This window comes from Primulina tabacum, chromosome 5 (genome assembly GCF_025594145.1).
Source record: "Primulina tabacum isolate GXHZ01 chromosome 5, ASM2559414v2, whole genome shotgun sequence".
In the NCBI taxonomy this organism is placed as follows: domain Eukaryota; kingdom Viridiplantae; phylum Streptophyta; class Magnoliopsida; order Lamiales; family Gesneriaceae; genus Primulina; species Primulina tabacum.
Window position 1 is genome coordinate 17480743 of NC_134554.1, and position 144179 is coordinate 17624921.

Below are 144179 nucleotides of genomic sequence, written 5' to 3' on the forward strand. Positions count from 1 at the left end.
TCTAGTTGTGCCATGTTTAGCGAATTAATTAAGTTTAGTTAAATAATATATTATGAAATTAATTAAGTATATGTGTGTATGTGTTCGAAAATGAAATAAATTAAAAAAAATTATTTGGTAATATTTAGAGTATATGAGTTGAAAATGAAATAAATTAAAGAAATAGAGTATTTGGTAATATTTAGAGGATATGGGTTGGAGAAGGTGTTTGAAAATAGAGATCCATCATGGATCTCTATTTTGGAAGATAGAGGATGAAAAATAGAGGATATGGATTGGAGATGGCCTAAGGTATGTTTCAAATAATACATAAAATAATAATATATTTTTGAACATTTTCTTCTCACTACTAATTCTATTTGACTTATGGAGGAATAGATTTATTTTGCAAAAAATCAAATTATTTTCAAACATTTTGTTTGGTGAAGTAGTCCAAGAAAAGGAATGCGTCATAACAAATCCTTGGACAATATTCAGTATATTAAAAATCGTCTCAATTGACTCACGGATATTCACCATCTAATATATAGACGATTTTTTCTCTAAATATGTATTTTTTTTGTTTATCTATATATTTCTCTAACATTTTCTCTATATCATATTATAATTCAAAATCAATAGAATATCCTCTTTATTCGTTTACAAATTGATGAAAAATATGACAAACAATATATTACATTAGCGGTCGTTCGTCTAAGTGGATTTAAAAATCGAAGTGATGGACAACTTCTCAGTGCTTAAACGGTTTGTTTAAAAACACTGATTATAAACGAGTCTCAAAACAAACAATTTTAGATTAACTTCTATAAAGGGGAAGTCTTGTGTTCCCTTCACATGGGAACTTTCGAATTAGTCTTCTTTCTTTTTCAAAAATATTAAGGGATATATATTATTTGATTTTGATTTTTTTTTTTGGCATGTGACAAAGTTGAATTCCGCGTGTGACCAAGTGGTGGGTAGAAGTCTAATTTGGATGGAATATTTATTCTAAAGCCGGCAAGTCAAACTCGGCGCCTCTCCTTCCAGAAGCACTCATACGACCATATCCAAGTTCTCTCTTTATTTATTTATTTTTAAATTAAATAATTTCAATTCTTTATTGAAATCATTGTATAAAATAACGAGTTATATGTTGAAAATAAAATAAATAAATTTAATTATTGGACGTTAACTAAGTTTAATAATTTATTGCTTCAATATTATATATTTTTTCCATCTTAATTATTTAATATTTTTTTATTTCTCAATTATATTAAATATATAGTTCAGTATGTACGTTTATTAAAATATACACACGTGTTTCTTTGATATCATGCTCTACTTTGGTACTCTGTCTCCTTCGACTTGGAATGTTCCATTTGCAGCCTTTTTCTTGACTGGGGAGGGGGAATTTAAACCCATACTTTGGTCCAACTTTTCTAGCCCAAGTTTGTAAACGAAATTTGGACCTAAAAACAAGAGCCCAATTAGTGAGGCCCAATATTTGTTTGCTCTCTTTCACCTCGTTTCCCACATGGCCCATTTGACCCGAGAACTTTTAATTTTAACATAATTTATATTCTTTAGAATAATAAATTGCTCTCTCTACTATATTGTATTTTTTTAAAAAATGGTGAAATAAATCAAATCTATTTATAAGTTACAGAACTTTCCACATTAGTTCTTCAGGCATCACCTTCATTTATGATTTTTTTATTATATTTTGTTTTATTATTGGGAATTTCCTACAACCTCTTCACTCCTGATTTTTTCAATTTTATTTTTTAAAGGATCTTCATGCTTTTTTCGCACTGATATAGCAGATAAGATTGTTATCTGAATTAAATAAATTTAGGAGAACGTAGAGATGTTGGATTTGTAGAAGGAAAGTAGTCAATTCCCTGATTTGCATCAATTAGAGGAAAATATGTACAATGATTAGGCTAGTAAATCAATTTCATTTATTTGTGATTGCAAATGATCTGCCGATTAGATCATATACAAGTGTATATGTATCCTTACACTGTAAATCAATAAGATTAATCTTTTGGAGAATCCATTATTGTCAAAAGCTTTGTCAGGATTCAGGTGCGTGGACGTCATTCTTGCGAACCACCCCTGGCAAAATATGATGGATCTGTCATTTATTTTACGGAAAAAAACGTTGGAGAAACTGAAGATGCACGAAGAAAAACCCTTCAATGCTCAGGTCAGCACTATCACAAATCAGATCAAATCAAGAAGCTTATTAAAGTGACTACAATGGTAGCTTTACTGAATCCAATAAGTTGGGTTCAAAATAAAGCAGTCATCACAGGGTGTTCAATGAACCCAACATTAATTTTTTTAAAAAATTGGTTTCTTTTGAGAGGATGCAGCTCACGCACCCTCTCAAATGGCTCATGTGTAGCATGTGTGCATGGGGTGCGAGCGCCTTACACCCAGGGGCGGACCCACTCTACTTTTCACCCGGGCTTGGTCCAAAAAAATGTTAAAAAATTTATATGTATAATTTTGGATAAAATTGATACTAGCCCGAGTAGATCAATTTAAAATATTAAAGGATTTTAGAGTTTAAAATTCTAATCCGAGTAGAATCGGGTTCTTGGCTCAGCCATTGCTTACATCTGTTGGTTGTCATTCGTAACTTTGGCTTTGGTTGACATGAATTGGTGCCTCAGCTTATCCCATATGATGATATTACACAGTCAAATTTGGAAAATAAAAAAAGAAGATTGTTAGACTATATGAAGCAGGACATTCTTCTCCTTGGGGGTGTAATGCAAAAAGCTCAAGAGATCTATTGGAAGGTGTACAAGGTTGACATAGAAGCCTCCGTCCAAAATGAGTATATCCCTAAACTAAATCGGCTCACCACCGCGGTTTTTTCCCAACAATTAGCTTCAATTTTGTTATTTTTATTGGGTTTTTTATTCCAAAAACTTTATTTGGGTAAAAACCTTTTTTAAAAAATAATTTTGTTCTCCAAGTTCATTTTTGAAACAAAAATACCTTCATTTTTTTAAATAAAATATAACGGCTACTTTTTGAACTTTTAATGATATCGACAAATTTTAATGATATAAATACATATCGAAATTAAAATAACACGAGTACTAAAAAAACGTAAAATCAGGCTAATAAAGTATAAATTATTGTATTTAGTATTTATACAACATATACATATATAATATTTTTCCAAAAGTAGAAAAATCCCAAATCCCAAACTCGAGCCCTTCCCGTCGCCGAATCTAGTTCGAAAAAGGAGCATCCAATTGAGTCCAAGCCATAGCGACCCGGTTTTCCACCCAAATCATCCGTTTGGAGCTCGAATTTGAGCGAACCGAATGCCCTAGCGCAAGCCCTATTTCTAGCAATGTCTTGCTCATGAATTTAATAAAGTTATACAACTTGTTCGAGTTCAGTAATCAAATCATAGAGAAATCAACTTTGGAAACAGAAGACAAGATGAAATATTCTCATATCTAATTATTTGATTTCTAGTTGCTTTGTGTGCGGATTGTACTTTGTATTCGTATCACGTGTATGAACTAATATAAATTTTGACGAGCCTCCTCGCTAATATTAACGATGACTTGCGGTTGGGTCGACCCATCTCAACCCGCCAAATTACTAATAAAATTGCCAATTAACCCCACCCCCACCCTGTCTGATAACAGTGGAAAGTCGACCCAGTCGCCATACTAACATTTTCTGACATTTTTCTAAATCCATCCGGAAGCACCTTTCTACGTAGCATCACACTTCCATTACATCAACCAAAGAAAAAAGACAATTGTTTTTAATATTCGTAAATGTCCACATCGCTCCACTATTTTAAACCACCAACCCAAAATTTAACATTGGCTCATAATGTTTCATTATCGCGTAATAAGACGTGTGCATTAATCAAAACCCCATCTGTTCTAAACAGACTAGCTTCGTCGTACTAACGTGTCCTCCATCGATTTTGCTAACCCATTCACGCCATTGATCTTGGGACACGTTTCTTTATTGAAAGGGATTCGAAATATCCACGTGTGTTTTTTTGATTCAGTGCGAAATTTCATTGGCTCTTACATGTAAAAATCTCCGAGCCGACAATTGAATATATTGTCCGATGCCCCCAAAACAACTGGATTTTTTTATTTTGTGCCCTTTGCTTGACCGAAACGAGTTGAAGGAAACATTCTTCAAATTTTGTACATCCAATACCTTAATTTGGGTGCGAAATCATTGAAATCCTTAAACTTGTCCTCGATAATGGAAGTTGAGTAGGTTTTTTGTGAGACGGTCTCGCGAATGTTTATATATGAGACGTGTCAACTCTATTGATATTCACGATAAAAAGTAATACTCTTAGCATAAAAAATAATACTCTTATCATAAAAAGTAATACTTTTTCATGGATGACTCAAATAAGAGATTCGTCTTACAAAATACTGATATGTGAGAGTATCTCACAAGAATTTTTATCTAATGAGAGTTGTATAGATCTCGGGTTTTCAACGAGACATTCTCTTCTAAATGTGTTCATTTTGAGACATGTACGTGGCATGTGTTTTCTCATACACTAATAGTCATGACATATTATCATCCTTATAAATGAATTTTTTTCATGTCTAACATTTGTTTCTGTTGCCACATCTCTAACCTCAATGGTGGTGTATGAATTTTTCCATGTACGAGAATGGAAAAATTATGATATTTTTAAAAATATGACATCATAATAATAGTAATAATCAAAAAATGATAATGAAAGCGAAATTAAGCACCTTCTCAATCGAAATCAACCATTTAAACTCAATTAATTGATCAATAATATGCGATTAAGACATTAATTAATGACCAACAACTTTACCGCTGCCTCCCAATCCTCCCCACTTCCCCTCCCAATCTCCATACTTCTTCTATATTCTTGCAAACTCAATCACATTTACGGCTGAAAAACAATCTCGAATGTTGAACAATCAACGAGCCTTGGCCATATCAAGAACTCAAGAGGATGCTCATATTGACGATGATGAATCATCGCCTGTGATCAGAGAAATCCACGCCTTGACCCCACCTCCGTCCTCGTTGGCCCGACGCCGGGAAACTTGGGAAACCGGCAGCCATAGATCATCTGCCCCTTCCACGGCTTCATCGGATATCAATTTCACCTCCATGAGTAGGGAGTTCAATGCTTTAGTCTTGGCTGGTTCAAGTTCAACCATCGCTTCGGAAAGTGAAACGAGCAACTTGGGGAGGATTGGGGAGGAGGAGACCAACCCTTTGGCGATTGTGCCGGATACTAACCCGGGAGGCGGAGGGGATAGAGTGCTGGCGGTTTCTGAAGCTGCGGATGATGGTGGTTATCGTATCAGTGGAGGTGCGGTGACGTTGACGGTGCAAAGCGTGAAGAAAGAGGAGGTTTTGTCGAAGATTAGTGCGTGGAAAAATGCGAAGATCGCCAAGATTAACAATCGGTTTAAGCGGGAGGATGCTGTGATTAATGGTTGGGAGGGGGAGCAAGTGCAGAAAGCTACTTCTTGGATGAAGAAAGAAGAGGTACTTTTAAATTTTAAATAAATTTTTAGTGTAAAAAATTATAAAATGCATGCAGGGTTGCTAGTTTATTGTACGTTATGGTCTCTAATTTTGCATATTTCTTGAAATATTAAAGATCATGTAACGATTCATCTGTTCTAGAAATAATTTCAGATTTCATGTAAAAGAAGTAAGTTCCCCTACGGAATATATATTTGTTAATACAAAACAGTGATCAAATTCTTGGATCGGCCCTCAATTGTTCTGTGCTCTGTCAAAAAGCTTTAAAGAAATGTGTGGCACATAGAGAAATAGACAAGGAAGAATCCAATACTTTGAACTTCGTTGCTATCTGAACTCCAAAATCTTCGAATTTACAGAGGAAACTAGAGGAGAAAAGAGCCAAGGCCCTGGAAAAGATGCAGAATGACATAGCACAAGCCCACAGGAAAGCAGAGGAAAGGAGGGCAATCGCTGAGGCCAAGAGGGGAACTAAAGTGGCCAGGATTCTTGAAATCGCCAATCTCATGAAAGCAGTCGGACGACCACCGGTCAAGCGATCTTTCTTTTAATATACAGATCTATAGGTATCCATATCCCAAACAATGTGTATATAAAATATTGCAAGGCATTTTGATTGAGTTTTGCTCATAAGGATCGTTATCCAGGACCTTAAGCTAAATCGGATTCCTTGCACTTTTCCAACTTAAAAGAGTATTCAAGTACCGTGGAGTATGAAAGTAGAAGAAAAACTCTATTTACATATTTGAGATGTCGGTATTGTACCTTTGAGATGTTAAATATGTGCTAGTTTCTGTGTTTTGTACTTTGTAATTTGCAGCAAGTAATCAGTTCAAAAACCTTTATTTGAGCAATCACGTATTGATCTATTTTTATCGACGAGATTTATACATAATTCAACTTTAAAATTATCTCGACGGATGGTTATTTAAATTTACAGATACAACATTCGAAGATTTAATATAGTCGAGGTGAGTCACTTGTCACACTCAATGAACAACTGGAACTTACAGTTTACACGACATTATCAGATTGTACGTATAATAGTCTTAACACATACGTACGTTTGAGTTCTGATATTATGTTAAGATTTAGATTTTTATCAAATTTAATCATAAAAGTTGGATCAAATTCATTTCTTGTTATCTCACTTTCATCTTGATGAATATCCCTCCACTAAAGTTACGGTGCATGACGTTAACCTCTCTCAATTAATAAGATGTTTGAGTTCGATCTTATATCATAACGAAAAAACTCTCTCCGGTAACATAAATCACTCAAAGAAAAATAGATTACGAATCTGGTAAGTTTTGAAATACAGAATATTAAGTAATAATCTTAGCATAAAAAGTAATATTTTTTCATAGATGATCTAAATAAAAGATCCGTCTCACAAAATACAATCCGAAAGATTAGTAGTTTAAATGAAAAGAACTTAAAGCATGTGTTTACAAAAGATTTTTTTATAAAATTTATGAAAATATCTTTTTTTTAAAAAAAACTCTTCTCCACATATAGCTTTTAATGATTTCCGTACATGATCAAAATAACTTTTATAAAAATATCGAATTTTGAAACAAATAGGATATATGATTTGCCCTTTATTTCAAAAAAAAAAAAAAAAACACACACACACACACACATTTAGACCTTACTTTTAATTAGGCATACTTGTATTTTATATTTCACAAATGAAAAATGATTTGGTTAAAATTTTAATTTGTACATAATATTTTTTATATTATATAGATTATATATTAATTCATGCAATATCTAATAAATTTTAAATAAATAAATTGAAAATATAGAAATAAATTATATATTTGTTATTTAGATAAAATTTCGCCAAAAAAATTGTCAAAGCATTTCCAAAAACTTGAAACTCTAATATCATGTTCAATTTTGATGACATTCTTGCACATCTCCAGTCAAATAATAACAAAAAATGATGAGAAAATAATAGATTATTTAACAATAAATTTTTGACAATAACCTGAAAAAAAACATTATGAGTAAGAGATTTTAAATTTAAACAACTATTAAAAATTAATTTTACACGCTCTAAAGGAAATCAATAATAAACATTTCAGTGACTAAAAATAATAGAGTAGGTCTCTTGTGAGACGGTCTCACATATTTTTATCTAGTGAGACGGATAACTCTACCGATGTTCACAATAAAAAGTAATATTCTAAGCATAAAAATTAATATTTTTTCATGGATGACTCAAATAAGAGATCCGTATCACAAAATATGACTCGTGAGATCGTTTCACACAAATTTTTGTCAAAATAATATGAATTTATACAAATTATATCACCTTTCTTCTTTTTATTTAATTTTGTTTTACCAAAATTCCCAGGATTGCGAGGACATGTGGTTGTGTTGTGTCCAAGTTCTTTGCATATGGTACAACTCTTTTTTATCCCCCAGTAAGTGATTAATCCGCTCCTTTTATTCTTTTTAACTTTGGTCTATCACATTTGCTTTCTTTATTTCTCACGATCATTTTAGGATAATTCTCATCTTAGGCAACTTTTGTTAATAAACCATCAACATATTGTGTTGGGTTTTGTCTCAAAACCAGATCTAAAACGCATCGGAAATTTAAAATTTTTCAGATATACGATATTTTAGGAACAATCGATTGCATTTGATTCATATTTAGTATATACATGTAAATAAAATAAATACACGAATAGAGATTACCACACGATAGTGCCTGCAAGAACCTTATGCTATGGTTAATGTACAGTATGTTTCCTTCAACCAAGTATATCCCGATCGAATCTGCAACCATTTGTATATCGAGAGTTGTTAATTAATTCGATAACAATGTGATTATCTCTGATTAATAATAATAGCATTGGATGTGCAACTAGAGAACCATCTTCCCTAAAACACATTTATTGCTCTGGCCAGAGACATCTTACACTATTAACTTATCAGATTACATAGGATATCTTCACCCGTAGGTGATCGGTGAATCCCCAACTACAATATATTGGCTCCTACGTATTTCGAAACTACACCCAACCTCGCCACCTTATGACTCTCAGTGGAATCGGTAAACAAGTCAAAGTGCATGCTAATACGCAGAGCCTCCATATTGTCCCGGGTTAAAGGATTAATGGTGTACAACCATAACCATGGACTATTCCACTCGATAAGTGATAACCACTTGGAAAATCCGAGGGATGGTTGTTCAGTGCATCATCATATGATCACCCATCTGTATGAAATGAACCTCTCCATGCCCTTATCAATGAAACATAACGTTTTCATCACAGATGCTAGTCTCAAATTCGAGCGACTTTTATCCTTGTTTTAGGAGACTGAATCAACTAGGAACTGATTTAGAATATACAGTACACTTCCTAATGAGTTTCATGATCTTACGTTGAAAGACAGACCTCATGGTACTTATTGTATATTCAAGGACTTTATCTATGCAGCTTGCATGAGTATACAGATAAAGTAAATGTCATAATATGATTAAAATCATTAAATATTGTTGTACATTAGAGTCAATAAAACCATAGCCACAAGTTGGCTTGCCGGGCACCTACTCTAACAATCTCCCACTTGACCTATAGCCAACTACCCATAGATCTCAGACCCATTGCTTCTCAGACCCATTGCTTCACGATGCTTCTCAAACAATGGTCCTTGGCAGGGGCTTTGTCAGTGGATCAGCAATGTTATCTGCAGAGGCGAATTTTTCTACTGATATGTCTCCTCTTCCCACAATTTCCCGGATGATGTGGAACTTCCTCAGTATATGTTTGGATCGTTGATGAGACCTCGGCTCCTTTTCTTGCGCAATGGCACCGGTGTTGTCACAGTATACCGGGACTGGATCAACTCTTTGAGGTATAACGCCCAACTCTTGGACAAAATTCCTCATCCAAACTGCCTCCTTTGCTGCAGCTGATGCAGCTATGTATTCTGCCTCAGTGGTCGAATCCGTTGTGGTGTCTTGCTTGAAACTCTTCCAAGAGACAGCACCACCATTGAGCTTGAATACAAATCCAGAGGTTGATTTCGAATCATCCACATCTGATTGAAAACTAGAATCAGTATATCTTTCCAATTTTAATTCTCCATTCCCATAGACCATGAAAATTTTTTTAGTTCTTCTCAAGTATTTAAGAATATCCTTCACGGCTTTTCAATGCAATGGACCGGGATTCGACTGATATCTGCTTGCAACACTCAGTGCAAAAGCAATATCAGGTCGAGTAGATATCATACCATACATGATACTGCCAATAGCAGACGCATATAGAATGCGTCTCATGGATTCTATCTCATCATCAGTCTTAGGGCACATAGACTTGGACAGACTCGTACCATGACACATTAGGAGATATCCTCTCTTGGACTCCTCCATAGAGAATCTCCTCAGTATGGTATCAATATAAGTGGATTGGGTAAGCCCTAGCATCTTCTTTGATCTATCCATGTAGATCTGTATTCCCAATACATATGATGCTTCACCCATATCATTCATGGAGAATTTACTAGCTAATCATATTTTAGTTGACTGTAACATCCCTACATCATTCCCAATGATTAGTATGTCATCAACATAAAGTACTAGGAATGTCACTCCACTCCCATTAAACTTCTTGTATACACAAGAATCCTCAGAATTTTTAACAAAATCAAACTCTTTGATATTGTTGTCAAATCTGAGATTCCAACTCCTTGATGCCTGTTTGAGTCCATAAATGGATCTATGAAGTTTGCATACTTTATGCTTACTTCCTACTGATGTGAATCCTTCAGGTTGAGACATGTAAATTTCTTCCTTAATATCACCATTAAGGAACGCTGTTTTCACATCCATCTGCCATATTTCATAGTCATACCATGCTGCTATGGCTAGCAATATCCTAATTGACTTGAACATTGCCACTGGAGAAAAAGTTTCCTCATAGTCAATTCCTTGTCTTTGAGTATATCCTTTTGCTACCAGTCTGGCTTTGAAGGTCATTACCTTCTCATCCGCCCCAAGTTTCCTTTTATAAATCCATTTGCTTCCTATAGGAACAATTCCCTCGGGTGGATTTACTAAGGTCCATACTTTGTTCGAATACATGGAATCCATCTCGGACTGCATGGCTTCAAGCCATTTAGATGAATCGGCATCTGATAAGGCTTCTTTGAAGTTCCTTGGATCACATCCAGGAATAGGCTCATCTTGGCCCTCTTCAAGAAGCAGGCTCATCTTATTAGGTGGCCTTGAGACCCTTTCAGATCTCCTTGGAGCTTGTGTCTCTTCAACTGGCTGTTGGGGTGTAGGTTCTACATTTTCAGTAGTGGGTGTATCTTGAATTTCTTCAAGTTCTATCATCCTGTCTTTTCTATCCTATAGAAACCCCTTCTCTAAGAAGGTGGCATTCGTTGAAACAAACACTTTTGTTTCTTTGGAATCAAAGAAATTATATCCAGCAGAATTTCTTGGATATCCCACAAAGTAGCACAATTTTGCTCTACTATCCAATTTGTCTCCCACTGCCTGCTTTACATAAGCAGGACATCCCCGTATTCTTAAGAAAGAATATTTGGGAGATTTTCTCATCCAAATCTCATATGGAGTTTTATCCACTGCTTTTGTATGAACATTGTTCAACAACATTGCCGCTGTTTCAAGCGTAAATCCCCAAAATAATGGCGGCAATTCAGTGAATCCCATCACAGATCGAACCATGTCCATCAATGTACGATTACGACGTTCTGACACACCATTCATCTGTGGTGTGGCAGGCGGGGTCCATTGTGAGAGAATCTCATTCTCTTTAAGATAGTATTGAAATTCAGCACTTAAGTATTCGCCACCTCGATCAGATCGAAGTGTTTTAATACTTTTTCCTAATTGTTTCTCTACTTCATTTCTGAATTCTTTGAACTTTTCAAAAGCTTCAGACTTGTATTTCATCAAATACACATACCCATACCTCGAGAAGTCATCAGTAAAAGTAATGAAGTATGATTGCCTATATCTTGTGCTAACACTTAGCGGGCCACATACATCTGTATGGATTAATTCCAGTAGATCATGTGCACGCTCTACTTTTCCTAGGAAAGGGGTCTTGGTCATTTTTCCTTTCAGACAGGAATCACATGTCTCAAGAGAGTTTATGTCTGACTGATCAAACATGCCCTTTCCTATTAACTTGTGCAACCTTCTTTGGGAAATATGTCCTAGCCTAGCATGCCACAAGTGTGCTTGATTAAGACTATCTTTCTTTCTTTTATTTGTTGAAATCATGTTTACATGGACATTTTCAACAGGAATATCTTTTATTTTTAAGTTGTAGATGTCGTTTTGTAATTCTCCTGTTCCAATCAAACATTCATTCTTGTAAATTTTGCAAACATCTTTAGCAAATAAACAAGAAAATCCATCTTTATCAAGCATAGAAATGGATACAATGTTTTTAACCAAATCTGGAACATATAAAACATCTCTTAATAACAACTTAAAATTATTGTCTAACATCAAGTAAATATCTCCTATAGCATTAGCAGCAACTCTTGCTCCATTGACCATTCTTAGGAAGGTCTCACCATCCCCAAGTCTCTTACTTCTTGTCATCACCTGCAAATCATTGCATAAATGAGAACCACATCCAGTATCTAGTACCCAAGAAGTTGAGTTAATCGAGATATTTACTTCAATGTAAAACATACCCTTGTCAGAACCTTTCTGAGCTAGATATTCCTTACAATTGCGGTTCCAATGTCCAGGCTTATTGCAATGGAAGCAAACATCTTCTTTTGTTTTAGGCTTTACAAGCCCCTTAGAAGTGTTTGTAGTTTGCTTTTTCTTGGGTTTGAATTTGTTGGAAGGAGCAAAACGTTTCTTTCCTTTCCTTTGTGGTCATTTCTTCGTCCCATATGAGGAACCTACTAGGAAAACATGTTTTTCCTTTTTTATGGTGGCTTCATATATAGTAAGCATATTAACTAACTCTTCAAGGCTAGCCTCTATCTTGTTCATATTAAAATTCACCACAAACCCATCAAACGATGCTGGCAGTGACAGTAACAGGATGTCTGTAGACAACTCATTTGGTAAAACTATTTCTAGTCCTACCAATTTTTCGATGATCCCAATCATCCTCACACCATGCTCATGGACCGAGGCCCCATCTCGCAAACGTGTAGTCATGAGTTCCTTGACGGCTGCATGCCTCAAGGGACGAGTCTGTGCACCATACAACTCTTGTAGGTGTGTGTAAATGTCAGTGGCATTAACAGAATCCTCAAACCGCCTCTGTAACTCATTTGACATCGAAGCTAGCATATAGCTCTTTGCTTTCAAGTCATGGTCCCACCATTTCTGTGAGGCCCATTTACTCTAATGACAATTAATGATCAAACAATAATGGTTTGACTTAAAGCTGCAGCAGAAAAATGTTTAAAATACTTTAAAACGGACCTCAGGGCCTAAAAAAATTTCGCCATGACCTCCCTGTAAGTAGGACATCCTGAAAACTCAAGCATCAATTTATATCAAAATATACTCCAACTAGAGTCATTAAAACAAAACCGAAATTTAACAACCTATAGCCGCACTGGCCAGGAATAAACAGAAATTAAAACTTACCAAATGCTCACCAGATCATAAACATCACAGAGCCAACTCAGAACATCACAAAAACAACCAAATACTACTACAGATACACGGGGCATCTCCCCGGCAAATAAAGTACAATACAAGTCTGAAACAAACTCAAGATATACATATAGACTAACTGAGAGACTCCACTGAACAGAACCAAGCAATCCAACCTCAATCCCGAGCTCCACTGGCGGAACCTCGGCCTGATGCTGCAAAACGACTCGGGAGATCTACCATGGTGCCCAAAAGCAACCACATCAGCCCCCCCAGTAAACAACTGAGGTTAGGATTCTGGTATGAAACAGTTCAACAATAACAACAATAACATAAATCATGCATAATCATATAATGAAATGTAATATGCAATGCATGAAAGGCTCAACGAATAATCGGGATAACAGGAGCCAACAAACGGTACGATAACAACTGGAATAATGCTCGAGCAACAACACAGGGGAGTTACGTCGTCATGCAACTAAACCGCCCTGCCAAGTATGCGAGGTATGCCAAGCTGTGCTGAATAACACCCCTGACTCGGCCTCCATACAGCTGATACGATATAACAAGATGGCACAACCGAACGAACTAGATGACACAATCCCAGCGCTCACCTCAAAAGGCTGCACTAACCACGGGATTGTTCAATCACATCTACAGTCTCATGTGTATAGGCCTATCAGCCACACAATGATCCCGAGATAAACAACAGTGCCAGATAACAACGGATATCAACAATGGGCTAACAAGAACGATAGGGCTCAACATGAATGTCATAATAGTATGCCCGATGCTAAATGCCAATAATATGTCATAATAATAAACATAGATCATAACGAAGGCATTTACCAATTTATAACAGTCAACAATCCATAAACACGATCAATGTAACACAGAATGGCAATTAAACATAATTTATGTTTTACCGTCGTATGTTACCGAGCTGTAACATACCTATACAACGAAAATGATCTTCAAGAATGATCAACTGAACTCTCTTAGCCTAAAATAATAAAATAAGCCGAATAATTCCACAACTCATCATTATTTACATTCCAACCATTATCAACTCGATAATCCTTAGATTAATTCCAATGATAACAACCATACTATAACACCTTTAAATATAACACAAAAATTAGACATAATTAATAGGCTCGCCAAATTATACCTCGAAGATTTCCAATGACCGAACCTACAACAATTATCCAATAAATATGTCAATAAAACGCTATTCGAACGACGAAAACAATTTAAATCGAAATGGGTAAAAATCCAAATTTCGGCAGCCTACTATCACGCTTAGAAGCTGAAATTTTGGACTAGGAACTCACAAGGTCGAATTTTACTCTAGTCGCTAGCAGTCTCGAGGCGACTACCCACCGGAAACTCGTCGGAGTTACTGTTCACGAGCTGAAAAATTCAGAAAACTAGCTGGAAAAATTCAGAAAGCGAGCTGGAGTTTAAAGGGAAATCACAAGGCTTAAAACCCACTCCAACATACAACAAAATTCCAAGGAACAAAACTTAAATCTCACCTAAATCGAACCAACAGCAGCAGCCAGGAACATGCCTCGATTTGGGGTGAAAAGAGCCTCAAAAGTGGCAATTCATGGATCAAAACGAAGCTACTGAAGTAAGGAAGACAATCCCTCAACCGTTCGTGATTTCGACGCCGGACGGGAAAGTTATGGCTTCTCAAATTTGAAGGTGTTGAAAGTGACGAAAATTTGGTTGAGGGAAATGGGTTTGCTTCTTTCTCCTATTCTTTTACCTTCTTTTAAAAGTAAGTTGTGTGTATATGTATATATATATATTGTGTATTTGATTACTAAAATAGTAACTCAAGCCCAATTATCCCGGTCTGGAATTATTTTGCTCTCGTGTGTTATTTTAAACTCTATATGTATTTTATATCGTTACATTCTCCGATATTCTAAAATACATATTTTTAACACACTTCTTGAATTTATTTGGCATAAATAATTATTTTAATTTACAACTCAATAATTATTCTAATTATGCCAAAATTACCGGATAATTAATTTCAGGGCCTTACACTTCTCCACCCCTTAAAACAAATTTCGTCCTCGAAATTTCTGTTTATACACATACATCTTACACACGATACAAAACCAACAATGCATTACTAAGAATCAAACAGATATGGATAAGATTCTCTCATCTTCTCTTCTGTTTCCCACGTTGATTCTTCTACACCATGCCTCGACCACTGAACACGTACAAGTGGTATAACTTTATTGCGTAAAACTTTATCTTTACGATCCAAGATACAAACAGGATACTCAGTATACGATAGAGAAGGGTCGAGTTCAACCTCCTCAGGCTGAATCACATGAGATGGATCGGGCTCATACTTACGCAACATAGAAACATGGAAAACATCATGGATGCCAGATAAAGACTGGGGCAAATCCAAACGATAAGCGCAAGTCCCAATACGCTCAACAATCTCGTAGAGGCCAACGAAACGAGGTGATAACTTACCCCTCATACCAAAACGAACAACACCTCTAAACGGAGAGATTCTCAGAAACACAAAATCTCCAACTTGAAACTCTAGAGGTCGACGACGTCTGTTAGCATAACTAGCTTGACGATCTTGGGCAGCTTTCATTCTTTGACGAATCAACTGGACTTTATCATGCATTTCCTGAACAATCTCAGGTCCAGTCAACTGCTTCTCACCAAATTCATCCCAACATAGAGGTGATCGACATCATCTGCCATACAAAGCTTCAAAATGAGCCATACCAATAGTCACCTGGAAACTGTTGTTATATGAAAATTCTACTAGTGGTAAAGCTTCCTGCCAACTGTCTTTAAAATCATGACTACAGCTCGAAGCAGATCCTCGAATGTCTGGATTGTACGCTCTGTCTGATCATCTGTCTGAGGATGGTACGCAGTACTCATCGCAAGTCGTGTACCCATTTCTTTTTGGAAACTAGTCCAAAACTTTTATGTGAATCTAGGGTCATGATCTGAGACTATTGCAACTGGAACTCCATGAAGTCTCACAACATTTTCAATATACAGACGAGCCATTTTCTTGTACGAATACGTCCTCTCATACGGAATAAAGTGTGCCGATTTAGATAACCTATCGACAATCACCCAAATGGCATCGAAATGACGAGAAGTACGTGGCAAATGCGTGACAAAATCTATAGCCACGTGCTCCCAGTTCCACTGAGGAACCTCAAGGCTATGCAGTAATCCTCCCGGTCTCATTCGTTCCGCTTTAACTTGGTGACAGATCATACAACGAGACACAAACTCAGCTACATCTTTTTGATATTCTTCCACCAAAACTCAGGCCGTAGAATATGATACATTTTCCTTCCTCCCGAGTGGATACTATATCGAGTACAATGAGCTTCTTTAAGGATGGCTGTACGCAATTAAGGAATATCTCGGACAACCAATCTACCATTCAACCGAAGAGAATCATCTGAGTGAATTGAGAAACCAGATTGGTGTCCTTGAGATACTAACTCATAAGATTTCAGAACTCGATCATCAGTTTTCTGAGCTGACTTTACACTCTGAATCAACTCTGGCTCAACAGAAATCTGAGATACACAAACAGCATTACCTTGGATTTTAAAATCCAATCCAGAAGTACAAATATCCTCTCGTAACTTAGAAACATGAATCGAGGATAAATTAACGTCAACAGCCTTACGACTCAAAGCATCGGCAATGACATTTACTTTTCCCGGATGATACTGGATCTCACAATCATAATCTTTCAAAAGATCCATCCAACGTCTCTGTCTCATATTCAGATCTGACTGAGAGAACGCATACTTCAAACTCTTGTGATCAGAATAGATTACAAATTGCTCCCCAAACAAATAATGTCTCCAAATCTTTAGAGCAAAAACGATAGCAGCTAACTCCAAGTCATGAACAGGATACTTAGACTCATGCGGTTTCAACTGACGAGAACCATAGGCCACAACTCTGCCATGCTGCATCAGAACACAACCTAGACCTCGATTAGATGCATCAGTGCAAACCACAAATCCTCCAGAACCACTTGGAATGGTAAGAATTGGTACAGAAGTCAATCTCTTCTTCAACTCGACAAAACTTGACTCACATTCATCAGACCAAATGAATCTCAGATTTTTCTGAGTCAGTTGAGTGATAGGTCTAGCAATCTTTGAGAAATTTTCGATAAATCTCCGGTAATAACCAGCTAAACCCATGAAACTACGAATCTCTGGCACATTGGTCGGTCGTGCCCAGTTCAGAACTGCTTCCACTTTACTTGGATCGACAGAAATACCATGTTGAGATATGACATGACCCAGAAATACCACTTTATCTAACCAAAACTCACACTTGGATAGCTTGGCGTACAACTGCTTCTTTTGAAGAATTCGAAGAACTATCCTCAAGTGTTTAACATGCTCTTCCTCGGACTTGGAATAAACAAGAATATCATCGATGAATACAATCACAAAACGATCGAGATATTTACGAAATACTCGATTCATCAAGTCCATAAACACAGCAGGAGCATTGGTCAAATCAAAAGGCATAACCAAAAATTCAAAGTGTCCGTATCTCGTGCGAAAAGCTGTTTTCGGCACATCTTCTTGTCTAACTCTCACTTGATGGTACCCTGAACGAAGATCAATTTTAGAATACACCGAAGTACCTTGCAACTGATCAAATAAGTCATCACAATCCTAGGGAGTTGATATTTATTCTTGACAGTAGACTTATTCAGTTGCCGATAATCAATACACATCCGCATCGTACCATCTTTCTTCTTGACAAATAGAATCGGTGCACCCCACGGTGAAGAACTCGGACGAATATAACCTTTAGTCAACAAATCCTGCAATTTTTCTTTCAGTTCTTTCAGCTCAACAGGGGCTAAACGATATGGTGCTCGAGATATGGGTTCAGTTCCTGGCATTAATTCGATACTGAACTCAACTTCTCGTTCTGGTGGAAAACCAGGAATCTCTTCTGGAAACACATCAGGAAACTCACGGACTACAGGAATATCAGAAATCCGTCGCTCATCTTGCGATAGATCCACAGCATAAACCAGAAAACCTTCATGACCAGAATCTAACAATCGATTCATTTCAATGGCAGAAACTAGAAGAATCTTGGCTTGAGAACCACGACCATAGAAATTCCATTTAGGAGCAAAGCTAGGCCTAAAACGAACAATTCCTCGATAACAGTCAACAGTGGCACGATTTGCAGTCAAAACATCCATACCAACGATGCAATCAAAGTCATGCATAGGTAGGACTATGAGATTAAGATATAGAACATTTTCATCGTGAAACAAAATCGCATTGAACACCACATTATCAGTGATAATCATTTTACCCATCGGAGTAGCAACAAATAGATTGGAATTCATACTAGTGGTGCAAGATCATGCGAAACAACGAATGCATGAGAAACAAAGGAATGAGATGCTCCAGTATCAAATAACACTCGTGCTATAAAACCACATAGAGTACAGTTACCAGTAATTATAGTACCTGGAGCTGCCTGAGCCTCATCCTCAGTCAAGGCAAATACGTGAGCAGATGACTGATTCTGTTGACCACCTTGCCCTCTGCTCTGATGCGAAGGGCGACTAGGCTGATGGGAAGACTGGGACGCAGCTGGAATTCTATTACTTTGAGCTCCACTACCTGCCTGGGCTGATTTCCCCGTCTTACTAGGACAAACTCTAGAAAAATGACCCGGCCGACCACAATTATTACAAACCCCTTGAACTCCAACACACTGATTACTGGAATGCTTGCCTCCACAGTGATCACAGTAAGGTCCACTATAGCGATATCCACCACGATTCCCTGAACTCCCTGAACTCGAAGAACTAGAACCAGACTTCTTAAATTGCTTCCCACGTGGACGAAGAGATGCAGAACCAGATGAACTGAATTGTTGCCTCCCCGACTGATGATGTTGGATAGGAGCTCGATTGCCACTCCTCTTAAGACTAGCTTCAGCCCTTTTTTCTATTTCCACCGCTTCAAGATAATTCAGTGGCTTACCGGTAGAAACAAAAGGGTGCAGATGATCATTCAATCCTTCAATGAAACTTTCAACGACAGCAACCTGACTCGCAGCAACATGACGAGCATATCTCAGCATAGCATAAAAAGTATCCGCATACTCCGCAACTGACATATCACCCTGCTTCAAGTTATGAATCTCTGAAGCCTTAGAACTGTAGAATGATGGAGGACAATAACTCTCTTTAAACTTCAGATTAAATATATCCCATGATGGAACAATCCTCTGAGCATCTAAAGTCATCAATATAGTAGACCACCACATTTTAGCACAATCTTTCAACTGATGCACAGCTAATCTCAATCGACACTCTGGAGGATACTCGATCAAATCAAACAATTCCTCAATCTCAGAAATCCATAATTTAGCTTTCTCGGCTCCCTCCGAACCACTAAATCGAGGTGGATGCATAGAATGGAAACGCACTACTAATTCATCCATCCTAAGCTGGTCTAGATGATCAGCAGCTTGCTCAACAAAAGTATCATCAACAACACGGACACGAGGCCTACCACGTCCACGACCTCGACCACGACCTCGACCTCGAGCTAGAGGAATCTCATCAATAGGAATTTCTCCACCTCCTTCCATTCTATACGATAAAACACCAAAACAATTAGAATGGAAGTAAACAAATCATATAATCACATAAGCATGTTGTCAAGTAGCATACACAGGCGCAAAAACCATTTTAGTACCAAGACTCAAGTGTCATAGACTCTAGTTCGAGCGTATCCCAGTTTACGCTCTGATACCAAGATGTGAGGCCCATTTACTCTAATGACAATTAATGATCAAACAATAATGGTTTGACTTAAAGCTGCAGCGGAAAAATGTTTAAAATACTTTAAAACGGACCTCAGGGCCTAGAAAAATTTTGTCATGACCTCCCCGTAAGTAGGACATCCTGAAAACTCAAGCAGCAGTTTATATAAAAATATACTTCAACTAGAGTCATTAAAACAAAACCGAAATTTAACAACATATAGCCGCACTGGCCAGGACTAAACAGAAATTAAAACTTACCAAATGCTCACCAGATCATAAACATCACAGAGTCGACTCAGAACATCACAAAAACAACCAAATACTACTACAGATACACGGGGCATCTCCCCGGCAAATAAAGTACAATACAAGTCTGAAACAAACTCAAGACATACATATAGACTAATTGAGAGACTCCACTTAACAGAACCATGCAATCCAACCTCAATCCCGAGCTCCACTGGCGGAACCTCGGCCTGATGCTGCAAAACGACTCGGGAGATCTACCATGGTGCCCAAAAGCAACCACAGCAGCCCCCCCAGTAAACAACTGAGGTTAGGATTCTGGTATTAAACAGTTCAACAATAAAAACAATAACATAAATCATGCATAATCATATAATGAAATGTAATATGCAATGCATGAAAGGCTCAACGAATAATCGGGATAACAGGAGCCAACAAACGGTACGATAACAACTGGAATAATGCTCGAGCAACAACACAGGGGAGTTACATCGTCATGCAACTAAACCGCCCTGCCAAGTATTCGAGGTATGCCAAGCTGTGCTGAATAACACCCCTGACTCGGCCTCCATACAGCTGATACGATATAACAAGATGGCACAACCGAACGAACTAGATGACACAATCCCAGCGCTCACCTCAAAAGGCTGCACTAACCACGGGATTGTTCAATCACATCTACAGTCTCATGTGTATAGGCCTATCAGCCACACAATGATCCCGAGATAAACAACAGTGTCAGATAACAACGGATATCAACAATGGGCTAACAAGAACGATAGGGCTCAACATGAATGTCATAACAGTATGCCCGATGCTAAATGCCAATAATATGTCATAATAATAAACATAGATCATAACGAAGGCATTTAACAATTTATAACAATCAACAATTCATAAACACGATCAATGTAACACAGAATGACAATTAAACATAATTTATGTTTTACCGTCGTATGTTACCGAGCTGTAACATACCTATACAACGAAAATGATCTTCAAGAATGATCAACTGAACTTTCTTAGCCTAAAATAATAAAATAAGCCGAATAATTCCACAACTCATCATTATTTACATTCCAACCATTATCAACTCGATAATCCTTAGATTAATTCCAATGATAACAACCATACTATAACACCTTTAAATATAACACAAAAATTAGACATAATTAATAGGCTCGCCAAATTATACCTCGAAGATTTCCAATGACCGAACCTACAACAATTATCCAATAAATATGTCAATAAAACGCTATTCGAACGACGAAAACAATTTAAATCGAAATGGGTAAAAATCCAAATTTCGGCAGCCTACTATCACGCTTAGAAGCTGAAATTTTGGACTAGGAACTCACAAGGTCGAAGTTTACTCTAGTCGCTAGCGGTCTCGAGGCGACTACCCACCGGAAACTCGTCGGAGTTACTGTTCACGAGCTGAAAAATTCAGAAAACTAGCTGGAAAAATTCAGAAAGCGAGCTGGAGTTTAAAGGGAAATCACAAGGCTTAAAACCCACTCCAACATACAACAAAATTCCAAGGAACAAAACTTAAATCTCACCTAAATCGAACCAACAGCAGCAGCCAGGAACATGCCTCGATTTGGGCTGAAACGAGCCTCAAAAGTGGCAATTCATGGATCAAAACGAAGCTACTGAAGTAAGGAAGACAATCCCTCAACCGTTCGTGATTTCGACGCCGGACGGGAAAGTTATGGCTTCTCAAATTTGAAGGTGTTGAAAGTGACGAAAATTTGGTTGAGCAAATGGGTTTGCTTCTTTCTCCTATTCTTTTACCTTCTTTTAAAAGTAAGTTGTGTGTATATGTATATATATATTGTGTATTTGATTACTAAAATAGTAACTCAAGCCCAATTATCCCGGTCTGGAATTATTTTGCTCTCGTGTGTTATTTTAAACTCTATATGTATTTTATATCGTTACATTCTCCGATATTCTAAAATACATATTTTTAACACACTTCTTGAATTTATTTGGCATAAATAATTATTTTAATTTACAACTCAATAATTATTCTAATTATGCCAAAATTACCGGATAATTAATTTCAGAGCCTTACAATATCTCTAGCTTTTCCAACTCATCAACAGGTGCATTGGCTGCTGCCTCTTTTGGAGGAGCTTTAGTGAGCACATATGCTATCTTTTCAAAATTTAAAACAATTTTTAAATTCCTTAGCTAGTCTTGATAATTCGGTCCGGTTAACTTGTTTTGATCAAGAATCGCAGATAATGGATTTCGTGTCGTCATCGTAAACATATTGAAATTGGAAACAGATAAAAGTTACTGACTATTTTAAATATTTTATAAGACGTAAAATATGAACTTTTATTTTTTACGAATTACCTCCCACTATTTGACATTTTCACCACCCTCTGATGAAAAATGGGAAATCTAATTTTCTTAGTGAGTACGTAAGTCCCAATTGCTAAATCATAAACCCAATTATCTTGAAAATCACAATTTTCAAAAGGTAGATCCCAATTGCAACTCCTTGCAACCCTTACGTAATTTTGTCTCACGTTTGATGAGAGCCCATTATAGGTGCTCTTTCTCTTCACGTGTCAAGCCCGACCCATCAATATTGAACCTTAGTGGACGGTCACCATGAGATCCCCATTATCTAGGCTAATGTCATGGGAGTTCCATGTAGTTCACATCAAATATGTCAGTTGAAGTCACAGCTTTCCGGCGTCCAGACCTCCTATTATCTAGGCCAAGGTCTGACCGCGGGTAGCATTCATCATGCAACCATCGTTGATGGAAGACAAGTAAATATTAAACTTTCTTTAATTTTTCCTTTTAATGAGCTTTGATATAAATTTTGAATTTCATTCAAAATGATGGATTTTAATTTTTGAAAATTTGTCTCATCATTTAAAATCTCGTGTATTACTTGTTTGTTTGTTTGCCGGATTCATGCAGCTATATTTTATTCATGCAACGTCATACGTTTAAATAAAATATACAAACATCATTCATCATACATCACATGTATAATTAATTAATGTAGATGATTACGACCTTTTCCTATGTGATCCACGTGAGTCACATCGTGGATCATTAATCTGTCTAGGGTAATGCAGGTATGCAATGCAATCCTATTACATTGCAGCTTCCATTTTACAAGTCTTCATTCCTCTGCTCCATCTTCTAATTTATAACTCCCACTTATTCTAATGAATTACATTATGAATTACATTTAACTATTAAACCGTGAAGACAGTAGAATAGGGATACAAATCGGGGTGGGTAACATCAGAAAGTAGAGAGAGTGAGCTCGCAGGCCCAATTAAATATTACAACTTTAAAATTTAATGAATACCTAAACATTCATCTAAACACATTGGTCGAGGCCCGTAATCATCCACTATGCAAATATCTCAATATATTCAATACTATTAATTAATTACATCACATGTAATTAATAATATTAATAAATTACATCACATGTAATTAATATAATTAATTTAATCTATCGTTTCTATTAATCATATTTCAATTCAAAATTAAATCAATAAATTAAATAAATAGTTTTATTTAATTTCTAATTGATTAATTTTAAATTTTGTGGTAAAATCATATTTTACCTTTAATCATAATATTAATTGAGAATAAGATTAATAAATTAAATAAAACAATTTTATTTAATTTCTAATTAATCAAATTTCCAATTAATTGTAAAATCTCTATTTTACACCAAATAAATTAAAAATCAAATTTTAAATAGATTAAGCATTATGATTAATTCTTTAGAAAAATAAATTTCTAAAAATCGAGAATTGGACATAAACAAATTGAGTTTACATTTTAAAATATCATATTTATGGAAATGAGCTGGACATCATCTTCATGAAAGATGAAGCCTCCTTTAAAAACTGTATCTTTCATGATCAATTATCATGTTTTATTAATTGACCAAATAAAATTATTTGTTGCCCATCACTTTTCATCATTAAGAAACCATATTTCTCATCTTCTTCGCTGCATCTTTATGCAGTGTCCAAATTCCTTTCCGATCCGATTAATCAATTAATAATCGATTAATTTTGGAAACGATATATAAATTAATTATTGAACATAAATATGAATCAAAGTACAAACGTGGCTCTGATACAACTGTTGGGTTTTGTCCCAAAACCAGATCTAAAACGCAGCATAAATTTAAAATTTTTCAAATATACGATATTTTAGGGACAATCGATTGCATTTGATTCATATTTAGTATGTAAATAAAATAAATACACGAATAGATATTACCACACGATCTAGATCGTGGTGACAACAATCTTTTCCAAATTTGACTGCACGACTTGACTTTGCTGCTACCACGAACCGCCAAAATCCGGTCCACCAACTATATATATCTTCCTCAAAATAGTTGGCATTAGACAACTATCCGATTTTTTCAAACAAATCAAGAAGCACGAAAATCAAATAAAATTTATTTTTCAATTAGCCGAGAGCGAAGTTGAGAAAGAAAAACAATAATTATTGAAGAACCATTCTTCAATCCCTTATATTTAAATTTCTCAGCTCAATTAATGAATGATTGATCCATTATAATTCAATTCTTCCGTATATAAATTGAATTCCATTTGCATTTGCATTTCTTACACTTTAAATGCTTTGTCCCCAATCAATTTCAAAATGCATCACGTGGACACCTCTATACCATTTATTAAAATGCCCCCCCCCCCCCCACACACACACACACACACACACACACACACATATATATATAATATCTACATGTATACTTATATATGTCATATATATATAATATACATGTTTCGATATTAAATCATATATATATATATATATATATATATATATATATATATATGATTTAATAATAATACAACAAATCCAATATTTCAAAAATATAACTTTTATTCGATTTTTCGTGGTTACTTATAATCACTATTATAAGCCTTGAAATTTAATCATATTAAATTTATTATTATTAAATCCAACTCTTTGAATTTAATTATTTTTGTTCGGGTAGATAACAATCAGTATTTGTGTGACTCTCAATGGTTCAGGAATACAGGTAGTTGTGAGTTCACAACTTCTTTGTGATTCAGAACAACATTTGTTCTTATTCGAGCTTACCCTAATTAGCTCCATTCTTTTCATCAACCCTTTGATCAAGAATGTCAGAACCCAATTCTGATTTCACTCATCGGATCACGGTAATAGCGTCTAGTAGCATCGCCCCATGATCCCCTAGGTATCACTGATAGTGCCTGCAAGAACCTTATGCTATGGTTAATGTACAGTATGTTTCCCTCAACCAAGTATATCTGGATCGAATCGGCAACCATTGGTATATCGAGAGTTGCTAATTAATTCGATAACAATGTGATTATCTCTGATTACTAGAGAACCACCTTCCCTAAAAAACATTTATTGCTCTGGCCAGAGACATCTTACACTATTAACTTATCAGATTATATAGGATATCTTCACCCGTAGGTGATCGGTGAATCCCCAACTACAATATATTGGCTCCTACGTATTTCGAAACTACACCCAACCTCGCCACCTTATGACCCTCAGTGGAATCGGTAAACAAGTTAAAGTGCATGCTAATACGCAAAGCCTCCATATTGTCTCGGGTTAAAGGATTAATGGTGTACAACCATAACCATGGACTATTCCACTCGATAAGTGATAACAACTTGAAAAGTTCGAGGGAGGGTTGTTCAGTGCATCATCACATGATCACCCATCTGTATGAATGGACCTCTCCATGCCCTTGTCAATGAAACATAACATTTTCATCACAGATGCTAGTCTCAAATTCGAGCGACTTTTATCCTTGTTTTAGGAGGCTGAATCAACTAAGAACTGATTTAAAATATACAGTACACTTCCTAATGAGTTTCATGATCTTACGTTGAAAGGCAGATCTCATGGTACTTATTGTATAGTCAAAAACTTTATCTATGCAGCTTGCATGAGTATACAGATAAAGTAAATGTCATAATATGATTAAAATCATTAAATATTATTAAAATAAAGATTGTTGTACATTAGAGTCAATAAAACCCTAGCCACAAGTTGGCTTGCCGGGCACCTACTCTAACATATTGTCGGCAAAGGTGGATAGAATGATGAATGGTAGGTATACATTAATTGTGAGGAAAATTCGGGTAATCTTTTGCATTGAAAAAACGGAATTGACATCTTGAATTGTGACAAACATTCAGGTCATTTTTTATTCATGTTACCCAAATGAGGAGTGTCATTATCCACTGAACACATGACATGTGTACTGAGTAGATAAATGATGATCACTCATTCAGCTATGATGTATGAATGAGTGATCATATTTAATCACTCAACACATATATCATGTGATGAATGAATGTGAAGTTACCCATTAAGTTCTTAGTTACTTAATTTTCTTCTTATATGCTCCAATAATGTAGGAACCGGTTTTTGCCTCATCACCCTCAACTGGCTGTTAAAAGGACTCATACATATTATTTTGATGTTTGCATATTTCTAGTATTATGAATCATCTTCATTCTAAGCCCTCCTGGACACTGCAACCCTCTAAAACACTCTTAAAATGTCACACATCCTTAAAGATCTGACCAACCTCAAATTCTACAATTGCATTTTTCTCATTTTTCAAGACATCTCCATGCATTTTATCACTTAATTTTGCCTTCAAGGTTTCAACTTCATCATCACTACTACTCAAATATTGGTCACAATCATCATCGTCATCATCGTCGTCACCTTCACTTTCAAATTCCTCCTATGTATTTATTGATCTTTTCTCATTTGTTTCATCACCAACACTACTGCTACTCCAACAACATAACTCTTCCTCCATTTCTACAAATTTAACTCGAGTTCATTATTTTTAAAGTCATCATTCACAAACTTCAACATAGTTTGGTTGGTCGTATTCTTGAAAAGTATTGTGCAACAAGCGCACCCGTGGATGTAATGACGCAACACCGAGTACTTCATATGTCATAAAGAGATTTTTAAAATCTTTATCACTTTTCAAAGGAAAGCTATATTTAGAACGTGGTGTTATGCCATCCAACCCAATTAAAGAATCAATTGACCTAAATCGACAATCAAATATAGGCAAAATTTGTGTGAAACGGTCTTATGGGTCGTATTTTGTGAGACGAATATCTAATTTGGGTCATCCATGAAAAAATATTACTTTTTATTGTGAATATCGATAAGGTTGACTCGTATAAAGATTCGTGAGATTTTCTTACAAAAAACTTACTCCAGAATAAATTGGGTAATATTAGAAATTTAGAGCTATTGGATTTTATAATTTAAGTCGCATGGAAATTGAAATTTTAAGTTTTAAAAAAGATTAAATATCTTCTAACAGCAAGAAGTGAAGCGCAGCACTTCCGGCGAAGAAACCTAACCTATAATTCCCATTTTTCCGTTCCACCTGCGAGCCACCACCGCTGCACCAAGCTTTCTCCTTCTCCAAGACGGCATACCACCGCACTCCTCGCAGAAAGCAGGAAAATAAAACGAAAAGAAACCTGCACAGCCGAGATTTTAGCTTTTTATTTCGATTTTTCTTCTATCCAACGCCGCATCAGTTAATCGGAATCGATAGGTTGATCTCTGAGATTCCTTAAGCTTCAAAACGGTGTAAGTCTCAGCCTTGGATTATTTTCCGTCATTTCTACTAAAGTTGTTTTCTTTTTCTTTTTCTAGCTTTTATTGTTTCAGCCTTTGAAACCCATTTCATAGCGTATGAATTTATGTGAGGATTTTTTTAGGATCTTAGTAGAGTGCGGATATGAGTTGGGAAATGGCAGGGTTTCTGGAGTCCGGTTGAAACGCTACTGCTGCAGCGAGAAGCCCTGCTGTGCAGTTAAGGAGGGCTGCTATCCAACCTGTTTCCGATATGTTAAGCGGGTAAAATTGGTCGGGAAAAAATTCTGATGTCAAGATCCATGGGTGTTTTTATTCGAGAAGGACAATAAATCACCCCGAATTGTTTCTGCCCAAAATCGATCTTCCTTCATATTTTCAGCCTTTCGAAATATTTTTTAAAATTTTTAACATTGGATTAAGTTTTCTCTGGTGGTGTGACTTTTTTAGTTAATTTATCATCAGATTTAGAGCCAAATTTTGGTGATTTTTGTGTGTAATAAGGTGATTTCCGAGTATGAATAAATAGAAGCAGGGTCGTTTACTTAGAAATATGGTAAAGAAATTTTTTAACTGATATTTTTTTAACTGACATGTCCGGAAATAAAGTGAAAATTGAAATTATGGGATAAGTTCTGAGCTAAGTTGTAAGTTGTATCACGATTTTATGAATTATTATGAAACATACCCAAAGAATTGAAATTTTCCGATTCAAGTTTCAATGACAAGATGCAATGTACGAGACTTGCTATTTAAGAATCTGGCAGCTTCATGGATTCAGTGTGTTAGCTCGCGGTTGTATGATTAATGTGATATTTCTCTATCTGCTTGAAAGTTATGTGGTCATGGGATTCTATGTGCTTATACATTATTTTTTATTCATGCATTATATTTCGTCATTCATGTATAAGTATTTTGAGCTTTATAGTTCATTTATTTGTGTTGTGTGATCAAAATTGATGCTTTTTGCAGCTATATGAGAGTTGGTCATTGTACGATGTATATGTTAAGTTTATGGTGCATGGCTTTTGAGGTGTGACATACTTTTTCAGTGCATGGATGGAACTGTGGCATTCTTTACGGTGCACGGTTGCACCGTTGGCATTCTTTACATTTCATGGCTTGTACAAAGTTATGTTTTCTGGGGCTTATTATTTGTGGCTGATTGGGGACTTATGGTTAAGCATTTCATTCATGTGTTTACCAGTATGGACTGTATTCCAAATCTTAAGTATGAGGTTTTGTACGACTATTTAAACCTGATTAAGTACTGAATGTCTGCAATTTACGAGCATTATGTTTAATTTGAAAGCTATGCTATGCCGTATCTAGCATATGTTTATGTGTTCATCTATTTGACTCTGGTGTGTTTAGTTCTCCCTTTTGGCTTACCCCTTCTTGATATTTTTTAGGTGAAGAACAAGGATACAAGTAATAGAAGTCACCGAAATGGTAGGTGATGAAAATGTTAACGATGCTGAATATGTTTAGTTAATTGATTTTCGTATGTTTGATTAGGGCTATTGAGGCCTTGCTTTGAATTTATGGATCATTGATTTTGGACGCTTGGTATATTTAAGTTTGGTTTATTTTAAATATGACAGAGGACTTGTCTCTTTACAATCATGTTATTTCATTATTTAGGCTTTATTTGCAAACTGGAAATTTATGTTTTATTTTTTTTAATACATTTATTGTGTGAGATTTTAGGAAAAAATTTAAGACTAGGATCATTAATAGAAATATTTGGATTTTATATCACAATTCGAATAAATAATAACAGCTTCTTCATGCATGTTTATTAATATGAGGACCAAGGGGTAGGCGTGATTTCTTTGATTGTAAGCCTACATTGCAATTTTGGAGTATTTTGAATGTCAAGACTTAGATGATAAAGACTGGTAGGGGTAAGTGTGATCTTTAGTCACTGAGAAAAGAGGATGAAATGATATTGAAATTTCTTGTTATGGATACAAGTGATTGGAGATTACTCTCAGTGCTCATAGACCTTGAAGTGGTCCATTGGTTTTGGTGATTTATCTTTCACTTTGTTTTATAGCTTGTCCAGCAACTCTGACTGATATACTGTCATTTGATTGCAGTAAAATGAATATTATTATCACTCTATTTTGGGAAAAAAACTTTTTTTACTTCATGGATTTCATTTGTTAGATCAGTTTCCAGCAGCTGTTGATTTAAGTTAACAGTGTGAAACTTTGATTACTTTATCACAAGGCAATGTATATCCGTGTTAAACGTGAGAAGACAACTTACTTCCTGCAATGCGTTCCAAGTGAGACGATTCTACAAATCAAGGAGAAGTTGCAAGAACTCATTGATCAGCCGGCTAACAATCAAAGACTGATACTCATGTCAAATCGTGAAGTGTTGGATGATTCAAAATCCTTGGCAGATCAAAAGGTTCTACCTTCATTTTTATGCAATAATTGATTTCAACTTTTGTGATATTTAATTTACTACTTTGGTCTGGAACCTAAAACGTTCCATATTTCTTATGTCTTCCAGGTTGAAAATGATGCCGTCGTCGGCCTGACTCTGAGAAAAGGTTCTCTAATTTTCATAGATTTGCATTCTGTTAGAATATCAAAAGAGTACTGTTTATATTGTTAGTGAGTGAGTAAATCGTAGACGATATTTGTATTTTCATTTCTACATTTCCTATGAATGGCATAAAAGTTGGCGTACTCTGTTCATGTGCATATATATCTTGCTAGAGGCAGTTTTTCATTTATTGTCAACTTTATATTTCTTCTATGATGAGGATATAAACTATGAACATAAATATGCATCTAATCGTGTACGAGGGATCTCTTGTTTTGTGGCTAGGAAGCGACGATAGATGATCAATATCGAACCGATCGAAATCGTTTATTGCCATTTTAATCCCTATGAAAGTACATTCTGCATATACATGTTAAATTGTGAATGTAAGATTCCCATAAGTTGTCTCGAGTCTAGAAGCCAAGAAAGTGACAATCCTCTCTCCTCTTCATTAACTTTAGGCTTCAGATATATATATATTCAATTCATATACAACATATCGTATCTGTCTAGTATCTTTTGTGTATTCTTATGCATGTATTGTTCAACTCTTGCATCACTTGTTTTTTTTACTTGAGCTTTTCAGATGATAACGAGTTCGAGGATGTAAATATCGTGCGGCCAAATGATTTCTACCAGTCCCGTGACTCGGAAACTAGTTCTAATTGGTGAATCAAGAATCGAATGAGAAGCAGCTGCCATCTTGTTCCCGGATGGTCCTAAACTCTGCCGCCCGTCAGCATTGTAGTTGCCATTGTTTTTGCAGTATGCTTGAACTGCGTCTGGTAACATCAGATTCGATCGATATATTTAAAATAACGGATTTGTTTTGACAATGAATTTGAAACTTTGAATTTGAAATAATACCTCATCTTGATTTATATAAAATCAATTACAGTTATCATTATATTTGGGGTGCAACGATCATAAGATTTTCCTTCGGCAAAAAAATCTTCATTTTATCATAATTTGATTAAGATATTTTTCACACTAAAATAGTAAGAGTGAATTTTAGTTTACATTTTTCTCAGGCTTTAACTTGAAGACCATATTCTCATTTGATAATCCAAAAAACATTATAATTAATCGTGAATTGTAATACGACCGAAAGTCTTTCAAACTGATCATTAGTTAGCTTGTTGAAATTTTCCTCAAATGGTTTAACATTTCGAAGTAAAATGTTAGATATTAAACCTCATGAAAAGAAAAAAGTTTTGAATAAAGTTGGTAAAAATTCATTATTATCTTAATCCACCAAAAAAGTTCTCTCTTAGAATTTTCATATATAAGAATATTGTCCCAAATTTGGATATAATCATAATAATTATACATATTATGCATAGCTTTAAATTTATTTATTTGACGAGTTTGTTCTAAGGGCAAACCCCAATTTGCTTTTGATATTATCTTTTTAATTATCATTTAAGAAAATGCATAATTTGTAGCTCTTTTCATACGTTGAATTTCAACATATCATGTTTCTATTAGAATAATTTTAAAATAATCTTTTGTTTTTCTGTCACTGATAAACTGTAGATCTTTATTTAAATAGCTTTGAGCTATATGAATAAGAGATAGACTTTTTAAATCTTTATCAACAGGACAACAATTTAAATATCTTGAGAGCATATAAAGATATTTAAATTATTCTTTAGAACATTTTAATGTAAATATTCCAAGTTTAATCCATGTAAAAATTCTTTGGTTAGAAAATCATGTAAAGAATTAGATTTTTCAGAAATATGTATAATATAAAAATCAAAACATGCTAATAAAGCTTACCATCTAACAAAAATTTGTTTACATGCTATTATTTAACATTTTTTAAACGAATATTTTTTGTTGATTTACAATCAACTCTTAATGAAAAATTTTTATTTAAAAAATTAATCTCAAATTTATTGACATTTAACAATAGAAAGAATTTTTTTTTAATCGTAGAATAATTTTTTTGAGTTCCTTCTACAGTTATTTATGCAGATAAACTATCATAAGTAAATAGATTTCACTCTATAGAATTTGTTGGAGTTTTACCTTTTAATCTCGTTTTAACTCTTTTAGCAAAGAGAACAAAAAGTCCTGAAATAAATTTTTTTCCCAAAAATTTGCATTGCAATATTTTCTTATTTAAACTTTTGTCATAAATACATCTTTATACCATCTGAATTCATATAATGTTGGACATCTTAAATTCATTAATTGTTCTTGAGATCTATTTAGCTGAAACTCATTATCTTTAATAAAATTACCTAGTATAGTATAAATAAGTGTATTTACAGCATCTGATTCTTCTCTTCCCATAGAATCAATTATACAGAGCTAAGAATTTTAATTTTTGCTTCTTTAGAGAAAAACAAATCCCACCAACTTTGAAGTTGGCCAGTAAAATAAGTTTTAATGGCTTGAGGAATTTTTCTATCATTATTACATTTTATTTTAGTGGCAGAAGAATCCCACCAACCATGATATTCAGATTTACCATCTATATTTCATTTAGTAATAGCTTCTCCATTAAAGTGAACATATTTGTTGGAATATTTCATGTTCGCAATTTTGATTTTGATGTTAACAAAACTTGTTATTGTGTTTTTAACATATTTATTCAAGTGTGAAGTTATTAACACAAGCGCGAGGTCGGACGTGTATATTTGCCAAGCAGAGTTGGGCTTACTGAGTGCCGAGCGCGAGGTCGGACTTGTTTATTTTCCAAGAAAAGTTTGGCTTACTGATTGCAGAGCGCGAGGTCAGACTTGTATATTTGCCAAGTAGAGTTGGGCTTACTGAGTGCCGAGCGGGAGGTCAGGCGTGTATATTTGTCAAGCAGAGTTGGGCTTACTCAGTGCCGAGCGCGAGGTAAAACTTGTATATTTGCCGAGGCTTACTGAGTGCCGAGCGCGAGGTCGGACTTATATATTTGTCAAGCTGAGTTGGGCTTACTGAGTGCCGAGCGCGATGTCGGACATGTATATTTGCCAAGCAGAGTTGTGCTTACTATGTGTCAAGCGCGAGGTCGGACTTATATATTTGCCAAGAAAAGTTGGGCTTACTAAGTGCCGAGCATGAGCTCGGGCTTATGTATTTGCCGAGAAAAGTCGGGCTTACTGAGGTGCCGAGCTAGGGTGCCTGCTAGTGAAAATCGCATGAGTGGAGCCCGGGCACGGTGCATTGAGTATATACTGTAGGACCCTGCAATGAGGCACAAGAAACAAGACAAGAGAGCCAAAAATAATTATCTCAAATATTTGAAATGAGTGATGCAACATAAGAAATTCATTATAAAAAAATCCTTCTTCGGATAATGATAAAATCTCAAGTACATGAAACTTATCATGTGAATAAAATATTCTGAGCTTTGTAAAACTTATCTTGTCACAGTGAGAAAAATAGTCACTATCTTGATGCGATAATGTAAGGGCTGAGCATATGTATCTTCGACTATTCACATAAAAATGTAAAACATCCGATGAAATCCATCTCGATTCTGTGAAGTTCGACATAAAATATCATCAAGATGTCATGCTATGCTTGGGACAAACAAATACTTCATGGAATAATGCGAGGTTCGAGCTAATTTGGCCCCGAGTAACTAGTTCAGAATAACATATAAGAATCACTTGGTGACGTCTCGAGTGGAAGAAAAATCACCAAATATAGTCCTAAAGTCAAGCTAGACCTTAAGGATCTTTGCTCCCAAAATCTAGTAAATATGGAATTACCAAAGCTCAACCAAACTACCACTACAGGATTTCAGCACGTTTTAATATTGAGGTTAGATCCATCACTCAGAATAATCCAACATCACTCATGAAGCCGTACTGTTTTGCTGAATAAAGTAATACAACTATGGAATTTGTCTAAAGATTTAGTTAGATCTATACAATATGAGGATTTGAGCTGAGGCAGTTCCCTTTAAATATTTCCACAAAATACAATTATGATAAAGATTCAGAGTATGCATTAGTGTAAAAAAATGCTATAGAACAAAGGAAAAATAGTCTCTAATTTAAATAATTTGGTAGACGAAAAAATAAAGCAACCAAGACAGTGACCCCTAGCCAAGACATAATCTTAAATTGTGGCTGAAGGTAAGCTATAAGCAACTATCCGGAATTGATCCTGTTTGTCATGGGTTGTGACATCAAATCAAAATATGAACTTTATGTGATCACGCTGAAATGGATGTGCCGGGTAAGGAGCTTCAACGGATCGAATCAATAATTTTTAGTGTTTGGGAGTTTGAGTGAAGATAATGGCTGCAACAACACCGGCAAACAAGAAAGGAACTCGTGATTGGGCGTCGGAGGAGTGTCCGGCGTACTCCGATGCTTAAGTTAGCAGGTTGAGGATGAACACCAGCAAATATATGAGAGAATATATGTAAATGCTTGAGAGTTCAAGAATTCAGAATCATTAAATGAGAAGTATACCTGCTATTTATAGTAGAAAATGAGGTGGGTACCTCGATTCCAGTGCCACCTACTAAGTATGGCAAGTTGATTGCTCATACTATGACTTCTGATGACTTCTAGGACACTCCAAGCCCAAGTGGTTCTGACAGATTGGACAGCCTGTATCAATCATACTCGAGTGTGGTGCAATTCTCGAGGTGGCCCGGGTGGTAAGGTACCCGGGTATTGGTCTAAGGGCCCGGGCTATCTAGTGATCACCCGGGAAGAATCTGGGCTATCCAAGTAATAAGCCGGGTTAATGATCACCCGGGTTCTTATGGGGGTATCACCACCCATCCCTAAAATAGTCGGGCTAGAGTCTTACTCGCTGTCCCGGTCAATCATACTTGTTCTTTCTCAAAAAAATAATTAATAGCGTGTAAGAGCATCGGGGGCTTCAAATATCCCATAGGTGGGATGAGTTACCGGGGTCTGATACCACCCGAGCTTAAGATAATATGCCGATGCCTCATGTTTCTCGGGCTTTGAATATTTTGTCGTTTAGTATTCTCGGGCAGTCAAAATGATGTCATTATGACACATGCTTTAGCATTTATACCGCCGAAAAATCGTTTCATATTTCGAGGAGTGGATGTCTGGCGCCTCGATAACCGTACACGTCCTTTCATCTGCCTGCACAACTTCCAAGATTCATCTCGACCCTCCGATTAGTTTAGATAAACGGTGGAGATTAACTCCCTTCCCTTATACAGTAGCTCACCTATTTTCAAAAAATAACTTTCAAATTAAAACCATCGGCGAAGCCCTAGCAAATTTTTCTCTCAACTTTCCGGCGAATAATCTCTCTTACTCCGGCGATCTTCCACCACTTTCCTCCCCACACTTGTAAGTTTTTTTCTATCCAATCTTCTTTAAGAATGTCGAACTCCACCTCTTCTACTTCTGGAGCGAATGCGCGAGGCTCGCCTAGTGACGAGTCCACCGCGATGCGCTCCGACTCCTCCCCATCTCCCCCTCACCATCGTCTCCCTACCCAAACTTCCAAAAAACCAACAGCTCTTCAAACCAAACCCTCCTCTTCCAAACCTTTCTTCTCGGGCCGCATTCTGAAAAAAGACAAGGGTAAGGGCAAAGCCCGAGCTTCCGACTCTCCATCAACCGAGGCCTCGGGGGTTCCCTGGTTCTCCTTTATGAGCAGCACTCTGCGCTCGGGGCAGACGAGGAACTTCAGGTTCTGGATTCCATCTCCTCTTCCTTCTCTATTCTCATACCTGGCCCCTCTGATCGGGCTGACCATCCTCCTCCCGCGTATACTACTTTCTTCCGGAACCAAGTTAGAAATGGTCTCCGGTTTCCTATCCCTCCTTTCTATATTGCAGTCGCCAAGTTTTTTGGCGTGCCCGTCAACCAACTCCACCCCAATTCCTTCCGTATAATGGCTTCAATCTACGTTATTTTTAGGATGAACAACCTTGTCATCAACCCCATCATCCTCCACTATTTTTTCTCTTGCAGACTTGGAGACAATGCCTTCTCCCTGAATGCCTGCCTTAACTCCCGGTTCCTTGATGATATTCCTTCTTCCCAGAAGGGGTGGAAAGGACGATTCTTTTATATTCAACTCCCGGGTCCTCTTCCCTGTCTGACTGGGTTTCTTCCTTCCCTTCCTTCACAACATGCCCTTCCCAAGGCTTACAAATTTGAGGAATTTTATACCCGAAGCCAAGATTTGGTGGAGGGCAAAAAATTCTCCTCCTCTGTTCTTATTTCAAATGAGAACTTGATTGCCTATGGGTTGAGTGCCCGAGCTGAGGACCCTCTGGACCGGGTGATTGACGAGGTTCCTGACTCGGGCGCTCAACCAGGTAATTCTTGATATCTTGGTGTTGTTTTCAAAGCTTGTTAATACTTGCCAATTGTACTGACCTTTCTTTTTATTTCTGTGCAGATAACTCAAAAATGCAGGAGGACTTCACCAAGAAATAGTCGGCTGAAAAGACGGCAAAGGAGAAAAAACTAGCAGCCTAGAGAGCCGCGGCTGAGAAGAAAAAGGCCGGGTAGACGACTCGGCAAGTTGAGTTGACTGGGGCCGAGACTCAACAAGAGGAAGAGGCGACCCGAGATGAATCCGGGAGGATTCTGAAGACCACGTCCCTCTCACCCAGAGAAAGAGAAAGGTTTTCACAAGCCCGGAGCTGATCCCTGGTCGAGGGTAACCAGGTGGGGGGCCAGGGCTCCTCCCCGTCAACAATCCAACCAACAGCCCCTCCTCACCGAGCAGCCTCCCGGATCAACATTTTTGAGGAGGGATCCTCGGCAACGGGGCTTAAGATCTTTAAACAGCTCCTGACTCCTGACGAGGAGGCTTGTTTGAAGAACTCCCGGCCTGCTGCCAAAAATTTGGAGGGCTCGAACAAGCTCCTGGCGGTAAGTTTTTTCTGCTTTTCTGCCTTGCTATGTTATTATTTATCTTTTACTGACTTGCTTTTGAACAGGCTGCATAACTGATGATCTCGGCCTTCGAGGAGGTTGCTACGGCTGCCACCATTTCGGTTAATCGAGCTCGGCAATTCCAAGATACTCAGTCAAAACTTCAAAAAGAATTGTCCCGGGCTCGGGCTACTTACGAGGAGTAAGTGTCCAGCTTGCGCTCGGCCCTGGACAAGGCCAGAAATGACATCAATGAAGGCCTTGCCCGAGAGGAAAATCTGCGAGGTATCCTATCTGTCTCAGAATCGAGGAACCATTCTCTTTCTGAGCAGGTAGAGTTACAACAACTTCGGGCCGAGAAAGCCGAGAGCGCCCTGGCCTTGGCTGAGTACAATAAATATAAGTGGCAGGCCTCATTCCTTCAATCTGCCGAATTCAAGAAGACCGTCGAAGACCGGGCCTATCCCCTTTTCCAGACCGGTTTTGAAAAGTGCAGGGAACAATTTGAAGAAGCCGGGCTTTTACGTGAGGATAGAGGAGATTTCCCGGACTTTGGACGTGCTATAGCATCCCTTCCCAAGGAAGGGGAAGAAGAGAAGAAGGAGGCTCCAGAAGAACAGCCAGAGGCCGAGCCCGTAGATATAGATTAGGATTGTACTTTCTTTTTTTACCTTTTTTCTTGTAATTTCCTTTTGTAATCTTCAGCCTCCGGGCTTTTATTAATGAAAATTTTTTCCTTCCACTGTTCTTTAATAATATATTGATAAGTTTTCAAGAAACCCGGGTAATATAATTGCTTATATGCGAAATACTCAGAAAATTTTTTAAGTGTTAAGAATTAACCGTTAACTTCAAATAAGTAGTCGGGATTCTGGTTCATATAATAAATAAAGAACCCCATACTTCAAGAAATAAATGAAATGTAGAAAATTTAAACATGGGCTTAAAGCTCTTGAATGTGTATAAGAAAATTGAGCAAAAGAGCATATCTCGAGATTTAGACTGATCGAGGTGTGGTGCCCCGAGCCAGGGTGTAGTGCCCTGGGCTTTGTAAGAACCAAGGTACAGAGCCTTGGGCCGGGGAACATGTCCCGGGACTTGGGAATGGTCGAGGTGTGGTTCCCCGAGCCATGGTGTAGTGCCCTGGGCTTTTTAAGAACCAAGGTACGGAGCCTTGGGCCGGGGAGCATGTCCCGGGACTTGGGAATGGTCGAGGTGTGGTTCCCCGAGCCAGGGTATAGTGCCCTCGGCTTTTTAAGAACCAATGTACGGAGCCTTGGGCCGGGGAACATGTCCCGGGACTTGGAAATGATCGAGGTGTGGTAACCCGAGCCAGGGTGTAGTGCCCTGGGCTTTTTAAGAACCAAGGAACGGAACCTTGTGCCGGGGAGCATGTCCCGGGACATGGTAATGGTCGAGGTGTGTTTCCCCGAGCTAGGGTGTAGTGCCCTGGACTTTGTAAGAACCAAGGTACGGAGCCTTGGGCAGGGGAGCATGTCCCGGGACTTGAGAATGGTCGAGGTGTGGTTCCCCAAGCCAGGGTGTAGTGCCCTGGGCTTTGGAACTCCCGGGCTAAGATATAAGAAACATACATAACTCTTTGAGAAAATAGATCTTTCATTATATCTTCCATCAAATAATTACATCTGTCAAGCGTAATATTTCTTTAAATTAAATACATTCCAGGGCCTTTTGAGAGAACGTCCTTGGGCATTTTCTAGATAAAAAGATCCCGAGCTGACCCTCCGGATTATTTTGTAAGGTCCCTCTCACCGAGCTTCCAGTTTTCCAACATCCCCAGCTGGGTTGACTTTCTTCATGAATAGATCACCTACTTGGAAGTCTCGGATTCGGACCTTCTTGTTATATGATTTCATAACCCAGCTCCGATATGCTTCCATTCGAATCAATGCTCGATCTCTCTTTTCTTGTACCAAGTCCAACTCCATGGATCGGCTTTGATCATTATTATCCGGGTAAGATTCTAGCCGGGACGAGGTTTGCCCTATTTCAACCGGAACGATTGCTTCAGAACCGTATACCAAGTTGAAGGGAGTTTCTTGAGTAGGTGCCCGGGGAGTTGTTATGTACGCCTAGAGAACACTGGTTAATTCTTCCACCAGTCATTTCCTTTACCTTGCAGCCTGGTTTTCAGTGCTTGTACAATAATTCTATTCACAACTTCTGTTTGGCCATTAGCTTGAGGATATGCAACAGAGGTGAAGGACTGAGTGATCTTCATTTCTCGGCACCATGATGTAATCTCTTTGCCCTGAAATTGTCTTCCATTATCTGAGATCAGTCTTCTAGGTACTCCAAACCGACATACTATGTTCTTCCATAGAAATTTCAAAACTTCCTGCTCAGTGATCTTGGGCAAGGGTTCAGCTTTTACCCATTTAGAAAAATAATATGCAGCCACCATCAAGAACTTTTTCTGAGCTCGGGCAATTGGGAAGGGATCCACAATATCCATGCCCCACTGATCAAAGGGGCAAGATGCCCAAATAGGCTTCATGAGAGTGGCCGGGCTATGTTGAAAATTGGAGTGATGTTGACACCCATCACAAGCCTGGACCACTCGGGCAGAATCTTGGCTAAGAGTTGGCCACCAGAACCCGGCAAGCATTGTCTTTTGGCCAAAGATATTCCTCCGAGATGCTCAGCACAACATCCTTCATGGATCTCTCGGAGGACATAATCCACTTCTCCCTCAGATAAGCATTTTAATAGAGGTCCCTGGAATGATCTCCTGTACAAGACATTATTTAAGAGAACAAACCTCGGAGCTTGTCTCTTAAACTTCTGAGCTCATGCTTTGTCCTCGGGCAGTTCGTTGTTTATAATGAATTTGATCAGTGGTGTCATCCAGGAGTCCTCGGGACACTGGTAATATTTCTTCCTCGGCGGAAAGGACCAATCGGGAAATATGCAAGACTTCCCGGGTGCTGAATTCTGACAGAGAAGCAGCCATTTTCGCCAGAGCATCTGCCTCTCCATTCTCCTCCCGTGGTATTTGTTCAATACTCCAATCCACAAAGATTTTCACTTGGGCTTGAATGAGCTGTAAATATTTGAGCATCCTGTCATCCTTAGCTTCATAAACGCCCTTTATCTGTTGAGTGATTAGCTATGAATCAGAGTACAGAATAATCCGGGATGCTCCAACCTCCCGGGCAGCTCGGATACCAGCAAGGACAGCTTCACTCGGCCTCATTATTGGTTACCCGGGAATCAATCCTTCGTGTCAATTTAATCTTTTCTCCCGGGGAGATATTATTACAACCCCTACTCCACACCCAGCAAGGCTAGACGGCCCATACACAAAAACTCTTCATACTTCCTCTTCGTCGGGTTGAACCATTTCAGATAAAAAAAATCCTTGATGGCAACCCGAGGCTTATATTCAATGTCATACTCGCCCAATTCCACTGTCCACTTGATAATCCGTCCGGACACTTCTGAGTGAGTCATAATCCTCCCAAGAGGACTATTGGTGAGAACAACAATTTGATGTGATAGAAAGTAAGTTCGCAGCTTTCGGACGGTCATGGCCAAATCAATCTTCTCTACTTCACTGTATCGAAGCTCGGGGCCTCTTAGAGCATGGCTGACATAATAGACAGGTTTTTGATCAGAGCCTTCTTTTTTTATCAGCACTGAGCTGACAGCATACTCTGTAGTAGATAGATAAACGAATAGTTTCTCCCCGGGCTCCGGTTTCACCAATACAAGAAGCTCTGCAAGATGGATCTTCAAGTTCTAGAAGGCCTGTTCACACTTCTCATCCCACCCGAATTGTTGGGCATTCCTTAGGACTTGAAAGAAAGGATAACTCATGTGTGCTGACCGGGATACAAATCGAGAAAGAGAAGCAATCCTCCCTGTACTTCTTTGACAGATCGGAGAGATGGCATATATAACACAGATTTTACTTTCTCCTGATTCACCTCAATCCCTCGGTCTGTCACTATGAACCCCAAGAACTTGCCACTCTTTACGCCAAAAATACACTTGGCATGGTTAAAGTTGATCCTGTAATGCATCAGAGTGGCAAAAGTTTCCTCCAAATAAGCAATGAAATCCACGACCTCTTTAGACTTACCCAAAATATCATCCACATATACCTCCACATTCCGGCCCAATTGTTTCTCAAAGACTTTGTTCATGAGACGCTGGTAAGTGGCTCCTGCATTCTTCAACCCGAAAGGAATTACAACATAACAAAATGTACCTCCCGAGGTGATGAAGCTGGCTTTGTCTTGATCATTCTTGGCCAGGGGGATTTGATGATACCCCTGGTAAGCATCCATGAAACTCAGCAGCTCGAAGCTTGAGGTGGAATCCACCAGTTGGTCAATCATGGGCAAGGGATAATGGTCTTTGGGACAAGCTTTATTGAGATCACGGAAGTCCACGCACATCCTCCACTTTCCGGTGGACCTAGGTACCAACACCACATTCGAGACCATGTAGGAAATTGAATTTCCCGAATGTGGCCGGCCTTCAGCAGATCTCTCACCAGTTCATCAATAACTTTGTCTTTTTCCGGACCAAAGTGTCTTTTATTCTGTTTCACCGGGTGAGATCCCGAGAGTTGGCAGGGATCTCACCCCTGATATCTGAGCATCATTTGAACATTCTCTCGGAATCTCACCCGGTGAAGCAGAATAAAAGACACTTTGGTCTGGAAAAAGATAAAGTTATTGATGAACAGGTGAGAGATCTGCTGAAGGCCGGCCACATTCGGGAAATTCAATTTCCTACATGGTTCTCGAATGTGGTGTTGGTACCTAGGTCCACCGGAAAGTGGAGGATGTTCGTGGACTTCCGTGATCTCAATAAAGATTGTCCCAAAGACCATTATCCCTTGCCCAATATTGACCAACTGGTGGATTCCACCTCAGGCTTCGAGCTGCTGAGTTTCATGGATGCTTACCAGGGGTATCATCAAATCCCCCTGGCCAAGAATGATCAAGACAAAGCCAGCTTCATCACCTCGGGAGGTACATTTTGTTATGTTGTAATTCCTTTCGGGTTGAAGAATGCAGGAGCTACTTATCAGCGTCTCATGAACAAAGTCTTTGAGAAACAATTGGGCCGGAATGTGGAGGTATATGTGGATGATATTTTGGGTAAGTCTAAAGAGGTCGCGGATTTCATTGCTTATTTGGAGGAAACTTTTGTCACTCTGATGCATTACGGGATCAAGCTTAACCCTGCCAAGTGTATTTTTGGCGTAATGAGTGGCAAGTTCTTGGGGTTCATAGTGACAGACTGGGGGTTGAGGTGAATCAGGAGAAAGTCAAATCTGTGTTATGCATGTCATCTCCCCGATCTGTCAAAAAAGTACAGAAGCTGACCGGGAGGATTGCTTCTCTTTCTCGATTTATATCCCGGTCAGCACACAGGAGTTATTCTTTCTTTCAGGTCCTAAGGAAGGCCCAACAATTCAGGTGGGATGAGAAGTGTGAACAGGCCTTCCAGGACTTGAAGATCCATCTTGCAGAGCTTCCTGTATTGGTGAAGCCGGAGCCCGGGGAGAAACTATTCGTTTATCTATCTACTACAGAGTATGATGTCAGCTTAGTTCTGATAAAAGAAGAAGGCTCTGATCAAAATCATGTCTATTATGTCAGCCATGCTCTAAGAGGCCCCGAGCTTCGATACAGTGACATAGCAAAGATTGCTTTGGCCTTGATCATGACCGTCCGGAAGCTGCGACCTTACTTTCTATCGCATCAAATTGTTGTTCTCACCAATAGTCCTCTTGGGAGGATTATGACTCACTCAGAAGTGTCCGGGCGGATGATCAAGTGGACAGTGGAATTGGGCGAGTATGACATTGAATATAAGCCCCGGGTTGCCATCAAAGCACAAGCATTGTCGGATTTTTTATCTGAAATGGTTCAACCCAACGAAAAGGAAGTATGGAGAGTTTTTGTGTATGGGCCATCTAGCCTTGCTGGGTGTGGAGTAGGGGTTGTAATAATATCTCCCCGAGAGAAAAGATTAAATTGACACGAAGGATTGATTCCCGGGTAACCAATAATGAGGCCGAGTATGAAGCTGTCCTTGCTGGTATCCGAGCTGCCCGGGAGGTTGGAGCATTCCGGATTATTCTGTACTCTGATTCATAGCTAATCACTCAACAGATAAAGGGCGTTTATGAAGCTAAGGATGACAGGATGCTCAAATATTTACAGCTCATTCAAGCCCAAGTGGAAATCTTTGTGGATTGGAGTATTGAACAAATACCACGGGAGGAGAATGGAGAGGCAGATGCTCAGGCGAAAATGGCTGCTTCTCTGTCAGAATTCAGCACCCGGGAAGTCTTGCATATTTCCCGATTGGTCCTTTCCGCTGAGGAAGAAATATTACCAGTGCCCGAGGACTCCTGGATGACACCACTGATCAAATTCATTATAAACAACGAACTGCCCGAGGACAAAGCATGAGCTCAGAAGTTTAAGAGACAAGCTCCGAGGTTTGTTCTCTTAAATAATGTCTTGTACAGGAGATCATTCCAGGGACCTCTATTAAAATGCTTATCTGAGGGAGAAGTGGATTATGTCCTCCGAGAGATCCATGAAGGATGTTGTGCTGAGCATCTCGGAGGAATATGTTTGGCCCAAAAGACAATGCTTGCCGGGTTCTGGTGGCCAACTCTTAGCCAAGATTCTGCCCGAGTGGTCCAGGCTTGTGATGGGTGTCAACATCACTCCAATTTTCAACATAGCCCGGCCACTCTCATGAAGCCTATTTGGGCATCTTGCCTCTTTGATCAGTGGGGCATGGATATTGTGGGTCCCTTCCCAATTGCCCGAGCTCAGAAAAAGTTCTTGATGGTGGCTGCATATTATTTTTCTAAATGGGTAAAAGCTGAACCCTTGCCCAAGTTCACTGAGCAGGAAGTTTTGAAATTTCTGTGGAAGAACATAGTATGTCGGTTTGGAGTACCTAGAAGACTGATCTCAGATAATGGAAGACAGTTTCAGGGCAAAGAGATTACATCATGGTGCCGAGAAATGAAGATCACTCGGTCCTTCACCTCTGTTGCATATCCTCAAGCTAATGGCCAAACAAAAGTTATGAATAGAATTATTGTACAAGCACTGAAAACCAGGCTGCAAGGTAAAGGAAAGGACTAGTGGAAGAATTACCCAGTGTTCTCTAGGCGTACATAACAACTCCCCGGGCACCTACTTAAGAAACTCCTTTCAACTTGGTATACGGTCGTTCCGGTTGAAATAGGGCAAACCTCGTCCCGGGTAGAATCTTACCCGGATAGTAATGATCAAAGTCGGGCCATGGAGTTGGACTTGGTAGAAGAAAAGAGAGATCGAGTATTGATTCGAATGGAAGCATACCGGAGCCGGGTTATGAAATCATATAACCTGAAGGTCCGAATCCGAGACTTCCAAGTAGGGGATCTAGTCATGAAGAAAGTCAACCCAGCTGGGGATGTTGGAAAACTGGAAGCTCGGTGGGACGGACATTACAACATAATCCGGAAGGTCAGCTCGGGATCTTTTTATCTTGAAGATGCCCAAGGAGATCTCTCAAAAGGCTCTGAAATGTATTTAATTTAAAGAAATATTATGCTTGACAGATGTAATTATTTGATGAAAGATATAATGAAAGATCTGTTTTCTCAAAGAGTTATTTATGTTTCTTATATCTTAGCCTAGGAGTTACAAAGCCCCGGATACTTAAAAAGCCCAAGGCACTACACCTTGGCTCGGGGAACCACACCTCGACCATTCTCAAGTCCCGTGACATGCTCCCCGGCCCAAGCCTCCGTACCTTGGTTCTTACAAAGCCCAGGACACTACACCTTGGTCCGGGAAACCACACCTCGACCATTCCCAAGTCCCGGGACATGCTCCCTGGCCCAAGGTTTCGTACCTTGGTTCTTAAAAAGCCCAGGGCACTACACCTTGGTCCAGGAAACCACACCTCGACCATTCCCAAGTCCCAGGACATGCTCCCCGACCCAAGACTCCGTACCTTGGTTCTTAAAAAGCCCAGAGCACTATACCCTGACTCGGGAAATCACACCTCGACCATTCCCAATTCCCGGGACATGCTCTCCGGCCCAAGGCTCCGTACCTTAGTTCTTAAAAAGCCCAGGGCACTACACCCTGGCTCGGGGAACCACACCTCGACCATTCTTAAGTCCCGGGACATGCTTCCCGGCCCAAGGCTCCATGCCTTGGTTCTTACAAAGTGTGGCTCGGGCACCACACCTCGATCAGTCTAAATCCCGAGATATGCTCTCTTGCTCAATTTTCTTATACACATTCAAGAGCTTTAAGCCTAGGTTTGAATTTTCTACATCTCGTTTGTTTCTTGAAGTATGGAGTTCTTTATTTATTATATGAACCGGAATCCCGACTACTTATTTGAAGTTACCGGTTAATTCTTAACACTTAGAAAATTTTCTGAGTATTTCGCATACAAGCAATTATATTACCTGGGTTTCTTGAAGACTTATCAATATATTATTAAAGAATAGTGGAAAGAAAAAATTTTCATTAATAAAAGCCCGGAGGCTGAATATTACAAAAAGAAATTACAAGAAAAAGGTAAAAAAAGAAAGTACAATCCTAACCTATATCTACGGGCTCGGCCTCTGGCTGTTCTTCTGGAGCCTCCTTCTTCTCTTCTTCCCCATCCTTGGGAAGGGATGCTATAGCACGTCCAAAGTCCGGTAAATCTCCCCTATCCTGAGGTAAAAGCCCGGCTTCTTCAAATTGTTCACGGCACTTTTCAAAACCGGTCTGGAAAAAGGGATAGGCCTGGTCCTCGACGGCCTTCTTGAATTCGGGAGATTGAAGGAAGGAGGCCTGCCACTTATCTTTATTGTACTCAGCCAGGGCCAGGACACTCTCGGCTTTCTCGGCCCGAAGTTGTTGTACCTCTACCTGCTCAGAAAGAGAATGGTTCGTCGATTCCGAGAGAGATAGGATACCTCGCAGATTTTCCTCCCGGGCAAGGCCTTCATTAATGTCATCTCTGGCCTTGTCCAAGGCCGAGCGCAAGCTGGCCACTTCCTCCTCATAAGTAGCCCGAGCCCGGGACAATTTCTCTTGAAGTTTTGACTGAGTATCTTGGAATTGTCGGGCTCGATTAGTTGAAATGGTGGCAGCCGCAGCAACCTCCTCGAAGGCCGAGATCATCAGTTGAGCAGCCTGTTCAAAAGAAAGTCAATAAAAGATAAATAATAACAGAGCAAGGCAGAAAAGCAGAAAAAACTTACCGCCAGGAGCTTGTTCGAGCCCTCGAAAATTTTGGCAGCAGGCCGAGAGTTCCTTCAAACAAGCCTCATCGTCAGGAGTCAGAAGCTGTTTAAAGATCTTAAGGCCCTGTTGCCGAGGATCCCTCCTCAAAAATGTTGACCCGGGGAAGTTGCTCGGTGAGGAGGGGCTGTTGGTTGGATTGTTGACGGGGAGGAGTGGTTGATTGAGCTGCCTCAGACGAACCCTGGCCCCCCTCCTGGTTACCTTCGACCAGGATCAGCTTCGGGCTTGTGACAACCTTTCGCTTTCTCTGGGTGAGAGGGACGTGGTCTTCAGAATCCTCCCGGGATTCATCTCGGGTCGCCTCTTCCTCTTGTTGAGTCTCGACCCCAGTCAACTCAACTTGCCTAGTCGTCTCCCCGACCTTTTTCTTCTCAGCTGCGGCTCTCTCGGCTGCTAGTTTTTTCTCCTTTGCACCCCTTCTGGGAAGAAGGAATATCATCAAGGAACCGGGAGTTAAGGCGGGCAATTAGGGTGAAGGCATTGTCTCCGAGTCTGCAAGAGAAAAAATAGTGGAGGATTATGGGGTTGATGACAATGTTGTTCATCCTAAAAAGAACGTAGACTAAAGCCATTATACGGAAGGAATTGGGGTGGAGTTGGTTGACGGGCACGCAAAAAAATTTGGCGACTGCAATATAGAAAGGAGAGATAGGAAACCGGAGATCATTTCTAACTTGGTCCCGGAAGAAAGTAGCATACCCGGGAGGAGGATGGTCAGCACGATCAGAGGGGCCAGGTATGAGAATAGAGAAGGAAGAGGGGATGGAGTCTAGAAGCCGGAGTTCCTCGTCTGCCCCCGAGCGCAGAGTGCTGCTCATAGAGGAGAACCAGGAAACCCCCGAGGCCTCGGTGGATGGAGGGTCGGAAGGTCGGCCTTTGCCCTTACCATTGTCTTTTTTCAGAACGCGGGAGGTGCCTGAGAAGGAAGGTTTGGAAGAGGAGGGTTTGGTTTGAAGAGCTGTTGGTTTTTTGGAAGTTTGGGTAGGAAGGCGACGGCGAGGGGGAGATGGGGAGGAGTCGGAGCGCATTGCGGTGGACTCATCACTAGGCGAGCCTCGCGCATTCGCTCCAGAAGTAGAAGAGGTGGAGTTCGACATTCTTAAAGAATATTGGAGAGAGAAAAACTTACGAGTCTGGGGAGGAAAGCGGTGGAAGATCTCCGGAGTAAGAGAAATTATGCGCCGGAAAGTTGAGAGAAAAATTTGCAAAGGCTTCGCCGATGGTTTTAATTTGCAAGTGATTTTTTGAAAATAGGTGAGCTAGTATATATAAGGGAAGGGAGTTAATCTCCACCGTTTATCTAAACTAATCGGAGGGTCGAGATGAATCTTGGAAGTTGTGCAGGCAGATGCAAGGACGTGTACAGTTATCGAGGCGTCATACTTATCCACTCCTCGGAATACGAAACGATTTTTCGGCGGTATAAATGCTAAAGCATGTGTCATAATGACACCATTTTGACTGCCCGAGAATACTAAACGAAAAAATATTCAAAGCCCGGGAGACATGAGACCTCAGCATATTATCTTAAGCCCGAGTGGTATCAGACCCCGGTAACTCATCCCACTTATGGGATATCTGAAGCCCCCGATGCTCTTACACGCTATTAATTATTTTTCTATGAAAGAACAAGTATGATTGATTGGGAGAGCGAGTAAGACTCTAGCCCGACTATTTTAGGGATGGGTGATGATACCTCCATAAGAACCCGGCTCATCCATTTTAGCGTGATCACATCAGAACTCGTGAATGGGCGCCGGACGAGTGTCTGGCGTAGCCACTCCGATGCTTAAGTTAGCAGGTTGAGGATGAACACCATGCAAATATATGAAAGAATATATGTAAATGCTTGAGAGTTCAAGAATTCAGAATCATTAAATGAGAAGTATACCTGCTATTTATAGTAGAAAATGAGGTAGGTACCTCGATTTCAGTGCCACCTACTAAGTATGGCAAGTTGGTTGCCCATACTATAGCTTCTGATGACTTCTAGGACACTCCAAGCCCAAGTGATTCTGACAGATTGGACAACATGTATCAATCATACTCGAGTGTGGTGCAATTCTCGAAGTGGCCCGAGTGGAAGGTACCCGGGTATTGGTCTAAGGACCCAGGCTATCTGGTGATCACCCGGGAAGAGGAGAAATGCCCAGGTCTTAAGTAAAGTGCCTGGCATATTAGCTCTGATCTGGGCTATCCAAGTAATAAGCCGAGTTAATGATGACCCGGGTTCTTATGAGGTTATTAGAACTCATAATAACATAATCATAATAACATAGGCAGTCTCAAATTTTAATAAGTGAAAATCTAGTTTGGTAAATAAATGTTTAAACCGAAACTATGTTTAAATAATCCACTCTGAGTATACAATGACCAAAGATTATGAAATCATATGGACTAAGAAAATTTATGGAGGAAAAGTAGCACGAACCATTAAAATTCATTGAACCGATTATCAGGGACCAATTTCTTCAATAAGCCGAATCAAACTGTTCAAAAATATAATTGTGTATAAAAAAAACGGGTGAGACAACTCCGTCCGGTGGCGAAGCCATTCCGACGCTCATGTCAGTATATTGTGTGAGAAAAATACAAGACTAACGTAAATAATCGTACATGAAAGCGTACCTTGTTTAGAATTAGAAGCTCTTTATTTATGATAAGGGTTCAGAGTATGCATTAGTGTAAAAAAATGCTATTGTGAAATAATTATGTAATATTAGACAATAATTGAGTACTTGATTTCATGTTTGGCCAGTGATATGGTACAATTATCAGTAATTAGGTACAATTAAACCACAATTAAATATCTTAAAATGTAATGCAAGTATAATGTAACTTAAATTGAGTACTATCTACTAAACCTAAGATTTTTTCAACGTAGTAATTGGTTAATTCAATTTTTACTAGCGTTGATGATTAATTTCAGGACAAAGATAAATGAAATTGGAATAATGCAACAACAATTATATAATGTTCAATCCAATCAAGACACACATTAGGAAACATCAACCCCAAATATTTTTTTATATATATAAAAAGATCAGTTCTCATATGGAGAACAATGATTTAATATTAAAAATTAATTGAGTACTTAATTAATATAAATCAAAGTGTTTAACAATAATATTACAACAAACAAAAGTATCTCACACCGATAAATCGAATACGTTGGGATATGAGATGCCATTGAAAAAGCTTCGAGCTTCATCCACTCTTTGTAAAAGCTGGAATTTGTTGAAAATAACTCGAAACTTCGACGTTAAATCAAAACAAAATTCTTTACTAATTCACACACAGATATATATATATATATGAAACAAGATGGAAAATCAATGTTAATTGTTTCATTTTTTTTTTTTTGAGATGTGAGTTTTTTTTAGCTTTGAAATATAAAATGAGAAGAAATGAGATATTAATGGAGAGGTAGCTTTGAAATAGAAAATGAGAAGAAATGAGAAATTAATGGAGAGGAGCAAGTTGTTTCATGTGCATTTCATGGGTAAATTTGTTGGTTAGAGAGTTCAAACAAAGAAACATGATCTTTGACGGAGACTGAATCATAACAAAACTATTTTTTTAAAAAAAAATCTAACTAATGAAAATTGATTTTTTTAAAAAATTAAAAGAAGAAAAAAATATATATATAAAAAAAACAGGAGGCTCAGATCTCGAGAAAAGGAGCAGAGGGGACACCACACCACGCCATGGCTGCCGATCGCCGGTTGCCTGCGACGCTGAGCGCAGCCCATTCCGTCGCACCGCCGTCCGGGACCGCCCCGCCAAGATACGGGTCCGATCATCCTCCTGCCCTACCCATTAGCTCAAAACATTGAAAGAAATAAAAAAATCGTCATCACAGCCTCGTGATTCGCCAGCATAACAACGCTATTTACTCGGAAAACAGAGTAATCGCCGAAGACGGCTGAGTAGGTCTCACAGAAGAAAGAAAGATACAGATGAAACAGCGCCATACGAGAAATAATGTTCGCCGATGGAAAGATAAACCAGCAAATATATATACACACACACATACATCTGTATTGCTAGCTAGCTGCCTGCTGTTGGTTCATCTTTTCGAGGAAGGGCGGTTGGTTTGTTCGAGAAAAATCACGGGCCGAGCAGAGTGGGGGCAACCGCCCTCGGAGAAATCCCGTCCCTCCGCCGCCTCATTTTCTTTGATTTTTTTGAGCTAATGGCTGACTGAGAAGTGTTTTAGTGTTCAGGTTGTCGTCAAGTTTCAAGTTTTAGTAGCTTTAAGATTAGTTTTAACATTAAAAAAAAAAAAACAAGTTTAACTTTTAAATAAAATATTATTCACTCTATTTCATATATTTATGTTGAAATATTTTTGTCCATCTCAAATATATGATTCAATTTTTATTATTTTATTTAGGGATAAATATGAGTCGAGCTACTCATGCTCAGTCAATTCGAGCTCGGTCGAGTTCGAGTAGTTCGAACCTATAATCAAGCCGAGCTCTAGTAGTTCGCGAGGTACTACTCGATATATTATCGAGTCGAGCTCGAACAACTCGCTACATAAAAATTATATATAAAAATAAAAAAAACATTTAAAAAAATCGAAATCGAGTTTTTTGAACTCGAGTATCTCGTTATATTATCGAGTCGAGCTCCAACAACTCGCTATATGATCGAGCTCGAGCTTGAAAATATATATTTATAAATTTTTTATTTATATATTTTTATAAATTATATATAAAAATAAAAAAACATTTAAAAAAATCGAAATTGAGTTTTTGGAGCTCGAGCAACTTGCTACATTATCGAATCGAGCTCGAGCAACTTGCTACATTATCAAGCTCGAGCTTGAAAATTACTACTCGAGTAGCTCGGGTTGAGTCGAGCTCGAGCTCGTCAGCTCGATTGCTCTTGTAGTTTTATCCACTCTTTTACCATTCTACCTTTTTTAATTTATTTTTTGAATTACTAATTTGTTTATTTAATTACTAAAACATTCATTAAATCATAAGTGAAACGAGAATTTTTTTGTTAAATTTTCATTCTCGATAATTTTTTAACCATGTGAAAATACACACGAAGATAAATATATGTGACAAAGAGAGTAATTATTTTAAGTCAAACATATATATTTAAGATTAAATAAACTAATTAATTTTTGTTTTCTAGAAAATGGATGTTTAATCGAGATTAAACGTATTCAAACTTCGACGAAATTAAACGTCATTTAATCGAGTTTTTTAAAAAACCATATGATGAAAAATGAAAGCTTTCCAAGAATTTTTTTCCTTTTTTTATTTTTATTATAACTGATGTCGGGGTTAAAATCTCGAACAAGAGACTTGTTTCTATTTTATATGCTTTGTGCCACTTGAGCCAAAGGCTAGCGGTAGCGCCCCAAGATTTTGAAGGTAAAATTGAATGTCGTGTTGTAGAGCTTGAAAAGATATTTGTTTTCGGATCTATAGATTCATACATTCGTATGATTTTAGAAATTATTTCTCGAAAATAAATATTTAAAATATATTTATTTAATTTAACAAATATAATTATAGCATGTTAATAAAATATTAAAGTTAAATAGCTATCAAACAAAATTATAATAAAATAATTTAGATTCGGATTTTTCGAAAAATTAGACTGATAAACTAGAGTGGATATTGAAGTATTCAATATTAAATATAAGTAGGACTCTTGTGATACGATCTCACGAATCTTTATCTGTGAGACGAGTCAATCCTACCGATATTCACAATAAAAAGTAATACTCTTAGTATAAAAAGTAATAGTACTTTTTCATTGATGACTCAAATAAGATATCCATCTTACAAAATATGACATGTGAGACCGTCTTATACAAGTTTTTGCCATTAAATATATCCGGTTTGCCATGAATTTGTTGTCATGTAGATTTTTCTAATTAATATATTTTGACAATGTAGTTTAATTCTTAGTGTTTAATGTCAATTGTGAGAAATACAGCAACTAAAAGATGTTCAAAACAATCATATAAATGTGAAATAAATTACTTTATTTCATTCAATGAATTTACAAATTTCATCAAATACATGAACACATTGCTTTTAACAATTATTTTTTAAAAAACCTTTTTATTTTTAAGTAAAAAAAAATTCTGAAACTCCATTGAACTAAGATCCAATTTATCATGAAATCTTTTACCCCAAAAAATAAAAATAAAAACGTATAATTACTTTATGTTGAAATTAACTGTCATAGTATTCATTAGTATAAAAAGATAGAAATTTGAGATAGTAAAACATAAATTAAATTGGAGATCAAAGTCCGAATAAATCGATTAATTATTACAATTTCCAAAAACCAGACAGTGCCATGTATTATTACAAAATGACAATGGTGGGATTATTCTTGCATGAAACTATGAAGCTCACATCAACAAAAACACACCAAGGACTTCTGATTGCCACACTCGACAAAATTAACTGAACACAAACATCAGATTGACAAGGGACCGGCCTTGTTACCTTCAATGCACATGATTCATTGACAGCTGCTCGTTCGTTTGTTCACCAACCATATCTCTAATCTCAACTCAGTCATCACCGGCGCGCCGCCTGTCTTGTACACTATCAGAATTTCCAAGGACTCGACCTTGTCCCTCAGTAACCAATACAACACATGGAGACGATTAGAAACCTTAAATCTACGATGAAATCATATGATATAATTATATGAATCAGCCGTTCAAGTCTAAGCTCATAACTAAACATTGATTCCTGCAGTATGACCTCTCATGACAATCGAGCAAACTTCGAACGCAGAAAACATCAATAGAGCTCTCAGATTGGATACATTAGTAATTGTCAAAAGTAGTCGGACCGTAATAGGGGTTTAATGAAAATTAAGCTCCAGCACAAATTCAAGAAAATGATCGCAAAAAAGCCACCATAAGATGTCGTCTGCATACATGATCCATAAAGCAATACTCAATGACTACAACCAAGAAATCCTACCAGGACATAACTACAAGAAATTTAATCCACATGTCGGATGTAAAAATGGTTGGATCTCGGTTTTCTACGTGCCCAAACGCAGCGGAAGTTTAATAATTTTTAGATCTTGACTTTCAAGATCCTTTTAGACACTCATATGGTTTTTATAATTAAACATTCATAGGAAGTAAATTGTTATATCTTTTGTGAATAGATCACTAGGCTCCAACTATTCCGGGGGTTAGCGGAGATAGCTCTTGATGAATTCCCTACGAACTTTCTTCAGATCTCCTTTGTGTATTCTTCTAATCAGGTCCACGACTAGATGATTTGTTCCTCTTCCTAATTGCACTAGAAAATTTTGAGGAAGTTTTAACGTTGGAGAGAAAAATAAGAGAGACGGCTCAACCCTCTTTCCAAAAGGAGAGGGCCGAAAATTTGAGGAGAAGGGAGGCCAAATTTTTGAAAATTGTGATGTTGGAGACTAGGGTTATGGCTTGATTACTCCTATTTATAATTAAGCCATGATCTTGATACATATAATTAACGTTAGTGGACTTGATTAATTAATTTGGTTAGTTCAACTAGTTTAATTAATTAATCAAAATCCATTAAGAATTTTAATTATTTAGTATGTTGGACTTGTACTCCTACAAGCCCATTAAACATACTTTCCACCAATTTTAATTTAATATTTATTAAATTCAACTTTTGAGTTTAATAAATTAAATTCATTAAAAATTCAACATTTTAATTTATTATTTAAATTATAAATTCGACTCCTTGAATTTTATCACCTCCAGTATTTAATATTTAATAAACTCAACTTTTGAGTTTAATAAATTAAATTGTCAAATTTTATAAATTCAACTACTTGAATTTATTCTCTCAAAATGTAATTATCATAAATTCAACTCCTTGAATTTATTTCTCTCAACGGGAACAAACGATCCAATGCTTGTGTGACCCTCAATGGTTCATGGATAGAGCTAGCCGTGAGTTCACAACTCCTTGTGATTCAGGACATAATCTTTTATTCGGGCTTACCCTAATTTGCCCCATTCTTTGCATCAACAATTGATCATAAGAATGTCAGAAATCATATTTCTGATTAAACCCATCGAATCATGATAAGAACGTCTAGTAGCATCGTCATATGATTCCCTAGGTATCACTGATAATGTCTGCAATAACCAGTCGATTATGATTAGCATACAGTACTGTCCCTTCATCTCATATATCCCGATCGAATCATGGTAAGAACGTCTAGTAGCATCCTCACATGATTCCCTAGGTATCACTGATAGTGTCTGCAAGAACCAGTCGATTATGATTAGCATACAGTACGGTCCCTTCATCTCATATATCCCGATCGAATCTGCAACCATTGGTTCATCGAGGGTTTCATAATAATTCGATAACTATGTGATACATATACATAGTGACATCGCATGTACTATTGGAGAACTCTTTTTCTAACGTACATCTCATACTCTGGCCAGAGATTCCACGCACTATTATTTCATCAGATCACATAGGATATCCACACTCATATCATCAGATCACATAGGATATCCACACTCATAGGTGAACGGTGAATCCCCGACTACAATGCACCGGCTCCTATATGTGTCGCAACTGTACGCAACCTCGCCACCTGATGACTCTCCTGGAGCCAGTAAACGAGTCAAAGCCACAGCCCTAGCATATAGAGCCTCAGTGTTGTCCCAGGTCGTAAGGACTAATGGTGTACGATCATAACCACAGACTTTTCCTCTCGATGAATGATAACCTCTTGGAAAGTCCGAGGGAGGGTTGTTCGGTATAATCATCATATGACTACCCATCTGCATGTTTGGACATCTCTATGCCCTTACCAAGAAACGCAGTACACAACATCACAGATGCTAGTCTCGAGTTCAAGCGACATTTATCTATGTTTTAGGCGACTGAATCGACTAGGAACGAATTTAGATCATACAGTGTTTACAAACGAATTTCAACATCGAATTATGATTCATTTGTATTAAACTATAATCAAGATCTTTATCTATGTTTTATAACATGGGTATACAAATAAAGAAATAACAAACCATGAAATAATGAATTATATTAAAATAAAGATTGTTTATTACAACTGAGTCGATAAAATTCCTAGCGAACAGTTGGCTTGCAAGGAATCTACTCTAATAAAAATGATTACATACTTGTAAATGATTCACATTCCAAACATAAAGTCAATCATTTTGGCACCAAATGAAGCACTTCCATTCTAGAAAATCCTGTTATATTAATTATTTTTCCACAAACCAAAAAACAAAATTGAACAAAACAATGCACAACATTAGAAAACAAAAAATTTACGCAAGAAAATTTCTCACTCCAAGAAAAGCCATAACCTTTATTGAAAGTTCCAATGTAGTCCCGAATAATCAAATGTCGATATTAGCGACGGTTTCCAATGTAGTCCTCAAATGTCGATATTAGCGACGGTTTATGACTACCGTCGCTACTAGCGAGCGACGGTTGCGCACAAACCGTCGCCGATCATTAAACCGTTGCTATTGTCGACGGTTTAATCAAAAACCGTCGAACACTGTCGCCAATAGCGACGGTTTTACAAACACTGTCGCCGATCTAAATTGGCGACGGTTTGTCAATTATCTGTTGCTAGGAGCGACGCTTTAACTCAAGCGACGGTTTTCGCAAAAAGGGTCCATACGTATCTATATATACCGAGGTTCGCGAACTCAGCGATTTTCGCCGTTCTTCTCTGGTAGTGCGAAGCTCTATCAATTTTTTCACGGTTTCGGTTTTTTTGTACTAACATTTTTTCGTTTTAACTTCGTATATTTGCTCGTTGGTGTGATCTTTCAACGTTACGTGGATCTGCATATCTTCGCGCACGTCAGGTTTTTAAAGCGTTTTCTTTACAGAATATTTAATTTTAATTTTTGCGTAATAGTTTATTTATGAATTTTAGTGTAGTATTTTATTTATGATTTTTAGCGTAGTATATTATTTATTTTGTAAAACCATCGCTGAATTCAGCGACGGTTGATTAAAAACCGTCGCTTAATATAACGACGGTTTTGTACAACTCTTTTTTTCTGATATGTGCTTATGATTCAAGTATTAATTTTTATATCAAATATATTGATTTAACTGCAAAAATATCATTTTTATAATTTGTATAATAAACAAGTGAAATTATTAATTTTTATTTCAAATATATCGATTTTACTCCTAAAGTATTTCACCTAATCTCGAGCATATGTATGAAGGAATATTTTAAAATTTTATTTTTATATTAATTAATTTTAAATAAATCGAACAAATCTTCCATTTTATTGACCCTAAGTTTCGTTCAATTGATTGTGAATCGACGCAAGAAGATTTGACTGGATTTTTAAGATTTGTTTTAATCAATTTTAGGGTTCTTCTCATTCATTCGCCGTGTACCCAAAAGAAATGGGGGTTTCAGAATTGGATGGTTGGTTTCCTCTGCTAATTCTCTTCTACTCTTTCCTGTTAAATTCCTTTAAACCAATATCTTGATTGCCACTGATGTTTGTTCCTCGTCCTGTTTCATCCCAAGTTAATTTACACCAAATTGGTGTTGTTATACTGAGTAGCTTATGCATTTATTTAGTCACGGGAAAGCAGAGCACGTGTTCTATTATTTGCCTGAAAAACCCAAATTGTTGCTTTCAGGAATGTACATGCCAAAGTTTAATATGTGGCGGCTTTATGAATTATGAAGGCTGGAATGAGATTGTGAGAATTCAGAAGTTTCGTCGAATGCTTTCTTACGCTGGGTTTTTCGGCTTCACTGCTCTCATCAGCTATGCCTACACTAACAATACGTGAGTTTATCGCATATGTTGGATCCTTTGTTTGTCTGCTTTTATTTGAATATCTATTTTATGGTTGGGTTTTGGTTTCTATTCCGGAAAGTTTGGTTAAAGTTTGATGGGATATCATTGTTTTATCAGGACTAGAGCTGGATTCTCAAGAGCAGACCAATTCTATGCATCTTATCCGGCTGGGACTGAGCTTCTCGTAGACACTACTAAGGTCAGTTAGTTAAATTATTCGGATGTGTTATGGATTATAACACATTTTCTTGTTTTTTTTACCCATTTTTAGTGGCATGTAGTCGGTGATACGTTTCTCGGGATTGGAGATTTCATCGATCTCTGGAGATAAAATTAGAATTTGAGACCGATGAGTGTTAAATTGTTGGGATGTTTGTATGTATCGAAAACCGGGGAGGCGGGGATGAAAATGAAGGATTCGATTGAATAAATGATCATGGGCATCTATCTTTTGTACATAAGTAAGACCAGTGCATGGTTATGCAGAAACTCGGTCAGGCAACATGCATGGTGACAAATAAAAATCAGAAAAATAGATAATTGGTAAGACTCGTAAGAAATTTTGTTGTGCGTAAATCTAAGCCCTTCGAGTTTCTTTTGATTTGTTTAACTGGGTTTTATTTAGTTTGTGATGTGGTGTTGATATTTTGGCAGAAGAAATTGAATTAATGTAATGAATTAGACTGAACCTGCTTGATCAATTTTGATTGTCTTCAACCTGATGCCAGTACTTTTCTCCTAAAGCATAATTGTGCGCTCTTTCCTTATTTTCATCTAGAATTTCCCGTGCTCTTTGCTTCACTATAATTTTATATGGGCTTTTGCTCTATATTATAGTCCTGCAATTCCAAATTTCTTTTTTCAAGCTGATGTTCTCTTGAAATTTTGATTCGCTGACAGCTATACAAAGTTGCGCTCGTGAATTGCTTTGAAATAGAGGAGTGGGGACCGATTGAATGGTGCATTTTGGCTAAGCATTTTGAACGCCAAGGAAAATCTCCATATGCGTATCATGCTGTAAGCTGGTTACGTGTTACAGTCAGTCTGTTTCATATTGTTTTCATAGCCTTTGCTCTTAATTATTTTGTGACAATTCTAGCAAATTTCAATTAATGAAGTATGAAAAGTGATGAGTAGTTTGCATTTGTTCTATTGTCGTATGACATTTCTTCCGAAGGATTTGTATAGTGTCGCTTTCAACCTGGCATTAGCATTAGTTGAGAGGGAATATGATTAAAAAAAAAAACCATGAATATTATTAATCTAGGCATGCTTGTATGCTGTACAACAATGTATTCGGATTACCAAACAATCATAGCGTATGCGAAGTTAAAATTGTGATTGTTGTATGTCAAGTGAAGAAATGCAGCAATATATAATATCTATTGAGATTTGGATAAAACCAAGTGTTGTTGGGGGAGATTTTGTTTTTTTCCTCCTAATTTAACGAGGATTTTCCTAAGCAATGGGTTTGGTGTCTGTTACATTCCACATCTTACGATCAATTGATTGAATTACAATTGAATTATGAGGTCAGGGTGTTGGAGATTTTTTTGAATTACTGCATTTTTTTTTTACCTCTTTAAGTTGTTCGATATGTCGTCAACACTGTCGTTTTTTGTGATTTTGTAGCAATACATGGCGCACCTTGCATCGCAAGGGCAGCTCGATGGAAGTGGCTAGGTGAGTGGCGCTAATTATTTATAGATACGAGCTCGAAATCTCACGCTTGAAGAATTACTACTATATTAACGATAGTTTCGGATGAAAGAAAGTACTAAAAATAGTCGCCTTTATAGGATTGGAACGCAATACCATTGTGTAACAATTCCTCCTATCTAGTGTGGAATACAATACCGCATTGTAATTTGCATTGAGCCTCAAGGCTTGTAGTTAATTCTAATGTACCCAACATTGGTAATAATTGTTAGAATTTTAGTTGTAGTTTTGCTGCATGGAATTTCGAAAAAATATATTATGTTAGATTGTAATATAATAAATAATAGAGCGCAAAATTTACCATTAAATTACAACCAAAACCATAATTCACTACAAAAAAATCGGTTGGATTAACGACGGTTGGTCTGAATATATTCTGTTGTAATTGAAATATTTAAATAATTTTGTGTTCCCAGGCGCGCTTTTAATTGCAGAAACAAAACCCTCCCGCCCACCATGTTGGCTACAACACTACAAACCTCGCCTTCAGTAAGTTTTTTTTATGTTTTGTGTGGGTTGGGGTTTGAAGAATATGTTGTTCTAAATGAAATTTTAAATATTTTGTTTTCCCCGATGTGTTTTTCATGGTAGGAAACAAAATCCCGTCGAGCGCAGACCCCAAGCCTAAAACCAACCTCGCCTTCCCATCCTTACTTCTAGTGTGGGTTGGTTCGAACAAATATATGGCTCGGATCATACGGATTGAGCTACGTCGTGAGACAGTTTTTTTTTGTTTTGGTTTTTGTTTTTTTTAAAGTTATTTGTTCAAAAAGTATCTAATCTTGATTTAAAAATGTCTTTGACTTGAGCGATAGTCATTCAAAATAAGATATGAAACAATACTGTTACTAAGCTGACTAAAATTGAAAAAAAGTGCGATATAAAGACTAAATATAATAATTAATTGGAAGAAAAATGACGTTTCGAAAATAAAAGAACTACACATATTTTTAATTGTCTGCTTGTTCTTCGATTCCTCCACGAATTAACTTGATATAATTTTTATCAAGTCTTGTTCGTTGATTAGTGAAACATTAAATCTCAACACAATTGTTCATACATTGGATTTGCAGATGCAGAATTAACATGGAACGAATCTATATGAATATTGAAAAGGCTCTCATATGTAAGTTATATTATATATTTATAATGACTTGAATCCTTATTTTGAATGAAGTACTAATTAAGAGTTGATTAAAGAGTTATTAATTAAATATTATTAAGAAATTGATAATTCGGGATTAACCCGTTGAGATCCACCGAATTTCAAATAGACATATAAAGAACAGAGCTCTTGAAAAACGAAATAGCACATTGATTTGTCATTAGGAAGTACTCGATATTATGTGCATGTATTATATATGTGTGAACTTATATTATTATTGTTCATTTTTAGATTTTTATTTGAGTTTCCTTGATTTCCAGATACATGAACTGGTTGGGTATAGGGAAAAAACTGAAGCACATCCAAAAGGTGACGTGTACAAAGTTGAGAAGTTTATTATAAAATTGATCCCACTTGTGCCAATTTCAGAGCCAATGGGAAAGGGAAAGGGAAAGGGAAAGGGAAAGGGAAAGGAAACGAGGCTCGTAGATGATTTGAGGGAAGTCGTGTCTAAAAGGAGTAGGATGCAATCATGGGAAGCTACTACTGGGTGTTGATAAAAAATAGCCCAAGATATCTTTAAACCTTTTAGTTCGAGTGCAAGTCAAGTCGTGGATGAATTGACAGCAATTGAACAGACATTTACTGTCGAATTGTCATTTTTCCTTTCAATTACTTGGATATATTATGCTTTTAAAATTTTAAATAATTAAAAATTAAAATGATGTAGTTAGGTGGTTATTAATATAATGATGATACGAGGAAGAACACACCAAGAGACCAAGGTGGTTATAATGTGATGCTCTTCCTTAATAATAGTAACTTAGTAAGAAGGCAATCATAACCCTCTCCATACAGTCTACTTATATAAAAAAGTTTTGATCAGCAGACAAGATGATGAAGATTAATCGTTTCACTATCTGCATCTATTGAGAGTTACTTGTGAAAATTCTACCAAGAAACTCATACCTCAAGTCTTTTGAACATCAATATAGTGATTGCAGTAAAAATTCTGGTTTTATAATCAATCCTACATGTTTGCACAAGGAGAGGGAAAAATGATGAAAGGAAATGTATGTTGGCTTTTAGCAGTAAAAAGTGCTCGAGTAAACAAGGTTCTGTTAAATTCTTCAACCAAATTGTGGGAGAAACTATAATAGCAGAGCAAATCTAACCCTTTTAAGGTAAGCCAGCCAAAACATGATTAAAAAATTGTAGCCATTCGAGAATTAAGAATAAGGAATGCAACAAACAAAATGTTAAGAGTTGAAAGCGGCCGCTGAATGTTCGAAAATCCAAACTTCATGTGGACATGCAAAGAATATTGACAAAAGATAAGCAGCTAAGTTCATAGATAACAAGCAAAGAACGCAAAAATGGATCAAACCTTCCAGATATTTCCCATGAAAACAGTAAAGTTTCTGAAACGAGCTCCTGATACGTCTGCCGGTGTTCGAAGTATGAGAACGACCCAAAGTCATACATCACTGGACTTTTGTCCTACTAGAATGCAAAGATGAGTCGGATATTACGAGACTTACCAGCATGCAAGAGCTTTTGTAAAGGAAAAAAAAGAAACAACAAAAGTAATGAAACCTCAGCGACCAAGATTATTTTAGAATTGACACCGCCATGGACAAGTCCCTTGTTGTAAAATGCTTGCAACATGCTTGCCATTTCATTCGCCACCTTCATTATGTCCTTACAACTAAAGGTATCTAGTCTAATAGAAATCCACCAGAAAACTATTTATCAAGAATGATATATAAAGTTACCTAATAGCTAAGGAAAAATAGCTTAGAGACCAGTGGGAATAATCTCGTGCAAAAGTTGGAGTGATCCTCCCTCATATATAACTGTCAGATGCCTTTCACAATGGAATCCAATCAAATTCACAACATTTGGGTGTGATTCGATCTCGGGAACCCTCAATAGGTTGAGCTCGTCCTGTGACACACATCATCAGATATGTTTGCCAAACGTAGGGCGAGAGTTTATTCTCATGTCATGACAAGCACGTCCCGACGTCCCGATTCATTCAGGACGATCCCTCGGTGAAGCTTTTCAAACCCATTGTAGCATACAAAAGTACTAGATTTGAGACACTCGGTAATCTGCATTAACTGGTCGAAGCAGTAATGTTTGACCCCTATATCCAAATTCCATACTCCAACGACTGGAAAACTACATTTGCGCTCAAAATCAATTACAAATTACATACTAGTACAGAGAAAGGATCGACTAATCGAACCTTTGGTTTTAGTAGGCATCATATTCACGTGGATGAAACCTGTAAAGAACACAAGGAACAGAAACAGGCCGTTGAGTGGGGATCATATCTTTCTGAAAGCAATACAGTTTCCGAGGCGCAGATTTCAACCTCTCCAAAAGTTGGCATACTTGCACATGATCTGCAAACAAAAACTCAACTATCGTACCCAGGAAATTCCACCAGGACATCACAATAAGAAATTTTACCTGGATACCGGGCATATAAATGGTTCTGTACAAAGCAAAACTAGTAAACAAGTCACCAAAACACAATATAAAAGGTCTAAATACGGAAAATTTATGCTAAAAAGAAGAAGAAAAAATAAAAATTGGAGGCTCAGATCTTCAGAAAGAGGGCAGAGAAAACACAACCACGCCATGGCTGCAGATCCCCGGTTGCATGCGAAGATGAGCAGAGCCCATTCCGTCACACTGCCGTCCGGGACCGCCCCGCCAAGATACGGGTCGGATAATCCCATGTCCGACCCATTAGCTCAACAAAATCGGAAAAAAAAACTCATCGTCACAGCCTCTTACCTGAGCTATGTATCTATATATATCGAGGTTCGCGAACATTTTCTTCAGCGATTTTCGCCTTTCTTCTCTAGCAGTAGCGAAGCTCTGTCTATTTTTTCGCAGTTTCGGTTTTTTTCCTTTGTACTAACATTTTTTCGTATTAATTTCGTATATTTGTACATACATATAAACGTTTGTATTGCCAGATTCTTAGGGATCATATTTCGTAGAAAGGGCTGTTGGTATTCCGGGAAAATCATGGGCGGAACAGAGGGAGGCAACCGCCCTCGAAGAAATCCTGTCCCTCTGTCGCCTCATTTTCTCTGTTTCTTGAGCTAACGGGTCCTTGTGGTGACTGGTGTGTTAAATCGGCGTGGCAGAAAATATGTCCTTTGTTGGGTAAATTGCTCATAAACTCCCAACCCCAAACTCAACCTTACCCAAATTCTTTGCACATCAAAAACTTTTTTTAAACTCCCTAATACAATAAAATTGACAAAATTACCCTTATTCTATATTTTATTTTAATTGATCCTCGCGCTTTCCAAATGGTATCAGAGCCATAGGTTGATTTATTTCAAACACGTGATTTATTATTATAGAGAAACGAAATGTTTGAGGAGGAGAATTTCGAAAAATTATGAATCCGAACTTTAGTTCGAGAAAAATAATTTACAAGGATTATTCCAATATTTTGGAATATACACAAGAGCATCTAACTATTGTTAGATATCAGGAGCAGAAAGGGACGCCTCAGCACCCTCGGGTAAACTTACGATTCAAACAAATAAGTTTCTGGAGATAGTAACAGATTTCTCTAAGCTCTCTTCAGACCTTAGGGAAATCCAAAAAATGGTACAAAATTATGGCAATAAGCTATATTTTGTACCCCAACAAGTTGAAAAAATCCTTGAAAATCAGGAAGAAATTCTTGGAATAATAAAGGATATTCAAATAAGAATTCAGAAATTAGAACAACAACTAAGTCCTAGTAAAAGAACTTCAGGATGATGGTTACCACCATCATTTGGTACTGAACTTTTGTTACATCAACAAGGGAAGGCCAGAGTGGTGTCAAAACCTTTGACTAAAGAAGAAAAGATGATCAATCTAATTAAATATGTCTCAGAAAAGAAATTAATCTGATGAGAACTTTAGAAAGGATTGGTCTGGAGGATCTACAAGAGCCTGCGGAATCTTTCGCAAATCTTAAAGTTGTAGATCTAAAGATGAACACAGCAGGAGGAGAACCACCTGCTATAACCTGGTCATCTTCTCAGGAACCACCAAGGGAAAGTGTGGGATCTTAAAATATAAACATGAGAGAATCTCAACCCGATTTTCATACTGGTGGAGGATCACACCCAGCGAGAACAAGGACAAGGAGGAGTCAAATTCCATTGCACCAAACACCCTATGAGAAAACTATCTTAGATCCTATACATCCTTATGGGGTTATGCTTAACCTTGTTGTATTAGATTTTAAAAATAGAGAAGATCTCATAGAAGACTGGACATCTGCTATGAGAATCACAGCAGGAACACTTGATCTCAACAAAGAATGATTCATTAAACTTTTAGAAATGAGTCTTATGGGATCAGTGAAAATTGCTTGGGACATGACTTCATTAGAAATGAAAGAGTCAGTTCTAGCCGGAGAATCTCTGAGCGAGATAGCCGAAAAAATGGCTACCCTATTTAAAGCACAATTTATAGGGGTAGACTATTTTAACAGTCAAGACACAGAGAAGAGGAAGAAATATACTCAAGCTCTGTATAGTCTTGAATTACATGATATATGTTTAGTTGATGAATACATTATGTTATTCACTAAATATAGATGGAATTCAGGAGTCGAAGAAGATATATCTATGCAGCTTTTCTTCGCAAAAATGCCAAGTCCCTGGAGAGAAATGTTCATAAGGGAATACGTACATGGCAATCCAGATACGTTAGCACGAAGAGCTTCTTTTCTCAAAGGAAAATTGGCATAATGGTGTCATATGACAGCATTACAAAAGAATTACAAACGCTTAGGGGTATCAACAAAAAAACTCCTTTGTGTTGTAAGGAAAATGATCTCCCAACAATTATTGGAAGTAAAACACAGAAGCATAAGAGGAAAAGTTTTAGAACTCATCCTTATGCTCGAAGTGAAAGAAATTCTTGGAAACTAAGAACAGTATGGTCTAGATAGAAAGCCAGATCTTATAAATTTGGACAAATAAGTGGACCATCAAGAAGTAAGATATCATCCCAAGCATCGAGTACATCTCGAAGCACAGGAAGAACACCTATGATACTCGAGCTAATGAAAGTTTCAATGATTGTAATTGCTGGACATGTGGAGCAAGAGGTCATATCTCGACCAATTGTCCAGAAAATGAAAAAAAGAAGTATTAAACGCTTCGATCCAACCCCGGACATTGAAAAAGCGGTTTATTACCAAGATCTTATTCAGGTATACCGATTTGAGGACATTGCCTCATATGAAAGTATATATGAAGAAGAAGAAGAAGTCTTAAGTCAGGGAGAATATGATGGAGCAGAATCGGAATCTGACTGAGGACGAGGTGTTTCGACACGAAACACATGAAGATTTGTCTGGGTTTTTCAGCCGGACAACAATATCTCATAATATGGTCCAAAGGATCATGAGAGAAAATCATAGTCTACAAAGATATCAAGGATTCTCTGCAGGACATGTAGAAAATTTCTTAGGAAGTCTTGGCCTAAGAAACAGAAAGCATCATCTAATTTATAAAGTTTCTAGAAGGGAAATGGAAATCCCGATGTAACTTACAGGAAATAGAATGGAGATGCAGTTAATTCCTTCCGAAGAAATTAAGGAAGAATAACAAAAACTCAAGATAGAAGTAACAAGGACTATGTCATGGATTCATATTGGAGCAATCCAGATTATGATAAAAGCTACTTTCAAAGAAGGAATTGATTCACCCATCGATATTTCTATATGTGATAGAAGAATGGGGAACCTTCAAGATTTAGTACTGGGAACCATTTCAGGAAATCTCTGTGCAGGAAAGATTGTAGGAGTAATCTATCCAAGGATAGCCTACAACTTGGTAGATCGAGATTTCAGCCGAGCCTTGACATTACATCAGAATTTCAAGGAAAAAAGGCTGATGAAAGAAAGTAATAGACCATATTCTATTACTTATCAGATTTCATACGCTCTATCTAATACACATCATTCAGAATTGTTTATTAGAAATGAGTTCATTGAAATACCTGAGATATTTGAAAAAGTTGCCCAGACAATTTATCCAGAACGAGTTGAGTTTACGTTAATACAGGAAACAGATATCCAAATACAAGACAAGTCGATTCTACAAAGGAATCAAAGTCTTAGATTAGAATCAAGAAGACTATCTTTTCAAGGAGATAGAATTACAAGTTACAGATAGGGAAAAACACATGTCATAGAAACCCAACAGGAGCTAAAAAGTTTTTCTACAATAGGAAAGCTGAGATGCCCAGAAGGGTGGAAGGAAGTAGAAATAGTATTTGATATTACGAAACAAAGGAATCAATTTCCTTGTAATACCATATACTATTTGTAACAACCTATAATTCCAGAGAAATAATCAGATCAACTGATTCTTGGACTAGAGTTTCTCGAGGAACACAAACCTTGGAAACGTCTAGAGTACGGAATGGAGTTTATGGCCGATGACAAAATGTGGAAGATCCAATGACCACAAGTCCATTATCCATATACATTCCAGTAGAAATGTTATATGAACAATATAAGACAGAATATTTTGCTGCTTATATTGATTCAGGTGCTGGAATTTGTACAACAAAATGAGGAGTTTTTCCAAATAATTTGGAAGAAGAATTACCAAAGATTGCTGGAAGAGATTTTTCCATAAGAATCTTAATCTTATGTAAAGGAATTAAGATGACTGAAATAATGATTGACGGTGCTGGACAAACACTTTGGTACAAGGTAAAAACACCACCAATTTATTTTCATGATACAAGAGCTGACATATTGTTAGGAAATAATTTCCTACAAATGTCCAAGTCCTATACTCAAGAAAATGAGAGTAGACGATTAGTATTCACAACACACTGTGATCACAAAATCATAGTCCAGAGACTAAGAGAGGCATTTTACAGAAAATTGCCAATCCAGTTTCGCAGCAAGCGTGGTGATGAAGGAAAACTTCTGAACCCAAAACTGAAGGATTCTAGACGATTTGGAGAAACAATGCTCCAATTAAGAGCAGATAAAGAACTCCAACCAGAAGATATAGAATGCCTTAAGATAACTTTACAAAAGAATGATGTAGAGTTTGAATCTAAAGTATCATTGGAAGATGTCAAGAAAATGATCAAAGAAAATTACAATGAAGATTCCTTGGCATGGTGGGACAAAAATCAACTCAAAGCTTGCCTTAAAATTAAGGAAGGCAAAGAGTATGAATTTGTCTGTTGCAGGCCTATCCCAATGAATATCTTTAATCAAAGGGATATGCAAATCATAATCAAGGAACATTTGGACCTTGGTTTAATCAAAGCAGGAATGTCACCATACAGCAGTCCAGGTTTTCTGGTAAGAAATCATGGTGAAATAAAACGAGGAAAACCCAGATTGTTTATTAATTGTCAAGAAATTAATAAGATTTTAGAGTTTGATGTGTATTTTATACCTAGCATAGAACATCTAATTAGTTGCATACGCAATACCAAGATTTTCTCCAAGTTTGATTGTAAGTCCGGATTTTATTAAATACAGATGCAGGAAGAAAGCAAGAAATTCACAGCTTTCTCCACACCCCAAGGACATTATATTTTGGAGGTATTACCAATGGGATTGGCTAATTCACCTCAGATATTCCAAAAAAAAATGGATAATCTTTTTAAAGATTATTTTAAATTTATGTTTGTTTATATTGATGATGTTTTAATAGCATCTAAAAATATGGAAGAACATGTCAAACATTTAGAAATTTTCTCCAATGTTTGTAAAAAAGAAGAATGATTTTATCTGAAAAGAAAGCAGTCATTGACACAAGAAAGATTGAATTTCTAGGAATAGAAATCGATGAGTCTGGAATAATTTTGCAGGATCATATAGTTGAGAAAGTGCAAAATTTTCAGAACGAGTTAAAAGAAAAGAAGCAACTTCAAAGTTTCTTAGGAGTTGTTAATTTTGTTGGGATGTTTATTAAAAACCTAGCAAAACACAGGAAAGTGTTCAGTCCATTATTGAAAAAAGATGCAAGATTTATATGGACAAAAGAACACACAGAAGAACTTGTCTATTTAAATGAGATTTGTAAGAATCTTTCAAAAATGGCTATTCCTCAAGTTGAAGATGATCTGATATTGCATACCGATGCCAGTGATCATTGGTGGGCTGAAGTTTTAACAAAGCTCACACCAGAAGAGAACAACCACGCATGTATTGTAGTGGTTTATTCTCTGATGCAGAAGTCATAAGATGTCATATCAACGAGAAGGAATTTTATGTAGTAAAAAGGGCTTTTGAAAAATGATCATTATTTTTACTTGCAAAGAAATTCACTTTAAAAGTTGATAACATACAGGTTAAAGTTTTTTTTAAGGAATAGAATAGAATCTAAACATGAGAATGCAAGATTATTAAGATGGCAAGCTTTATGTCAAAATTATATTTTTTTATATAATTATTATTAAATATCATGAAAATATTCTTGCAAATTTTTTAACAAGAGATGAACAGCATTGACATTGATGCTATCATCAAGATGCAGAGGCATTTGAGGGAACACCTTGAAATGCTTCAAACCGAGTTCAACAAGTTAGCACTGAACGCAGAAATTGCGGGAAGGCTTCAACAAGCGGATAAGAGAATTGTCTATGACCGAATTACATGATGTTTACAGGCATATACTCAGTTATGGTCTGTAACGCAAAGGCCTATCCTCCAAGACATCGAGAAGCCATTGGTTTCCTGAATGGAGAGTTTTCGAGTACATGACTCTATACCTGGAGCAGGGGATTCAAGTACCCCTAGCACAAATGTTAAGACGGGATCATTTTCTGATGAGTCGTCCAAAACAAAAATTGAAACTCCAGATTTTAATCTCGAGTCTTCAAATCAACCCTTTCACCTCGGGGATTGAAGAGGGAGAGATCAATCTTAGACCCGATACTGACATGGGCAAAACTAAGGTTGGTACTAATGAAATTATAATTTCTCCATTCCATGTTTATCAACAGACTTGGAAGAAATTAAACACAATAATTGGCATCAACCCAGCCATGATTCGAGTTGATGTGGCAGGAAAAGATCCTAGGGTATGGATGAAACAAAATTCATATCCCAAGGAAGTTAAAGCCTGGTATGAATTTGGGGCTCTTGCCTCAGTTTACACTACATCACCCAGCTTCTCGGAGATATTAGCATTACCAAAATGGATACAGGAAACGGTACATGAAACTTGGACAAACAATGATCATTTGTCCAGAGGAGATATTCTGGAACTGTATTTTTTCAGTATAGTACCAGAACCAGCAGGGAAAGGCTCACACGAAGCTTTTCATTTCTTCAAGCTAAGGAGGCCAGACCTGAATGTCCAGAAATTCATCAAGGATCTTCCTACAAATGAAACACCCCCAGTCTCTTCATTCAATGAAGACGAAATATCTACCAGGAGAGCATGAAGAGTTTGGGTCTGTCTAACATAGATGGACAAAGTCAAGTATCCATTTAAATTCTATCAGAATTATGTAAATGGATCTTTCCTGTTAAATACAATGACAGGAAAAAAAACAAGCTTTGCAGAAGACCTGTTCGAAAAGAAAAGAAATCTTCTGTGGAATAGCAAGCTACCGGCAAGTAAAGAAACTCGCCGAAAATTCTGTAATATGGCACATGTAGGAAGATGGTCGAAGAACATCTGTCCAGAATACCAGAACCAGAAAGCGCCGGAGTTTGGTAAAGGGTTCAAGCCAAGATCTGATCGGAAACACTTTATCGAAACCAGTACAAGTGGGGAAGGATCACAATCACGTTTTTCACGGGGACATAGAAAACCAAAGATTCCCCGACAAAGTTAAAGTAGACATGTGACCATTCCACTAATAAAAGAAGAACCACCATGTGAAACACCATGTGAGTGGAAGGAAAGGGCCACCAATAATCGGTGGTAAAGGACAAAGGAACATTGGATACTTTATCTTTAAAGATAAAGATAATCTAATAAAAAAGCTGAACCCAATCACAATTATAAATAAGAACGAGTGGGAACCAATAAATTACAACAGAACAAAGCTTAAAAATGTATTTTAAATATTTAAAAGTTTTGAAAAGAAGGATCGAGAAAAATAGAGATCAGCTGGAAGCTCTCAAATGGTTAATTCAACATTTTAAAGAAAAAGGAAATGAGATTTCAGCAGATATATTACAGGCTCATCTCTACTGGATATGCGGAGAGATAAAAGAAGAAGAGAAGTTGATTTCTAGATTAATAATATAGAAAAAGACATTTCAAGAAAGAGGAAGGACCATCTCAAAGGACCACTCAACCACTAAAGGGTCCCGAGGCAAGCTGTAAAGGCTTATCAAGATTTGGAATCCGAGTTTCAAATCCGAAAAAGCCTTCTATAAATAAGGAAGAAAGAAAGAAGTTGGGATCATCGAACATTTCCTCATCTTCTTTCAAAAATAAGTTGTAATATTTTCTCTTTCAAGTTTATGTATTTTTCAAGTTCGGCTACTGTAAGTAGCTAAACAAGTTTCTCCTCCCCTACAGGAGGTTTCAATGTAATAATAAATGTTTGTGTTTGAATAAGAAAATCTTGGCTCTAGCCTCTCTCATGTATTATTTTTCAAAATTTTATCTTTTATTGTACATCCTAGCAAACTAATTAGTATTGTGCTAAGTGCTGCTGAAGGAATCTGCTTCAGTAACCATCTGTTGCGACTGCGTGGTTGGATTGTGAGGAGCAATCTGTAAAATACGGTGGATATAACCCGGTGGTACTTTGGTCAAAGAAGTAAAAGATTTAATTTATCTTACGGAAGCATGATGAGCCTTTTATTACAAAAGAAAATCAATTATCTAAAATGAGAATATATTATGACAAATTTAGAAATTTTAAAGATGTGGGGAGTTGAAACAAAGTTTTAATAGGGTAGGGAGTAAAGAAAAGGCTGAGAATGAGAATAGGGATTTTTTGGCAAATTCCCTCGTTTGTTTGGGTACAAATTGTTATTAGTGTAAAAATATACAAAAGTTATAATTTTTGGTTTTTTGATTTTATTTTTTTACTTTTATTTAAAAAGTAAAAATATTTTTTAATATTTTTCAAAATTCAAAATTATTTTATTTTTTAAATATAATTAAAATTTTGAACTATAATTAAAGATTTTTAGAAATTAATTAAAAATTGAGCTTAACTTTTTTTTTAAAAAAAAACTATAACTTCTGTATACAAACATATCCCTATTCTATTAATATTAATTAACAAATATTAATATATAATCTCATTAATATCATAAATTACATAAACATAAAAAAATCATAAATTACAAATTCTGCAAATACAACCGATCAATTATCAATCTCTCGTCATCTATTTTCGTTGTTCAAATATAATAACATAAGATTGTATTGTTTTTCCTTGAAATTTAAATCTTAAATTGAGGTGGATCTTTTCCCATTAAACTCATTGATACAAATAGCTTAATATACGTGCACAACGAATTTTATTTTTTACATTTGTTTCAAGAAATTTATACAAATATTTGTGAAACACGCGGATTTTTTATATGATTAAATTTACATTAAATTTCATGCGAGAGAGTCTCATGGATCTATATATGTTATACATATCGATCTGGTCCATACCTAGAGGAAAAAGTAACACTTTTGTTATGTCAAAAAATATTTTTATGGTTTATCGAGTTAAAGATTCGTTTAACAAAATTAAACTGTAATACATAATTATAAGAGTTTTTGTGTTAATTTTATGCTAGCTAAATCGTAAACATATTCTTTAAAATAATTGAGTATTATATGGTGTTATGTATGTTTAATTCAAGAAATATATTTTATTTTACCACACAACATTATTTGTACATTGCATGCACATATTAGGAGAATACAATTAACAATCTAATGACAAGTGGAGCAGATTTAAAGTTACTTTATAACCATGTAACATATTATAGGAGCGACGAGATGTTAGCGTAAGATCACTATTGATATATTGAAAGGAAATCAAAATCAGAATACAATGATAGATCTATTTATAATGATTGGCAAAAGAAATAAAAAACAAATAGAATAAATTTTTTTATAATAATCAAATTTTTTTAATTAAAATTTTAAAATAATAGTTGTTCATGAAAAATTGTTTATTTTTATTATTAAACAATCATCGATGCTTTATCAATTAATAGTTATGTTAGGATCGAAGCTAAAATTTAGATGGAGTGAATAAATTTAGCCAAAAATATTTTGGTTGAGTTAGCAACACAGAAATTTGATTTTGTAAGTTAAGTTTTCAACAAGTTAATCAGTTGATATGTGCAGAAGTATGCTTACTGAAAATAATTGAACAAATAACTCAGTAGAACTGGGTGAAGAATGTTCAATAAAATGAAAGAATAAACTGAATTCGAAATTATTTCTGGATTTCGGAGATTTCAATACTTCTAATATGTGATACCCTTGTCCCACATCCGAAAAATGAAAGATTTAAAATGAGTTTATAATGGCTTACAATGGACTTCTATAGCAACTTGGATTAATCATTTTCGTAAAGCGAGGACAAATACGAAGTAGTTGTTATAGGGGCCCATTGTGCAGTCACGCAGCCGCGGGCCCGGGCTCGGGATGTGACAGAATGGTATCAGAGCCGGTCACCGGCATGGAACACCGAGATATAAGTGCTATGCGGGGCAAAGTTCTACGTGCATGGGAGCCACCTCTTGAACCCGCGGGGCAAAGTGCTACATGGCGGGAGCCAACTCTTGAACCTGTAGGAGCCACCTCTAGATTCTCGGCGCTGGTGGATCGAGGGGTCAGGCCTGGACGAGGACGTCGCGTTCTGAAGGAGGGGTGATTGTGATACCCTTGTCCCACATCCGAAAAATGAAAGATTTAAAATGAGTTTATAATGGCTTACAATGGACTTCTATAGCAACTTGGATTAATCATTTTCGTAAAGCGAGGACGAATACGAAGTAGTTGTTATAGGGGCCCATTGTGCAATCACGCAGCCGCGGGCTCGGGCTCGGGACGAGAGAGAATTACATGTGAGGCCCGGTGCCGAAGAGGGCGGGGTGTGATCGCCGGTGCCATCAGTTGCATGGACAATGAGCGGCTCCTGGCAGGCTTCTAGGTGGAGGAAACATGAATGAACCGACCCACACGAGAATGAGAGGGATTCCGAGACTGTTCAATATAATGGACTGTATAGTTGAAGAGTGCTTAAAAGATTTGATTTGTACTACTCATATCACGAAGGTGCATCTTCTTTTTGGTAGCTCATCACATAACAACACCAAAGTTAAGCGTGCTTGATTTGGGGCAATTTTGGGATGGGTGACCTCCTGGGAAGTTTCCCAGGGTGCGTGTGAGTGAGGACATAAGCACGCTGGAAAGACCCGTCTTGATACAGTGAGGACAGTCGTCGAATCTGGGGCATTACAAGTGGTATCAGAGCTGACCTCTCTTAGTACGGTGTGGTTCGGGGACGAACCAAGCAGAAGCTGGTGGGCATGTGAGGCCCGATGCCGAAGTGGGCGGGGGGTGATCGCCGATGCCATCAGTTGCACGGACAATGAGCAGCTCCTGGCAGGCTTCTAGGTGGAGGGAACATGAATGAACCGACCCACACGGGAATGAGAGGGATTCCGAGACTGTTCAATGTAATGGACTGTACATTTGAAGAGGGCTTAAAAGATTTGATTTGTACTACTCATATTACGAAGGTACATCTTTTTTTGGGTAGCTCATCATATAAGAACTCCAAAGTTAAGCATGCTTGACTTGGGGCAATTTTGGGATGGGTGACCTCCTGGGAAGTTTCCCAGGGTGCGTGTGAGTGAGGACATAAGCACGCTGGAAAGACCCGTCTTGATACAGTGAGGACAGTCGTCGAATCTGGGACGTTACATAATCACTCCTTCTTCCTCGCGAAAGGTTTGCACTAAAAGACTTTGGTAATTACAAGCAGTTTGAAATAACCCACTTTAGCAAGAATTAAACACTGCATGAGTGAAACTCTTAGTAAAAACTCTGATATAAAGAATTTTGAGAAGTAACGCTACTTATTTTCAATTATAAATAGTACTGAAAACTTCTATGCATGAATTTGATCCTAGAATTGATCTGATAATGAATTATCTGGGTGTGTTGTTTTTCAGTTGGGCTTTGAAAAATTTATATAGAGAGATTATCAGTTTTCTTTGTATGATTGAGTGTCGGAACTCTATATTGATTCAAGTCAACTGATCTAATTGGCAACGGTAACCTATTCCAAATATATATCTTCATGAATGTGGATGTCCTTGTTGCTAGGTCATCGTACTTTATTATATATGCAGAATTCTGACTGCAGCTCTAAACCTTCATTGATCGGCAAAACGGAAAGTTTTATCAGTTGACTTTGATCCTTAATAACTGATTTACCATAAAAATGAATTTTTTTTATCCTGAATGGTAGACTTTCGGTGGATCTAAATCAGTCAACCTAGAATTAGTTTAGCTCGCAGTATATTTCACATTGATTGATCAGTTATGTTAATAATTAGTTAGATTTCTCAGTTCAATTTACCTCTAGAATTCAGTTTGGTTCCAATCACCAAAACTAAAATATTTCAAGAATTTCTCTTTTTTTTGTGTTTGACAAAATAATGTCAAAATACTGAATTAGTTGATTTTCAACAATATGTACAACTGAACTAATTGACTAATTAAATCGGCACTGATTATCTTCTAAACTGACTGGTAGATTTCTTATGTGGCTATTTAGATGATCTAGGCTGACTAGAACTGGTTGACTTTTTATACAAAGCATTTGCTTCATCGATCAATGTAAACTATGAAGTTATATATAAGCTATTACTTCTGCACTTTACGAAATCGATGCAGTAAAAAACTTTGTTTTACTTCGGCATCGGTTTAATTCCGGACCGGTTTTCCTTTCTTGAACCGGCCAAAGACTTCACTAATTTCTTGGATACGACTTCGTTTATAATGCGAAGTAAAATGATGCCCTATTACTTCATGTGCGTCTACTTCGGCAGTTATCTACCTATGCCTTCGTTGAATATGCGAAGTAAATCAAAGAATTTCTACTAGTGCCTCTTCAGTATTCATATTGCTTATTTTAAGGATTGTGATAGAAGAGGAGGTGGTGAGGCTAGAGCTGATCTGATCTAAAGTTGTTCCAACAATTAGGTCCAGATCATGTGAGGATGGCTCTACTGGAGGCATCTCTTTGGAGGAGGGACCAACAAATTAAGATCTAGACTGGTATAAGGTCATGTTTAATCAATCAATAAGATTTTGAACCAGCCGGTTCTTCTACAGCCTGACAGATATGTCCTACTGATACTGAATCAGTAGAAGCATGATTTTCTAGAAAAGAAGAAAAGTTTGGTTGACGAATTCAGTACCTCTATCAGATCTTATTTTGTCAATTTTTTTGATTTTTTATTTAAAAGAATTTTGAAAATTTTGATCAGTTGACAAACAGTTTGGTCATTTGATTTTTAAAAAAGTTACCAAAGTGAACCTTGTTAAATCATCAACAATGACTATAGTATATTTCATTTCTCATAAGCTCGTAACTGAAATATGACCAAACAAGTTCATGTGTAGCAGTTCTAAGTGTATGGCTGATGAATTACCTCATTTTGTTTTAAAAGATTACCTAACTTGCATCTCAAACTAATAAGCTGAACAGACTTTGTCTTTAGAAAATTCAATTTTGGGTAGACCAGTAATCAAATCATTCTTGCTCATATCTGCAATGGCTCTTAAAGGTAAATAAATTAACCTCTTATGCCTTAACCAATTTCTTGGTAAGTTGGAAGCAAGGAAGCACACTTGTTTATTAGGTTGAGTAATCCAATTGATTTTGTATGTGTTGCCGCACTTGTTACCTGTCATTACAATGCATCCAAACATATCTTTAACAATACAGAAATGCTTACTAAACTCAACTGAATAATAATGATCACACAACTGATGTGAGGCCCAGTTACTTTAATGACAACTAATGATCAAATAATAATGATTTGATTTAGATTTGCAGCGGAAATGGTTTAAAAATAATTTAAAACGGACCTCAGGGCCTAGAAAAAATTTCGGCATGACCTCCCTGTAAGTAGGACATCCCGAAAAACTCAAACAACTGTTAATATCAAAATATACTCCAACTAGAGTCATTAAATCAAAAACCGAAGTTAAACAACATATAGCCGCACTGGCCAGGACTAAGCATAAATTAAAACTTACCAATTACTCACCAGATCAAAAAAAACCCAGAGTCGACTCAAATCATCACAAAACAACCCAATACCACTACAGATACACGGGGCAACTCCCCGGCAAATAAACTACAAATACAATACTGAACAACTCAAGACATACATATAGACTAACTGGGAGACTGCATTAAACAGAACCAAGCAATCCAACCTCAATCCCGAGCTCCACTGGCGGAGCCTCGGCCTGATGCTGCAAAACGACTCGGGAGATCTACCATGGTGCCCAATAGCAACCACATCAGCCCCCCCAGTAAACAACTGAGGTTAGGATTCTGGTATGAAACAGTTCAACAATAACAACAATAACATAAATCATGCATAATCATATAATAAAATGTAATATGCAATGCATGAAAGGCTCAACGAATAACTGGGATAACAGGAGCCAACAACCGGTACGATAACAACTGGAATAATGCTCGAGCAACAACACAGGGGAGCTACATCGTCATGGAGCTAAACCGCCCTGCCAAGTATGCGAGGTATGCCAAGCTGTGCTGAATAACACCCCTGACTCGGCCTCCATACAGCTGATACGATATAACAGGATGACACAACAGAACGAACTAGATGACACAATCCCAGCGCTCACCTCAAAAGGCTGCACTAACCACGGGATTGTTCAATCACATCTACAGTATCATGTGTATAGGCCTATCAGCCACACAATGATCCCTAGATAAACAACAGTGCCAGTTAACAACGGATATCAACAATGGCTAACAAGAACGATAGCGCTCAACATGAATGTCATAACTGTATGCCCAATGCTAAATGCCAATAATATGTCATAATAAATAAACATAGATCACAATGAAGGCATTTAACAATTTACAACAGTCAACAAGTCATAAACACGATCCATGTAACACAAAATGACAATTAAACATAATTTATGTTTTACCGTCGTATGTTACCGAGCTGTAACATACCTATACCAACTTGACAATCCAATATCACTTCACTTCAAGACTCTCGGCCTAAACAAAACCACAATAAGCCGATCATGAAAACTACATTCCATACCAATGTCCGATTTGACACAAAAGAGCATAAAATTCGTATATCGCTCAATATTAAATCAAATAAATATCCGCCAATTGGAAATGAAAGATAACTTGAATATTTAACTTTTTATAGAAGAAACTATTTCCAGAATCCTAATAGATAAATCCCAGAATTATCAAGAAGACACTGCCACTCAACATATTTTCGGGCAGAATCTCGTACTGAGCAGTTTCGGAAAAATGAGATAACTTGCTCAATTCTTAATGGAATTTAACGAATCTTATATCATTACGAAGATAACACATAGCTCTACAACTTTCCTTTGAATCACAAGTCCAGAATCCGAGCGCATAATTGACAAAAACTCGAATTACAGTAGGTGTCCTGCACAACACCATTTCAGAATTCGATTTGACACATTTTGGTAGAAAAATCATATCAATTCCGTTTCTTATCCAAATTTGATGATTTCAGTGGCTATAGAAAGCTAACAAACAGAGCTACAAGTTCTTTTTAAGTCATTTCTATAAATTCAAGTTGTAAAAATCGCAGCAACACCAAAACTCTCACCCCAAAAACGGAAGAATTCGCACAGAAACAGAGTACCGGAAGAGCAGCTTTGATCTACCCGAATCCTTGCTCAAACTTCGCGATTTTTGACTTAAATCAAAGCTTAGGATGTTAGGAAGACACCCCTTCAGACCGATCGAGATTTGGACGCCGAACGGAGGAGATATCGCGACTTTTCTGCGGCTGCTCCAAAGGTTGCGAAAATTGGTTTCCTTCTTTCTTCATTTCTCTCTTTCTCTCGTTTTTTTCTTCTTTTATTTTGAAATTTGTGTGTATGTATATGTATATTTATATATTGTATATTTGGTTACTCAAATAGTAACTCAAGCTCATTTATCCCGGTCTGAATATATTTTGCTCTCGTGTGTTATTTAAACTTTATATGTATTTTTATATCGTTTTAACTCCGATATTCTAAAATACATTTTTTTAACACACTTCTTGAATTTATTTGGCATAAATAATTATTTTAATTTACAGCTCAATAATTATTCTAATTATGCCAAAATTACCGGATAATTAAATACAGGGCCTTACACTTCTCCACCCCTTAAAACAAATTTCGTCCTCGAAATTTCTGTTTATACACATACATGTTACACACAATACGAAACCAACAATACATTACTAAGAATCAAACAGATATGGATAAGATGCTCTCATCTTCTCTTATGTTTCCCACGTTGATTCTTCTACACCATGCCTCGACCACTGAACACGTACAAGTGGTATAACTTTATTGCGTAAAACTTTATCTTTACGATCCAAGATACAAACAGGATACTCAATATACGATAGAGACGGATCAAGTTCAACCTCATCAGGCTGAATCACATGAGACGGATCGGGCTCATACTTACGCAACATAGAAACATGGAAAACATCGTGGATGCCAGACAATGACTGGGGCAAATCCAAACGATAAGCGCAAGTCCCAATACGCTCAACAATCTCGTAGAGGCCGACGAAACGAGGTGACAACTTACTTCTCATGCCAAAACGAACAACACCTGTAAACGGAGAGATTATCAGAAACACAAAATCTCCAACTTGAAATTCTAGAGGTCGACGACGTCTGTTAACATAACTAGCTTGACGATCTTGGGCAGCTTTCATTCTCTGACGAATCAACTGGACTTTATCATGCATTTCCTGAACAATCTCAGGTCCAGTCAACTGCTTCTCACCAAATTCATCCCAACAAAGAGGTGATCGACATCGTCTGCCGTACAAAGCTTCAAAAGAAGCCATACCAATAGTCACTTGGAAACTGTTGTTATATGAAAATTCTACCAGTGGTAAAGCTTCATGCCAACTGTCTTTAAAATCCATGACCGCTGCTCGAAGCAGATCCTCGAGTGTCTGGATCTTACGCTTTGTCTGACCATCTGTCTGAGGATGGTACGCAGTACTCATCGCAAGTCGTGTACCCATTTCTTTTTGAAAACTAGTCCAAAACTTTGATGTGAATCTAGGGTCACGATCTGAGACTATTGCAACTGGAACTCCATGAAGTCTCACAACATTTTCAATATACAGACGAGCCATTTTCTTGTAAGAATACGTCCTCTCATACGGAATAAATTGTGCCGATTTAGATAATATGTCGACAATCACCCAAATGGCATCAAAATGACGAGAAGTACGTGGCAAATGCGTGACAAAATCCATAGCCACGTGCTCCCAGTTCCACTGAGGAACCTCCAGGCTATGCAATAATCCTCCCGGTCTCATTCGTTCCGCTTTGACTTGCTGACATATCATACAACGAGACACAAACTCAGCTACATCCTTTTTCATATTCTTCCACCAAAACTGAGGCTGTAGAATATGATACATTTTCCTTCCTCCTGGGTGGATACTATATCGAGTACAATGAGCTTCTTTAAGGATGGCTGTACGCAATTCAGAAATATCTCGGACAACCAATCTACCATTCAACCGAAGAGAATCATCTGAGTGAATTGAGAAACCAGATTGGTGTCCTTCTGATACTAACTCATAAGATTTCAGAACTCGATCATCAGTTTTCTGAGCTGACTTCACACTCTGAATCAACTCTGGCTCAACAGAAATCTGAGATACACAAACAGCATTACCTTGGATTTTAAAATCCAATCCAGAAGTACAAATATCCTCTCGTAACTTAGAAACATGAATCGAGGATAAATTAACGTCAACAGCCTTACGACTCAAAGCATCGGTAATGACATTCACTTTTCCCGGGTGATACTGGATCTCACAATCATAATCTTTCAAAAGATCCATCCAACGTCTCTGTCTCATATTCAGATCTGACTGAGAGAACAGATACTTCAAGCTTTTGTGATCAGAATAGATTATAAATTGCTCCCCAAACAAATAATGTCTCCAAATCTTGAGAGCAAAAACGATAGCAGCCAATTCCAAGTCATGAACAGGATACTTAGACTCATGCGGTTTCAACTGACGAGAACCATATGCCACAACTCTGCCATGCTGCATCAGAACACAACCTAGACCTCGATTAGATGCATCCGTGAAAACAACAAATCCTCCAGAACCACTTGGAATGGTAAGAACTGGTGCAGAGGTCAATCTCTTCTTCAACTCGACAAAACTTGACTCGCATTCATCAGACCAAATGAATCTCTGATTTTTCTGAGTCAGTTGAGTGATAGGTCTAGCAATCTTTGAGAAATTTTTGATAAATCTCCGGTAATAACCAGCTAGACCCATGAAATTATGAATCTCTGGCACATTGGTCGGTCGTACCCAGTTCAGAACTGCTTCCACTTTACTTGGATCGACAGAAATACCATGTTGAGATATGACATGGCCCAGAAATATCACTTTATCTAACCAAAACTCACACTTGGATAGCTTGGCGTACAACTGCTTCTTTTGAAGAATTCAAAGAACTATCCTCAAGTGTTTAACATGCTCTTCCTCGGACTTGGAATAAACAAGAATATCATCGATGGATACAATCACAAAACAATCGAGATATTTACGAAATACTCGATTCATCAGGTCCATAAACACATCAGGAGCATTGGTCAAATCAAAAGGCATAACCAAAAATTCAAAGTGTCCGTATCTCGTGCGAAAAGCTGTTTTTGGCACATCTTCTTGTCTAACTCTCACTTGATGGTACCTGAACGAAGATCAATCTTAGAATACACCGAAGTACCTTGCAACTGATCAAATAAGTCATCAATCCTAGGGAGTGGATATTTATTCTTGACAAAAGACTTATTCAGTTGCCGATAATCAATACACATCCGCATCGTACCATCTTTCTTCTTGACAAATAGAATCGGTGCACCCCACGGTGAAGAACTCGGACGAATATAACCTTTAGTCAACAAATCCTGCAATTGTTCTTTCAGTTCTTTCAGCTCAACAGGGGCTAAACGATATGGTGCTCAAGATATGGGTTCAGCTCCTGGCATTAATTCGATATTGAACTCAACTTCTCGTTCTGGTTGAAAACCAGGAATCTCTTCTGGAAACACATTAGGAAACTCACGGACTACAGGAATATCAGAAATCCGTCGCTTATCTTGCGATAGATCCACAGCATAAACCAGAAAACCTTCATGACCAGAATCTAACAATCGATTCATTTCAATGGCAGAAACTAGAGGAATCTTGGCTTGGAAACCACGACCATAGAAATTCCATTTAGGAGCAAAGTTAGGTCTGAAACGAACTATTCCTCGATAACAGTCAACACTGGCAAGATTTGCAGTCAAAGCATCCATACCAACGATGCAATCAAAGTCATGCATAGCTAGAACTATGAGATTCAGATATAGAACATTTTCATCGTGAAACAAAACCGCATTGAACACCACATTATAAGTGATAATCATTTTGCCCATCGGAGTAACAACAAATAGATTGGAATTCATACTAGTGGTGCGAAGATCATGCGAAACAACGAATGCATGAGAAACAAAGGAATGAGATGCTCCAGTATCAAATAACACTCGTGCTATAAAACCACATAGAGTACAATTACCGGTAATGACAGTACTTGGAGCTGCCTGAGCATCATCCTCAGTCAAGGCAAATACATGAACAGATGACTGATTTTGTTGACCACCTTGCCCCCTGCTCTGATGCAAAGGGCGACTAGGCTGATGGGAGGACTGGGACGCTGTTGGAATTTTATTACTTTGAGCTCCACTACCTGCCTGGGCTGATTTCCCCGTCTTACTAGGACAAACTCTAGAAAAATGACCCGGCCGACCACAATTATTACAAACCCCTTGAACTCCAACACACTGATTACCGGAATGCTTGCCTCCACAGTGATCACAGTAAGGTCCACTATAGCGATATCCACTACGGTTCCCTGAACTCCCTGAACTCGAAGAACTAGAACCAGACTTCTTAAATTGCTTCCCACGTGGACGAAGAGATGCAGAACCAGATGAACTGAATTGTTGCCTCCCCGACTGATGATGTTGGATAGGAGCTCGATTGCCACTCCTCGTAAGACTAGCTTCAGCCCTTTTTGCTATTTCCACTGCTTCAAGATAATTCAGTGGCTTACCGGTAGAAACAAAAGGGTGCAGATGATCGTTCAATCCTTCAATAAAACTTTCAACAACAGCAACCTGACTTGCAGCAACATGAGGAGCATATCTCACCATAGCATAAAAAGAATCTGCATACTCCGCAACTGACATATCGCCTTGTTTCAGGTTATGAAACTCAGAAGCCTTAAAACTGTAGAATGATGGAGGACAATAACTCTCCTTAAACTTCAGCTTGAATATATCCCATGATGGAATGATTCTCTGAGCATCTAAAGTCATCAATGTAGTAGACCACCACATTTTGGCACGATCTTTCAACTGATGCACAGCTAATCTCAATCGACACTCTGGAGGATACTCAATCAAATCGAACAATTCCTCAATCTCAGAAATCCATAACTCAGCTTTCTCAGCTCCCTCCGAACCACTGAATCGAGGAGGATGCATAGAATGGAAACGCACAACTAACTCATCCATCCTAAGATGCTCTAGCTGATCAGCGGCTTGCTCCACAAAAGTATCATCAACAACCCGGACACGAGGTCTACCACGACCTCGACCTCGAGCTAGAGGAATCTCATCAACAGGAATTTCTCCACCTCCCTCCATTCTATACGATAAAACACCAAAACAATTAGAATGGAAGTAAACAGATCATATAATCACATAAAAATTCTGTCAAGTAGCATACACAGGCGCAACAACCATTTTAGTGCCAAGACTCGAGTGTCCTAGACTCTAGTTCGAGCGTATCCCAGTTTACGCTCTGATACCAAGATGTACGGCTCAGTTACTCTAATGACAATTAATGATCAAACAATAACGGTTTGATTTAGATTTGCAGCGAAAATGGTTTAAAAATAATTTAAAACGGACCTCGGGGCCTAGAAAAAATTTCGACATGACCTCCCCGTAAGTAGGACATCCCGAAAAACTCAAACAACAGTTAATATCAATATACTCCAACTAGAGTCATTAAATCAAAAACCGAAGTTAAACAACCTATAGCCGCACTGGTCAGGACTAAGCATAAATTAAAACTTACCAATTACTCATCAGATCAAAAGAAACCCAGAGTCGACTCAAATCATCACAAAACAACCCAATACCACTACAGATACACGGGGCATCTACCCGGCAAATAAACTACAAATACAATACTGAACAACTCAAGACATACATATAGACTAACTGGGAGACTGCATTAAACAGAACCAAGCAATCCAACCTCAATCCCGAGCTCCACTGGCGGAGCCTCGGCCTGATGCTGCAAAACGACTCGGGAGATCTACCATGGTGCCCAATAGCAACCACATCAGCCCCCCCAGTAAACAACTGAGGTTAGGATTCTGGTATGAAACAGTTCAACAATAACAACAATAACATAAATCATGCATAATCATATAATAAAATGTAATATGCAATGCATGAAAGGCTCAACGAATAACTGGGATAACAGGAGCCAACAACCGGTACGATAACAACTGGAATAATGCTCGAGCAACAACACAGGGGAGCTACATCGTCATGTAGCTAAACCGCCCTGCCAAGTATGCGAGGTATGCCAAGCTGTGCTGAATAACACCCCTGACTCGGCCTCCATACAGCTGATACGATATAACAGGATGACACAACAGAACGAACTAGATGACACAATCCCAGCGCTCACCTCAAAAGGCTGCACTAACCACGGGATTGTTCAATCACATCTACAGTATCATGTGTATAGGCCTATTAGCCACACAATGATCCCGAGATAAACAACAGTGCCAGTTAACAACGGATATCAACAATGGCTAACAAGAACGATAGCGCTCAACATGAATGTCATAACTGTATGCCCAATGCTAAATGCCAATAATATGTCATAATAAATAAACATAGATCACAATGAAGGCATTTAACAATTTACAACAGTCAACAAGTCATAAACACGATCCATGTAACACAAAATGACAATTAAACATAATTTATGTTTTACCGTCGTATGTTACCGAGCTGTAACATACCTATACCAACTTGACAATCCAATATCACTTCACTTCAAGACTCTCGGCCTAAACAAAACCACAATAAGCCGATCATGAAAACTACATTCCATACCAATGTCCGATTTGACACAAAAGAGCATAAAATTCGTATATCGCTCAATATTAACTCAAATAAATATCCGCCAATTGGAAATGAAAGATAACTTGAATATTTAACTTTTTATAGAAGAAACTATTTCCAGAATCCTAATAGATAAATCCCAGAATTATCAAGAAGACACTTCCACTCAACATATTTTCGGGCAGAATCTCGTACTGAGCAGTTTCGGAAAAATGAGATAACTTGCTCAATTCTTAATGGAATTTAACGAATCTTATATCATTACGAAGATAACACATAGCTCTACAACTTTCCTTTGAATCACAAGTCCAGAATCCGAGCGCATAATTGACAAAAACTCGAATTACAGTAGGTGTCCTGCACAGCACCATTTCAGAATTCGATTTGACACATTTTGGTAGAAAAATCATATCAATTCCGTTTCTTATCCAAATTTGATGATTTTAGTGGCTATAGAAAGCTAACAAACAGAGCTACAAGTTCTTTTTAAGTCATTTCTATAAATTCAAGTTGTAAAAATCGCAGCAACACCAAAACTCTCACCCCAAAAACGGAAGAATTCACGCAGAAACAGAGCACCGGAAGAGCAGCTTTGATCTACCCGAATCCTTGCTCAAACTTCGCGATTTCTGACTTAAATCGAAGCTTAGGATGTTAGGAAGACACCCCTTTAGACCGATTGAGATTTGGACGCCGGACGGAGGAGATATCGCGACTTTTCTGCGGCTGCTCCAAAGGTTGCGAAAATTGGTTTCCTTCTTTCTTCCTTTCTCTCTTTCTCTCGTTTTTTTATTCTTTTATTTTGAAATTTGTGTGTATGTATATGTATATTTATATATTGTATATTTGGTTACTCAAATAGTAACTAAAGCCCATTTATCCCGATCTGAATATATTTTGCTCTCGTGTGTTATTTAAACTCTATATGTATTTTTATATCGTTTTAACTCCGATATTCTAAAATACATTTTTTTTAGCACACTTCTTGAATTTTTTTGGCATAAATAATTATTTTAATTTACAGCTCAATAATTATTCTAATTATGCCAAATTACCGGATAATTAATTACAGGACCTTACAACTGACTTATGTTAATCAAATTATATTTAAGATTTTCAACAAGTAATTTGTTTTTAATGATAATGTTAACATGGAAAAGCTAATATTTAGCTGCAGTTCTACCTTGAGAAACATCTCCAAATGTGATCTTGGGTCAATTAAACTGAATCGGTTTTGATAGCAGTTTGGCTTCATCGATCATGTGCTTTGAACATCCACTGTTCAAGTATTAAACCGACTCCTTGATTTGTTCAATTATTGTGACCTGCAATCACAAATTACGAATAACTATTGGTACCCATACTTACTTGGGTGTAGAAGTGATTAGTCCTTTTGGAATTCAAACTTGGATTACTTTAACTGACCGACCACATGTTGTGTTCCAAATAGGTTGTGCATGTGCACATGTGTGGTGTGTTTTATGTGCAATAGAAACCATATGTTGTTTACTCTTTCTAACTTCATTGGTGAGCCAATATCATTTCTGAACATGCTTGCTGTTAAAGTATCGGTTAGACTTTCCTTTCATCGAGCTATGCCTAGCTAGAATGGTTTGAATGGGCTTCCAGTTTGGCTTAGCATTGAAACTCTCAGGCACGTAATCAACACCAAACTTTATACATTTGCTCATATCTTTAATAGGGTTGACAACTTCATAGATAAGTTCTTGAAATTCATGTATTATATTAGATCTTACAAAGTCAATATTTTCACTTTGCGCGTATTCAGTTTTGGTTAAGTACTTTTCTAGGGAATGCTTTCCTTGTTGGCGAAACCCCAAACCATTACCAGTTTTGTCTTAAACAGTTTTTCATAACTCTTGCATTTCATTCAATGTAACTGGAGACTTATTCCAAGCTGAAAATGGTTCAGTTAGCTTCATATTCTCATATTTAACTTTCTGGTTTTCATCATGTATTCTCTCATTCTCAATTTTCAGCTTAACAATCTCTGCTTTCGGACTTAACATTATACTAGATTGTTCCCAATTAGAACCATCAGTTTCTAATGAAAAATCAACTGAAAATTTGAACAACGATGCCATGTCACTGTTTGTGAAGAAATTTGACAAGTTTATAAAAAAGAATCAAATAAATTTTCAAGATTCTAACAAAAAATTCTATTAGAAGAGGGAGTCAACTGATGACTCCAATGCATGTTTAACTATGTCAAAATTGACCACTTCATAACAGAATGCCCTAAACCTAAAAGGGATGATAAGAGGTCATATGAGAAAGGCGAGAGATCCTTTGACAGAAAGAGATAAAAGGATGATAAGAAATTCCCTAAGAAGAAGTTGACCAAAAGGTGTTGCTGGCCGAGGAAAGCAAGCCAAAGTGAGTTGATTTAGACCATGGGTCATCGGAATCAGAAGATTCAAGTAGCTCCAATGATTATGAATAAGTGAAGTGTTTAATGGCTAATGATACTGAGCTAGAATCCACCAATGAGTAGGTGTATTTTCGAGTTCAATGTAAGTTGGCTAACAAAAATATGAGCAGAAAGAAGCCAAATTGACAGATTAGAATAATTCGAATAATAGATTGACTAGGTAAACTGGATGTAAAATGTATGCAACTTTATTTCTTGATGTTCGATGAACTTAAACTTCTACGTCATCCCTTATTCTTTTAAGAAAGCTCGGCAAGTCATGGGAGGTCGGCCACCACTTCCTCATTGACCTCATTATGGGTGTTCTGGAGGTCGGCCGAGATGATCTCCCATATAACCTCCCACGAGCTTCGTGTGAACAAGGTGACCTCCTGAAGAGCTCTGTCACGAAGATGACCTTCCGGGACTTTATGAATACTGGGCCTACATCCATCTGGGCTACCGAGAGTGGGCTGATCTGGGCCGAACCGACCTCCTAGGGTATCATCATACAAATATTGGTTTTGATTATGTCAGCAAAGCACATAAAAAATTATCCAAAAACATTTTAGCCTTCTTGTGTAAACCAATATCTTTGAAACTGAATGATGAAAACTGATAGAATGATAAAAGATACGTCAGTTTGGGTCGCGTTAGTTTTGTCCGACTAGTCCAGTTTATGTAAATCAATTTAACTTATGGATATAATAACTTCTATTTAGTTTGAAGTTCAGTTTAACTTAAATTAATTTTGCCTCAACAATTTGTTAACACCAAAACATAAAATTTCCATTCCAACAAAACCCATCATCACAGAAAACAACAATTTCTATGCAAAATTTCAATTTTATATTGAAGCATTCTTGTTAAGATTCAAACATATTTTTCATCAACTTAGTTATATTTCGTGCAAACAATATATAACTTAATTTCGATTTGAATCGAGAATCAATTATAATTTTGGAATCTCATATTTCGGTTTTCATCAAAACAATTATTAAATTTTCTCTACACAACTATATCTTGTATCTAGCAACCGTCGAAATACAGTTATCGTCGTGTCTTATACTAAAAGTAACTTTTTGTACATTGATTATGTCAAATTTTAATCTTTGAATACTAAATACATATAATGAATTTCTATAAAAACGTAAAGACTCGATGATCTAAAAGTTATTTTTTTTTTTTAAATGATTATCTAAAAGTTAGTTGACCATATCACACGAGAGAATTATACCAAGCGTAGTGACATAACCCTGAAAACTTCACCAATTTATTTTTTACGAAATTAAACTAGTCAAAGTAATATTTAAAACACAAAACAACAAACAAATGAATTTTATTGAAAAACTAAAACACAAAAAATATAAAATCAAATTAATTAAATTAAAAATATATTAATTTTACTACTAAAAATATCCACTACATTTGAAAATAATGTAAAGAGATTCCGTATTAAGGTTTGTTTAATTATTATAATTGAACAATATAATCTCTTCATATTCCACTACATTCCTGGTCCCTTAATGAAATTACTCAGAATATTAGTAAAACATAACGTACGAGTTAATATATAAACATGTTACTCTTTCTATTTGTAATTTTTCTAAGTCATTAATGAAACGTTATGCGCACTTAATTAATATATTGCATTGAAATATTTTTTTTTCGATTCTTCAATATAAAGTTGTCTTTGGTCTGATCAAAATGTGCTGTCGGATCGGAAACGTACAAGACAACTTGTTTTATTATTGTTTTAAATTTATAAAAAAATATCTTTATCTTCGAATTTAATATTTTTTTCATTTATTTTCCCATAAAAAACGATGTTGATAGAGTGAAAAATAGGTTTTTGACACGTGAGAATCATCCTAAGATTAAATTAGACATGTATCCCGATTAGCGAATTTAGAGCAATGTCGGATTCGGATTAAAATAAATAAAGAACTAATGTATTTTGATTATAAACGAGTCGTTCTCGGATCGTAGTAAGATTAATCCCGCAGCTTTTGGGACAAATTCCTTTCATTTAAGCTTTCAAGACTCGAGGTTGATTATTGTAAATTGGAATTTGATTAAGAATTTGTCCATGGTTTTATTTATTTATTAATAATAAAAACAATTAAAATTGATGTTCAAAAATATATTATTTAGAAACACATACAATATTGTTAATTGTCCCACATCGGTTGGATAAATAACCTGGGAGTTGTATATATACTCTTGAACAATCCTCCTCTCTTGAGCTAGCTTTTGAGGTTGAGTTAGGTCCAAATTCCAATCTTAACATGGTATCAGAGCTCGGGTTCCTCCGTTATGTATTCGACTGTCTATAATTAGGTCACACGTTCTGCCCATAATTGGGCCATTTGTAAACTCCATGCTCCAGATGTTCATTCCTGTGCGTGAGAATGTTGTGTTGATTGTTCCGCATCGGTTGGATAAATAACCTGGGAGTTGTATATATGGTCTTGAACAATCCTCCTCTTTGAGCTAGCTTTTGAGATTGACTTAGGTTCAAATTCTAATCTTAACAAATATTACTAGTTTCTTGATAAACTTCGTTGGCAAGACAATTAATTACGAACGATGAATTCGAAAGCAATCGCTTGCAAAGAAAATTGTTTACTCAACACATCAAATCAAAGCAAAAAACATTTTCTTATCTACTTGTCACTTTTTCTAATGTTTTTTTTAATTATATTATTATATTTAATAATAATTGATATTCGTTAAAAAAATAAAAAAAAACTATTTTGCTAGAATTAGGCTAACTGCAACCTGTGCTTGCTCAAGTGGTCTAATATACCAATCGATTTATCTATTATTATTGTATACATACATGATACATTTAATAACAGTGGAAGTGGAGCCAGAAATCCAATACTATTGGGATTAATTTTTTATATATATAAATAATACATGTCAATTAACTTCATAACAATTAGATTTTTTAGACTAAAATCTTAATTTTACCAAGCTTCGTCCTTTTTTCTATTTGGACTACCCGAGTTAAATACAAAAATTTAACTTTTCATTATTTTGTTTTTATTTTGCTCAAACTAAATATAAATTTGTACAAAAATCTCAATATATAAAAAATAAAAGTAAAAAATCCCGCTTCGGCTACAACTCGAGTGTGCGCTCGATATATATATATATAATAAGAGTGGACGTAAAAAGTTATTTGTCGAGTAGAATTAGTCTTTCCATTTTTTTATTGGTAAATGAATTAACACCGTCGGGTTCAAACTAAAATTATTTTTTTAAGTAAGCCAACTGAAATTAATTACGTGAAAAATAATTCAAGATTTTAATAAAGGCGCTCCACGTTGATTAAATTGGATGCAACTTAATTCAATGGGAAAAGGAATCAAGTAAAATAATTGGGAACATATATACATACATATATTATACATTTAATAGTAATTAGAAATTGGGAAATATTATTAATGTTTTAAATTATAATTTTTTTTTCTCAGTTAGCTTCTCACATTTAGGTGTATATATATGTGTGTATTCTCACATCATCATTATTACCGTAAGAATTTAGAAGTCAAAGAGAAATCATGTCGATTGCTTATACATACTACTCTCCACCACCACCTCCTCCTCCGCCGACACCACCACCATGTGAAACACCACTTGTAGCGGCTCCACCTCCACCACCGTCTCCTCCTTGTCACTGCGAAGAACATTGCGGGCATTATCATCCACCTGCACATCATGGACCCTCCAAGCTGCCACCACATATGCCAGCATATCCACCAAAAACGCTTTCCCCCGGCTCTGTTACACCAGCACAGAAACCAAGTGGCCCCGCAAAACCACCAAAAACATCCCCGGAATCACCGTATTATCCACCATACGATCACTATCCAACCATAGCTCCATCACCATATAATTTTCCAACACCCCCTAACACCCTCACTCCACCAAGTGGTGGTGGCAACAACTACACCACAATAATCGCAGTTTGTGTCTCTTTAGGGGGCTTGATTTTCCTCGCATTCCTTGCAGCTGGAATCTTTTGCTCAGCCAAGAAAAAGAAAAAGCCTGTAATGGTTCCAGCAGCCGCTGTTCCTTGTGAACCAGAAGAAACTACCTCCTCCGCCGCCTATGGAGGTGGAGAGATTAGTGGAGGAGGCGGAGCAATGCATGGACAGGCGTCCCCTGCTTATGGCTACCATTAATTAATCTAGTCAAGATACCATGTTGGATTACGAATCAGTAGCATTACATGTATAATTGCATGCAAACCAGGGTCTACAGTACGTGGTGAATAACTGTGTTCATTTGTTTGTGTATGCATGTGTATTTATTATTGTAAAGTCTTTGATGTTTTTATTCATTAATTATGTTTGTAATTTAAAGATTAAAATCATTAGGTCCATAAAAGGTTAGAATTTGGTGTGTTTGAAAATGTTTGATGGCATGGGAAAATTGTTTACGTATTTGACATCAGCTTAACATCCCGACGTAATAAAATTAAAAACCAACGAAATAAATGTCACGGTCGTAAATTCCAACTTGAAAATTTAGAGGATGAAAATATAAAATAAAAAAACTTAGAAGACTAATTAATTGTCATTTTTCACATTAAAATATCTAAAACTTTGTTTTGATATTACGAGTCGATCAGCTTGCAACATCATGAACACTAAGTTTTTAAGGTAGAGCTCGAGCTGGCTCGCGGACAGGCTCATGAACTCGGCTCGACCCAGCTTACATTTTCATCAGCGTACATAATTTTATAGTTTTTAATTTACGAATTGTTTGTGTAAAGAGATCATTTTTTCCGAGTTTAGTTTAGAAAAACAGAATTAATTTTAATTTAGTCTTGTGGATCCAACTACATAAACTTAACAATTAATTTTTTTAATTAAGTCTAATAATTATGTATGCCAATTTTGGTCAGAACCAAGTTCTTCACCAAATTCATAAGGATTTGAATGGGCAAGTGTAGATGAATGTTTACATTAATTTTTTAATATTTATTTGCATTCATGATATTTCAAAATTAAATTACAGTTTTATCTCATTTTGTTTCTCGCTCTTAATTAATTGATTACCCAATTTTTAGACTACGAAAAATTAATTTCGTTGTTGAACTGATTGACTAATTGTGACTCTGTCAAATATGGCCTTACAATATATAGTTTTTTTATTTTATTTTTTTAGGAGGTTAATTGATATGATGAATATACATGTATAAGTAATTCCTAAAATTCAAATTCTTAATTATCAATTTTTTGATTAGTCTTCTGTTTTATTTATTTTATTTTATTATGATATGTCTGAGAAAGTGTAATTAAGCACCATATACTATTTAGACTAGTATTTTAATTTGTCCACCCTTATCCAAAGTTAAGGTGTAGGAATAATTTTTATTGGGATTTTGCATTTTTTCGTTCATCTATCTCCTTAATTTAATGCACTTGGCATTCACCAACTTTGCAATTTGCACTTATTACATTAAGTTCGACACATGTCGGAAAAAATTAAGGCAAAACAAGCTGCATTTCCTTCAAATCTCGAACGACCACCGCGGGAGATGATTAATGACTTCAGCACTCCAGATCGAAAGCTTCGAGAATTGATCTGTTCTTGGAGTTCAGAGACCAGCGTAGATGAAGAACTGATTGCGGTGACATTAGTGCCTCGGTTTCATGAGCTTATGTTGATTTAGCTTTGAATATATACTAATCTTACTGTCATGAGTTAATAATTCAGCTATACATAACGTCTTTCTCTGGTTTGGGTAGGTATTATGTCAGTTTTACTTATGATCATGATCGTGTAGCACGAAAGAAACGCCCGAAGAGCATCTGTGTTGGGAAATTACCCCGAAGTGATGCCGACCACGATGATAATAGTACTCAAATTTGCGGAACAAAATAACCAACAAGAACACAAAGATTTACGTGGTTCACCCAATATAGGCTACCTCCACGGAGCACTGCAATTTTTATAACCGGAAGAAATATTACAACAAGTGTATACACCAATACACTCAATATTTCCCACTCCCAACCCGAGTATACCGAGAAAACAATTTCTCTAACTCACACAAGAGAATTCCAGCACTCAAGAAAAAAATACATTCTTTTTTTTCTATGCTCTCTCTTTTTATCAAAGCTGAAAATCTTTTGATTTTGGGATACATTAACTGAGGGAATTGAGCTCTATTTATAACCAATTATTTCGTTCAGTTTTTTTGTAAAGTTTCCGATGTGGGATTGCGGATTTATATTATTTTATTGTTAATGTGGGCCTCACCTCATTAAAAATCTTACCTAACAATTCTCCAACTTGAAGACTTGATTTCAATCATGTCTTCACACCATCAGTGCAGCAGCTCATACCTCCTTTGTTAGTCCAGGAGACCAACCGAAGTCAAACACAACTTCAGTTTTTCAATGATAACAGCCTTCATGAGCATATCAGCTGGATTCTTGCTTCCACGAATCTTCTCAAGCTTCAAGACTCCATTCACCCGATCTCTAAGGATCCTCATTCCAAAGATTTGTTTTGCAGCACCCCAAATCCTTCAAAGCAAATTCCTTTGATAACTGTTTCCCGAGTTTATCAATCTCCTCCAGACAAGCTCCTGCTATCAACATATCATCTACATATATTAGTAGTATGATATAATAACCATCAAGCTTCACATAACAGCAGTGATCAGCCTGATACCCCAGAAAACCATCATTATTCATTACACCATCAAACTTCTTGTACCACTGTCTTGGAGCTTGTTTGACACCATACAAGCTCTTCTGAAGTTTGCACAACATTTTCTCTTTCTCTCGTACTTCAAATCCCTGTGATTGATTCATTTCTTCATCTAACTCATCATGAAGAAACATCGTTTTTACATCTAACTATTCCAGATGTAAATCTTCTTTTACCATCAATCCAAGTACAGTTATGATAGTAGTTAACTTTACCACCAGAGAGAAAACATCAGTGTAACCAATGACTTTCATTTCAACAAGTATTTCTTTGTACCGCTTGCTATCGTCATGTTCTAACCGGTACTCCCACTTGCTATGTAAAATCTTTTTACCTTCAGGAAGTTCTGACAACTCTCACATGTGATTGGATGACAGTGAATCCATCACATCTTCCATGGCTAACTCCCACTATTAAAAGATCTCATAAACATCCGATTTATTTTCCACAAAATAAACCCAAAATTTCCTGCTCGAATCGTCAACAGTAGTGCCATAATATCTTGAGTGATCTCCAAGGGATGTCACAGGAGATGGTCCACATACATCAGTATGTACCAGCTCCAAATCTGCCGATATCGGTTCTCTGATATCTTTTGAAAAGCTCACATTTTTCTGCTTTCCAAAAAATACAGCTTCACACAGCTTGTGTTCAACGATCTTTAATTGTGGTAGCTTTCCGTTTGAATCAAGCATCTTCATTCCCTTTTCACTCGTATCCCCAAGCCTACTATGCCATAGACTTGAATTAGCTCCCGCATCCACAGCCGCTAATTTATTTCTCAAACTGGAAGTCATATAAAGTGTTCCAGTTTTCTTTCCCCGAGCAACAATCATGGCTCCCTTTTTCACTTTCCAAGAACCATCACCAAAGGTCACCTTATGACCTTCGTCGTCAAGCTGTCCCACTGAAATCAGATTGTGTGTCAACTTTGGTACATGCCTTACTTTGTTAATTTTCCAGACAGATCCATTTGTCATCTTCATCCGGATATCACCCATACCAATTATTTCCAAAGGTTTTCCATCAGCCAGGAAAATTTTTCCGTATTCTCCCGCAATGTAATTATCGAATACATCACGATTACCAGTGGTATGAAACGAAGCTCCTGAGTCCATAACCCAAGAATCAACAGGGCTTTTCATGGATAGTAATAGAGCATCACGTACCTCCTCAGTAACAACATTAGCGTTGTTCTTTGTTGATTTGCAATTCTTTTTCAAGTGACCAGTCTCACCACAGCTCCAGCACTTCACATTCTTTTCAAAGTTGGTTTTGTATTTTTCGTTTCTTGACTTGGACCTACCATGCCATTGGTTAAAACTCTTTTCGTCACTCCTGCCCCTTCCTCTATTCTAGAGATTTAGAGCAGAACTCGATGATGTTCCTTCACCAGAATCCATCTTGCGCACTTCTTCGGCAAGAATTTGATCTCTGACATCATTGAGTTGTAGTTTCCATTTTCCAACAGAGTTGGTAACCGCTGCCCGCATCGGTTCCCAATTGTCTGGTACAGACGCCAAAAGAATAAGTGCCCGAATCTCATCATCAAATTTAATTTCAACCGATGTTAGCTGTGAAACAATCGTATTGAATTCATTGATGTGTTTAGCCACCGATGCATCTTCTCTCATCTTCAAGTTAAATAACTTTTTCATGAGATGTACTTTATTATTTGCCGATGGCTTTTCGTACATGTCCGACAAAATGGACATCATCTCCTTCGTTGTTTTTGCCTCCGCCACGTTATGTGCCACGTTCTTCGTTAGAGTCAATCGTATTACACCTAACACTTGTCGGTCAAGAAGCTTCCAGTCATCATCCTCCATCTTTTCCGGCTTCTTTCCAGATAGAGGTTGATGCAACTTTTTACTGTACAGATAATCTATTATCTGTAACCGTCAGAACGAAAAATCTGTTCCGTCGAACTTGTTGATTCCCGGTCCCGATCCATCATCTCCGGCCATCACTTCTCTAGCCTTAGCAAAAAATCTAAAAAATCTTTTCTGATGTGGAAGATCAGACAAATCTGCAACCACAGTGCATACTCAGAATTCTTAAGAATTTTCATAACAAGGCTCTGATACCAGTTGTTGGAAAATTACCCCGAAGTGATGCCGACCACGATGATAATAGTACCCAAATTTGCGGAATAAAATAACCAACAAGAACACAAAGATTTACGTGGTTCACCCAATATAGGCTACCTCCACGGAGCACTGCAACTTTTATAACCGGAAGAAATATTACAACAAGTGTATATACCAATACACTCAATATTTCCCACTCTCAACCCGAGTAGTATACCGAGAAAATAATTTCTCTAACTCACAGAAGAGAATTCCCGCACTCAAGAAAAAAATACACTCTTTTTTTTCTATGCTCTCTCTTTTTATCAAAGCTGAAAAACTTTTGATTTTGGGATACATTAACTGAAGGAATTGAGCTCTATTTATAACCAATTAATTCGTTCAGATTTTGTAAAGTTTTCGACGTGGGATTGTGGATTTATATTATTTTATTTTTAATGTGGGCCCCACCTCATTAAAAATCTTACCTAACAATCTGAATATCCGATGACCTAAAACCGACTTCCAGCAAGCCAACAACACCATCCGGGCTGTGCTTCTGACATAACATCAGCCGGATGCTTCATCATGCTAGCTTGTCGGGTAGCATGAACTAGAATAGAAGTAATGTGCTTTTATTCTACAATAATTTCTCACTTATACTGGTGAATTCTTCAAAACAATAATGATTTTTTCCGATTTTTTTTGCCTTTGGTCAATATTCATGCATACGTCTTGGATAAAATGTTAGTGATTAAATGTTAATAATTTTGAAACACATGTAATTATTTAGGAAATAATTAATATATTTGAGTTTTTTCCCTAGTAAAATGCAAGAAAATAAGTTCTTCATAGTTATATAATTTTTTTTTGTAATGCTACTGGTTATATGAATATTAATTGGTCGGTTCGATTTTATTTTGTTCAAATTCAATTCGGTTTTTCGATTTATGAAATATATATATAATCCAAATTCCGAATCATTTTGATTTTGTTCGGTTTAATTTGTACTATAATGGAATGACTTATAATTTTTGATTTGATGAATAATTCAAGATGCAACGGTGAAAATCGGTTTTCTTGTGTGGAGGATATAACGGAAATTTTAAAATTTTAATTTGAAATTCAAATAACGTCTTTAGATATTCATATTGTTTAAACAATAATAATCATTCATTAGGCGTTTATGAACATACATTAAGTGAAGAAATTTTAATGGTATTCAATGTAAAATTTTGTAGAATTTTAAAAGTCATATGGTATTCAAATTTGACTTTTAAAAACTTTATAAAAGTCTATAGGTATTCCAAAATATCAATATACTTTTAATGACTCCATGAAATTCTATTAAGTACAAGAATTAAGATCTAAGGTTCCCCAATAAAATGTCAAAAAATATATTTGATTCAACTTAAAGATTTAAATCTGCATGTAATTGGAAAATCTCTCAAACTCACGTTCTCAATACAAACACTAATTTTCATTCTTTTTTCATCCATATATTTTTTATTTTATTTGTACATTTTAAAAACATTATTTTTTTGTTAACAATAGTTTAAAATCAAAATTATTAGCATCGTTTATTTTATTTTTGGAGTTTCAGTCCAAAAATCTCATAAAATTTAAAATTAGATGTATGAAAAAATAAAAAATTTACTACACTACATAACAAAAGAAATTATAAAATTTTATTGACTTATACATTGAAAATAATAATCAGTTTAAAATAAGTAAAATTTAATATTTTATTAATTATTATATAACATTTGATGTTTAATTATTTTCAGTAATTTTAGTTAATCTATATTTGATTTTGATTATAACTCAAATTTTTTGCACATGATATTTTTTTATTAACTTGAATGTGTGTGTCTATATTATTAAGTGTGAGACCTTTAGAGTAACTACATTAGAAGACACCAAAATATTTAATTCCATAATTATCATTCTTACCCAACTAAAAACCTCCTCAGGTCACTCCATATTTCACATAAAAAAAATCTAAACAAGACTTTTATTTTAAATCGAACAACTCTTCTAAATTGAAAATAATTTCGTGTTAATTGTTTAGTATTATTTGATCAAATTAAAAATAATAATAACACAAGCAACGCGTACGTGTGCATCTTTTACTAGTATTCATTAATGTTTAATATATTATGCTCATATATTCATGACACACGCAACGTGTGTGCCTCAGTGGCTAGTATGTGTGTGTGTCTCTATATATATATATATATATTAGAAGTTTATCAACACAGATATATAAGAATAACTATAATAAATTAAATTTATTAAAATTTTATAAATTTATACTAATTACAAATATTTTAACATATTTATTATTTATTTGTAGGTACAAATAATTGTCTTGTTTATTTTTTTTGTTTGACATACTGTCAAAAACAAAATTGATATATTTTTTATATACAAAAATTTATTTAAAATGAATGAAATTATTTACAGTTTGATTATTTATTAATATTGAAAATTATTATTTTGTATTTTTTAAAATATTAATATTTAAATAAACATGTTGAATTGACTTGAATAATTAAAGTTGACAAAAATTTGTGTGAGACGGTCTCACGGATCTTATTTGTGAGACGGATCTCTTATTTGGGTCATCCATGAAAAAGTATTACTTTTTATACTAAGAGTATTAATTTTTATTGTGAATATGGGTAGGGTTGACTCGTCTCACAGATTAAGATCCGTGAGACGGTCTCACATGAGACCCACGCATTAAAGTTTAACTGCAATAAATTTAGTAAGGACTTATTTGTTGTCTTTCGTAAAATTAATATGAAAAAAATAGAGCAGGTCTTATGTGAGACCATCTCACGGATCCTAATCCGTGAGACGGGTCAACCATACTCATATTCACAAAAAAGTAGTACTCTTAGCTTAAAAAGTAATATTTTTTCATAGATGACACAAATAAAGACTCGTCTCACAAAATACGACCCGTGAGACCGTCTCACACAAGTTTTTGTCAAAAAAAATATTATATTGAGAGAGAGAACTATTTAAAATAAGTAAAAGTTTTTCATGTTTAGTTGTTAATTCAAATAAGTTTTAAAAAAATCATAATAATAAATTACAAAATCCATATGTTTCTATGAAAAAGTTTATAAATATCGATAAAAGCCATGCAAAATAAATCACAAGATACCGTGAAAATCTTTAGAAATATGTGAGATTATGCAAAATAGTTCAATTTTTAGTGCAAATAAATTTTAAAAAACACAATAATAAATTACAAAATTTATAGGTACAAAAAAGTTTACAAAAGTCAATAAAAGTCTCAAAATAAATTTAATAGATTATGTGAAAATCTATCAGATTATGCGAAAGTAATTTCTTATTTAAAAAAAAATCAACAAATATCTACAACAAATACGTCATCTAAATCTTTATCTAGAAGAATTCAAACTGCAGGGAAACATATCTCCCCGTGGAGTCTTTGCCAATAAATATAGTATTCGTTCAACAAATCATGTATTAGAATTTTCTCATTATTTCGTGAGTTCATCGCCATTCCATTCACGAGTGAAGCCTCTTTGTGTTGTCGTTAATTAACTATCATGTCTACCCTCCAAGTGAAGTCTGTTTGTTCAAAGATTTCATCTTCAGCAATTGATACTGTGCAAAGGATGAGTGGGCTTACCATCACCGGAGGCCCTTTAGTTTCTTGTTACAATTATCGTATCCGCCCGCTTCTCGATGTTTTTGATAAGCTGCGCAACCTAAACATTATGCAAGAAGACATTCAATTGCCTACTATCGTGGTGGTTGGGGACCATTCTTCTGGCAAGTCCAGTGTTTTGGAATCCCTTGCCGGAATCAGCCTCCCGAGGGGGCAAGGAATTTGCACGAGGGTTCCGCTTATATTGAGGCTGGAAAATTATTCCCATCCTCGACCGGAGTTTTTCTTGGAGTTCGATGGAAAAGTCATTAACACTGATGAAGAACGTATATCCGACGATATAACTGCTGCCACGGATGAGATTGCTGGGAAAGGGAAGGGGGTTTCTAAAATTCCCTTGACATTGATCGTCAAGAAGAATGGGGTCCCGGATCTGACGATGGTTGACTTGCCTGGGATAACTCGTGTGGCTGTTCACGGGCAGCCCGAAGACATCTACGAGCAGATTTCAAAGATAATCATGGAGTTCATTACACCGGAGGAGAGTGTTATCTTGAACGTGTTGTCTGCGAGTGTGGATTTCACCACTTGTGAATCCATCCGGTTGTCTCAAAAAGTTGACAAAAACGGGGAGAGGACTCTCGCTGTTGTCACCAAAGCCGACAAAAACCCGGAAGGCCTGCTGGAGAAGGTCACTGCCAATGACGTGAACATAGGCCTTGGCTATGTCTGCGTGAGGAATCGTATTGGGGACGAGTCTTACGAGGAAGCGAGAGATGAAGAAGCCAGGCTTTTCAAGGATCATCACCTTCTCTCCGGTATAAGCAAGTCAATGGTCGGGATACCTGTTTTGGCGCAAAAGCTGGTTCAAATTCAGGCTTCAATCGTTGGTAAATGCTTGCCGGACATTTTTAGGAAGATCAATGATAAGCTATCCACAAACATAAATGAAATGAATAAGTTGCCGAAAAGTTTGAGCTCTGTTGCTGAAGCTACGACAGCCTTCATGCACGTGCTTGGCTGTGTGAAAGAATCCCTGAGAAAGATTATGCAAATAGGGGAATTCGAGGAGTATCCTGACGTGATGGAGATGCATTGTACCGCAAGAATTGCTGAAATGCTGGACCAGTACTCAGCAGAACTGCAGGCTAACTGTCCTGAAACGGATCCTGAAGGGATGTTTTTACTCAATGAGATAAATGTTTTGGAGGAAACCAAAGGAATTGGGCTGCCAAATTTCCTCCCGAGAGCTGCGTTCCACGCACTGCTCCAAAGAAAGATAAAAGGAATTTATTCGACGCCCTTTGGATTTGTCGATAAGGTATGGAACTTGATAGCCCAGTGATGAGGCCATTATCCCTGGCCCATCCCTAGCCCAAATGAAAGACAGGCCCATCAAGGGTCCAATTATTCTCTTATAAATACCAGGTTTGAGCGTATGATATTTCATTCACTATATTGTTTTCAGCAGCACCCTTAGCTGCTCCCCCTATATATCCTCAGTCACTGACTTGAGCGTCGGAGGGGCTACGCAAGGACACCCTCCTGGCCCCCTTTAACGGTCTTTTTCGTGATTTCAGGCTCAGGACAATTTCAAAACCCTGCGTCTGCACTAGTGACACTTGCTGGGAGCGGACCCTAAATTTCCCGTGAGTATCACTTGGCGCCGTCTGTGGGAAAACTTGAGTTGAGACGTAGAGATGGTAGGCAGGAAAGGAAGTAGAAGAGCTACCTCAGCATCATCGCGTCCTCAAAGGGGACCCGAACAGTCTCATGGTGAGACAAGACAGGAACAACCGGGTCTCGAGACGAGACAGAAACAACCTCGTCCAGAGACAAGAACCGAGCAGCCCCTTCAGGATACAAGGGTCGAGCAAACCCATCCCAATGAGAATGTTGGGAACTTGACTTTGGAACAGTTGGGCCAATTTATCACCCGGACAGTGGATGAGGCAATGAAGAGGAATAAAGAGTCTATGTTTGTAGAAGAGCAAGCCGCTCGCCAGGAGCAAGAGGAGAATGTGGAGGGCAGTCAGAGTAGGGGGGAGGAGACGCGACCCCTCCCAAGTGAAGAGAATCCGGAGATAGAGGAGATGTGGAAAGAAATACAAATGTTGAGGCAGCAGTTGGGGAGCAGAGCGCCGACACCCAAGAGAGGAAGTCCTTTTTCACTAACCATTTTAGAAGAAGGGCTTCCTCCAAATTTTTGACAGTCGAATGTTGGAGAGTACGATGGACATACTGACCCCGAGGAACACTTGGGGAGGTTTGAGAATGCGTCTCTGTTGCACCAATATTCGGATGGAGTCAGGTGCAGGGTGTTTCTGGGCACGTTGGTGAGGTCAGCCCAGCAGTGGTTTAACACTTTGCAGCCCAGCTCTATACGTTCTTTTCAGGACTTCTCAGTTGCCTTCTTGCACCGATTTGCTAGCAGCAAGAGGCACCAGAAAAATTATTTGAGCCTGTTCGTGATGAAACAGCAAGAGAATGAAACTTTGCGAGAATTTGTCCAGCGTTTCAACAGTGCAGCGCTGGAAATACCAGCGGCTACCCCTGACATCATGATAAGTGCCTTCACACAAGGACTGAGGGGAGGGGAGTTTTTCAAGTCGCTGGTCAAGAAGCCTCCGTTGAGCTATGATGATCTGTTGGCTCGAGCTGAGAAATATGTAAACTTGGAAGATGCCCAACGGTACAGAAGGATGGAGAAATGGCCCGGAGGAAGTAGAGTTGAGGGAGCGGAGAAAGGAAGAAGGAAGAGGGGTGCGGGGGAAAGAGAGGAAGACAAAACTAGTAGTAGAAGACAATTCTCATCCCATGTTCCCCTGGATAGGAGTCGGGACGAGGTGAGGGAGCCCGCGGGGAGGTGGGAGAAGTCGCGAAGGGTTGGGTGCAGTGCTAGATTGCCTTCACGGGATAGACGAGAAAGATCCTCATTCAGGAGTCGACAAAGGTCTCGCTCGCCCCCTAGGCGTGGTCAAGGCCCTCCATGGATAAATCAGAGGATCGGGGAGCAGAGAGGGGAAGGTCGATGTCAAGATGTCTCTCAGGAGCTCGTCGAACCGAGGAGGGGAATGAATGAGGATAACCACCCTACGAGAGGAATGATTCATATGATCTCGGGGGGTGCTACTGATGGAGACTCTGGGCGAGCTCGGAAGGCACATGGGAGAAGGTTGGAGAACTTTGAGATATCTAGGGGTGCAGACTTACCACAAGACCCCGTCATCAGCTTTGGGCTGGAAGACCTCTGAGGCGTTGTGACTCCAGATAACGATGCCTTGGTGGTAACGACCACCATTGCCAATTATGATGTGGCGAGAATATTTATTGATAATGGAAGCTCTGTGAACGTCTTGTTCAAGAGCACGTTGGATCAAATGAAGATGGGAGGATTTGAGTTTGAGCCGATATCCACCCCGCTGTATGGGTTTGCAGAACGCGTCATCTTGCCTTTGGGTCAGATTGTTCTTCCCCTATCCTTGGGGACTGATTTTCGGCGGGTAACAAAGATGATAGCCTTCACTGTAGTAGATATCCCGTCAGCGTATAATGGAATTCTAGGACGACCAGCCCTGAAGGATTTTAGAGCAGTAGCTTCCAGTTATCATCAAAAGCTTAAGTTTCCTGTGGGAAAAGGAGTTGGAGTCCTATGCGGGGACCAAAAAGTCGCACGTCTTTGTTATGAAAGAATCGTGAAGGAAGAAGAAAAGAGAGGTCGCGAGCATTCGCATGGAAGCTTGAGCTCAGTCTTGCAGTTGTAGAGTCATTCGAAGAAGCTTCTAAGTGGGTAACTTTGTTCTGTGAAGGTATAAGAGGAGTATAAAAGTTGGAGAAAGCGCAGGGCAAGGCTTCAAAGAGACCCTGAAGTGCTTACCACCTCAGAAAATATTACTCTTGAATTTATTGTTGATGTATTTCATCTTTGCATTTTCCCATGTAATCAGTTGAAATTCAATAAAACCAAGTTCTTATATTAAGTTCATGGATGTTGTTGTATTGTGAGGATGAAATAAATTTTATTTTCCTGCTAAGGCATCGCCTAGCAGAGGAGCAGAGTTGGGGTGGAAGAAAGATTTTATTTTCCTGCTAAGGCATCGCCTAGCAGAGGAGCAGAGTTGGGGTGGAAGAGAGAGGAGCAGAGTTGGGGTGGAAGAGAGATTTTATTTTCCTGCTAAGTCATCGCCTAGCAGAGGAGCAGAGTTGGGGTGGAAGAGAACTTTTATTTTCCTACTAAGGCATCGCCTAGTAGAGGAGCAGCGTGTAGAAGAAAAATTTTATTTTCCTGCTAAGATATCACCTAGCAGAGGAGTTAGAGGGTGAGGGCGTTGAATTTTCATTCTCCTGCTAAGGTGTCACCTAGCTGAGGAGTTAGAGGGTGGAGGCGTTGAATTTTTATTTTCCTGCTAAGGTATCACCTAGCAGAGGAGTTAGAGGGTGGGGGCGTTGAATTTTCATTCTCCTGCTAAGGTATCACCTAGCAGAGGAATTAGAGGGTGGAGGAGTTAGAGGGTGGAGACGTTGAATCTTTATTTTCCTGCTAAGACTCGGCTTAGCAGGGGAGTTAGAGGATGAAGGTGTTGAATTTTTATTCTCCTGCTAAGGTATCACCCAGCAGAGGAGTTAGAGTGTGGATGTGTTGAATTTTTATTTTCCTGCTAAGGCCCGGCTTAGCAGAGGAGTTAGAGTGTGGATGTGTTGAATTTTTATTTTCCTGCTAAGGCCCGGCTTAGCAGAGGAGTTAGAGTGTGGAGGTGTTGAATTTTTATTTTCCTGGTAAGGCCTGGCTTAGCAGAGGAGTTAGAGGGTGGAGGTGTTAAATTTTTATTTTCCTGCTAAGGCCTGGCTTAGCAGAGGAGTTAGAGGGTGGAGGTGTTGATTTTATTTTCCTGCTAAGGCCCGGCTTAGCAGAGGAGTTATGAGATGATGAGGTGAGAGTTTGATTTTTCCTGCTAAGGCCCGGCTTAGCAGAGGAGTTAGAGGGTGGAGGTGTTGATTTTATTTTCCTACTGAGGCATCGCCTAGCAGAGGAGTTAGAGGGTGAGCGCGTTGAATTTTATTTTCCTGCTAAGGCCTGGCTTAGCAGAGGAGTTAGAGGATGGATGTGTTGATTTTATTTTCCTGTTAAGGTATCACCTAGCAGAGGAGTTAGATGGAGGAGTTGAATTTTATTTTCCTGCTAAGGCATCGCCTAGCAGAGGAGTTAGAGGGTGGGGGCGTTGAATTTTATTTTCCTGCTAAGGCATCGCCTAGCAGAGGAGTTAGAGGGTGGGTGCGTTGAATTTTATTTTTCTGCTAAGACATCGCCTAGCAGAGGAGTTAGAGGGTGGAGGTGTTGAATTTTATTTTCATGCTATGGCGTCACCTAGCAGAGGAGTTAGAGGGTGGAGGTGTTGAATTTTATTTTCCTGCTATGAACTATGTTAGCAGAGGAGTCAAGGGCACGGGGAAGTGGAAACTATTTCCCTTCAAAAGCTTAGTAGAGGACCTTGAAGATGGGGGCGACGAGGGCATATTGTGTTAGAAAAATTTATTTCGTTTGTCATTAACGAACAATGTTTGCCGCTGCGAAAATTACGGGGTTCGACCTGCCCGGTCAGGTTGCGGGGATCGACCTGCCCGGTCTGGTCGTGGGGGCAACGCCCCCATAAAAATTTTTCAGAAATCACACAACCAATCGCAAGGCAATGTATCAAAATTCTCAACGTACTGGACGAGTGCTCAGGCGAGCGTGCGTTCGGCAGGTCGACTTGACAAGGGGATGGGGCGAGAAGGTGAAGGGAGCGGGGCGAGCACGCAGCAGGTGTGATGGGCGAGCGTGCGCTGGTTGGGCGAGCGTGCGCTGGTTGGACGAGCGTGCGAGAGCGAAGAAGGTGCTTGGGCGTGAATGCGGCGTGATGGCAGACGAGCGTCGAGAGGGCGAGGGTGAAGCGCGGCAGACGATGGCGAGAGCAGAAGGCGGGCGAGCGTGGCGCTTGGGCGAGCAGGAGGTGCACCGGGCGAGCTGGGTGAAGCTCGGGCGAGCAGGATGCGCGACGCGGGGCGAGCTTGGGCGAGCATGGAGCAGGTCGAGCGTCTGCGCGCGGTGCTGGGCGACCGCTGTGCCGAGAGCGGGCGAGCTGGGGTGGCGCTTGGGCGAGCAGGAGGTGCGCCGGGCGAGCTGGGGTGAAGCTTGGGCGAGCCTGGCACTTGGGCGAGCAGGAGGTGCGCCGGGCGAGCTGGGGTGAAGCTTGGGCGAGCGTGGCGCTTGGGCGAGCATGAGGTGCGCCAGGCGAGCTGGGGTGAAGCTTGGGCGAGCGTGGCGCTTGGGCGAGCAGGAGGTGCGCCGGGCAAGCGGGGGTGAAGCTTTGGGCGAGCAGGAGGTGCGCCGGGTGAGGCGATGGTGGAGCGGTAGCTTGGGCGTGGCGGGGCCGGCGCGCGGGGTGAAGCGGTAGCTCGGGTGATGGCGAGGTGATGATGAAGCGGTGCTAGGATTACGATTTGATTTGTTTCCAAATTTTTGGGGACTGACGAAAGGCTGGAAGATAATGCACAACTCGCACCCGGTAACCCGAGGACAGCACGACTAATCGAACTTCGAACCTGCGATTCAGTTCGACTCGGGAGGGGGAGACTGGTGATACCCCATGGATGAGCCCATTATCCCTGGCCCATCCCTAGCCCAAATGGAAGACAGGCCCATCAAGGGCCCAGGTATTCTCTTATAAATACCAGGTTTGAGCGTATGATATTTCATTCACTATATTGTTTTCAGCAGCACCCTTAGCTGTTCCCCCTATATATTCTCAGTCACTGACTTGAGCGTCGGAGGGGCTACGCAAGGACACCCTCCTGGCCCCCTTTAACGGTTTTTTTCGTGATTTCAAGCTCAGGACAATTTCAAAACCCTGCGTCTGCACTAGTGACACTTGCTGGGAGCGGACCCTAAATTTCCCGTGAGTATCAGAACTATATAGAAAGTGTAGTTGTTAGAGTCTTAACTCATCAATGTGATAAGTACCCACAAATTTTGCCTTCAACGAGAAGAGCAGCGCAAACTCTTGTTGGAAAGAAGAAGCAACAATCCATCGACTGGGTAATGGATATTGTCGAGATGGAGAAACTGACAGCTTATACTTGTAATCCTGAATACACCACTGCATGGAATCAACTAATGTCTAACCGAGGGAAGCTAATGGAAGCAGTCAATGGTCGTTCACTTTTCTCAACGGTGAATATTATTGGTTTTGGGGTGGTAGATGTTGCTCACCTGCAGAGCAAAGTGGGCGTCGTTGAAGAAGCTTTTGACTTGAAAATGAGGATGACTGCATACTGGAGGATTGTCCTTCGGAGACTGGTGGATTGTATGGCCCTGCATTTATTGTTTGGCATACAAAATTTTCTGAACAAAGATATGGAAAGAGAGATCATTCATGGGCTGGTGGGACCTGAAGGAAATGGATTAATGGAGCGGATGTTGGACGAGTCACCATCTGTGGCAAAAACACGTATGAGGCTGAAGAATAGCATCAAACTGCTCAAGGAGTCAAAGGATGCAGCAGCGAATATTATGGACCGAATTGCTAGTACTTGTGAGTGAGTAGTTTGTGGAAAATGAAAGTGTTTTGTTGCTATACTGATCTTAAGTCTACAGTGGTTACTCTGGTTTGGTTTTTGAAGTTTTGGTTTTCTTTGCTAGTAGTAATATCAGCCAAAAGGAATTGGTTAGCTTTGACTCTTCAATCTGTCTTTCTTTACATACGAGTATATATGCATACTGTTAAGACAGATTTGCAAATGATAAAAAAAAAAAGTGATTATAAATTATTTTTTTGCAAAATTTTGAAAACTTTTTAAAGAAAGTTAATAATCATTTTTTTTAAAAAAAAATATTTGCAAATAATACCTACGTACAATAATGATGATGATTTTAATTGAAAATTTTATTTAACTCATGCATGTCTAATAATAATATAAAATAAATATTTTATTAAACTATTTTCTAAAAGTAAAAGTTTTCTTTGCATATTTATGTGTTAGTAAATTAATAATGCTCTTGTAAAATCTTGAGATTGATGAAAACCTTATACAAAAAAATATATGTGATTTTAAATTTTGAACAAACACAATCAAAATTACCCGCTTTCTTTGTTTTTTTTTTTTTTTTTTTTGCAAGGCATTGTGCTACAATGAGAGTTTCAAGTAGAGAAAAAAAATTCCAAGTGAAGTTGAAGATGACGTATCTATACTAATATTTGAGACAAGTATTTATAAAATGTTTTTAGAAAATATTTTAAAAAAACTTATAAAATATTTTAAAGATTATATTAATCTATATTAATAAGTGGACCTCACATGGACTTGAAAAGGACAATAATGCACATTTAATAATTTTAGTTCAAATATTATATATATCAAGGATAAAAAAAAGTCGAAGGAATGATCAAACATCTTAAATATTGTGTTTATAACCAACCTATCACTAGCCCTAGACAATACTTTGGGAACGATTCATACAACACTTCTTGCTGTATGTTTCGTAGTACGTCCATCGAAATTCTCTATTTTGAGGCAAATCTCTTGATACCATTTTGCCAGTGATATCTAGGAAAAAATATATATAAATTATAGGAAATGTGTTAGATCCGTAAAATATTAATAAGACAAAAACTTGTGTGAGACGGTCTCACGGGTCATATTTTGTGATACGGATCTTTATTTGGGTCATCAATGAAAAAGTATTACTTTTTATGATAAGAGTATTATTTTTTATTGTTAATATCGATAGGATTGACCCGTCTCACAGATTAGGATCCGTGAGACGGAGACTCACTCTATTAATAAAAACTTTTACTCAATAAAAAAACACAAGTAAACAAAAAACTGGTATAAAATATGATATATCCATAAAACATGAAGAAAAAAACTAATGTACCAAAAAATTTAGTTCCATCAATGACATATGTATTCTTCAAATCTCTAAAGCTCTTGAAATCAAACATCTCATATGGAAAAATGTCATCGAAAATCTCGCATACATTTGTTTTATTTATAAATATGATTTTGTATTTGTTTGTTGTTTTATAAATGTGATGAACCCTGTAAAATAAACTTTCATATATTTAGTGAATATGTATAAGAAAAAATTTATACAACTCAATATCATGAAAGATGCATTCCAACGTGTGATTCTTTTGTTTCTATATGAAAGTAGACCGTAACAACGAAACAATCGTAGTTTCCAGCGCCCGGTGCAAGGTTGAAAGGTTTATTTCATGAATAGCTCTAAATAAAGGAGTCATTTGTGTATTTTGATAGAAATTTTCTATCATGGTTTTGTATTTGAACAATATTTAAATAGTTTATGAAACCGTTTTAGCGGTCAAACTTGTTGAACCGGTTATAAACTGTTTTTTCAATTTTTAAAATCTTAAATTTAATATTTTGTTATAAATATACATGATTATTTGAAATTTGAACTTCATTAAAAATATTTTTTTAGTAATAATATAATTTATTTAATTTATATTTTGTTTTTAAAAAAATACAGAACTATAATTGGTATTTTGAATATATGTATATAGTTGTTTAGGTTTTAAACTTTGGTAAATATAATTTTTTTGTATATTTATATAAAATTTATATGTATGTTTAGATCTTAAACTTGGATAATTAAATTTTTTTATTATTTATATACACACTTAAAATCTTTATAATTTAAAATATATTATTTATGAGATTATATTATTATTTTATATAATATAACGGTTTTTCGGTCCGACCGTCGATTCAACCGGTTGAACTGGTTAAACATATATATGGTAAACCAAACAAAAGAAAATTTTGAGAGAATAATTGTTCCATTTGTGTATCATATATCCTATCAAATTTTATGCCAATTTATGCTCATTTTTAAACAAAACATCTTATCAAATATCAAATTGTGAATCGAAAATTTGTAAATTATCGTATATGTCATTTATGGAAATTTTCACAAATTTATGGACATAAAAAATTAACAGAAAATTAAAAAGAAATGATAACATCCTATTAAAATTCAAATTTTGAACCGAAAAATGGTAAATGATCATACATATCATTTATGGATATTTTAACATATATAATACACAAAAATTAACCAAAACAAAAAAGTAGTGATAATCGTATCAAATTTCAAAATTTGAACCGAAAATTTCATATATATAGTATTTATGGATTTTTATTATTAATGTCGAAAATCAATTCCCGATTTGCCTGTACCTTAAACTTTAATTTATGTCAAAGTGATTTATGAATCAATTATTATAGAAATGTGGTCCAATGGAATTGACTCAGCTGATAAAACTATTTATATATATATATATATATATATATATATATATATATATATATATATATATATTTAAAAAAAACTAGTTTTTAATTATATTTCTATTTAGTTATAAATTATAATCAAAATCTTCCTAATAAAGATTTAATATAATTAAATTCATCTTACTAGTATTTTTCTGAAAATTTGAATTTGAATTTGAATATATCGATTTTAAAATCGGAGTATATATCCAAGATTATGTTCTAGTATGATAATGAAGACTTAATGTGCATGATAATCGATATTATATACATATAATAACATAATAGTGTGTGATTTATCATTTTTTAAAAAAAAAAATAGGACCCCATTAGTATTTTATATCGTACTATATTAAAATTCAACACTTTTTATTTCTTTAACAGTTGATTCTTGATTAATTTTGTGAAACTTTAGAGAAATTTACGATTTTATCTTAATTTAATTTTGATCATAACTAAAAATGTTAGACAAATCTGTAATTTCAAACAATCATTTTTTTTATTTATTTAATTAAGAAAATGTCAAAACTCCTTCTTTTTGTTTGTCATTTGATGACTGTTTAGTTAAGAAAATGCCACATTTTCTTCTTCTTTTTTTTTTTTTGCCTTTTGGTGGTTTATTTAATTTCTTATTTTTTTATTTTATCATTTATTTTTCCAACTAGTTGTACAAACAAACAACATGTGCATCTCAATTACATAAGTTTCTTTTCTTTTGTCGACTATCTCATATATATAGTTCAGTTTATACCATTGGTATCATTTTTCTTGTTTCTCTATAATATACCCTCATTAACCAGATATTGCAAAATTTAAAACCATTTCTAAAAATAACTAAATAAAGACAAAATATGAATTTTGTTTGGAATTCTTTTCATCATCTATGATATCGTTGCATTCGAGATCGTTTCATTATATGTTATACCGTTGCATTTGAGACTGATTATTGTTATTGTGAGGTCCATTTACTCTAATGACAATTAATGATCAAACAATAATGGTTTGATTTAAAGCTGCAGCGGAAAAAAGGTTTAAAATGCTTTTGAGACTTATTATTGTTATAGTGTAAATCTGTAGCTTTTTTTTTTTTTTTTTTGTAATGAGAAAACCCGCAATTGTTATCTATATATTTTGACTTAATAAACCATTCGGACAGAAATCTAATTATTTTTAAATCTTCTCAATAAAATGATAAAACTTACCATCAACAATAGAATACAACCACCATCATTCATCAAGATAAATTGTCGTCAATTTGACCAAGTAATTTTTAATAAAAACTTGTATGTTTGAGGATGTGTTGTGCATATCTAGAATTTTTTTCCCTATATTGTAAATATTTATGAAAAATAAATATTTTTAAATCGATTTTGGTTGGCAACCATAATTATGGACAAAATTTGTCCTTTGATGCGAGTTTCGTGGCAAAATATTAATATTGCAAACTCTTTCAAGTTTATTTTAAATAGTTCCTACCCAACATAAAAATATATATAATACGACAAAATATGTAATAGTAAAGGATTTAGAAAACTCTAAAAAAAAAAAAAGATATGTATACAGTTAAGGTAGAATTTACAAATGATTAAAAAAAGTGATTATAAATTATTATTTTAAAAAAAATGAATTTTTTTTTAAAAAAAAGTTCATAATCACTTTTTTAAAAAACATTTGCAAATACTACCTACGTACAATAATGATGATGACTTTAATTGAAAATTTTATTTAACTCATGCATGTCTAATAATAATATAAAATAAATATTTTATTAAACTATTTTCTAAAAGTAAAAGTTTTCTTTGCATATTTATGTGTTAGTAAATTAATAATGCTCTTGTAAAATCTTGAGATTGATGAAAACCTTATACAAAAAAATATATGTGATTTTAAATTTTGAACAAACGCAATCAAAATTACCCGCTCTTCTGGCTTGATAGGTTTTCTTTGTTTTTTTTTTTTTTGCAAGTCATTGTGCTACAATGAGAGTTTCAAGTAGAGAGAAAATATTCCAATTGAAGTTCAAGATGATGTATCTATACTAATATTTGAGACAAGTATTTATAAAAATTTTTTAGAAAATATTTTTTTTAAAAAAAACTTATAAAATATTTTAAGTACAAATACGCATTTGAACAACTATTTCTATAAAAACTTTTTAAAATTAAAAGATATTATGTTTTGATTTTCATCATTGCCTTTCAATTATAAAAACATTAAAAAAAAACACATCTTAATTGTTATTTAAAAACCATACCTAGAGAACCCGAGTAGTTTTGCAGCACCAAATGGAGATTCTGCCCGTGAAGCTCGTGAGCGAGATATGATTTCTTGGTTGTCAGAGTTGAAGTCTCACAGTTAGTTCATATATATTATTTCGAGTCCTTGTCGGCTTTATGTCGTATTTTATTTACCGGAGAGATGCCTCGTTTGTTTGTTTGGTTATCTGAAGTTGTTATGAACTTATGATGAGTTTGTATTTAGTTTTATTATTGCGAGCCTTGCTGGCTGTATTTTGAACTGCTGCTAGTGAATTGTTAATTTGTGCTTGGTCGACATTTGTGTGTGATTGTTTATAAATACCGCAACATCTTTCTTGAGTCATTTTTCTTTTGCATGTATTTTAAATTTTTGATATGTGCTATTTACAGGAAGATCATGCCGAAATTTTTCCAAGACCTGAGATCCATTTTTAAGTATATTAAATCATTTTTCCGCTAATTTAATCTATATTGCTAATTTAATCTATATTAATAAGTGGACCTCACATAGACTTGTAAAGGACAATAATGCACATTTAATCATTTTAGTTCGGAGGTTATATATCAAGTATAAAAAAGTTGAAGGAAGGAATGATTAAACATCTTCAATATTGTGTTTATAACCTAACACTAGCCCTACACAATACTTTGGGAACGATTCATACAACACTTCCTGTTAAAAAATAATCAGAGTGACAATGTCAATTTTAGTATCGTATGTATCAGTGAGTGACATTTTTAATCTCCTAGAATCAATTTAAAGTCATCCTACAATTATGTTATGAATATCTTAATATGTAATTAAACAAACCATCGTTAAATTTTTATAATTTTAAAATTAGATTTATTAAAAAAATTAAAAATTTATTACACTACATAACAAAAAAAATTATAAAATGTTATTGACTTATAAATTGAAAATAATAATCAGTTTTAATAAGTAAATTTAATATTTTATTAATTATTATATATAATTTGATGTTTAATTATTTTCTGTAATTTTAGTTAATCTATATCTTGATTTTGATTATAACTCAAAATTCTTGCACATGATATTTTTTTCATTAACTTGAATGTGTATGTCTATATTATTACGTGTGAGACCCCTAGAGTAATTTAGTTAATTTTGTCAATGACTATTGATGAGCTAAAATTTTCTGCTATACTTTATATTTTTCAAGCTCACCTTTAAATAATCTTTTGTCATTTTAATATTTTAGCACTTTTATTATTGAAATAGAAACTTTTAAGTCTAAAAAATAAAAGGAGGGAAACTCTTTCCAAAGCCCACTTCATGTCAGAATCAGTAGAGAGAAAAATAAAGAGTTTTCAGAGGGAGGTCGAAAAGTGCAGATTTTTTCCCGACTTTGATCGCGTTCTAGTGTCTCCCAACCGTCGGGATCATCTCAAAACCATCTTCTCTCATATCAAAGACAAGCAAAATTCCATTTCTTGATATTTGTACTAAATACTTTGATTTCTTTTAATATCGTGAATCATACCTGAAAAGTTATGCCATCTATGATCTATCCACGTTTTGAATTAAAGATTTAGGAGACTGCGCCTTTAAGATATTTCCAGTAAGACTTGTTCGAATGTGGGTGTGTGTGTATATATATATATCTGCATGTGTGTGTGGGCGCTCGCGCATGAATCTGTGCAGAGGGCAGCTCATGCGTGGGCTGGTTTGGAAATTTCAAAAGTAAACATAGATGTTGAAGATTAACGATGAACCCCACGTAAATGTTTTAGACAAATTTTCTATCCATGATCCATGTCATTGGCAAGCCGCTTCGATGCATCCTACTACCACCTGTTCCACTACTACTTGCTCAACTCATAGGTCTTTGTGCCTAGGAAATTTGATCAAATCTTAATTATCATAGAATGTATTGAGGATTCACATTCTTCTTAAATAAACATAGCCACGTAATTTGAGATGTAACGTCCGTAATTTTGTATGCAAATTTTTTAAAATCCCCTTCACTAAATGTTTATTAAAACTAAGTTGTCACATACTTGACGCTCTAAGAGAATTGTGGTACTAGAGCAATGATATATCCATAACTGAATATGCGAAAAATCAATGTTATCCCCGAGAGACAGAGAATATCGCTACAACAAAGTGGAATCAAACTGATACAAGATGATCACACAAGTATTCGTATTTTCATATTCATTTTTTCATTGATTTTAATTTTGTGGCTTTCATTTCTTTGATACAGGCAAGACGCAGCAACCCACAAAATATTGTTGCCTTTTGGTGGTTTATTTAATTTCTTATTTTTTTATTTTATCATTTAATCCTTATATGTGTATATATGTGGGTTCGTATGCATGTTTGTAAATTTTTAAAAATACATCAATTGATTAATATGTAACCTTGTTTTTTAATTGATAATATATATGTGAAAAGAATATTATTTATCATTGATTTTATATAAAAATATCATAGCTTACATATTAATTGAATATGCTAAAAAAATTTAAAAAATCATTGTTGTTGCGAGGTTATTCAATTATTAAGAATTAAGCGGCATTTTTTGGATCATCTTTTATTATTGTTGAATATTACATTAATTTGTATAAAACATAAATTAAAAATCACAAAATCAATTTTAGAATTCGAAATTTCCTATGATATTAAAATAAAAATTTATTAAATGAACAATTAGCCAAAAAATGAAAAATTTAAAAGGAAAGATGAAAATATATATAGAGACACATTTCGAAAATTTGAGAGAGCGATAGGGATAGATGAGAGGAGAGAAGATAAGAAGAGAGGTGATGTGAAGCGATAGAGAGAGAAATAAATAGCTTGTGTATGAGTTAGAAGTTTTAAAAATCCATCCAAATATTTGGGTTGAACCTAATACAATTTTTGACAATTTATAATTGTACCTTAGGCTTTAATGTTTGTATGTTAATGAATTCAATGAATTTATTAAAAGTCTATTGAAAATTTGAATACTTGTAGACTTTTATGGAGTTTTAAAAGTTAATGTTGAATACCACTTGATTTTTTAAAACTCTATGAAAGTTTATTTTGAATACCACTAGACTTTTATAGAGTATGCAAAAGTCTTAATTGAATACATCTAGACTTTTAAAATCTACAAAAGTCATTAAAATCAATAAATCTCCTACATTGAATACACCCCCTTATTTCAATTTCAGTATGGATTCGCTAAAAGGCTGGATTTTGATTATTATTCTACATAAAATACATATTCCAAAAATCTTTTGCTCATGGCATAAATGATAAATCTACCCCGAAAGCCAAATGGTCCTCCTGTATGCTACATTGAGAGCTTCAAGTAGAGAGAAAAAAAGAATATGCCAAGTGAAGTTGAAGACTCGTCTATACTAATATTTGAGGCATTTAGACTCTGTTTAGACAAGTACTTATAAAATGTTTTTAGAAAATATTTTAAAAAAACTTATAAAATATTTTAAGTACAAATACACATTTGAACAACTATTTCTATATAAAAAAAGTAAATTTTAAAGATATTATGTTTTAATTTTTATCATTGCCTTTCGATTATAAAAACATAAAAAAAAACACCTCTCAATTGTTATTTAAAAATTATACATGGATAACCTAAGTAGTTTTACAGCACCAGGCGGAGATTCTGCCCGTAGAGCTTGTGAGTGAGATATGATTTCTCGGTTGTCAGAGTTGAAGTCTCAAAGTTAGTTCATATATATTATTTCGAGTCCTTGTCGACTTTATGTCGTATTTTATTTACCGGAGATATGTCATGTGTGTTTGTTTGGTTATCTGAAGTTGTTATGGTGAGTTTGTATTTAGTTTTATTATTGTGAGCCTTGCTGGCTGTATTTTGAACTGCTGCTTGTGAATTGTTATTTTGTGCTTGGTCAACATTTGTGTGTGATTGTTTATAAATACCGCAACGTCTTTCTTGAGTCATTTTTCTTTTGCATGTATGTGCTGTAAATTTAAATTTAATCTATATTAATAAGTGGTAGTAGGTCTCTTGTAAGACGGTCTCACGAATCTTTATTTGTGAGACAGGTCAACCCTACCGATATTCACAATAAAAAATAATACTCTTAGCATAAAAAATAATATTTTTTCGTGGATGACCCAAATAAGATATCTGTCTCACAAAATACGACCCGTGAGACCGTCTCACACAAGTTTTTGTCAATAAGTGGACCTCACATGGACTTGAAAAGGACAACAATGCATATTTAATAATTTTAGTTGGGAGATTATATATCAAGGATATAATGATTAAACATCTTAAATATTATGTTTATAACCAACCTATCACTAGCCCTATACAATACTTTGGGAACGATTCATACAACACTTCTTGTTAAAAAATAATCAGAGTGGCAATGTCAATTTTAGTATCGTATATATTTTAATCTCGTAGAATCAATTTAAATAAAGTCATCCTACAACTTTGTTTTGACTATCTTAATATGTAATTAAACAACCATCGTTAACTTTTTATAAATATGTCAACTATTTATACATACAAATGCGATACATTTGAAGCTTTGCTTTATCGGACTCTTTGCCATATTGGTTATTTAAAATAGATTCATTTGTTCTATCATAATGGTTAAAGTGGCATGATGGGCTCGTTCCATCGTCTATGCCCACAATTCCCCGCACCTTAGCTATGTTAGAATTTGTTCAATATAATTAATTAGATAAAATCTTGATTTCATTTAAAAACTTCAAAGTCTTAGCCGTTGGAAATGTACATTGAAAATGTTAGTTTCATATCAGTATCTATAAATTTAATTAAAAATGACATGGCCATTGAAATTAACTGCCAAATGCAGTTTTAATTATTGTAAATTATTTTTCAGTTTTTTTAATATAACATTGTGTCTATTGACATGTAATATTTGAGAAGAAATGCATCCCATTCATTGTGGCTTTTGAAGATGACTTCTCGGTAGCTACAAATAGTGCATGTGATTATTAGTTCAAAGAAAATAATAATTATTCCAACTCATTTGAAATTTTTAATTCCAACTCATTACACATTTTTTATTCCGACTCAATACTCATACTCCTTAAGTAATATTAATATGTGTTTCAAGTTTTCGATCATTTGATTATTTGTTTGTTTGTTTTTTCGGAGATTGTTCTCTACAAATATATTCTCAAAAAGCTAGTAAAAAAATAAATAAGAAAAATAAAAATTTCATTGATTTTACTGTAACGATTCATAGTTATCATACACCTAACGTAACCATGGTTCATGTAGTGGAAAATAAAAAGGTAAAAATTAAATATTTACTGTAGTATAGTACATGGGTGGGTGATGAGAGTCCGATTCCCTGCCAGAAAGTAAATATGAGAATCCGATTCCATGCAATAATGCTTTTGGGGATGGTTCTTTTCTCAGTCTGCATCAAATTGGAAATGATAAATAATGCTGCGATTATTTAAACATTGAGTAGAATATAATATAATATTTAATAATTAACTAATGTTTTTTGGTAAAAAATATGTATATTAAATTTTTTTTAGTGTTTGTTGATTTTTGCATAAAAAATATATATTTTAGATTTGAGTGATGGGTATAAGACCAATTATTTGTTGGGTTAATAAAATCAGTTGGGTTTAGCGCTATTGAGGTTCAAATTATTGATTATGCTTGCAGAAGCCCAAGCCCATTAGACGCTCTTAAAAATCTATAAATAAAGGAGTTTCTTGACAATTTAAGGTAAGCTCTCATTTTTTATAAAAGTTCTTTAGTTCTCTGAGTTTTCTTTGAACTGCTTACTGACTTGAACGTCGGAGTGTCTACGTCGGGAACCCTCCCGACGCCCACTTGACGAGTGTTCGTGACGCAGATGACGCCCCGCAAATTAACTGTGTATTGTCTACGTGGATCCGTTTACTAGCCAAGTGAGCTCATTTACGAGCCAAGTGGACCAGTTTACTAACCAGTCGGATCTCGCGTGTGCAGTCTACATGACTCATTTATTTTAGCTGCATCACTGAGATAATTTGAACATGTAGATAAAATAGAGAAAAAATCGAAAAATGATTGAGATATTCACAAAAATTACTAATAAACTAACACCAGCAAGGTTAACTAACGAATATTATAAATGGTAAAACTGTAAAGAAACTTTAGTGCCATATTTACATATCAAAGTTATTTAGTATGAGATGCTAAAGTTTAATAATATAATAGAGTATATTTGATTTGATTTGATTGATAGAATTTGAGATAATATTATAATGAAATTTTTCTCTTTTTCAATAATTAATATAAAAAAATGGAAATATAAAAGATAATATTATAATTTTAATTGTCTTTTTTTAAAAAATTACTTTGGCCCTTTGTGATTTAAAAAATTGCATACTTTGGCCCTTTTTTAAAAAAATTGCACTTTAAAAAAATTTTAAAGTATGAGATTTGAGGGTATTTCTTGTCTTTTTTTGCATCGATATCATATTCATTCTCTTTTTTCTTTTTCTTTTTTAACAGCTGTCTTTCCCATTATTTCTATTTCTTTTTTTTTTTTTGTCTTCTAATCATTTTTATTTTTTAAAATAATTTATTTTATGCATGATAATTAAATTGTTTTTACTGATTTATTTTATGATTTAAATTTCTAGGTAAGGATTTTAATGTTATTTTCGACAGAGTTTTAATGATTTCCAGGAGATGATTTCGAGGCGATTTTTCGGAGGAGGACATCTGAGCACGATAAAGGTTAAATTATGATTTTTGTGAGGTAAAATTTTTAGAAATGACAGACCATTTTTTATTTTGAGAATAATAAATATTTTATCAATGATTATAGGTGAGCTAAAATTTTCTACTATATTTTTTTATTTTTTAAGCTCGCCTTTAAATAATATTTTGCCATTTTAATATTTTAGCACTTTTAATTATTGAAATAGAAACTTTTCAAGTCTATAAAAATAAAAGGAGGGAAACCTTTCTCCAAAACCCACCTCACGTGAGAATCATTAGAGAGAAAAATAAAGGGTTTTCAGAGGAAGGTCGAAATGTGCAGTTTTTTTTTTCCGACTTTGATCGCGTTCGGGTGTCTTCCAACATTCGGGATCATCTCAAAACCATCTTCTCGTGAATCATGCCTGAAAAGTTATGCCATGTATCCACGTTTTGAATTAAAGATTCACGAGACTGCGCCTTTAAGTTATTTCCAGTAAGAATTGTTCGAGTTTATTTATATAATTATATGTATATATATATATCTTCGTGTGTGTGAGTGTTTGTGTGCGTGTACGCGTGAATCTGTGCAGAGGGCAGCTCATGCGTGGGCTGGTGTGGAAATTTCAAAAGTAAACACAGAGGTTGAAGATTAAGGATGAACCCAACGTAAATGTTTCAGATAAATTTTCTTGCTTGAGTTTTTTCAAAAAGTGGCTTACAGTGGGTGTACGTAAGTTTCTTTTTTTTTTTTTTTTTTAAATTGCATACTTTGGCCCTTTCTGTTTCCACCATCAATTTTTTTTAAAAAAAATTGTTTCATTGATTTATAAGAAAATTACAGACATTATATCTCAGATTGCATGTGCGATGTTTATTTAAGAGGAATATGAATCCTCAATACACTCTACCAAGAAAACATAAAAATTGTTTGGAGGATATTGCATTCTCCTTGCTCTTGAATTCATTTATTATAAGATAATTAAGAATTTTGATCAAATTTTCTAGGCATACAAAACTATGAGTGGAGCAATTAGTAGTGGAACAAGTGGTAGTAGGATGCATCAAAACAGCTTGCCCAAGATCTCCGTGTGGATAGATTTTGAAAACTGCCGTATCCCTTTCACCAAATATTTATTAAAACTGAGTTGTCACATACTTGACGCTCTAAGAGAACTGAGATACTGCAGCAATGATATGTCCATCACTGCATATGCGGAAATCAAGTTATCCTCGAGAGACAGAGAATATGGCTACAACAAAGCAGAATCACACTAGTACAAGTTGAACACACATGTATTCATATTCATTTTTTTTCTTTGATTTTAATTTGGTGGCTTTCATTTTTTTGATATAGGGCAAGATGCAACAACCCACAAAATGTTGGATTTCTGACCAAATAAACTGGCCTCCAGTTAATTTGCTGATCATATCATGCACACTGGTTTTTGGCCCAAAATAATATGAATGATTATGATATTATCATGACATGTCATCTTTCCAAGTACAACGACCTTCCTCCAGCAAATATTGTACATGTGTTGAAACCAGTTATTAATAAGAAATTTGTCCTTTGCCCAAATAAAATTACCTCATTAAATTTGTTGTAATAGTAACATGGTCTTCTTGAAATTCTCGGTTAAATTTCGTTGTCATGGACTTCAATATAATTTCGTCGTTCAATGCTTGTGAATTGAAATGATGATTCCGAATAGAAACATGACAAATTACAACTATAATATTTAATGTTCATTCGTAGAGGTGGTCGGTACGGTATACCATACCGAAATTTCAGATACCATATACCGTATCGAAAATACTGGTATGAGAAAAATGATACTGTTACCTTACCGACTTTTCGGTACCGAAAAGTCGGTACGATATCGATAAAATACCGTCATACCGAAAATATATATATAAAAATTCATTCTCTTGTAATTTCAAGACCAATGATTACCAATACTTAACAAATCCCTCAAAACATTCAAAGAGACCAGGAAAGATATATACAAAACAAATCCATAAAGACAATAAATATCAACCGCAACATGTGTCTGGAGATCCAAGACATCAATAAACACTAATAAACTTCAACCGCAACATGAGCGATTTCTTCATCTGTTATATTTGCAACAATGTCTGAGGTCTTGTGATTTCTGAAACCTATCAGCTTTTCAACAAGTCGAGGCTCAATATTCAGTCCTCTAGCTAGCTGTAAGGTTAGGATATAGAGATAATACTTTTCAACAGTTTAAATTCTCAAATATGAGTGGAGTTGCTTCACTAAACTTTGATTTGGACTATTCCAACATGATGAGTCCAAACAAAAGTTAAATTCCTTATTTTGGTACGGTATCGATATATATCGTTTTATACAAAAAAAATATTTTTTAATATATATATTATTTCGATATATACCGAAAATTTCAAATTTCATACCGTTACCATATCGAAAATTTCGGTATCGGTGCCATACCGTACCGAAAATTTCAGTATACTAAAATTTCGATAAATTCGGTATTTTTCGGTACGGTCACCTCGGTATACCGATAATTAGATATTTTTTCCACCCCTAGTCATTCCAAAACTCTTATAAAAATTTAGCGTCAACTTTTATTATGATTCAATAACAATCATATGATTGATGGAGGACGATTATAATTATTTTTATTTCTAAATATTTTGAAAACATGTTAGAGTGAATGAATGTCATATTAATTGAAAATTTGAAATTAATGGTATTAAAAATTTTCCATCTAAAACATCCATATTCATATTGATATCAGTATTTTTTTTCGTAATAAAATTATACGGATTAACATAAAATCATAATCTAATACTTTACAAAGAATATAATGCGACATTTTTAGTATCATATTATCGATTTAGGTATATGCAGCGTTGTGTGTGTATTCATTTCCAATTGTCTAAAGAAATAGGCTTATATTACTTAATGTTATCCTCAAAATTGAAAATAAATAGACAATGATCACCAAAAGACTAAGCTCTTCGTCACTTATGATGTACAAATTGAATTGGTTTATTCAGTTCCATTTTGGGTATTTTTGTAAAAGATCAGTTAAACCTATAACATTAAGTAATATAATTAAGCCTACTTTTAGACAATTGGAAATGAATACACATGTAACGCATATATCTAAATCGATAATATGTTACTAAAAATTTCGCATTATATTATGTGTTAAGTATTAGATCATGATTTTATCTATGTTAATTCGTATAATTTTATTACGAAAAAAATACTGATATCAATATGAATTTGGATGCTTTAGGGGGAAAATTTTTAATACCATTAATTTCAAATCTTCTCATTCACTCAAACATGTTTTCAAAATATTTAACAATAAAAATAGTTATAATCGTCCTCCATTAATCATATTATAATTGTTTTTTAATAATAATAAATGTTCATGCTAAATTTTTATAAGATTTTTGGAATGACCATTAAATATTTTAGTTGTAATTTGTCATGTTTCTATTCGAAATCATCATTTCAATTCACAAGCATTGAACGGCAAAATTCATATTGAAGTCTATGACAACGAAATTTAACGGAGAATTTCAAAAATACCATGTTACTGTTACAACAAATTTAATGGCGTAATTTTATTTGGGCAGATGACAAATTTCCTATTAATAACTGGTTTCAGCACATGCCAGTATTTGCTGGAGGAATGTCGTTGTACTTGGAAAGATGACATGTCATTATAATATTATAATCGTTCATATTCAAAATATTCATGTTGGGCCAAAAACCAGTGTGCTTGATATGCTCAGATGCCGATTTATTTGGTCAGAAATCCAACATTTTGTGGGTTGCTGCATCTTGCCCTGTATCGAAAAAAATGAAAGCCACCAAATTAAAATCAATGAAAAAAATGAATATGAATACTTGTGTGTTCAACTTGTACCAATGTGATTTTGCTTTGTTGTAGCCATATTCTCTGTCTTTCGGGGATAACTTGATTTCCGCATATGCAATGATGGATATATCATTACTGCAGTGCCCCAATTATCTTAGGAGTAGGTTTTTCATAAGACGATATCATATATCTTTATTCATGAGACGCATCAATCATATCCATATTTACAATAAAAAGTAATAATTTGACATAAAAGTAATACTTTTTCATGGGTGACCCATATAAAATATTCGTTTCACAAAATTGACTCGTGAGACCGTCTCATATGAGTTTTGTGTTCTCTTAGAGCGTCAAGTATGTGACAACTCAGTTTTAATAAACATTTGGTGAAGGGGATATGTCGGTTTTCAAACTCTATCAACACGGAAATCTTGGCATCTCTCTCCATGATCCCTGCCACTGGAAAGCCGCTTCGATGCATCCTACTACCACTTGTTCCACTACTAATTTCTCCACTCATAGTTCTGTATGCTTAGAAAATTTGATCAAATCTTAATTATCTTAGAATAAATAAACTCAAGAGTAAGAAGAATGCAATATCCACCAAACAACTTTTATGTTTTCTTGGTAGAGTGTATTGAGGATTCACATTCTTCTTAAATAAACATCGCACATGCAATCTGAGATGTAATGTCCGTAATTTTCTTAGAATTAAATCAATGAAAGAATTTTTTTTTTAAAAAAAATTGATGGCCGAAACACAAAGGGCCAAAGAATATGATACAACATTCTTATTTATGAACAAAATTCATAATATTTTAAGTAAAATCTTTCAACTCCATTTTAAAATGAAAATAAAAAGACGAACTGCTAAACTTTTTGTTTGACTAACCAATCTCTACAACAAACCAATACTTCAACAGTATCAGGTTTCATTACCCCTAAAATAAAAACGTATGAAATGTTGGCGTTATGAAAAAAGATATAAATGATTTGGGTGAGTTCGGATTCATCGGTTACCTTATTCTTAATTCAGATAAACCCAAACACAACATCACCCAACCTAATTTTTTGGGGTTAGCTTTCATATCCAATCTAATATGACCCCAATCCGGACCCGATATTTTTCGTGTTGATTCGTGTCTAAGTTCATTTTTGACACCCCTAAGAATAATATTGTTATTTTGATTCAATGTTTAAGTTGAATTGGATAATCAATCATATCAAGCCAATTAAAGGCAACCTAAATCAATAATATAAGTTATCTCATATGATGCGTAATTGTATTCTGAAGGATTATACATCATAGTTGAAAATTTACAAAGTGTGATCTCGAATAATTTCAATTTCTCACCTAATTAATATTTAATTATTGAGGTTAGGACGTTGCATTCCATGGTTTTAATTTCATTTTCATAATTAAGTGAGAACGTGGATGATTGATTAATGTGATTGTTATTCAGTATTATATAAAATAATTGTATTAATATATCAAGGTATAGTTTGGTAGACTGGATAAAAAAAAGATTGATAAATAATCCTCATTATCCCACGTTTGGTACCTTTTAGAAAGCCCATGATAATATCATGTACCCTGTGATAAATAATTTTATACAAGAATAAAATATCTTTTTTATGAGATGTGATAATTTTAATTTAATGTTAAAAAACACCACAAATGACTTAATTGCCCTCAATATATAAAAATCATAAACACTATCATTATCTCATTTCACGCCCCATCAAATAAATATTTTTATTTATTTTTATATATAATATAATATGATAAATATATAAATGAACTCGAGATAATTATATAAATGATTTTATAAATCTCAATATAATTATTATTATCACTCGATTAACTTTAAAAATTGATATTTGACTTCACTCACGAAATCAAGGGCTCAATTATAATATTATAAAATAAATAAAATTAATTAAAAATAAATAAATTATACAAGCACTGTCTACGCATTAACAGATAAGAAATATGAACTCAAACAATAACTTTGAAATTATAAAATTTATTATGATAAGGTTAATTTTGTCATTACAATATAATATATAAATTTAATCATTCTTATTAAAATCATATCAAATATTAATATCATACATCTTATTTATGCTTAACTTATCTTTATATTATATATCATATGTTTATCCTATAATGTGTATCAAATTATGACTTAAATTTAAATATTTAAATCCATGAAATATAATTAATTTTGTTATTATGTATTTAAGGTGGATGCAAAAAAAAAAGTAAATAAATAAATCCAAGTAACAAGGCATAACGGTAACTTAAAGAACAAGACAGTCTCCCAGTCTGTTCTTGTCACCGAACTTTGTTGGATTCAACCTTAAGAAACATCATCCCCACCCCATTTTCTGTCGGCAAATCCCACCGACGTGTTTCTGATCCCAGATTCCTCTTCTCCCCACATCGAATACACGCGGACTCTGTGTTGGAACAACCAGACTCTAGTCAGATGTTGTACTGAATCCAGCTCCACAGTCAAAAATTCGGCCATCACTGTTACTGTCATTAGGCAGTGGGTTTCCTGTCACTGGATCCGAAACTGAGCCCAGATGTTGGTCCAAGATCGCGATGCCCCGAAGCCCCTCAATCACCGATCAAGGAACAAATTCCGTTTATTCCCGCCCAAGAATCTTTATTTCTCCACATGGGTTTCGGAGAACATCTTCAAGCTCGTCACGATTCTCTTTGTCATCACCACCGTTGCCGCTGTGTTCTACCTCCGAAACTACTACACTGCTGGGGGAGACGCGGCGGCGTTGCTCTGCCTTCAATCAACTCAGTCTCGTTCAATCCGCCCCAAGTTTCCTCAAATCAATTGGAATTCTATTCCCCGAATTGTTGATAATGTCACCCCGTTCTCGGCCTTTCTGTCTGAGAAATGGATCGTTGTTTCGGTGTCGGGTTATCCCTCCGAGTCATTGAAGAAAATGGCAAAGATTAAAGGGTGGCAGGTTCTTGCGATTGGGAATTCCAAGACCCCGGAGGATTGGAAATTGAAAGGTACTCTTTGTGCTAATTGCTCATCTTCAGTTACTAGCTGAATGTTGATTATTTCTGCACACTAGTGAGTTGCTAATTTACCATAAATTCAGCTTGTATGAATGAAATTAAGTGTATCAGTTTATTAATGTATTCACGATTCTTTTGTTACGAAAACGGAGAATCATTTTGTATGATTGTTTATTTTAACAGGTGTTATTTATTTGTCATTGGAAATGCAAGCTCAACTGGGATTTAGAGTGGTCGATTACTTGCCCTTTGATTCTTATGTCCGTAAAACTGTTGGGTATTTATTTGCCATACAGCATGGTGCACAAAAGATTTTTGACGTTGATGATCGAGGTGATGTGATCGATAATGATATAGGGAAACATTTTGACGTTGAGTTGGTCGGGGAGGGTTCGAGACAGGAGGTTATTTTGCAATATAGCCACCATAATCCTAATAGGACTGTTGTGAACCCTTATATACATTTTGGGCAGCGATCCGTTTGGCCAAGGGGGTTGCCCTTGGAAAATGTCGGTGAGATTGAACATGAGACATTTTATACCGAGGTTTTTGGTGGGAAACAGTTTATTCAACAGGGAATTTCGAATGGATTACCTGATGTGGACTCGGTTTTTTACTTTACTAGGAAATCGGCGTTGGAAGGGTTTGACATTAGATTCGATGAGCATGCCTCTAAAGTGGCGTTACCTCAAGGTACTATGGTTCCGGTAAATTCTTTCAACACTATTTTTCATTCTTCTGCATTTTGGGGGTTGATGCTTCCGGTCTCGGTGAGTACAATGGCTTCGGATGTACTGAGGGGATATTGGGCCCAAAGGCTTTTGTGGGAAGTTGGTGGGTATGTCGTGGTATATCCTCCCACCGTTCACCGGTATGATAAAATTGAAGCATACCCTTTTTCTGAAGAGAAAGATCTTCACGTTAATGTCGGTCGCTTGATTAAGTTCTTGGTGGCATGGAGATCCAGTACTCATAGGTTGTTTGAGAAAATTTTGGAGCTAAGTTACGTTATGGCCGAGGAAGGATTTTGGACGGAGAAGGACTTAAAATTCACCGCTGCATGGTTGCAAGACTTGCTTTCTGTTGGTTACCAGCAGCCTCGATTGATGTCCCTTGAACTCGACAGGCCTCGAGCAAATATTGGTGATGGCGATCGAAAGGAATTTGTACCACAGAAGTTACCGTCTGTGCATCTTGGGGTTGAAGAAACGGGAGTGGTGAATTACGAAATTGGGAACTTGATAACATGGAGGAAGAGTTTTGGCAATGTTGTGCTCATAATGTTCTGCTATGGACCTGTGGAACGTACAGCATTAGAGTGGAGATTGCTATATGGAAGGATATTTAAGACGGTTATAATTTTGTCAGTGGAGAAAAATGTGGATCTTGCTGTGGAGCAAGGGGATGCCGACCATGTTTACAAGTAAATTCTCCTTCTCATTTCTAATTTCAATTTATTTTTCTTAGATTCATATTGATAATCATCCTCCTTTTCCTGTTGTTTACTGTAATTTTATATGCGTACTTATTGATTAAAATGTTATTCCACACATTGGTTTCTTTAGGTAAGCATATTTAATAGTTTTGCAACCTAAACATTTGCTTATTGCCTATCCCTAAATCCTAAGCTTTTATACCCATAAAAAGCTTCTTCCCTATCGTCAACAGAAAAGTTAAATATTAGGAATCTTTCCATTGAAACTTATGGTTGTATTTGGATTTGGGGAAGTATTTGAGGGAATGACTCCATGTTGGAATGAATTTGAAATCAACCACAGTCACTCCAATAATAACTATTTGAGATTTGAACTTCATTGCCAAGTGTATTTGTCCAAACAATCCAATGAATTTGTTATTATGGATTTGAATTCATAGCTTCAAGTCCATCAATCCAATCCAAATCCAAATCCAATCCAAATCCAAACTATATTACTTCACCGATTGGTTCATCTTTTGTTTTTATCCCTGTTCTTCTGAATGTTGTTGGTGGTCATGTTTCTTGGTCAAGATGTCTAGTCTACGTGCCGTAAGAATATACTGGAATCAGGTTTTGGAATGTGCACTCCATGGTTGTGAGTTGTAACGAACCTAGATTAGAAACTTGCAACCGACCATATTTCTCAAGAGTTATTTAACCTTTTTGTTTGTTGGGCCAATGTTGGCGTTCTTTTTGGTGTCTTTGTTTGAACAAACTATTGGGGGCAAAAGTTTTTTGTTTTTCTTTACTGCAGTTTATGGTATGCTGATAGTTGACATTGAAACTCGTCCTGATACTTTTTAATCTTTTTTGTATCATCTAATTATTTCCAAAGCATTTCGAGATATATAATAATGTGATATCATCTTTTTTTTTCCAGGAATTTGCCAAAATTATTTGATAGATACACCAGTGCGGATGGCTTTTTATTTTTGCAAGACGATACTATTCTTAATTACTGGAACTTGCTCCAAGCCGACAAGACTAAGCTCTGGATCACAAACAAGGTAAATAAATTTCTGTCAATGCTAGAGGTGCAAAAGTACACATGGAACTGAAAATTACTCAACTTTCGTATTCGAGCTCAGTTCACACTCAAAACACAAATTATATTAGCTGATTTGAACCGAGTTCAAGTTTGGCACAATTTAATGGTAGGATTCAAGATTGATCCGCTTGGTTTGACCTAATTTTTTTAGTTTTATTAAGCAAAGACTTGAAATATGATGAAATTTTGAGCTCGTTTATTTATGATTGTAGTGTATTAAATATTGATAAATATATTAAAACTCACTAGGTATCAAATAAAGTAATTTAGGCTTGAATATGACGGATTTGATTTGAGTTGGATTTTTTAAATGATAATCAAATAATATTATGGACACTTTGATTTGTTTTAGAGAGAAAAATGTAGATTTTTGTTTACAAATTTCTAAAAACTACTTCCTCTAGGTGTTCAAGTCTTGGACTAGTGTCTCAATTGCTGGCAACTCGGATTGGTTCGCAAAGCAAGCCGATCTGGTCAAAAAAGTGGTTGTCACGATGCCAGCCCACTTACAAGTCAATCACAAAGAAACGGTAAAAGATCACCAAAGCCTTGTAATCTGCAATTCCGAGGTATTCTATGTTCCCCGACGTTTTGTATCAGACTTTATTGATCTTGTTAGTCTAGTGGGCGATCTAGATATCCACCACAAGGTTGCTGTACCAATGTTCTTTCTAGCAATGGACATGCCCCATAATTACGACTCTGTGTTTGATTCTATGATATATAAGCAAAAGCCACAGAGTAACTCCACATTCTACTCCGCCGAAGTACCTGCAGTTCACCCCTGGAATGTGTCAAGTGAGCAGGACTTTATTAAGCTGATCAGAATCATGGCAGCTGGTGATCCCTTGTTAATGGAATTATTTTGATGTCAAATTTGAATACTGGGAAAATTTGAAGGTCTCGAAGAGGGGAGAATTGAAAAATGCATACCCTTTGGTCGAGATATGTATGCTGCGCCATCTGTTGTACTATTCTTTCAATAGGGAGCATTTCTTGTAGATTTGTTTTTGTATTAATTTTTGCTGAATGTAAAGCTAGCTTCACTTAAACAGAATTTGGAGAACCACAGTTTTTGTTTATGTTTTGATCTTTGTTACTGGTAATATGATGAGGAATTTACATTCATCATGTATTCATACCAGCAACAGATGAGCTTTTCTTCTCAGAAAGCATTCATTGAGTTCATCATCATTGTTGGATATCTTCATACTTGAGGCATTAGACAGGTGAAATAAATTACTAGTGCTCGAGATATTATATACATTATTTTGTACTCTAAGATGTTTGGTGCGAAAGATAAGAAATTAGATGATTATACATATTTGTTTTATTCATCATTTAACTCAAGTTTTACAAAAGAATAGAGTTATAAATCATTAATTATTCATATATATTGATATATCATACATATTTCATTATCCTACTAGTTAAATAGTGTATTGGTGACAAATAGCGTATTAGAGTTGTGTAATTAATCGTGTGGTTTGACGAATTTTTTTCCCAAAATTGATGGATTTTTTTTTGTCAATATTCTGTAAAACAGTAAAACTCAAGCTTGAGCTTGTTGATGCACTGATGCTCGCAAAAATAATGCTAGTTTAGCTCAACTAGAAATATTCTTAATGTACTCTACACAAATTCAAGCTCGATATATGGTGCTTTTTTTCTTTCAATTTGAGCTCAAATGGGGTGCTACTACTCAAACTTGACTTGACCTGAATTCACCTACCCGAGAAGTACAATGTTTCTTGAAAATTGCCATATTCACCCAGGGAGTATAGTTGTAGTCTTGTGGATATTCAAAACTTCAGGGGCGTTGAGGTGTTAGAGACAGGTGGCAGTGAGTACAGCTTCGAATTTATTAGAAATCAATGTCTTACAGGTTACATACAAATAAAATGAAAGCAAACCACCCTGGAAAAATGAACACAACGAGCAATTTCGAGGGAAAAAAATCAGGCTCTAAGTTTTGAATCAAGAATTTAACGATGGATCCCTTCAATCTTATCCTCGACTTCTGAGTACAATTGCTTCAAAAACGTGTGAACCAACTTCCTAAAAGAATTTGCATTCGTGCTCATGAGTCTGTTCAACATTTGCTCGTCCTGAATAAAAGTAGTGTTTGCCTCTTCGTACACCAATATTTGTCGACTTGTACAGAAGTTGCCCTCCATCCAACAGTGTTTGTCAGGCATTTTTCAATCTCACGGACCCCCTCGCCATCATGCCTCCATACCATTTTGGATTCAACAACTTAGTCCTTGCATCAAGGCGAACGGTCTCAGATATGGTACCTAAATCATGAAGAAAACGTTGTTAAACAATGCTGAGTAAAAAAATAGTAGAAATCGATTTTAGGAACTAATAATAATGGAGAAATAAGACAGCAACCACATGATTAAAAGAAAAAAAAATCTCGTGATACATTTAGTAGGAAATCTTTAATTATTATAAATTAAATTCCTTGATTGCTAACACACACAATTTCCATTCACACGTAGCAGAGAAATAGGCAAAACCATGAATTATTTATTTCTTGATGGCAAGTCATGGAATTTACCTGTGCATTAGCTGTAGTTGTATCAGCAATGCATGCACTAGGCTTCTTTCCATCTTTCCCGAGGTTCTGCACCAGATTTGTCGGGTCCGAATCAAAGTAATGACTGACATCAGAGAGAGAAATATCTGATGAATCAAGATTTTGGAATGTAGCATCAGCCGTGCTGAGAGCTGTTGGAATTTTGATGCTTAATGAATGAAAATTAAGCAAATAAATCAATGTGTTTGATTTGGAAAAATTCGAAACGAATAACGAAGCTTAATGAACGAATATTAAGTTCGATGGTTATGAATAAACTCGAGAAGAGTTCATCAAATGTTGAAAAAAACTTAAACGAGTAGTCAGAACGTGTAAGGGATGAAAATCGAAGGAAAAAAAAAATTCACGTGTACAGTAGCCGGTGCGCACCCGCGCCAGTGGCACGCCTGCATGCGCGCGGGTGCGTGCGCCTACCGAGAGCGCTCGGCAGAGAGCACTCGGCAGCGCGCGCGCGCGTGCAAGCGCGAGCGGGTGCCTGCAGGTCTTCGTGTCCCTTCGAATTTTCTGATGTTTTTCATTTCCTTGGCATTGTTTGATGATTGTGATCAGTTACAATGGCCAAGGGACACCACCTATGAATGAAAGATCATGTCTTTTAACATGAAAACATTAAATGATTGATTTTTGAAAATCAAAATAGATTACACATATCATAACATCATTTTGCATATTGTCTTATTCCTTTTTCTTCAAGAGAGAGTTCCTTCATTTCCTTGTGATAGAACTTGAATATTTGAGTGCTCATTATTCAAGAGTTGTAGTTGTATCTTGGGAGAAGATTGCCACCAACCTCTAGCACATTGTGAGGGGCAAATTATTCTTAAGGAGGAAATATCTCTCTGATGCTTCACATGTCATTCAGCCAGACGAGGCCGAACTGGACGAGACACTGAGTTATTTCGAGAAGCCAATTCAGATTCTCGATCGAAAGGAAAAGCAACTCAGAACGAAGACTATTCCGCTTGTGAAAGTTCAGTGGATTCGTCATGGCATCGAAGAAGCTACTTGGGAAACAGAGTCAGACATGAGACAGAGATTTCCCGAGTTATTTCACTTATGTGAGTATTTTGATTCAGCTTCTGTTATACATTTCTTTCTGATATTCAGATTTGATTGCTTGTGATTTTGGGGACGAAATCGTATCTTAGGGGGGAGAAATGTAATGCCCGAGATTTTGATTCTATTAATCTGAGATTATTGATTATGAATTGATGTGATTATAGCCGGGCCATTCCGAGACCAGATTGGGCAAAGCATATGAATTGTACAAGTTTTGGGCAGAACTATTGGCGCCCGAGCGGCAGAAAGTGACCGCCCGAGTGCCAATGTTCAACAAAATATGCTTCGGACAGAAGATGTGGCGCCCGGGCGGTAGTTGTTGACCGCCCGAGCGCCAATGATTAATCGTGATGCGTTCTTATTCAGATCGGGATCCCTAGATTAGAAATGAGTCGAGTCTGAGATAATGAGTCTAGAGTTTGATTTACAGTTTTATATCGATTCGTGTCTTTCAGATTTAATACATGTTATTGATATCTGTTTCATGCTTTTTATATATGTTTTATATGATTGCATGTTTACATTATTTATACTGGGATATATTTCTCACCGGAGTTATCCGGCTGTTGTCTTGTTTGTATGTGTGCATGACAACAGGTGGGGCAGGATCAGGATCACGAAGAGAATGAGAGATTCAGGATTAGCGTGGAGATCTGGACTTAGAATAGCTTGACTTTCAGTACTTGATATAGTGACTGAACTTTAGTGTAAGATAAATAAATGTTGTACAAGACTTGTACTTTTATATTGACATGTATATCAGATCGAGTACATTACGTTTCCGCATTTGCATTTTAAGAAAAAAAATTTATGTCCCACATTTCTTAATTGTTATATTGATTCCTAATAATGATTAAGAAGATGGATTAGGTTCGGGTCCCCACAAAAACATTAAATGATTGATTTTTGAAAATGAAAATAGATTACACATATCATAACATCATTTTGCATACTGTCTTCTTCCTTCTTCTTCAAGAGAGAGTTCCTTCATTTCCTTGTGATAGAACTTGAATATTTGAGTGTTCATTATTCAAGAGTTGTAGTTGTATCTTGGGAGAAGATTGCCACCAACCTCTAGCACATTGTGAGGGGCAAATTCTTCTTAAGGAGAAAGTGTTCAACACTTGCCTCTACAAAGCCATTTATTTGTTTTCTTCTTGCTTATCCTCTCATATTTGAATACCCCAAACAACAAGAGCCATCTCAAAAATCTTCCTTTTCTTGGTCATGCCTGCACGGGGAGCATCGCTGTCGAATGCGAACGAGTTTTGACTCAAGTACATGTCCTGGAGTTGCTTCTCGTCATTCCAGGACGAATTTCCAACGGCAAGGTTTACATTGGAGGAGTACAAGCCCGAGACATCTGAAAAGATATGGGATACAGCTTCACGTACATGAACCCCTAGATCTTTGGCTTGTTCCATTGCATGTTTCCTGACGTAATTTTGGTCTTCGGGCTCGTCTAACTAAGCAACCATCTTCACTGCTCGATTAAGGAGATTCATCTATGTACAAATAACTTAGCCATGAAAATGACAAATGGATAAAGTTATAACTATAAAATAAGCCAAGAAAGTCTGAATACCTGATTAATGAAAAGGTCTCTGAACACGCCATAACAGTTGACGACTGCATCGATCCTTGGTCTTCCAAGCTCTTCAAGACTCACAGGTTCAACGCGGTTCACTCTCCCAAAAGTATCTGGAACTGACTTAATTCCAATCATCCACAGTACCTGAGCCAGTGATTCCCCATATGTCTTGATGTTATCTGTTCCCCACAGGACAAGTGGAATAGTCTCAGGACATTTCCCTTCATTTCAGACTTTTTCCTCTCGAGCAACCTGTCGACAACCACCATTGCGCTCTGCATAGCTGCAGCCGTAGGAATAGCTTGTGGGTCCAAGGCGTGGATATTCTTTCGTAAAACCTTCGAATTTCTAATTGGATCTCCTCCATGGCCTGGCTCGACATATTTTCCTTCCAAAGCTTGTTTCAAACTTCCCAACTCATATATTGTCCGCCACAACAAGCTTCAAGCATTCCTCTAAGAATTGAAACAAGAAACAAAATACTGAGTTTTTCTCTATCGGCACCGGTGAAATTTTGTGCTCGACAGGTACAGAATCCATGGCTCGTTTATTCCAAAACCAAGAATTGACGTAAGTTTGTCAGCAACATCAACAACCTGCCCATTCTTATTAGTAGTTCGCTCCACAAATGAGGTAATTGTGCCACGGGATGCCTCAGTTATCTGTCAAAGTAGTTCCAAATCCTCTAAAATGCCCTTGTCACTTCCTCTACAGACATCCTCAATTTCTCGGCCCATAGTCTCAGCCAATATTGCCGGCAGACAAGAAATCCCATCTTCAGAACGATCTAATGCAGAGATATTGACCAGAGTAGCCACTGCCTCCATAGCCGATGGAGGCTCGCCAATGACATGAAGTCCACATGGAAGTAACCATGATTCAACCTCCATAATCATGGAATAAAATTTACCAACCACAAGGTCTCGCTCCTTGGCCGAAATCTCAACCCTTTCTTCAGGAGGTTTTACGTCCTTGTCAAGATTGCATTGCCGAACCGTGCTGATGGAGCTCACGATCGATCTGAAATCCATGTCCCGTGTCTTTAAGTGATTGGTAGGAAGAAATAAGCTCACTTAGCTGCTTCAATCCCTTGTAATAAAGTCCTGCATTTTCTGCTGGAGGAGTCAAATAACTTATTGTGTTTGCATAACTCCTGCTGGATGGATTATTGGCAGCAAGTAAAACACGTTCGGGATGTTCCCTATAAGGCTATCAGGGTAACAAACATCACTCATTCCGACTTGTTTCTCAGACATGAATTCAAAAGAACCATTAGTCCCAAAGTGAAGAACAACATCAGCTTTAAATATTTTCTCAACAAACGAATGGTAAGAGGAATACAAAGTTAGCCTTTGGTACTCCCTCACACCCCATTTTGTACTCTATGTTAAGATTTGGGCTGTTGAACTGAGCTTCTTTATCGTGAATTACGTCTTCTATTAAGGCTTCAACATTTTCTGGAAGATTCTTGACACTATAGCCATCGGTTTTTAGGTCTTCGAGGACAGAGTAAATAGAAGAAAAAACATTCAGGTAAGTAGTAGTTCCAACATTGCCTTTGTCTGGGGGAAACTGAATACTACCTAATCGCTAGCCTCTTCTCTGTCTGCATATGATAAATTAGGCAGGTAAGTTTTGCTGTAAATGGTGAACACTGTAAGAAAAATGTACTCTGAATGAAACGTTATAGCATCGGCAGAGCTTGAATGTTCATTTGAGTAAAGCAGAAAGAACAAGATGATTATGATTCCAGGCGGGTAGTAATCAAATTTGAAACTTAGACCACAACACGGTTATCATGAAAGAATCAGTCGGTATATAATTCAATGAACAGTTTGGTACACTGCATAAGAGAGTGACTTATATTATATATCACATGTTTATCCTATTATATGTACCAAACTATACTCAAGATTATAATCAATCAAAATTTTCTTGGACACTTGTATGGTTTAAATTAAATAAACATTCATAGGGAGTTCAGTATATACTTTTAGTGAAATTTTACTTGGTTCTAACTACTCCGATATTTGCGGATGTAGCTTTTGTTGAATTTCCCTATGAACTTTTTTCAAGAACTCTTTTCTTCGATCTCCTAATCCGGTCCACGACTTGAATATTTGTTTCTCTTCTAACTTGCACTAGAAAGTATAGAAGATATTTTGTATTTGAGATCAAGAAAACAAAATTTGTTAAAAACCTTTTTGAGAGCAAAAATGGCCGATGGAGACTTTCTTCTTATTATTCCTTTTGAAAGCTACGGTCATCCCCATCATCTACACCAAAGTGTTAAGGAATTACTATTATCTAATAATTTTGGTGATCGACAAAATCAAAACAGCAGTTAACTGTTTCAGGAAACAACTGCAATCTTCTGTGTATAACAGGAACCAGTTCAACCGTCTAAACTTACAACCGCTTGAATTTCAGACCGCCTACTATTCAACCGTATGAAGCAGAAGAAGTTCAAACTTATTAAAGAAACTTCCCAACCGGCTGTTCGAAGATTTAAATCGAATCATTAAAGAGCTATTTATTGCTCACTTAATAAAAGACATTCTCTGACCGGTTCAGAACATTCAATGATTTTGCACCGCTACAAGTCAACCATGTCCTACACCAGTCTTGATATTGATAAGCATTTATATTACTATCTCAGAAAAGAAAGATTGCTTATATCCTACAAGTTCTGATGATAAAAACAGTTGACACAAAAGAATACTCAGCAGCAACTCTTCAAAGAACGAGATTCAAAGCTATGCTAGCAAAGAAAACATTAAATGCTTTGATGAAGAATATTTAATGTATTTGCAACTGATAGTGACACATCATTCCAATGTTACATGTTAACGTTACTCATTTCTGTAATTGTCATTAGCTGAATTTCTTTTTTGAGACAATTTTAATCACATTGATAATTTTTCTTCGTCGATTAAAGGTTTTGACGTTAATTTGACCTTCCCATTTTTGTGAAATAAGGGTTCGGTACCAAAAGATATTTTATGTTCTATATAGTATAGCTGGTTGTCATAGTTTTATACATTATTTTAGATCTCTCTAAAATCTCCAGAGAGTTTAAAACAATCTGATACTATTTGTAAGAAACTATTATTTTGAATAATAAATTTACAATACTCTTCCTCAAACATTTAATAAAATATTTAATCAGTCTTTTTCTCATTCGGATTCGAGTCCATGTCCTGATATCCGTGTGGGACTCTAGTAAGAGTCCTTCTATCCATCGTATCCCAAGAGCATATTCGGAGACTCTGGCCAAATCCTACCATCCTAGCATCAAATAATTAAAAAAGAATATAATAAATCGAACTACCATTTTATACCAACCGACCACCATGCTCGAAAGTGGGGTATCTTTAATAAAATCAGAAATTTCAAATAGATGATATTTTTATGTGTAAATGATAGATATTCTTACGACGCCGCCCCCCCCCCCCCCCCCCCCCCTCCTTAGAAAACAAAGTTATTAAAGAGTCGAGAGGATATTTTGTTCGATAGATATTACATGTATACTGTAATAATTACGAGTGTCCGCAATCGTATTTGTCAATTTGACCTTTTCTCATAACCGCTAAATGTTAGTTATTGATTTTAACTAATGTCACATTATATTAAAACTTATTCTTGAAATATTTATTTATAATATTATAACATTGTATAACAAATGAATATTAATTAAATATATAATTAGAACCCATATATATATATATATATATATTTAACACCGTCTTGACGTTTGCCTCATAAATGAAAAGTGAGTCGCTTTTAATTAGTTTTCGACGAACGTCCTACAAGGCACGTCTTCCCCACACTTGCGACGGCCAAAATAAGCAATCTTCTAATTCACTTCTTTGTTTCAACCTTTTCTGTCTTGAGAAATACACAGGCAGCCACACGCCGCCCGGTTGATCTTATGTACTTCTTTGTGTGGGTTTCTCTTTAATTCTTTTTCCTCCGTTTTCCGCGCGTTGCTTGGGTTTCCAGTATCATGCTTCTTTGTGTGGTGTTTTCTTGGGTGCTTTTCCAGTCGCTCTCTTTTGTGTAGTTTTTTTTTATTTTAATAAATTTTCTTGTACGTTTTATTAGCTTTTCTAGGTTTCTGGGATTCCCAGGGGGTGTGTCTTCTAGACGGTTTAGTTTAGTTTTTTTTTTGTCGAATCAAAGTCCTCTATGTTTGTGTTCTGATTTGATGGTTGATGGTATTCTCTGATATTTCGTGGGTTTCTCCTGTGAGCTGTGCGGTTTATATATTTTTTGATTAGAGTGGTGAAGTCTTTCTTCCATGGAGAAGAACGGAGAGAAAATGAATACGGGGTCTTCAAGAAGACAATTGAAAGCCATGCTCCGAAAGAATTGGCTTCTCAAGATACGCCACCCATTCATCACCTGTGCAGAGGTCTTAACCTTTCTATCCAGAGCGGCCGCGCACACACACACTCCTAGATTTCTATGTGATTACATATTTGCATTCCTATATCTGTTAAATAAGCATCATTTTGATATCACATGGTTTGTGGGATTTGAAATCTCTCGAAACCTTGGAGTTTATTGTGTGATGAATTGGATTTTCTTTTTCTCCCTTGTCTGGTTTATGTTTGGGTTTCAGAACTTCTTTATTTTGGGGTAAGGGAATATTCGCAACATGCTTATACCACATATAAATCCTTTGTCGTTTCACAATTGTGGGAGTTGAAGGTTTTTTGAATCATGAAATCCAGGTTTTACAATTTTGCTGGGATATTTTCTCTCTTGTTCGGTTGTTGTACTCCCTATTGTTTCTTTATCTTTTTTGTTAATGCCTATGAGAGGTTTTCATCACATTGATTATGTTCTTAGTTGAATGTTTATGTGGTTATACTATAAAGTATTGTTTATTAGTTTATTTTCATTTCAATGGGTAGATATTACTTCCTACTGTTGTTATGTTGCTGCTCATGGCCGTGAGGATGAGAGTTGATACAAAGCTACATCCACCACAACCGTACGTTTCTTATTCTGACTCTGACCGAGACATTGGATACAAATTATTACTGTTAGTTCATATGCTTGCTTTTTATTTTGAATTTGAATATAAGTCCAACACAGATATATTCGAAAGGACATGCTAGTTGAAGTCGGAAAAGATGGCAAGTCTGTGCCTTTCAATCAAATTTTAGAATTATTATATAAAAATGATGAATATTTGGCATTTGCACCCGACACAAGTGAGACCAGGATGATGATTAACATATTGTCCATCAAATTTCCTCTGCTCAAGGTATGGTTTATTGCTTTATGATTAAATTTTTATTCATTCTTTTCCATGTTCTCTCAACTATTCTTGTCTGCAATCTAAATTTGTTTCATATATTCTAGTGCCAATTGCCCTATATTTTATAAGTTTTGATCTTCTGATTTATTTGGTGATGGTTTGGTTGGACTGCTATAAAATGTGGTTTTCATTGTTGTTTCAGTTTTCCTTTATTATTTTATAATTTAAAATAATAATTTGCTAATTTCTGCATCGTCTTAAGTGTCTTTCATACTCCACATATTATAATTTCGGTGTTTTGTTAAAGTATCATCATCTAATGCTTTCTACAACATTTTGTTTTTGCTTTTGAACACGATTTCTGGGTTTTATTTTAACTAACTTATTACTTATAGCTTCTTATTTTGCACAAAATCTTTGAGATTAAATTTCCATTTAATATCCTTATGTTTTAGTCAGCGTTGCATCGTAACTGAGCCCTGAGGGGCAACTCTGAACTGAGAAGATTGTTAAGGTTAAGAAGAATAGAAAACACACACTTCTTTTTTGCTGTAGTTATGTGACGACGTCATTACAACTTCCACCATTGCCTGTACTCCCATACCTTTTAATGGGGACATCCTTTTTCTATGAACAATTCCTCCAAGAATCCCTATCGACTTATGAGTATTACGAGTAGACCTGGACTCCTTCAAAGCTATTTCCTTTCACTACGATTAAGCCTGTGCTTTTAAAGAAACTTATTCCTCTGGTTGCTACAAAGAGTATTTCCACTATTTGGTTTTATTAGGAAAGGTGATAAATAATGCGGGCGGTTGCAAAGGTTTCTGATTTTCGTGGAGCAAAAGATAAGTAGGGGAGTGATGGGGCAAATTGGTGGGCGGTTGTATTAGAGTAGAAGATTGTGAGTTCTAACTCTTGCAAATGTAGTCTCCAATATATTTCACTAAGTTGGTCTCTCTTTATGTCTGACCATTTAATATCCAACACTTGTAGGAATTGAATATTTAATTAAATCTTCGAGTCGACGTTCCTTGTCTTGGGTCCATAAATGAGGGCAACTGTTTTCATGCGAAACTTTTGTTGACCCACTTTTCATTATCTTATGGTTTTGAAAGTAGTGATTCAAACATTTCGTTGATCAATCATACAACATAATACCAACTTCCATTTATTTATCTAGACAAAACAGTTGGTTTAAAAAATTCCTGGACTTATTACACCTTGAAATTTTTATCAATCAGAAAGAAGAAAAATAACTTGTTGCTTTAGGGTTATTAGATCAAACTGGAAATTTGCTCAACTTGTAATGATCGACTTATTACGTAAGTGTTGTCTTAACCTCTTTATTCTTTTCAAGTTTTAAGCAAGCAGATACCATTTTTAATGCATATTGCTGTTGGTCGATTTTGGTGTTTGTTGTAATTATAGCGCGATCATGATTATGTCTATGATATGAAACTTTTGGTTTGTCTTGTATGGCCAAGCACGTTATGGAATTAGGTTATTGGATTGCTTTCAGGGTATATATTTTTATAGGTTTAAAAAGGTTCTGGTTTCAAATTTTATGATATGACCAGTTTTACTTTATTCACTCAACTAGGATAATATTTAATATAATGATGATGATAATAATTCATTTGTAATCCAGTTGACATCAAGAATTTACAAAGATGAGGAAGAGCTTGAGACATACATACGCTCAGACCTGTATGGTGCCGATGATCAAGTGAAGTAAGTTTTGGTTTCTTTAATTGTTTGTGCAAGTATAGGCAGCTGGGGGGTAATCACAATTCATCCCTTGAAGTGTCTATAGCCAATGAAGGGATTTTTGCTGGTGCTCTTGAATCACATTGTTTATTTCCTCCCCCCTCTTAAATTTAACTGCCCTGGTTTTTCTTTTCCTGAAGTTATCTGTCCATATTTTAAGAATTTCATCTTGTAGACAACTTTCGAGAAACCAGATCTGTTCCTCTGTTTGAAAAATAGGGAAACATCTTGGTTATGATTCAACAATTTTTATATCTGGTCAATTTTTTATGAGTTAAAGTTCCATTTTAGCTTTTTTCCTTAAATTTTTTTTGCAGTTCTGTCATGCTCTAATGGAACTTTGAAAGAAGAAATTAGACTTATTTTCATTGTTTGTAGGAACACCACGAACCCAAAAATTAAAGGAGCTATTGTGTTTCATGATCAAGGGCCTAAGGTGTTTGATTATAGCATACGCTTGAACCATACATGGGCTTTTTCTGGATTTCCAGATGTTAAATCCATAATGGATGTCAATGGTCCATATGTCAATGACTTGGAATTGGGGGTGAACACAATACCAATTCTGCAGTACAGCTTCAGTGGATTCTTAACTGTATGTTCTCATTTATCATGCTTTGTTTTAATAGGAACTAATTTACTGTTGACGTTTCGTTATCTGAAAGTTGAGACGGCTGAATTTTTTTCAGTACATGGTTGTGGACGTGATGCAAATTTAAACGTCATGTTAAAGCTAGCAATAACTTGACTTACTTCATTGACATCCTTGCAATATTTTTTCAAATTTTCAGTGGGCATCACATGTGTAAACAATGTCTTGGATTAGGTCTGCATAGCAGATGAAATTATCAGCGGTCAGCATTGAAAAGTGAGATAAAAAGTTGACCTCTTCCGAGAACTAAACTAGCTCATGTGGTCTTTTGTTGTAGAAAAACCAACATCCACTGCAGTCAATCAATAAATTTTGGCTAACATAACATTGTTCTTTTGAAGGACATCATCTAATCGCTCTGTTGTTTCTTGCTGACCAGCAATACTTGATTGATGACTGCCTTGGGATGCTTAAGTTCATAATTTTGGTTTCTTTTTTACTTTGTGCTGCTGGTATCTCTAGTTCTCTTTAAGAAGTACCATTTTGTGGATCTCTAGTTCTCTTTAAGAATTATCATCTCGTGGATCTACACAAATTACATTTGTGTCGAACCAGCTTTCTATGGAAAAATTATACTCCTGGAAAGTCGGGGTGTTAGAAACATACTGTCTGATGCTTTCGGACTGGTGTGTCTTAGCTAGGTGATATGCTGGCCGCGTAGTAAGTCTGTTTAGGTGTGGTTAAACTTGGTTGGAATAGCTTGAGAAATTGGTGTGCAGTATTAATTAGTAATTTACTGATTTATTCAATGATGTGGACTCAGAGAAGCTCTTTATATGGACTGGATGGTTGATCGGAAATCAAAGATAAACTCTTCTCTGGAACATATTGCGACAGATTTCATAGTTTTACTTTCTCTTAATATCGTTAATAACTAATAACAATCATTATGTGCAATCTTGTTTTCAAGATTTTGACTTCAAGTTGGTAAGCCCATGGATAAGTTCTAATTGGTTTCCTTTCGTGGACGGCGAACTTGTGTTATTTCTTAAGCTATTGCTCTTTTTTTGCGTAATCTTGTTTACAGCTTCAACAAGTCCTGGACTCCTTCATAATCTACGTCGAACAACAACGATTGGCAAACATAGACACCAACGATTTAGTATCACCTTCGGAGTCACCTTTGTCACACACGCAACTCATACCCTGGACGCAGTTTAGCCCTTCAAGTATAAGACTCGTCCCTTTTCCAACTCGTGCATACACTGATGACGAGTTCCAGTCCATCGTCAAGAAAGTCATGGGAGTGCTGTATGTACATGTTTGATGTTTTTGGACCGTTTTCTTGATTTATGATGTTCAACATTTTATTCTTCTTGTATGATATTTGATTAGCACATTTATGACTATTGCCTTTAACATCTATACATTATTCAACAGGTACTTGCTGGGATTTCTGTATCCAATTTCTCAACTGATTAGTTATTCCGTTTTTGAAAAGGTTTTGTTCTCCTTTCTAGGGAGATCATTCTTTTATTCTTGATCACCTTTTGTTCTTTGCCTTTATTTTACTTTACCAGGGTAGTGAACATGTTTCTCAAAACTTTTTCTGCTTACCTTTTTAATGACTGCTACACCAGGAGCAGAAGATCAAGGAAGGACTCTACATGATGGGTTTAAAAGATGAGATGTTTCATCTCTCGTGGTTTCTAACTTACGCACTGCAGGTTTGAGTAATAATTGTAGTCACATAGATTTGTTTTTCTCCTACTTGTAATATATCATCTTGAAGGGAAAAAGTTGTAAATCTCCAAGTCAGCAGTAGGGATATACGATTTTTTACCTTGCATATTGTATTTCACTAGAAGATGTTGACTAACAGCTTAACTTTTACTAAATTGATTATAATCCTGGAAGAATATGCTACGAGGACATTCAGTCATTTCTGAATATAATGAAGGATTGAATTTTTCAGATTGGAATTTCTGATATGCTTTCAGTTTCTCTATTAAAAATGAATGTTAAATCTGTGGTGTATTAGCGATTCTGTCTTACTGCTGGATTGAGTCTTGGTACACTCAAAGGAGTGATTGGACTTTTAAAAAGTTATGAATGTCAATATGCTTTCTATCTCACGTCATAAGTTATTGTTCTAGTTCGTTTTTAATGTTAATTGTGACATTGGCGTGCTTTCAGTTTCATCATAAGTTATTTGTTCTGGTTTGTTTTTAATGTCAATATTGATGATTGCATTAAATATGTTGAAATGCTAATCGAACTCAAAAAGTGTTCTTTCAAACTCGATGAAAAAATCGCCACTTAAATTGCTAAAATGACCGGTTTTCGTAATTCTAAGCATAAGATCTAATTTTTTTGGTGCAAGTTGTTGCAGCTGTTTTCAGCTCAAAAATTCTTACTTGAATAGTGTTGTGGAACTCCCAGGTTATAATTTTTTTACGTTTATCAATTTTTAAAAACTGCTCAAATCATCATGTTTACCACTAAATGTTTTTTCATTTTTTGCAAGCATGTTTTTCCAATATTTTCTGTCAGTATTTACTGTCATGAAAGGGGATAGTAGAAGTGCTTCTGAATGTTCTCTCCCCCTACCCCTCCCTCCCCTTTGGCAGTTTGGAGTCTCTTCTGGTGTCATCACTCTTTGCACAATGGGAACCCTTTTCAAGTACAGCGACAAGACACTGGTGTTTGCTTACTTCTTCTCTTTTGGATTGAGCTCAATAACACTATCGTTTCTGATCTCCACCTTCTTCACACGGGCAAAAACTGCAATAGCAGTTGGGACACTTTCTTTTCTTGGAGCTTTCTTCCCTTATTATACTGTTAACGAAGAG

The 144179-nt window shown here is 36.3% G+C and overlaps 8 protein-coding genes, 2 long non-coding RNA genes and 1 pseudogene across 55 annotated transcripts in view; 7 read left to right on the plus strand and 4 right to left on the minus strand.

Annotated features, from left to right (window-relative positions):
- The first annotated feature begins 4820 nt into the window (after positions 1-4820).
- On the plus strand, positions 4821-6383 carry LOC142547166 (remorin 4.2-like). Of its 2 annotated transcripts, XM_075655295.1 has the most exons (3): positions 4821-5529; positions 5889-6095; positions 6177-6383. In XM_075655295.1, exons 1-2 carry the CDS (start codon positions 4939-4941, stop codon positions 6078-6080), a joined length of 783 nt encoding a protein of 260 aa, XP_075511410.1. In that variant the 5' UTR covers positions 4821-4938; the 3' UTR covers positions 6081-6095; positions 6177-6383. The 2 variants fall into 2 exon arrangements, with proteins under 2 accessions (XP_075511410.1, XP_075511409.1); XM_075655294.1 differs by having other exon boundaries at positions 4822-5529; positions 5889-6383.
- Positions 6384-12465: 6082 nt separating this feature from the next.
- Positions 12466-85610, minus strand: LOC142547171 (uncharacterized). Of its 32 annotated transcripts, XM_075655322.1 has the most exons (8): positions 85370-85610; positions 84724-84771; positions 83269-83324; positions 18703-19788; positions 14494-14572; positions 14331-14354; positions 14114-14162; positions 12466-13392 (listed from the first exon to the last, which is right to left on the minus strand). In XM_075655322.1, the coding sequence occupies exons 3-5, from the start codon at positions 83321-83323 to the stop codon at positions 14559-14561; spliced, it is 1155 nt and encodes a 384-aa protein (XP_075511437.1). In that variant the 5' UTR covers position 83324; positions 84724-84771; positions 85370-85610; the 3' UTR covers positions 12466-13392; positions 14114-14162; positions 14331-14354; positions 14494-14558. The 32 variants fall into 32 exon arrangements, 16 of the variants coding, with proteins under 16 accessions (XP_075511437.1, XP_075511433.1, XP_075511430.1 ...); XM_075655318.1 differs by lacking the exons at positions 14114-14162; positions 14331-14354; positions 14494-14572; ... (1 more) ...; positions 84724-84771; positions 85370-85610 and adding exons at positions 21239-21287; positions 21456-21479; positions 21619-21686; positions 21823-22054 and having other exon boundaries at positions 18703-19838; XM_075655315.1 differs by lacking the exons at positions 14114-14162; positions 14331-14354; positions 14494-14572; ... (1 more) ...; positions 84724-84771; positions 85370-85610 and adding exons at positions 21239-21287; positions 21456-21479; positions 21634-21697; positions 21823-22054 and having other exon boundaries at positions 18703-19838.
- On the plus strand, positions 27619-31406 carry LOC142547167 (uncharacterized). 5 transcript variants are annotated; one of them, XM_075655298.1, is made up of 6 exons: positions 27619-27931; positions 28063-28210; positions 29350-29389; positions 30173-30358; positions 30464-30503; positions 31086-31406. In XM_075655298.1, exons 3-6 carry the CDS (start codon positions 29387-29389, stop codon positions 31169-31171), a joined length of 315 nt encoding a protein of 104 aa, XP_075511413.1. In that variant the 5' UTR covers positions 27619-27931; positions 28063-28210; positions 29350-29386; the 3' UTR covers positions 31172-31406. The 5 variants fall into 5 exon arrangements, with proteins under 5 accessions (XP_075511413.1, XP_075511412.1, XP_075511411.1 ...); XM_075655297.1 differs by having other exon boundaries at positions 28063-28201; XM_075655296.1 differs by lacking the exon at positions 28063-28210 and having other exon boundaries at positions 28910-29389.
- On the plus strand, positions 49738-50745 carry LOC142544896 (uncharacterized). The gene is made up of 2 exons (XR_012820132.1): positions 49738-50069; positions 50117-50745. It is a non-coding gene; the product is annotated as an uncharacterized LOC142544896 (long non-coding RNA).
- LOC142547168 (uncharacterized) lies at positions 56414-59185 on the plus strand. 4 transcript variants are annotated; one of them, XM_075655303.1, is made up of 5 exons: positions 56414-56508; positions 57311-57462; positions 57592-57673; positions 58375-58491; positions 59107-59185. In XM_075655303.1, exons 2-5 carry the CDS (start codon positions 57347-57349, stop codon positions 59155-59157), a joined length of 366 nt encoding a protein of 121 aa, XP_075511418.1. In that variant the 5' UTR covers positions 56414-56508; positions 57311-57346; the 3' UTR covers positions 59158-59185. The 4 variants fall into 4 exon arrangements, with proteins under 4 accessions (XP_075511418.1, XP_075511419.1, XP_075511417.1 ...); XM_075655304.1 differs by having other exon boundaries at positions 56420-56503; XM_075655302.1 differs by lacking the exon at positions 56414-56508 and adding an exon at positions 56946-57089.
- On the minus strand, positions 61297-63509 carry LOC142547170 (uncharacterized). 4 transcript variants are annotated; one of them, XR_012820604.1, is made up of 3 exons: positions 62074-63475; positions 61895-61987; positions 61297-61798 (listed from the first exon to the last, which is right to left on the minus strand). It is a non-coding gene; the product is annotated as an uncharacterized LOC142547170 (long non-coding RNA). The 4 variants fall into 4 exon arrangements; XR_012820605.1 differs by having other exon boundaries at positions 61297-61801; XR_012820602.1 differs by having other exon boundaries at positions 61895-63509.
- Positions 76479-83251, minus strand: LOC142547173 (uncharacterized). Its single transcript, XM_075655323.1, has 2 exons — positions 82207-83251; positions 76479-76818 (listed from the first exon to the last, which is right to left on the minus strand). Exons 1-2 carry the CDS (start codon positions 83189-83191, stop codon positions 76760-76762), a joined length of 1044 nt encoding a protein of 347 aa, XP_075511438.1. The 5' UTR covers positions 83192-83251; the 3' UTR covers positions 76479-76759.
- A 13999-nt stretch (positions 85611-99609) lies between the features above and the next one.
- On the plus strand, positions 99610-107425 carry LOC142547175 (dynamin-related protein 4C-like). 2 transcript variants are annotated; one of them, XM_075655325.1, is made up of 2 exons: positions 99610-101051; positions 106671-107425. In XM_075655325.1, exons 1-2 carry the CDS (start codon positions 99649-99651, stop codon positions 107287-107289), a joined length of 2022 nt encoding a protein of 673 aa, XP_075511440.1. In that variant the 5' UTR covers positions 99610-99648; the 3' UTR covers positions 107290-107425. The 2 variants fall into 2 exon arrangements, with proteins under 2 accessions (XP_075511440.1, XP_075511439.1); XM_075655324.1 differs by having other exon boundaries at positions 99610-101031; positions 106651-107425.
- Positions 107426-119267: 11842 nt separating this feature from the next.
- Positions 119268-129397, plus strand: LOC142547176 (putative glycosyltransferase STELLO2). Its single transcript, XM_075655326.1, has 5 exons — positions 119268-119479; positions 125296-125910; positions 126103-127342; positions 128277-128403; positions 128849-129397. The coding sequence occupies exons 2-5, from the start codon at positions 125460-125462 to the stop codon at positions 129311-129313; spliced, it is 2283 nt and encodes a 760-aa protein (XP_075511441.1). The 5' UTR covers positions 119268-119479; positions 125296-125459; the 3' UTR covers positions 129314-129397.
- Positions 129398-130409: 1012 nt separating this feature from the next.
- LOC142544205 (magnesium-chelatase subunit ChlH, chloroplastic-like) lies at positions 130410-135969 on the minus strand (annotated as a pseudogene).
- A 1513-nt stretch (positions 135970-137482) lies between these two features.
- LOC142547177 (ABC transporter A family member 1) overlaps positions 137483-144179 on the plus strand; it is a 29372-nt gene continuing 22675 nt past the window's right edge. The window contains exons 1-10 of one of the 3 annotated variants that reach the window (XM_075655329.1): positions 137489-137641; positions 137977-138110; positions 138616-138695; positions 138800-138971; positions 140617-140699; positions 141114-141330; positions 142415-142638; positions 142768-142828; positions 142968-143054; positions 143958-144179. The exon at positions 143958-144179 is cut by the window's right edge and continues 11 nt beyond it. In XM_075655329.1, coding sequence (XP_075511444.1) covers positions 137997-138110; positions 138616-138695; positions 138800-138971; positions 140617-140699; positions 141114-141330; positions 142415-142638; positions 142768-142828; positions 142968-143054; positions 143958-144179 — 1260 coding nt within the window. In that variant the 5' untranslated portion in view covers positions 137489-137641; positions 137977-137996. Of the gene's footprint in view, positions 138111-138615; positions 138696-138799; positions 138972-140616; positions 140700-141113; positions 141331-142414; positions 142639-142767; positions 142829-142967; positions 143055-143957 lie in introns of all 3 variants that reach the window. The other 2 variants (XM_075655330.1, XM_075655328.1) reach the window with 2 other exon arrangements.

Bases quoted from the DNA above. Each gene is read 5' to 3' on its own strand.
- LOC142547168 (XM_075655301.1), top strand. From the start codon at position 57,068: ATGGGGGTTTCAGAATTGGATG. The intron at 57,090-57,248 runs GTTGGTTTCCTC...GCATTTATTTAG, and splicing joins GGGGGTTTCAGAATTGGATG to TCACGGGAAAGCAGAGCACG. The intron at 57,674-58,374 runs GTCAGTTAGTTA...ATTCGCTGACAG, and splicing joins TTCTCGTAGACACTACTAAG to CTATACAAAGTTGCGCTCGT.
- LOC142547173 (XM_075655323.1), bottom strand. From the start codon at position 83,191: ATGGATGAGTTAGTTGTGCGTTTCCATTCTATGCATCCTCCTCGATTC. The intron at 76,819-82,206 runs GTACTGTCATTA...GCACCATGGTAG, and splicing joins TGATGCTCAGGCAGCTCCAA to ATCTCCCGAGTCGTTTTGCA.
- LOC142547166 (XM_075655295.1), top strand. From the start codon at position 4,939: ATGTTGAACAATCAACGAGCCTTGGCCATATCAAGAACTCAAGAGGAT. The intron at 5,530-5,888 runs GTACTTTTAAAT...TCGAATTTACAG, and splicing joins CTTGGATGAAGAAAGAAGAG to AGGAAACTAGAGGAGAAAAG.
- LOC142547171 (XM_075655320.1), bottom strand. From the start codon at position 19,837: ATGGAAGGAGGTGGAGAAATTCCTATTGATGAGATTCCTCTAGCTCGA. The intron at 13,393-18,702 runs GTACTATAATTA...GCACCATGGTAG, and splicing joins TGAGGCTCAGGCAGCTCCAG to ATCTCCCGAGTCGTTTTGCA.
- LOC142547176 (XM_075655326.1), top strand. From the start codon at position 125,460: ATGTTGGTCCAAGATCGCGATGCCCCGAAGCCCCTCAATCACCGATCA. The intron at 125,911-126,102 runs GTACTCTTTGTG...TTATTTTAACAG, and splicing joins GGAGGATTGGAAATTGAAAG to GTGTTATTTATTTGTCATTG. The intron at 127,343-128,276 runs GTAAATTCTCCT...TTTTTTTTCCAG, and splicing joins GATGCCGACCATGTTTACAA to GAATTTGCCAAAATTATTTG.
- LOC142547175 (XM_075655325.1), top strand. From the start codon at position 99,649: ATGTCTACCCTCCAAGTGAAGTCTGTTTGTTCAAAGATTTCATCTTCA. The intron at 101,052-106,670 runs GTGATGAGGCCA...CTATATAGAAAG, and splicing joins GTATGGAACTTGATAGCCCA to TGTAGTTGTTAGAGTCTTAA.
- LOC142547167 (XM_075655298.1), top strand. The intron at 30,359-30,463 runs GTTCTACCTTCA...TATGTCTTCCAG, and splicing joins AATCCTTGGCAGATCAAAAG to GTTGAAAATGATGCCGTCGT. The intron at 30,504-31,085 runs GTTCTCTAATTT...TGAGCTTTTCAG, and splicing joins CGGCCTGACTCTGAGAAAAG to ATGATAACGAGTTCGAGGAT.